The following is a 130055-nucleotide window of genomic DNA, read 5'->3' on the forward strand; positions in this document are numbered from 1 at the left end:
CCTTATATTCGGGAAGGCGCTTATTCGAGAGAGGCGCTTAATTAAACTTGAAAATCTCTATCATATTTGTAAGATTTTTTTATTTCATAGCAGAATTAACTCCCTATCCTACTACACTACAGTCCTATCACATACTGCGAGTTTGGGACACCTGTGATACCATCACATTATTCGTTGTCTTGGGAGCCCTGTGTTATTCCCAGGCTCTCGTCTGAATTCTCAGAAATAGTTTACAGTTTACGACACACACAGTTTACAGGTAAGACGTCGCCATTGTCGTGTGATTTCTCGCTTCTCGTTCTTCGTCTTTGCCATAAGCTTTCGGTTGTGGAGTAAGCACTAGTTATTATGGCTTGTAATATTTCTCATCGTATTGAGCCCATCCCCGAGGCCCTGAAAACCTGCAAGGCAATCATGAAAGTGTTTAACTTCATCTGTGGCAAAGGCGGCGAAGTCGAAGTTTCAGAGCTTACAAGTCCCCCCTCTCCACTTCAAGGCCTTTCCTCTATCTGCCTAGACATGTGGCTTAAGTGGCGAAATAAGGAGGCAGAAAACAACGAAAACTTTGTTTTCGTCTATTGGAACGGCAACAGAAGTGTGCGAGTCATTCTAAAGACATATCTTTGTGTATCTTACGAGCAAGGTTTTTGTAAAAGTGGAAATAGCTGTACCCGATGGCATATATGCAAAGGATTTCTAGAAGGGAGTTGCACGGGTACCCACTGCGACAAATCACATGATTTTCTTGACAAGGATAATCGTCATAAAGCAGAATGTTTGAAGGTGGATCGCTTGCCTAATGTTGTGATTAAGAAGTTAGTTTTAAAAAGTCTTCCTTCTCTCTGTGAAAGTTATATCCGGGGAGAAATATGCCATGACTGTCTGTCAGTTCACTTGTGTCCTGCATTTCTTGCTGGTGAATGTGTTTCACAGCATTTACACAAAAGCAAAAATTGGTATTTTGCACATAACATTAAAAGTTTTAAAAATACATTTGTATACAATACTTTTCAGTTTCCTTCCAAACTCACTATAAATCAGATCAAGTGCAATCTTATCGTGCCCCTGGAACTACAGGGAAAGAAATGTCCAGGTGAAATGAGTGAAGAGGCGAGTGCGACAACAGATACAGAAAGCATAAAGAGTAAGAAATCTGGAGATTTGACCTCAAGCAAAGTCAATCAACAAGTTGGATCTTCAAATGAAGATGAGAAGCTCAATAAAGCACTGAAATTGATGAATGTTATTGCTTCCAAAGGAGGTTCAGAGAAAGTGAAAAGGCTCTTGCAGTCCCCGTCTCCCTTACAGTCTCACTCGTTCCAACAGCTAAAGGAGTGTATAGAGACTCTGGCGGCAAACTCAGAAAAAGGTGCAGCCCATTTGTCACTTTGTGGGAAACCCTCAAAGCCAAATGAAGTTCAAATAGTGTTTCATTCATTAATGTGCTCCTATTACCTGAATGGAAATTGCAGTCAAGGTGAAAACTGCCCTAGATGGCATATCTGTAAGGGGTACATAGAAGGACAGTGTAGCAATAAGAACAACTGTCCGAAATCTCATAACTTCCATGATATTGAAAACATCAAGAAAACTGAGAAATTCAACTTAAAGGCTCACCCAAGTGGTACTATAAGAAAACTTGTTTCCCTCAACATGCCGCACATTTGTGAACAGTATGTTGCAGGGAAATGTGATGAGAAGTGCTCTGGAATCCATGCTTGTCCTGGCTTTGTCATTGATGAATGTGCTGATGGTAACTGTCAACTGTCTCATGACATCAAGACACGGCATAATCAAGCTGTTTTCAAGTCACATGGAGTTCCACCTACTTTGATAGTGAAGTTCTTGAAGAGTAATATACTTGTCCCCCAAAGCCTACAAAAGCAATCACTATCAGACAGCCAATCTGCTCTAAATGATCTAAATTTGTTGGGCTCTGGACAAGAAGGAAAATCCTCTGTCAACACACAACAATTGCACACCATGAATATTGATGATTCTGAACTCTCTCCAGATGATAATGATGAGTGTGACACCCAAAAACAACAGCAAATAAGACAGAGAGGGAAGAAAAATGATGGTAAAGCGAAGGGTACAAAAAGAGATGCGGATTTTCAGCCTAAAAATGCTCCCAAGCCACTAATGAACATTATAACTGCCAACCCTACCAAGCTTCCAGACCTCCCAGGTGTGAGGGGACGAGGAAGGGGAGGTGGGCCAGGTAGGGAGAGCAAAGGTAGAGGTGGTTACCAAGGCAGTAGAGCCGCCCCTAGTGGTGGGTCATCTGGATATAGTGTGGAGAATGAGAAGCAACCACGAGGAAGAAGATGGCGAAGGACAAGAGGCCGTAAAAAGCAGCACACTTCAGATGAAGGAAGCAATGCTGCTGAAAATCCCCCTGAATGTGAAACCTTCCAAGATGATGACAACCTGATTGACTTCTCTGATGAGGACAACAAGCTTGTTGATCTGGATGACTTTGAGTATGTCGATCATGGTCTAAGCCAGTACTCAGATTACGCCGTAGACGCATCCCCCCTCATCCCCCCATCTGGAGCAGAGAAATCAAGCATGAGTACAAACAACTCCCTGGCTGATGATCTATTCTCATTAGATCTCTCTCAGGGTACTTCATCATTTGATTTTAGTCTCTCCCAAGATTCTGAAGACTCTGTTTCTAACCCATCAACCAATTTTCAAGGGTTAGAGAAACAGGTCTTTGATTGTTTAATCAAGATCTATGGGGGCACTGCTTCATTTTCAGCTCTTCTTTTGCACACTGAGCTCCTACCGCCTCCTTTAGAGTCTACGGAGAATTGGCTGCGCAGGCGTCACTCAAGCTTCCTCCTCAAAGAAGATGAGAATGGGGACATCCTTGAGGTCACTGCCATTTCACTTAAGGCCAGAATGTGCTTTCAGCACCTCAGCAGGTCTGGTGAATGTAAGAAATTCAACTGTCCTTATCTCCACATTTGTAAGGAGTATGTTGCAAACGATGAATGCAGCTTTGGTGCAACTTGCAAGAGGAACCACAGCTTTCAAGGAGAACACAATCAGAAGGTTGTGGCAGCGCTGAACCTGGATGGACTGACAGATGAACAGCTGCGTCTGTTGGTAAGAGATTATCACTAATACTAGACCATGTGGTAAGATATTATCAGTAATACTAGACCATGTGGTGAGAGATTATCACTAATACTAGACCATGTGGTAAGAGATTATCACTAATACTAGACCATGTGGTAAGAGATTATAGCTAATACTAGACCATGTGGTGAGAGATTATCACTAATACTAGACCATGTGGTAAGAGATTATCACTAATACTAGACCATGTGGTGAGAGATTATCACTACTACTAGACCATGTGGTGAGAGATTATCACTAATACTAGACCATGTGGTAAGAGATTATCACTTATACTAGACCATGTGGTGAGAGATTATCACTAATACTAGACCATGTGGTGAGAGATTATCACTAATACTAGACCATGTGGTGAGAGATTATCACTAATACTAGACCATGTGGTAAGAGATTATCAGTAATACTAGACCATGTGGTGAGAGATTATCACTAATACTAGACCATGTGGTAAGAGATTATCACTAATACTAGACCATGTGGTAAGAGATTATAGCTAATACTAGACCATGTGGTGAGAGATTATCACTAATACTAGACCATGTGGTAAGAGATTATCACTAATACTAGACCATGTGGTGAGAGATTATCACTACTACTAGACCATGTGGTGAGAGATTATCACTAATACTAGACCATGTGGTAAGAGATTATTACTAATACTGGACCATGTGGTGAGAGACTATCACTAATACTAGACCATGTGGTAAGAGATTATCACTTATACTAGACCATGTGGTAAGAGATTATCACTAATACTAGACCATGCGGTAAGAGATTATTACTAATACTAGACCATGTGGTGAGAGACTATCACTAATACTAGACCATGTGGTAAGAGATTATAGCTAATACTAGACCATGTGGTGAGAGATTATTACTAATACTAGACCATGTGGTAAGAGATTATTACTAATACTAGACCATGTGGTGAGAGACTATCACTAATACTAGACCATGTGGTAAGAGATTATAGCTAATACTAGACCATGTGGTAAGAGATTATCACTAATACTAGACCATGTGGTAAGAGATTATCACTAATACTAGACCATGTGGTGAGAGATTATCCCTAATACTAGACCATGTGGTAAGAGATTATCACTAATACTAGACCATGTGGTGAGAGATTATCACTAATACTAGACCATGTGGTAAGAGATTATCACTAATACTAGACCATGTGGTGAGAGATTATCACTAATACTAGACCATGTGGTGAGAGACTATCACTAATACTAGACCATGTGGTAAGAGATTATCACTAATACTAGACCATGTGGTAAGAGATTATCACTAATACTAGACCATGTGGTAAGAGATTATCACTAATACTAGACCATGTGGTAAGAGATTATCACTAATACTAGACCATGTGGTAAGAGATTATCACTAATACTAGACCATGTGGTGAGAGATTATCACTAGACTAGACCATGTGGTAAGAGATTATCACTAATACTAGACCATGTGGTAAGAGATTATCACTAATACTAGACCATGTGGTAAGAGATTATCACTAATACTAGACCATGTGGTAAGAGATTATCACTAATACTAGACCATGTGGTAAGAGATTATCACTAATACTAGACCATGTGGTAAGAGATTATCACTAATACTAGACCATGTGGTGAGAGATTATCACTAGACTAGACCATGTGGTAAGAGATTATCACTAATACTAGACCATGTGGTAAGAGATTATCACTAATACTAGACCATGTGGTAAGAGATTATCACTAATACTAGACCATGTGGTGAGAGATTATCCCTAATACTAGACCATGTGGTAAGAGATTATTACTAATACTGGACCATGTGGTGAGAGACTATCACTAATACTAGACCATGTGGTGAGAGACTATCACTAATACTAGACCATGTGGTAAGAGATTATTACTAATACTAGACCATGCGGTAAGAGATTATCACTAATACTAGACCATGTGGTGAGAGATTATCACTAATACTAGACCATGTGGTGAGAGATTATCACTAATACTAGACCATGTGGTAAGAGATTATCACTAATACTAGACCATGTGGTGAGAGATTATCACTACTACTAGACCATGTGGTGAGAGATTATCACTAATACTAGACCATGTGGTAAGAGATTATTACTAATACTGGACCATGTGGTGAGAGACTATCACTAATACTAGACCATGTGGTAAGAGATTATCACTTATACTAGACCATGTGGTAAGAGATTATCACTAATACTAGACCATGCGGTAAGAGATTATTACTAATACTAGACCATGTGGTGAGAGACTATCACTAATACTAGACCATGTGGTAAGAGATTATAGCTAATACTAGACCATGTGGTGAGAGATTATTACTAATACTAGACCATGTGGTAAGAGATTATTACTAATACTAGACCATGTGGTGAGAGACTATCACTAATACTAGACCATGTGGTAAGAGATTATAGCTAATACTAGACCATGTGGTAAGAGATTATCACTAATACTAGACCATGTGGTAAGAGATTATCACTAATACTAGACCATGTGGTGAGAGATTATCACTAATACTAGACCATGTGGTAAGAGATTATCACTAATACTAGACCATGTGGTGAGAGATTATCACTAATACTAGACCATGTGGTAAGAGATTATCACTAATACTAGACCATGTGGTGAGAGATTATCACTAATACTAGACCATGTGGTGAGAGACTATCACTAATACTAGACCATGTGGTAAGAGATTATCACTAATACTAGACCATGTGGTAAGAGATTATCACTAATACTAGACCATGTGGTAAGAGATTATCACTAATACTAGACCATGTGGTAAGAGATTATCACTAATACTAGACCATGTGGTAAGAGATTATCACTAATACTAGACCATGTGGTGAGAGATTATCACTAGACTAGACCATGTGGTAAGAGATTATCACTAATACTAGACCATGTGGTAAGAGATTATCACTAATACTAGACCATGTGGTAAGAGATTATCACTAATACTAGACCATGTGGTGAGAGACTATCACTAATACTAGACCATGTGGTAAGAGATTATCACTAATACTAGACCATGTGGTGAGAGATTATCCCTAATACTAGACCATGTGGTAAGAGATTATTACTAATACTGGACCATGTGGTGAGAGACTATCACTAATACTAGACCATGTGGTGAGAGACTATCACTAATACTAGACCATGTGGTAAGAGATTATTACTAATACTAGACCATGCGGTAAGAGATTATCACTAATACTAGACCATGTGGTGAGAGATTATCACTAATACTAGACCATGTGGTAAGAGATTATTACTAATACTAGACCATGCGGTAAGAGATTATTACTAATACTGGACCATGTGGTGAGAGATTATCACTAATACTAGACCATGTGGTGAGAGATTATCACTAATACTAGACCATGTGGTAAGAGATTATAGCTAATACTAGACCATGTGGTGAGAGATTATCACTAATACTAGACCATGTGGTAAGAGATTATCACTAATACTAGACCATGTGGTGAGAGACTATCACTAATACTAGACCATGTGGTGAGAGACTATCACTAATACTAGACCATGTGGTGAGAGATTATCACTAATACTAGACCATGTGGTAAGAGATTATCACTAATACTAGACCATGTGGTAAGAGATTATTACTAATACTAGACCATGCGGTAAGAGATTATTACTAATACTGGACCATGTGGTGAGAGACTATCACTAATACTAGACCATGTGGTAAGAGATTATCACTAATACTAGACCATGTGGTAAGAGATTATCACTAATACTAGACCATGTGGTGAGAGATTATCACTAATACTAGACCATGTGGTAAGAGATTATCACTAATACTAGACCATGTGGTGAGAGATTATCCCTAATACTAGACCATGTGGTGAGAGATTATCACTAGACTAGACCATGTGGTAAGAGATTATCACTAATACTAGACCATGTGGTGAGAGATTATCACTAATACTAGACCATGGTGGTGAATCCTGCTACAATCAGAGACAAAACTGTTGAAAATTTTAACGCCTCAAATGCAGTCACAGACGGAAATCTAAATAACGTAGCATAGTGCCTTTGATATCCTCCCCTCCCAATCCCAACCCCCCTCCCCCAAATCAATGTTGGATTCTTTTACTGACAACCTTATATAGCAACTTTGAATGGTGGGAGGGGGATAAAAAGTTCCCAAATTGTAAATTGTTTGAGTAAGACTACTTTTAAAATGTCATTTTCAACAGGTTTTGTCGCTGATTGTAGGTACAAGTGAGTAGGGTATTGGGATTGGATTGGATTATCTGTACACACTGCAGGGTAAAACATCCTAGACAATATGACGTGATGGTGAAGCCTCCTAGCAGTATTATTATCCTAAAAAATGTCTTTACTTGCTTATGTCTTCCTTGGAAATCTAGGTGCAGGCATCACAGATTCAAGTATGCCTGGACCACAACAAGAAGCAATGTAAGGCAGGAAAAAAATGTAACCGCATACATGTCTGTAAGAAGTTCATTCAGCGCAAGTGCAGGAGAAAAAACTGCTTCTTTATGCATGAGGGGGGATTGAAATCCTTACATACCAAGGCTGTCCTACGTCGGTTCAAGAGAAAGGTTCCTCAAGACTCAGAACTCTTCCGTGTTATGGGACAAGTTTTGGTCTGTGATGACACAAGTGCTGATGCTGCTGATGATGGCGATGATGACATTTTGCTCGCTGCAGAGGAAGGGGGCCGAGATGAAAAAGGTGTGGATTCGAAAGGTGCGGCACATAGTGTACCCCTGATTTAGTATCACAGACAAAACTCTTCCTTTTTTGCTCTATGTTTTTTGTCTAGCTGTGGTTTAAAAAAAGCTGTTGTTATCTTAATGTGTAAGGTTTTAATGAGTAAATTCAAGAAAAAACTTCTATCATTTAGCTGAAACGTTTTTATTTAAGAATGATATATATCACACTTTTGTGTCTTCATTGGCCAATGAAATATGCAATAGAAAATTGCTACACGTTTTTAGTGGCTTGTGCATTGATTTCCTCACCACTTTCACAGACAGGGAGCCTCTGTAACAGCAAAGAAAAGAACATTGGGTGAAATTTTTAAAAGAATTTAAAAAATGCTGGTTTATTCGTAGTTTTTATCAAGAAGAGTTAAAACAAGAGTGATGAAAACATAATAATTATGTGAATAAATAATCTTATAGGCTATTAATAAAAAATAGATAGATATAAGGAAAGAGTAAAAAAAACTTCAACAATAATTCTGTGATTTTTTCTCCAATTTTCAGTCCACATACATGCCATGGATATTAATGCAGAGATCTGCCCCAATTTTCTTCTTGGCAAATGCAAAGATGGAGTGAGATGTTCACTCCACCACTGCCCGACTCCATACCAGTGGATCTACAGAGGTGATAAGTCCTGGCAGGATGACTGGCATGCTATTGGGAGCGTGGATAACATGAGGCTTGAGAAGCTTTACTCGGATCCAAAGATCCAACAAGCCAAGCTCAAGGTTTCTCTGGATTTGTTAGAGACAAATGATGATGATGAGTGAGTATTGTTCTCTGGGCAGTAGGGCTGTATTATGGTTTTTGGCACTCTCTATGCCCATAACCATTTCTGTGCAAGGAGGAGTAGGAGGGGAATTTTGTTATAGTTTTAGCACTCCCCCCTATTACAATTTTGTGCAAGTAGTGGGATAGGGGGGGGGGGGTAGTGTTATGGTTTTAGCTTTCCCCCATGCCCATTCATATATAACCATTTATTGCAAGAAGTGGTGGTGGTGGGGGGTGGCTTTGTTATGGTTTTAGCACTCCTGGATATAACTATTTTGTGCAAGGAAGGAGGTAGGACGGGGGGGGGGGGGGGGGGGAGGGGCTGTATTATGATTTTAGCACTTCTCTATGCCAATATGTAAGGAGTGGTGGGGGGAGGGCTTTGTTATAGTTTAAGTACTCCCGCATATAGCCGTTTTGTGGAGGTAGGGGGCAATGGGGCTGTATTATGATCTTGCACTCCATTATGCCCATATAATCATTTTGTGCAAGGAGTGGGGGAGTGAGGCTGTGTTATAGTTTTAGCACTCCCCCATATAACCATTTTGTGCAAGAAACAAGGGAGGAGGGACGTCGGGCTTTACCCAGTTAGCAGTCCTTTTGATATTTCCTCTTTTTTAGCTCACAGTGTTATTAATCTTATTATCGGCTTAGGGTGAGTTGAGGGGATTAGAAGAGGTGCCTTGCCCCATTACTTTGTTATACATTTACTACAAATTACAGTACTATCCCCTAATTTCAAATAATTCTACTAGCATCTAAAATAGTAATCAATAACAATACATACATTATTTAATTTTTTGAAATAACAAGACATTATATTCTGAAATTACATTAAACAACACTAGATATCAGAAAATTTTGTTTGAGGTGTGAAAGCCTGGCTACATACAAGACTGTAATCTCATGTGTTTTTTTAGGATAAATTTGTTAAACCAGGGCTCTATCTCTTATTGCACTTCACTTGTTGCGCTTACGCTTGTGCTTGCGTCCTAGTGAGAACCGGCCTTTACTCACACTAATAAATTAATACTGTGTGCCACATTTAATATTTATATAACACTGATTAATTAAAATTAGTCTCATGTAAAGTGTTGAGGGACTTTCTTAATAAGCAATGTTTATACAAAAACAACATTATGATCAACACCACTTTTTGACCATTAATATTTTAGCTCTGTCCACGATATGTATTTTGCTGATGGAGGAATGCTCCAGAGATCTGTAAAGGAACTTTTTTGACTTTAAAAATACCTGTGTTCCTCCTCCAGGTATCTATTCAACTTCCAGTTGATGGTTATCTCTGTATATGGCAAGCATGATATTGCCTGTCTAAAGCGCTTGTCAACTGGCTCATCAGTGTATTTCCCACCCATTGAATCTCCGATTCCCCTTGCCACAACTTGGGTGTGGTACTGGAAGGAGAATGATTCTGTCTTCATGGAGTATGTGCCAAAGGAGGTATGGAACAGCCTATGACACATTGGGTGAATAAGATAGTCTGTCTTCATGGAGTATGTGCCAAAGGAGGTACAGAACAGTATATTAGCACATGGGTTGTGCATGATTGTGTATTAGCACGTAATTGATTTATTTAAATTAAATTCATGTAGTTTTTGCATTATAAAAAGGATCCTGGTAGACATATGACATAAAAGATACTTTTTGCCATTTCCTCATTGCTCCATTTGGCTTCAACATGGGTATTGGTGTAAGCAAAAGCTAAGAGTAATCAGCTACAGAGTGCAAGAACGTGGAATTACTGAGAGATTTTATGTTGGAGCAATTCCAAGATGACGGTATTGCTTTTTTTCTTGTTGTTCTACCCAATTGCCTGACACAACCCATATACAAACAAATTGACTATACAGTATTTAGCTTGCATGCTGAGGCCGAGCGTGCTTGTGTCCTCTAATAACACATGGGCCCTTGACCAATCAGAGCACGCGATTTACGAGTGTCGTTATATAAACGACTATACTTAGCTGATATATGACTATACTTAGCTGATATGTGACTAAAGGCTGTATGACAATTTTAACTTGGGGAGAATGGGTCATGTATCAGTCATTCTATTCCATATATGTCTTTTGCACAATGATTCTACTGGGGGAGGGGGACATGCCCAACACTCCCCCCCACTTAACTACTGTACAGCCATGTAGAACATCAATGGGGTTGTACTGAGTGAGGTCAGGACCTCTTACACCCTCTCACATGTGGTTAGGACCTCTTACACCCTCTCACATGTGGTCAGGACCTCTTACACCCTCTCACATGTGGTCAGGACCTCTTACACCCTCTCACATGTGGTCAGGACCTCTTACACCCTCTCACATGTGGTCAGGACCTCTTACACCCTCTCACATGTGGTCAGGTGCTGATGGATCTTATAGGTTAAAATTTGAGGTCTAGTTATATTTTAGATTATACAATGGAAAAATTGTATCCTTGTTTGGTGTTTGTGGCAAAAAACTCATTAGTGATCATATCTCAAGCCATTGCTCCTTCTGGTGTTCCTTCTGGTGTTCCTTCTGGTGTTCCTTCTGGTGTTCTTTCTGGTGCTCCTTCTGGTGCTCCTTCCGGTGTTCCTTCTGGTGTTCCTTCTGGTGTTCCTTCTGGTGTTCCTTCTGGTGTTCCTTCTGGTGTTCCTTCTGGTGTTCCTTCTGGTGTTCCTTCTGGTGTTCCTTCTGGTGTTCCTTCTGGTGTTCCTTCTGGTGTTCCTTCTGGTGTTCCTTCTGGTGCTCCTTCTGGTGTTCCTTCTGGTGTTCCTTCTGGTGTTCCTTCTGGTGTTCCTTCTGGTGTTCCTTCTAGCTCAGATATATTCAGATCTATTTTTTACAGTACTTAGGTGATCATTTTATTTCGTTTGTAAACTATATCTTTTAGGGGTAAATTCTGTTTGACTAGGCCAAGTTTGGTGTCTTTTGAGGGTCCCCATTTCGCGATGAGGACCCACCCCACCTGACTACATTTAGGAATCCCCCCTTGGCCACCAGCAGTCTGAATACACATGACTTTATCTGACCTTGTATTCCTTTGCTTCACAGGGCAAGGGGCCCGACTCCAGGGTACTAGAGATGCATTTCCAGGATGGGGATAAGCACTTTGACTTTCTCTGCAGTAATGGTTACAACTACAGGATTTTCTTCAAGAGACAACGGATGTATCAACAAAACCTAGATAACCCTGGATGGAAATTGCGAAGGGTTGTGAGGAGACCCAAAATTATTGGCACAAAAGATTTCAAGGAACACCAAAGGTAACTTAAACAAGACTTTGTCAAAGGGAAATCAGGTTTTCTTCATCACTGACTTATCATTTCATTAAATCTGAAGATTGTAAGGAATTTACATAAACTAGAAATACTCAAATGCTATACAGAATGACTGTATTTAAGACTTATTCAATGTTTCATGCCTAAAAAGGGGTACTAATTAAAAGGGGGCACTGCACTTAAAACAAACATGTAGTATTTCATTATATGACTAAAAAGATTATGGTTGACCATACAGATTTTAGCATTATATAATTGGTGATTGCTTTAATAATGTAGGGAGTTTTTTCTTCTCTCTAGAGCCTGGTGTTAATTACTGCATTTTTTATTTTTTTAGCAAAGCACCAATTGTCGTAATGACATCCCCTCGCCAGGTACCACCACACTGGAAACCTATGCCAGATGCACAAGAACTTTGCTTGGTTGAGTTAGAGTCTGATTCAAGTGAAAACAAAGATGTGCAAAGGCATTTTATGTCTTCCATGAGACAACACCCAGGAAAGGTGAAAGTCCAAGCTATCTCACGAGTGCAGAACCCTGAACTGTGGGAAAACTTCATCAGGTACGAAGAGGAACTATCTTAAGTAACAGTGTATGCACCTAGAAGCAGAGTATGATGTATTATCTTTGTGATCATCGTGACTTACTCTCAATATTTTTTCAGATTAAATTTCTAACCAATTAACTGACTGGTTCTCATAAAATTGGGTCCTTTGTTATTTGATTGCAAAACTTGCTTCCACAATCAAAACCCATGGATCCCAATTTTTTTTCTTATATTTTAGAAAGAAAAGCCAAATGAGTCGAAAGACCAAAGGTGAAGTGGAACAGCGAAGACTGTTTCGTGGAACTTCTGCGATAGACATCCGCAATACATGCAGGGAGAATTTTGACTGGCGCTCAGATGTCAATGAAACTGGGAATATGTATGGCGAAGGAGCATATTTTGCCAAATCAGCACTCACTGGTGATCAATATTCCACAGGTTAGAAGCGGCGATGAACTTTTGAATGGTTTTAGTAGTTTTAGTGATGATAATGATGACGCTGGTGGTGTTAGTGATTATCATTTTGCCACTTCGGCTACCGCTTTGAGTGCAGAATGGTGCCGAAATTAGATATGAAAGCAAGGCTCTGTGCATTTGTTGAAAAAAAAATGCTGCTGGAGTATGGCAGCGCGGTTTGATTTTTTAAGCTATCTCCATCAAAAAAGGATAAAGGCTAAGCGATAATGGGAAAGCGAAGAGAAGAGATGAATTGCTTCAGCTTTTGATAAAGGCTGCACAGAGAAGATAATGAGAAATGAAGAAACAGATACTGAACTAGTGGCAAATATTCAAAATTTTATCACTTAACCTTATCCTTCTTTGACAGAGATAGCTTTTCAAACAGTTTGGCATTTGATTCCCTTATCCTGACAGGCTCGAATGGGATAAGTGATCATGATGGTCAGAATAACAATGAACTTGAACTTGAGATACAGCTCTGATGTTTTTTTTTTTTAAATAAAATGTTTGGGATTGCCTAACATACATACCTCTTCAGGCTATAACTTCCAACACTCCTAACTGCATACATTGAAATAATTGGAGTGGAATATTTTCCCCACAGCTGATGAAGATGGCCTGCAATACATGTTTGTGGTGGACGCCCTGGTGGGAGATTACACTGAGGGTGAACCTTCGTATAGGAAGCCGCCACGCAAGGACTCTAACAACCCCAGCAGTGACCTATTTGATTCATGCGTTGATGATGTCCAACACCCAGAGGTTTGTGTCAGCAGTGACCTATTTGATACATGCGTTGATGATGTCACCCAGAGGTTTGTATTGTAGGAGATTTTGTCGAATATTTCAATTATTCGATTATAGAGTTGTATAACACACCAACTCAACTTTACTGTTCATCCATTATAACTATTTTGTCATCACCACAATCTACATAATCATCTGCACAACCACACAGGCAATATCAACTCACATTACCTCCATCATCATCATCATCAGGCCTTGAAATATTGGGGGAGGGGGCACATACCCCAGTGCCCCAACCCTTGCTACGGCCCTGCCACATGTTTATCATAGAATGTAAGATTTTATAACCAATTTGTCTACGTAATAATCATCATTATGAAAAGAGGCAAGTCAAGTTTCTCTCATTTGCTGTTCCTGTCTTCATTTAAATTTTGACTTCCTTTTGTGGGCCGATGTATACACCATATTTATACCTTTTCCCACCTCCATATCTAGCTATGGCTCTTTATCTTTCGGACAGGTCTTTGTCATGTTTGACCTGAACCAGTACTACCCGAGCTACCTCATAGAGTATAAAGTCACTGCGGCTGCCGCATCCACTGCCAACACAGGGGGAGCTGCACTGTCTCTGGCTACTGGGCAAGGCATTGGCCATGTACCTCCCAGTATTTCATCTCTTCACTATCCAGGAAGTACCCCTACTTATCAGGGAGGTTCCCCTGCCTACCATGGAGGAAATTCTTCAGGTAACATTTCCAGTATAGGGAATACACCGCCATTTCTTGGAAGCAACACTCCCTATTATGGAATTGCACCTTCTCCAGTCTACCAAGGTAGTCACACTGCCTCCTCTGGGAGTACCCCTGCTTACCTCGGAAGTGCCCCTTCATCCCAGGGTGGTGCCAGACCCAGGACAACTGCACAAACACCCAGAAATCAAGCAAATTTTCATAACACGAAGAAAGGAGAATCTTGTTCTGTTATGTGATTTGGCTAGCTGCATGAGGGTAGAACCGGAGTGAAGTGTTGTAGTTTAAGTGACAGTAGATTAACCCAAAATGACTGTTGCATGCAGATATAACTGGAGTGAAGTGTTGTAGTTTAAGTGACAGTAGATTAACCCAAAATGACTGTTGCATGCAGATATAACTGGAGTGAAGTGTTGTAGTTTAAGTGACAGTAGATTAACCCAAAATGACTGTTGCATGCAGATATAACTGGAGTGAAGTGTTGTAGTTTAAGTGACAGTAGATTAACCCAAAATGACTGTTGCATGCAGATATAACTGGAGTGAAGTGTTGTAGTTTAAGTGACAGTAGATTAACCCAAAATGACTGTTGCATGCAGATATAACCGGAGTGAAGTGTTGTAGTTTAAGTGACAGTAGATTAACCCAAAATGACTGTTGCATGCAGATATAACTGGAGTGAAGTGTTGTAGTTTAAGTGACAGTAGATTAACCCAAAATGACTGTTGCATGCAGATATAACTGGAGTGAAGTGTTGTAGTTTAAGTGACAGTAGATTAACCCAAAATGACTGTTGCATGCAGATATAACCGGAGTGAAGTGTTGTAGTTTAAGTGACAGTAGATTAACCCAAAATGACTGTTGCATGCAGATATAACTGGAGTGAAGTGTTGTAGTTTAAGTGACAGTAGATTAACCCAAAATGACTGTTGCATGCAGATATAACTGGAGTGAAGTGTTGTAGTTTAAGTGACAGTAGATTAACCCAAAATGACTGTTGCATGCAGATATAACTGGAGTGAAGTGTTGTAGTTTAAGTGACAGTAGATTAACCCAAAATGACTGTTGCATGCAGATATAACCGGAGTGAAGTGTTGTAGTTTAAGTGACAGTAGATTAACCCAAAATGACTGTTGCATGCAGATATAACTGGAGTGAAGTGTTGTAGTTTAAGTGACAGTAGATTAACCCAAAATGACTGTTGCATGCAGATATAACTGGAGTGAAGTGTTGTAGTTTAAGTGACAGTAGATTAACCCAAAATGACTGTTGCATGCAGATATAACTGGAGTGAAGTGTTGTAGTTTAAGTGACAGTAGATTAACCCAAAATGACTGTTGCATGCAGATATAACCGGAGTGAAGTGTTGTAGTTTAAGTGACAGTAGATTAACCCAAAATGACTGTTGCATGCAGATATAACTGGAGTGAAGTGTTGTAGTTTAAGTGACAGTAGATTAACCCAAAATGACTGTTGCATGCAGATATAACTGGAGTGAAGTGTTGTAGTTTAAGGTGACAGTAGTGTTACCCAAAGTGACTATTGCATGCAAATGTAACTGGGATGTGTAATAATTGATTTTTTATTTGTTTTATTGTGAGGATTACAAAAAGCATACTACACTTTTATTATAAAAAATATATTTCATTATTTGAACAAAGAAACAAAACTAGTCACCAAACCTGAACCTGTCACCATATTGTTATGATGGAGACATATCGTTTTGGTATGTTCCCATGATTAACTGAAACAAAAGTAGCAAATAGTGAGCAAAGTTGTTTCTGACATTTCACATTTGCCCAAACAGGCCAAGCATTGCCTGCTTTCTTTTACCCTTACTGTAAAAGGATATCACATTAATAGCTTTGAGTGGTAAGTTGCACCAAGCATTATGTTTAGCCAACCCTTCTTTCTTGATTCATTACAAGATCTTACCATGAGTAGAGATAGTGTAGATGCTAGTAGTGTTGATGGATTTTGATTTCCATCTCTTTTTTTGTTGTTGTTGTTAATGATAAAAGAAGATAATAAAGAAATACCCTCCAGTATTCTATCTTCAAGTTTGAGTGAAACGCGAAAAAAATGCTAGACGGCTGTCTGAACACTTTAGCAAGCTGTGTGGTGTAACTGTCTCACAGGGCTGGTTATTGCCTCCCCAGTAATGCACGGTTGGTATACCTTGCAAGAGCATTGTACAGCCAAAATGCTGTGTATATAGTTGCTACCATGACGCTTATCTACCATGACGCTTATCTACCATGACGCTTATCTACCATGACGCTTATCTACCATGACGCTTATCTACCATGACGCTTATCTACCATGACGCTTATCTACCATGACGCTTATCTACCATGACGCTTATCTACCATGACGCTTATCTACCATGACGCTTATCTACCATGACGCTTATCTACTTTTTTTTCTATTCTCATAAAAACCACATAAAAATCACTAACTATATTTTTCGCCTTCGATTTAAGTCATTATATTGTTTAAATTATGCACTTGTGATAATTTACTTGTCTAGCATAAAGGCAAATAAAATACGAAATCAATATAGTTTTTGATTTCACCGAAAAATCAAATTAAAGTGCTACAGTGGGGGGTGGTATATTTATTTATTTTATTTATTTGTTTGTTTATTCATTCATTAATTCATTTATTTATAAGGCTTCTACCACTATAACACATATTGAAATAGCGGTAAGGTTGACATAACAGAGCACGGCTCCAACTCAAGTGTAACCCTTTACAAAAAAGGAAAAAAATAATTGGCAATAACGACAACAACTAAATGGCTAATAGCAACAGGGTGTTGCGCAAGAATATTCCTAGCGCGGCAGCACTTAGGAAAAACAGATTTCCATGTAATTGCATTTTCGGCATGGAAAGTAGTTTGGAGCGCCTGGTTATATCTGACTGCTATTTTTTTTTTAAAGAGGGTGATGATGACGTAGTGCGTATATCTACAGGGAGTGAATTCCACACCTTCGGAATTCGATTGAAAAATGAATTTTGAAAAAGCTTAGTTTCACAGAGGGGGGTGGCTATATCAAGGTTGCTCCTGTGGCGGGACGATCTTAGTGATGGCAATGGTTTAAAGTAATGCGAGGAAGGAATATTAAAGTGTCCATTTAGGCATTTATGCATAAAAACAAGGTCATTAATTTCATGCCAGTAGGAGAGGGGTAGCAAATTTGCCAGTTCTAAGCGTTCCTGGCATGTAAGTTCAGCGTTATTTGTTAGTATCACTTTTGTAAGTTCAGCGCTATTTGTTAGTATGACTTTAATCGCACGGCGTTGCAGAGCTTCAACTTATCTCATGTCCGTAATTGCTTGAGGTGCCTTCCATGCTCGGCTCCACTCTGATAGAACGTCAAGATCACTCTGCAGTTTGACAGCGTCAGAGGGAGAGCTGATAGTACGGTAGCATTTGGTGTCATCCGCAAAAAGACTTAGTGAGGTACCAGGGTCCAAAAGGGCTGGTAAGTCATTGATGTATACTAGGAAGAGTAGAGGACCAAGTAGACTGCCTTGAGGTACACCGGAGAGTACTGGGAGAGGTGAAGATGTTGCTCCCTGAATTACTGTGCACTGGGTTCTGTTAAGTAGTGCGTGAACCAGTCTAGGACTTTGGCCACGGACTCCATAATGATGTAGCTTGTGTATCAGCCGGGCGTGCGAGACGCTATCAAACGCTTTTGCGAAGTCGAAGTATTTTACGTCGCACTGCTGACCCTTATCAAGAGCATTGCCAACAGAATATGGGAAAGGGATAGTATTTGACAATCTTTCAATAATGACCCTCCTTTTAGCAGCCAGGGAAAGGGAGGGATTGGCTCACACTGCGTATTCGGCCCCCTTTCTTCAGTCTGGATTCACTGCATACTTTGTATGGCTGGAAGACTGAGGATTTTAAAAAGTTTCACAGTTTTCTTGTGTTAGAAACAAACTGAATAAAAGCAATGATACACAAATAGCTGTTTTATTTTAAATGGCTAGCACCAGAATCTTTCGCCTTCCCTTACATGTGTAAAATATGCAGTCTATGTACAGTAAGGTCTCTTATTATCTATGGAATTTACACAAAACAAGTCAGATTTTCTTTTTTATCGCCTTACTTATAGTTTCACAAGACCAGTTATTTACTCTCACAGTGGCAAAACTACAAATAAGACTAAAAAAAGCTGCAAATATAAAAATGAGATGCAGAATAAACCAGTTTGGTTTTAATTCAGAGGAAATTTCAAGGATTTAATTGAAAAAATCTGACCCTATCTGACCTAATCCAAGATGTGGTGGGTTTATTAGGATTAAATTGATTTCCTATCAGTCAGCACGCGGATAATGCTTCCCAGACCGCCAGCAGCAAGAACCTAAAGATCAACCAAATGAGATGTCATCAAAACAAGCTACCTAACCCATTTTACCAGACTTAAATAAATCTATGTAGGTGGATCTGGGGGAACCAAAATTACAGAAAAAATGTATGGGAGCCACAATTAACAACTTTTCCTCCTGTCATATATTTTTAAAATAAGCCTTCTCCTTTGGCCCCTTTAGGTTGGTAAACCCAGCCCCCCCCCCCCCCCCCTCTGGATCTGGGCCTGTGCCTCTCCCTTCACACATACACACCTGAATCTGCCCCTGTACATAAAGTGCTGTATTATCAAGGCTTTACCAACCTTCTCATGCCAATTCAAAAGTATCCCGCAGCTGTTCTCGTTAGGTTGTGCAAATCCACGGTAGATATACTTCATCAGGATATCCACTTCTGATTTCGTGAGCCCCTTGAGGGCGTTGTCGATCTCATTGCTTCGTGTTGTTGTTAAAACTTTGAGTACTAGCTGGAACGCTTTATCCTGCAAAGAATTACCCAACAAATGTTTGTGTTATGGTATGACAAGAAGCCAAGCTGAACAAAAAAAACAAGGTGATCTGCCTAGGCATGGTGGAATTATTGAGATAAATCAAGATGTGCCATGTTTTATGTCTCTGTGAAAACAGTAGTGAAATTATGAGCATCAGCTTTTGGTCTTTTGCTCCCATGAAGGGCTAATGCTTGAAACATCCAAGTCAAAGCCCAAAAATTACTGAGCATAGAACTAAAAAAAAAATCCTGAACCTCAAATGGCATACGCCCTCTCCCCTCCGAAAACACCCAGATATTTTTAACACACAAGTAGGTACGAATTTCACATCACTGTGGGTCAAAGTATGCATTCCCACACACACACCACCCTCAAGGCCATAGATAGAAAACAAGCCTCAGATATTGCTTTTATTTGATTTGGGGGCAGACACTTTTCTTTCATATGTCATTTGTGCTATGTAGCTACAGCTGTGATCCTTTTGCTTCACATGAACAGAAAAATCTTGATTAAAACAAAAGTGTGTTATATGGTTGTATATTATAGTATAGAGGTAAAATAAAAAAAGAATGAAAGAAAAATGAATTTCTAATGTGGGGTAAAAAGAGGCAGACAACCTGTCAACTATAGGACCTTATTACTTGGCCTCCAACCTAATTACCCTTTGGCTGTATTAGAATACATCACATACAAAAAACTCTTCTCATTTTTTTAGGATTTATTGATGTAATGGATGGATTAAATGTATCAGATTTTCAGAGCACTATGGGAAATATATTGGTCCATAACTCCCCAATAAGAAGCCTGTACAGTGTCAATAAAAGCTATTTACCTTAACAGCTTGGTTTTTGGATAGAACAGGTGGGTTAGCCAACACAGCTTTTAGGGCTTCCCCATTTTTCTTGCTGTGTACAAGTTAAGGAAATTCCTATCACTCTAACAAATTAGTCATTCTTACACCAATCATTCCACGCAGTAAAAAAATTACAAATCTGGCAATTATGGTATCATGCAATCACAGAACAATTGTTTTAAAGTACAAGTTTTTTTACCACATTTAGACACATGTGCTGTGTACCAGGATACACTCTTTTTTTCATAAGAACATTTTTTATAAGAACAGTAATAGCTGCAGATGTCACCCCAGAGACTGACAGGGAAAATATACTTCAATCAAATAAGCCCTTTCTGATATAAATAAATTCTGGCTAATTTGTTAGCAATCAGTAAGTTGCTTTTTGTTGTGGTTATTTTGCCACAAGAAGCCAGAACATTTGTGCATGTTTGCCGCCCAAAAAACCATGTGATCTCTTAGTGCAGGTCGCCTATTCTTTTGATAAAAGGGTGATTTAGATTGACACCGGCAAAAAGATGGCGCCTCGCGCACGCTCGATTGTGTGTGCACGCTTTTCTTGTCGGCGTCACCTCCTGTTCAGGCTGGCATTTCATGCTTTTTCACGTCCTCTTCAGGATGGGACGCCGACAAGAATTAGCGTGCACACGCAATCGAACGTGCGCGAGGCGGCGCCGTGGATCTAAATCACCCTAATGAAACATGCAACTTGGAGCTGAAGGCTCATTCTGATATTGGAGCAAATTGAGAGATAATGTATTTGTAAACAAGTCCTTGAAATTACATACCCCCCCCCCCCCCCCTGCCGCCAATTTTCTTTAAAGTGATATACAGAGAGTATCAAAAGAAAGTATGATAATTCTAAAAGTATTAATTATTTAAGTATTGCAACAGAGAAAGATGCTTTAGCATTCAAGACACTAATTGAAACAATACAAAAGGCGAGATCTTGATAGTAAAATAGAATAATAAAACTTGGTGTCGAAGTTGGTTACCTTCAAAGCGATTAGCTAGACACGGTGGAATAAAGAAAAGCAAAGCGCAATATGCAAAGAGATTAGAAAGGATACGACATAAGCAGAGAGTTGACCTCCCCTTCGTCAGGGCCAGTCATGCCACCTTCGTCGACTTGTTCGTCATCAAATCTATTCTCGTCCAACTCATCTATGTCAACTTTACGGAACTGTGTGGACTGACTGCTCTTAGACATGGCTTTTGTGGCTGTTCGAGGGGGTAGTGAGGAGAAATGGGACGAAAAAGCGAAAGAATTTTGCGGCAAAGGGAACTTTGCACAACTGAGACGACAACAGGAGTTGGCTTCCGCTTACCAGCATGCATTGCAAGGGTAGTCATCTCCATGTTTCCGCACGAGTGTAACACAGGGAAACCACGGAATAGCTAAATCCAAAAGTACCATAACCTTCTTTACTAATAACACCTGAAATGCATTAAATTTCTTTCAGCCAAATCATATTTTTTTGTTTACCTTTATCCATCTATTTCTATGTATTATCCATATTTTTCTTAATGTCTGATCTTAAGCTGGTTACATATTTAAAATAACATCATATTACCGAAAAGAGACTTTTTGTATTTAGAGCTTATATAACAAAACCAAACAAACACAAGGTTTTCAAATTTTTACGTCTGTAAATTTTGACAAAAATTTTTTCTCTCCGCATGGTGTTCTGGGATTTAATCACACACCGCTGACCTTGAAACAGACGGCTCATCACTCGTTCCATCGTAAAAATATCTGAGAGCAGGAGCTCGCAAAATGGACAAATATGCGAGAATGGTTGAAAATCTCATTAGTGCTGGCATAAAACTAGTCGCCGTGGACTTCGACCTCACAATCCTCAACATTCACACCCGTGGATTTTGGCAATTCACTAGTAAAGCGCTGGTGCAACGTGTTCGACCGTGTTTTCAAGAGTTTCTAAGCAGCGCGCTTAGTTCAGAAAAGTTATTCGTAGCTGTTGTTACTCAAAGTCCCCAGGTTTCACTGGTTAGAGAAGTGTTAGAGAAGGCTCTGCCCGACTGTGATACAACGAAGATCGAAATACGCGGTAATGATGGAAGCTGGAAAGAATTTAAAGCTGTCCCGAAAGAAGGTGTGTATTTTACGATCACTACGGTGTCAACAAACGATAACAGAATCATCAAATTCCACCCAGATACCCTCTGAAAGCTTTGTCAAATTCTGTCTATGATAAAACGCGCATGTAGTCTTTACTGTATTCATACTATGTTGCATATCCCTCATTTTTTAGATCAAAGTTTGGCCTCGGTATATTTTCTGTAATTTGAGGTTTTATACCTAACTTCGCTTCAGGGGCTTTAAATGACGTCTCTAAATGTGTTTTGACTGGTTTGGTGTGCTGGGCTTTGTGCTGTTCTTAGGAAGTGTTCTGTGCATTGTTCTTCGTTTAACTCTGTTGTGACGAACCCTAAGCACGCTTTGACCAATTTGCGGAGACGTGGTATCCGAAGAATGTGTTGTGTTTTACCATATCGGCCATATTGATATCTGATCAATAAAAAAAAACTACAGTATGTAGAATTGTGGTAAGTGGGGTATTTCACTACGGTAAGTGCTTAAAATACCACTTTATGAATTATACAAATAACAATTTGCTTAATTGCCATTTATAGTGGGCTTTTTAGCTGTCAGATGTGTTGTTTTTATTAGAAAATTGGATTAGGTTTGTTAACCTTTGAGCTTAAAAATCAGGATATTTCAGTGTTTCTTTCAAATATCTGGGACATTTTCTTTAAAACTGGGTGTGTCACGTTGTTGCAGACACAGATTATGGCATAAATCCCCCCCCCCCAAAAAAAAAAAAATTATAGTGATAAGCAATATCTGTCTAAACCTACCATAGCCTCCTTTATGCTACTGTGAGAGTCTTATTATAGACTGCTTTAGAAGGCACACACACTATGTTGCCACAGAACATTTTTATATTTTTTTCACCAAATGACATAGTTAAAGACAACTTTTTATGCCTCCTTATATCTATATTTGCATCCTTCTCTTTATCAGTAAAATGCTCTGCTGATCAACTACCATCTACTTTTCTCATTATAGGCAAGCAGCAGCATATCGAATCTGTGATTCATCATATCCAGAAAAAGTTCAAAGTGAAAATATCACCTATAAACGTCATACTTTTAGACGATGACAAGAATAATGTAGAAGTTGCTCGTCGATGCAAGATGAGTGCTTTACAAATCCGCGATGATGACAGTCTTGATGAATTATTGGACAGGAGGTACTGTGAGATGACATCACACTGGTACAGCTAATACTCCTAAACTAACAATCTTTTTTAATGAAAAAATAACATTGTGACCAATAGAACTGTGAACCACCAAATATATATGTGGGAGTTTTATCTTCTGATGAAATACAAACAAAAGTTTAGTCACCTGAAGCAAATGATATTGATTGGTCAGAACAAACATTTCATATGTTTTAGCTCACCATTTTACTGGTCACTTTGTAATGGTTATTTATAATACTGTATAATTATTGTAATAATTTAATACACTTCAATCTCAGAATAGAAAGTAGACATAATGGTAGTAGTAACTCATGTAACACTAATAATAACATGCCCTTTATCATGTGTATCTAATTGAATAGAGCCAAGGACGATTAGAGTTTTGAGTAAAAGAATGCATTTGTTTATTAGCTGTGCAAACTTTTTTCTCCCAGAAGCTTTCAAGCTGGATTTTTCTTTTATGTCCACATTTTATTGCACTATTTTTCACTGAACTATTTCTGCATCCACTTCTTCAACCACTTCAAATTTCCAATAGTCTTTCTTCTATATTAGTTGCTATAATATCGTACATCAGCTATTGTATTTGATTAATGAATGACTCATGAACTTAGAACTCTGTGTTGCATTGTTCTAATAAGTCGATTAATCCTGGATTGATGTTTGAATTAACAAGTATGACGTCCAGGGCTTAGCAGTACTTATGGATACCATCCATATCGTCACATGTTGATCTCACATACAATCATGATTACCAAATTTTTCACCTTGCATTCAAAGATACATACACCCCTTCACTGAATGGATTTTTCTTCACCATTCTCTGTACATATATTCATACTGCAAGGAGCAACCATTTGATATCTGATGGGGAGGTGAGAGACTATTTCCTGCTTGATATTTGTTCTTAGCCAGTTTGGGATTTCGCTGTGACTTTTAGCTAAGGTTTGCTTGTCCAAATCCATTCTTAGCTTGCTCAAAATTATTTTGGTGAACTTATTGATTGACCTGTCAGATATAAAAAAATGGTTGTTCCCTAATCATGTGTGATGTTTTATTTAGATGTTTGGTCAGTTTATTATTGTTGTTATTTCCAGATATAGAACATCTGATGTGTGACCAAGTAGAGACTATTCAAAGTTTTATGTAATATATTTGTGAGATATTATTTGTTTGTTTCCTATTTCCACAACCCAAACAAAGATGGGATTATAAAACAGGCATAATCTTAAAAACCCCTCCTATATTGTATGTGTAATTTGTTGTCTTTTTATTTATATCAAAGGTTTTTTTGTGGTAGTATCCAACACAGCAATAATAAACTCTGTTCCATGAGTGCATAAAGACCCAGGGCATTACAGCTTGCAGCAATGAGAGGAAGGCAAGGGGTAAGACCTAGCTCTTTACCCTCTTTGATCTGCCTAGTCTACTGTACAGATTATTCTAGATGTGCTAGAGACTTGAGTGCAGCCTTGTGTGGCAATTCCAGAATAACTGTTAGGGAGTCTATTTTCTTACCAGCTTCTTTCCAGTTCTGCTTGCCCACAATGCCCTGGGTCACAGTAGTAGCACAGTAGACAGTAGACATAATATTATTTGATTAGATGTCAAACGGCTGCTAAAGGGACTATTGTAGTGTTTCCATTGTTTGACCTGTGAGGATATTTTATTAGCGATACAGTATTAGAGTTAAATAATAACTTATTTAGACCAGTCCTTTTTAATAATGATACCAATGGATGGGCACCCCCTCTACCATTACTGGGCATGCACTGTAAATAGCCAATTGTTATGATGTGTAAGGCAGTAATAATTGATAATTTTTTTAAGGAGATTAAGGTATTGTAAGAAATAACCTGCTTACTGGCAGCAGATAACTTAATCCTTCAGCTAAGCCACCAGTCATAGGACAAGATAAGGGACCATTCCCTTTTTGCTACCCCACTCACTTACAATGCTGCACATAGCTTTCATTTCAGCATGGTGGAAAATTAGCAGATGGATAGAGTTTTCCATGAGAAATGTCAACTGCCTGCAAGTAGGCTAGTATTAACTTAAAAGAACACTGGTTGTTCTTAAAGCATTTTTCAGTAATATTTAAATTTGATACTAGCAGTTGAAAACAAATAACTTTTCTTAACTATTTTAGTATAATGAATCAAATTGTATGAATGAAATAAATATTACATCATATTTTGTATTTACTGGTGTTAGATCTTTTTACCATCTATTTTATATTTTCATGTGCCCCTAAGTTTTAGAAATTCTGGAGCTGCCAAAACACCAGTCATTTTTAGTAAAGGAATGGGAGAATGATAAATCAAAGAAAATAGGGAAATTATTATTTTTTGCCTTTATTATTAGAAAACTAACAAATGTTGAGCTTGTAATCTACAGTTTTACGCTGCTTATAAATTCATTTTCATTTTGGGGTTCACTATCATCCTCTAAAGACCTAGTGTGGGCTCCCTGTGGTTGGTGCAGATGTGTTCTTCTGTTAGCCAGCAAATTTTGGAGTTTAACAGCCCCATCCACCCTCCTCAACCAACTTTTATATGCTTGTTTTAACCTGCAATGGGCTAACACTGTTGACAGAGATTTGAATGATTGGCTTGTAGACTGCAGGGAATAAAAATAGGCTTTAAATGGCTTGTACTATGGAATGCAAATCTAGCACATGCTACAAATTTATCTCTGAAGATGACAGATTGTGCAATTTTCTTATTCATACTCCAGTAACAAGTTAAAAATCAGAGGTAACTTTCTTAAAGTTCATAAAACCTTTCACTTATATCAATCTAGCCAAAACAAAGCATAGATAAACTTTCAATTCTGAAAAGGGAATTGAATTTGATTGAAATTTTAATTTTCTACAGATCTTTGAAAATTTTCCTGGCCGAGCGAAAGGAGATTAAATCGAGTGAATAATTCTGAGTTTTGGCGGGAAAATCTGAAACAATGTATTTTCTTTAAATCCGTTAAAATTCAAAGACGGCAATACCACAAAATATTGGCGAAGTGTTTTCTATTGCAATGCTTCCCACAATGAAGCGAAGAATAATTTAAAGTCGAGAATTGTATGCGAAAAAAGAAAATATAGTTTTGTTGTAGGTTTCAAAAACAGCGCGCGCTTGTGAGAATGTCCTCATTCTTGATTGCAAATGCAGGGTGCGTGCACAATGCAAAAACAATTCAAAGGCTAAAAAATATCTGCTAATATTTTGCAGATTTGTTTCCTGAAATTAAATAATCATTTGACTACCAGGTTGAGACAAAAAGATGATGGTAAAAGTTGAAACCACACAATGTTCTTGAAGACATGAAGACGGGAACCGGTTTAGCAGATGTTTTCTCATGTATAATTTGGTTGACATCTCGATCTACGTCACAAATGACTGGACCCGGGCCTTTCAGTTCACGGTCTTTTTTCCAAAGGTTGACCAAAATACCTCAATATTACAGATTTGAGTTATTCGCGAATGTGTGTTTTATAGGGTCCATACGAACCACATACCATTTGGAAGATGAAAATAAAAAGAATTGACAAAGTCTTTCAACTCTGAAAGGTTATATGGACTTTAATAAAAAAAATAATAATCTAATACTAACACTATGCTAATTTAAATAAATATATTTCTTATGAATACACCTCTATTAGTGATCGTATTCTGCATCTGCAAAGTGGGCATGCACGCCTATTCCAATGTGTTAAAAGGGTATCGGCGCATACTGAACAAAGGCACATGTGACGACAAGGCATTATTAAGATCTGCTTGGGTTGTTCTGCACAAATCACACAAAGGGTCTTGTCACGCTCACGTTCCAGTTCTTCCCTTAATCTGTTTACATGTTCATCATTACTGACAGATGGTTTGTTATCAAGAGTTGTTGAGGGTCTTTCCTCTTCTGCAACAACAGTTACTTGTTGTGAAATTATACTTCTTCTGTTAATCCGAGAAACAAAATTCTGAATTGCTTTCTCCAGGATGTCAAAGCATACAACTCCAACATTCAGCCCAAACAGGAATCTAACAGAGTATGTAATCATCCCAATTGATACTAAACTAATCATAGACAGTTTCCCCCCAGGAAATTTAGAGCTGAGATAATATAAAGCATTTTGAATGTTCTTCATTGTTTCAGATAAGGCACTGTGTACCCCAGATAAGGATGTAGTGACTGCTCTTATCATAAGTGAAAAAATACTTTTGATCACCCACAATAGATTATCAATAGTGGTTATAACACCATAATAAATTGTCCCAATCACATATGCCACAGTATTGTAGATTCTGTCGAAGCCATGATATGCACTATTTGTGATCACCGTAGCTGTTTTACTCATACCATATCCAACTATTTCCAGGACTTCCCCTGATTGTACTAGAAATCTCAGCAGATAAGACCAGAAAGTCTTGATAATAGTCACAACTGTCTTACGGATAAAACTAAACACAGCTCTGGAAAGATCATACAAGATGAGGAATGTGTTGATGATAGTGGAAATAATGAGTTGAATGACAGCATTAATAGCGTTTATAATCTCCCAGGCTGCAGACCCTGGCACTGAGGCAACTGTCGTCGCAACATGCTTGCATTTCACATACGACTTTTCCGCAACCGAACCTGCACTTTGTAGCGATGTCTTGCAAACAGAACCAGCAAACTCAAATAATCGCGGGATCCCAACAACAACAGAATGTAGCAGCCCGCAGGCTGTCCGCAACATGGAAATGAAGGTATCAATCGTGGACTCGAATAGGTGTCTAATGAACTCTGAACAGTTCTGAGCATACTGTTTAGTCGATTTGAATGTTGACATGACAAAGTTGTAGTTTGCCTGCATTACAACCCGTACGCAATACCCGATAAATTCTACGAATCTGACGACATTTTGCAGAATACGAAGTGCTCTAGCAGCTAGCTGTGTTACCGTCAATAAAACAGTGTTCATAATAAAGTAGAAGAACCCTAAAAGGCCGCGAATAAACCAAACAAGACTTGATATAGCGTCCGCCAGATAAGGAATACCTCCGACGTAAAATTCCTCGTTTTTGCTGCTTTTCCGCCCAGATTCCTCGTTTTCTCCGCGAATGTTAGTCTTTGTGGTATTTGACAGATTTATGACTGTAAAACAAAGTAGAATCAACAAAAGCTTTGACATTTTAAAGGGAGTTTCGAATACACATCCAGGAAAATCTACAAGTTGCTTCGATCATCGCTTCTAAAGTGTGCCCGCGGTATGGTGGTCAGCGGGATTCTAATTCGAGCAAAAGTTGCATTGCATTTTTTTACTCGATAGAAACAAAACAAAACAAAACAAAGGCAGTCTAAAACCATAATAATATAAGAAACGAAGAATCAACTTTAAAATAAACTATATACGTTTGTTCTTTTTCTTTTATAATGTTATGGATGTACTTGTTTATTCGGATAAAAATCCGATTGTGATCGTGAATCAAACGGAACCAATCAGATTCCATATTTCATGCAGGGTTAAGTCAATAAGTATTCGTAAATTCCCGAATGTTGGCAACAGGAAGTTCACTTGAATATCATCTGAGCTGATGTGGAATCGACTTCGTGTAGAACACGAAAGAAAAAGAATTAGGCGGAGAAATAATGGCCGAACTAGCTGTGGTTCGAGTTTCTCTAAAGTTAGTGTGGGGTTTAGTCGCCAATCGGGTGATCAACAGTCTTGAACACGGTGACTTCGCCGACGAAAAAATTCGTCAACTTTTACTGAGTGAATTTAGGAAAATTCACGAAAGTTTAAATGCCTTGAGAAGAAAAGAGCTAGTGGCAGCAACAGCTTTTATGGAGAATGGATATGAATTACTTAAAGAGGATGTCTCTGAAGCAAGAAAGGAGTTCAACAAGGCAAGGGATGCAGCACAAGTTGCTTTTGGCGTCGTTCAAGATTACCAAGATAAAGTTTTAGCAACAAAGATCATGGTTGCTTCAGCTTTGCATGAATTTGAAGAAAAGCCGGATACCGCAGCTTCATTGTGCATGAAATATGTGTCACGGCTAAATTCATTACCGGAGGTCGAGAAAGCCTGTGCGATACTTCTTGGTCAGAAATTTGGAGGAAAACTTCGGGCCTTGGCAAGCTCTGGGAGTCGAGAAGACTTTATCGGTGCTGTATCAGAAATCAATAGGTGCGTGTTTGAGTTTGTGACTGGTAGGGGCGGAGCCTCGCAGGAAGGGAGTTGGCCCTTGATACAGTGTGGTAGCGAGAAGCTCAATCCTATTGGTGAATGTATCCTTCTGCGTCGACACACTGCAATTTGTTCTTTAGCTCCTAATGACGGCTCCCCTATTGCTATGGCAACAGCACAGAATAAATTATTCATTTTAGTATCACCAGCTACTGATTTTGCTAACGACCCATTGATGGCGAATGCTGTGAAAGTATTTGACCTGGAGACAAGGATGTTCAGCAATATGCATGGGCATACTGGCTATGTGCTGTCAATCATTGCCCTTGGCAACCATCAAGTAGCAACAGGGTCTATGGATAAGCAGGTCATGATATGGGATGCTGCGACTCTCAAGTGCTTGCATATCTTATCAGGACATGAGGGTTCTATCAGAGCCCTTGGTGCAAACACTGCTAACCTATTCTCTGCTTCAGCAGACTGTACCATCAGGGTGTGGAAGAGGGACTCATTTGAACTAATGCACACATTAGAACAGAAGTCCCCCATCTCATCCCTCTGCGTCTCTAATAGACACTTGTTTGCTTATGGAGTGAGTGAGGGGGTGCAATACTGGGACCTCAAGAAGTGGGAGAAAGTTCACCAGATTGCTATCTATGGCTCAATTAACTACATGCACATTGTCAGGAACTTCCTGGTGGTCCACTGCAGCAATGAACTCCGCATTGTGAACCTTGGAAATTTACTGGAATGTTGCAAACTTTCCAAGACAGGCACTATGTCTGCAGCCCTACATAACAGCATTTGCTGTGGTTCTGAGGAAAGTCTCATGCTTATGCATCTGCCATTACAGAAGTGCATTGGTAAAAAGGATTTGGGCTCTGAGCAGAGACCATTTAGGGTGCGATGTCTAGAGTATGATTCCAAAACTGGTTACTTGTATGTCGCAGGAGCAGAAACTTTGCCACACAAGCAGGAAACTATTCTCAGACTGTGATATATCTGTATATGTTTATTATGGCATTGAGTAACCTTAAAAGATAATAAGATTAATGTCTCTGTTTCAAAAGTTTTTATTTACCAAATTTAATGTAATGTTAAAAAGGCAATGTAAAAATGGGTATCTACTAAGAAAAACAATAACAAGACAAGGTTTTCATTTAAAAAAAAGGTGAACGTTGCATGGAATGATCGTCATTAAAGTATAGAATAATGTAGAGTTTTGTGAAAAACATGCATAACCATTATTGAATTCACTCTTTATTCACAATGATGAAAGAGACTCCCCTCAAACAAGGTGATTCACCTATGTAATTATTAACTTCACATGCTAATACAGAAACCTTGCTTCTAAGCTTTTATAAAATAATTCAGTCTGGGAGAACTATACAATGCTTTGATTTCTCCCTGTGACAAATCCCATACAATAGGAACACCCCCTATGAAAATACACTTCTTTTGAAAGCTCCACAGTATGGGTACATATGCAATAGGTATGATTTACTTTAACATCAATTGTAAACTGGTCTTTAATCACTGGTTGGTATAAGAATTTGAAGGCCTAGTTCACAGTTCGCCATCTACCACTTCTTCTTGTAATCATCAACACTGACACCTCCTGGCCCAAGTGCCACAACCAGAAGCAAGCCGCCAATAACAGACATGGTTTGGAAGAAATCATACTTGAGGAAATCACGCATTGGAGAATTGGAATCGAAAACCCAGAAGGGGTTCAGCACTATATTCAGAACAGACAACAAAATGACAAGCACCAGCGACGCAAGCTTTGTCTTGTAACCAATGGCAACGAGGACCATCAGAATGGTCCCTGCAATGTCCAGCAACAGATATGAGAAAGACAGCTGAAACCTAATCAGGGTGGCAAACATGAAGACGAGAAGCACGCGGCCAGTCAGCTGAAGGTAGGTCTTTGGGGTGTTACCCCCCACACTCGGGACGCCCGCAAAGAGGCTCTTCTGCTCTGAACGGGAGTCAGCTAAGATTAAGAGAAGGCCCCCACATAACGCAAGGTTCCTGGATAGAAAAAGGAAATTTAAAAATAGAAATTTAAAAGGAACATCAATAAAATATAACTGTAAGCAAATGGAAAAAAAATCACATTAACAAAATAGAATGGTAAGCAAATGGAAAAGCTCATTGATATAATAAAATAGCAAGCTAATGGTACTGTAAAGGTTCCGATAGCCCTCTACAGCCAAAGAAATCACTCTCTTCTCCAATTACATTTTCCAATTATTCTTAGTATTTCTAGAAATTTGTGTTGATTATTGAACTTTTTTGCAACCTGGATAAATATATATTTCAATTGTGCTTTTTGGTAATTAACCTTTTAAAAAGATGAGAGGTTTTCTGAAGTATTTGGTGAAATCTAATGACACCAGTTGATAAAGGGTCACAAGATTTTAAAAAATGTGACAAAAATGTTTATGGGTGAGTGAATAGTGCAAGGAACACAGAAACTTGTCAATTATTTATTTCTAAAAATTGAACTAGATATGTTACCTCAACAAGAACTTGAAATCCCACAAAATGCTATATCCAATAGTCTGAAATACAACAAAATAACAATAGTTTTATAATCAGAATACACATCTAAAAGGGGAGTTGGATTTAGGCCCTTCTTTTATAAAGTAGACATGAAAAAAAAAATATCGACCGTTAGCTATGTAATATAGTTAACATTTTTGGAAAAATAAATGACAAACCAGAGGGAACTTAATTATAAATATAAGTTTCATCTGAAATTCGCTTAGTTGTAAGTACTCTCACTAGGGAAATGTACACGTAGCCTATACATGTCTATGTTTCATTAAAATGTCAAACTGACTTAAAAATCAAAGTCTGATTTTATAGCATCTTTATTTTAAAGTCGCTCTAATGTGGCAAAAAATGAAGGTCACTCAAACAGGCTGACTTTTAGCGCGAGTAAAAAAGTGACATGGGTTTACTGGTTGTGTCTGGGATGGTTTGATTATTCTTCTCTTACCTGAAGCAGAACAACTGATGCGAGTATTCCCACGGCGTAGTCAACTTTCTGACGACTAAGAATCATAAGGCAGCCTCCTAACTGAGCCAAAAGGTTGTAGATCACAAAAAGCACACTTAGAACTGTCCCACAGTGCCACGTTTGGTCGATATAGTCGCGCTGTTCCCCCCATTGAAACCACATTCGAATTCCATCCTCGAAGAACGTCGAAATCAGACAAAATCGCGCGACGTGTGGCAAAACATGCTTGCCGTTGCGAAGAATTTGATCGGCTAAGTCTTCCGCCTTGTGCATGAATTCACTGTACTTGGAACCTCCAACGGTAACCATCTCGAAAACTAAAAGGCCAGCTTACGGCTAGAAGCAATGATGGCCGCCACACAAAGGAAAGAGGCAGACCATAATACACTATCATGAAGTGCCACGTTAGCCTCGGGTATGACGTCACCGGAAGAGAAAATGACCAGTTATCTTCCATGTCCATCCCCACGACACAACCCTATCATATAACAATAGTATGATTCTGACAATTTAGTATATAATCTCGCTTATTTTGATATATCCTCTCATGATATCATCTCGGCATTTGCAAAAAATAAAATATAGGTGTGATTTGAAAATGATATCTTTTCCTGAAGCAAGCGTTTCTACACAAGAAAATAAGGACGGGAAGATAACACGGTAAAAGTAATATTCACTGTTTTTTTTTAACCGCCTTAATTTCCTGCATGGTGATGAAGAAAGCCCACGAATTTTATAATCCACAGGGGCTCCGCACCAGACATTAGGCATTATTAGTCACCAGCCCCTAACGGGTCACATGATAGTCATGTTTCCAAACATTTCGTAGAGTTGAACTGTTGTCACGTCGTATGTCGCATTGAACGTCTGTATAACTTGTGTTGAAGTACTCATCGTGGTAAAAGGTTTTTGTCAAAGGAACTAGAATTCATATTCTCATTGTAAAAAAAAAAAAAGACAATTGGAACGATAGATCTAACGTTATTGGCAGTAGCGGTAACGTATGGCCCGACATGTTGTGTGTGGTTGTGAAGAACGTGTTATTATGATGGCGTTGGTCACTGAGAGATGAATGCTATTATTGCATTGTGTCATTTCTGCGAGTACCACGGGCCAAGTGTGCTTTTTTGTACACAGGTAAGTGTTTTCCATATGTCGAATAGCCGAAGAGTCACTAGCTGTGAATATCATCAGTACAGGAGCAGTAAAGGGGGGTCATTGCACGTTTCACGAGTTTTAAAAATCGGAAATCACGTTTCACGATAAACTAACGGCAAGGATCAACGATTCACGATTTTTAAAGAGCAAAGATCACAATTCACGATTTTTAAAGAGCATAGATCACGATTCAAATTTCTTCATTCACGAATCACCGGCATAGGAAGCAATCACGGATCACGGTTTTTAATTTGTCCTGTTCATGATTCACAATAAACAAAAAACGCCGTTCATGGGTCACAAAAATGACCCATACCACCCCTCAACCATCCTCGGGGACCCAGGGCGTCGCAGAAATCGGGCACACAGGGAGCGCCTCACGAGAAAGAAACAGGCTGAAAGACGCCCTGGGCAACTGCTCTGTAAAACCATTTTTCTAAAGTGTTCAAGTAAAATCCCTCAAACTTGACTCAGCCCTTGAAGTATCTAGAATAATTAAAGCCTTTCCATTGTTTCGCCAATATTATTTATGTTTAGCGTATAGTTTTTCTTTTCCCTCTTGATATGTAAATTTCGAGACTGTTTTTACAGGCGCTGATTGGAAAAAGGCGCCAGTAGTCAGGCGACTAATTTGATTAGAAACCCTTTTAGAAATGGGTTTTACAGAGCAGTTGCCCAGGGCGTCTTTCTGTGCTCTTTCTTTTTCGCGCGCTCCCTGTGTGCCTGATCTCAACGACGCCCTGGGTCCCCGAGGATGCCCCTGAGCAGTAAGACTTATATTCAGTCATTCAGTGAGCCAGTCAGTCATTCAGTGAGCCAGTCAGTCATTCAATGAGCCAGTCAGTCATTCAGTGAGCCAGTCAGTCATTCAATGAGCCAGTCAGTCATTCAGTGAGCCAGTCAGTCATTCAGTGAGCCAGTCAGTTAGTCATTCTTTATGTCATTCTTTAATGCAGCATGCCAGAGTCACATTATTGTGCTGCTCTAGAAAAGTTTGACGGATAATGTGATGCTAGCATGCCATTTGTTGCGCACAAAACTTATTTAATAAGAAGCACTACATTTATTGCGGAACCGCTCTATAGTCAAACCTCAACTGGACCAGAGTGGTGCAAGCCTGTCATGTCGTTTAATCTAGGCCTACATCAGTCCGTTAGTGAATCAGTCAATCTATTGACTGACTAGCTATTGTCAATCAGTCAGTCGTGGCTATGTGCATGAAGTTGGTACCCACTCGAAAACTCACCAATTTACGCTCGAAATTCTGAAATAATTAAGCTTTCAAAAAATTTTTTTTAAAAAAACAATATGCTAAGACTGTTAGACAATATCTTTCCAATAGATAGAAATATAAATTTTGCTTTTGCCTGACGTAGATTTTGTTAAAGAACGTTTAAATTGAGTAAAAATACGAAAGCGTGCGTAACACCATCCAAGTTGCCTTACGAATTATTCAAAATAATGTACCTTATTAATGTTGTATTTAAAAGTCTTTAACATATTTTGGATTGACATTACCCAAATTTTTCGTTTTTTGTGTTTTATTTTTTGTTCCTATAAAATTTAAAAAGTTATTGCCAATTTTCTTAGGCCTGACCATATGTCCCCCTCAAATGGACACTTTGAGAGAACATAAATAGTTGTATTGCATAAAGCATGTACAATAGCAATCAACATACGTTTGACTACGATTGTCAATAAGAAATTAGTAGTTTAATGGGCTTGATTTCTTATAATAACTTATTTAGCGAGGCCTGACCATTTGTCCCCCTCACAATTATATTTTCACCTAAACCACTACCTTTACCCGGTGAAAACACCCGCTGAAGGCCCTCTACCATTCTCTCTTGATGCCCGCTGGACCGTACTTTGAATAAGGCCCGCTGGCGTTCTTTTCAAATGCAGGCGCACTGGCAGGCCTCTAAAGACATGCCCGCTAATCACCCGCTACCATGCCTTGACGAACGCCCACTATTATGCCTGCTAGCTTGCCTTCTAAGACAGGACCGCTACTTGCCCGCTATCTTGCCTTCAAGATGCGCCCACTTAACGCCCTCTAACGTGCCTCGACAAACGCCCGCTTCTTACACGCTAGCGAGCGTTTTAAGTTAGATGAAAGGATTCATTTCTTATGTTGTTATCATTATCTTACAAGGTGTGAAAAGATAATGTACTGTCTGTCTAGCCTTGGAGAGCATTGCACTTTACTGAATAGTGAAACCTGAAAAGGCATTGCACTTTACTAGACAGTAAAAGCTCAGTAAAAGACAGTATAAGACAGTAAAAGAGTCATTGCACATCAGCCTAGACAGACAATACATTATCTTATACACACCATATAAGATTACGATAACGTCTAAAATAAAATGAATCAGCTAGACAGACAGTACATTATCTTATTCACACCTTGTAAGATAATAATAACAACAAAAGAAATGGGCCGTGTGAATGGCAGCGGGCCTTATGGACGCTAGCGGGCAATAAACGGAAAACAGTGGACTATATGAACGCTAGCGGATGTGAAGCGGGCCTTGTGATTGGCAGCGGGCCTTATGGACGCTACTGGGCATAGAGCGGTCTTCAGCGGGCGTTACTTGAACATTAACACCCGGCGGGCCTTTGTAAAACACAAGCAAGCTCAAGAGACATCAGTGAGAAAAAGGCACGCTAGCTTGGTCTTGTTTACTAGTGGGACTATTGAACAGTAGCGGGTGTAAAAACTGACGCCACCAGGCAAAATCTACGTTTGTTACGCTAGTGGGTACCCACATCATAGCACATAGCCTCATTTTGTCAGTGAATCAGCATCAAAGCCATTTGAATGCTATTTTTCTTTCTTTTATTTAGGGTTTTTTACAATAATGCTGTTGCCATTGTCAATGTGACAATTCTGACAACTTTACATTACAGGCTTTTCACTGTGAGGAACATGATCCTCTAAGCAATACTAGCCTGCCCTTATCAAACTGCGGATCATGTGTGAAGAGGTGAATAACGTTGTTAATTTATTTTTGTCATCTCTGCATGCATTCATGTATTGAACAGATACAATAAAGTAATTATTTTGTTATTTTTCATTTGATATTTTTAGATGTTTCACTAGAAGTATTTCAGTATCTGATGGAAATAGTCACTCCTCTTCCTCAAGTCGATGTGATGTGAGTAAATTGTTTTTAAGAAAATTTCCTGGTTCTTAGCACTTTGGTGTGTATATCATTAATTCATTGGCTGAACCAACCTAATTTATTTGGCTTTGTTCCTTACTCATCCACCATATACATAGCCATCTTCTATGTTTTAATATTTTAAACAAATATAGTTCCAAATGGACATATGTAACACATATTCCATAATTTTCTCAGGCCTGCTATTCCTTAGACCCAACACATCAAGGCTATATCAGCATTGACCAAGAGGCACACATAAGTTACTATAGCAACCGTAACCCTGGGCAACAGGAGCTGTACAGTATTGTGAGACAGGCTTGTGTGAGGAGGTAATTTTTGGTTTATTAAAATCAAATAAAAAATTCTATCCACATTTGGTAATACTGTATTTACAGTTACATATAACGTGATTATATAGCCCAAGGTAAATATTAAGGTAAATGTATTACAATACAGCTTGTTTTGTTAGAATATATAAACAAAGTATAATTGCACCCCACATCAATTTAAGTGTTGATCAAACACAGAGAAGAATCAAAAAGAAAAGGACTCAAATCCAAATCACGGAACCTTAGATATAGTTTTGTACCTTCCAATATTTCTCAAAATAATATTGACTTGCAATCTTTATTGCAGTCTAAGTTGTGAGGTCTGCCCAGGAAGGGAAGGGCCCATGTTTTTCGGCGAGGAAGCTTCTGGGTATGTTTTCACACATACATTCTTCTTGAAAGACAAGCAGTCAAGAGGCTTCCAGAGATGGTGAGCAACAGAAAAAGTGTACAAGTAGACTTTAGGGATCTAACCTTAAGAAGAAATATGTATTTCTTATAGGTACAGCATAATCTGTGTGATGAAGGACAGAATTTACCTGATAAATTCTTGGCCATTTCTAGTGAGGTATGTATTAATTAATCCTCTTCAAAAAAATTTTTTTATATAGAAAATCAATATTTTGCCTGTTTTCTTTCAGTAATGGGAAATAATAATTTCTTGTGTTGTGCCATTTATCGAACGCGCATGCAAGAGCTATGTTGTGTGCTTTTTGAACAGCAAACGTCCACTGATTGGCTCAATGATGCCACTTAGCTGCTTTAGCTTGTGCGACCCCTGTAAGTGTACTGTATACCCCACCCCCCCTAAAAATAAACAACAGTACCCCACCTCTCCCCCAAAATTCTCAAGCCTTGAGATTTTCTGGGGTTGACAGGTATGAATCTTACACAATGCAATTGTAAAGCCCTTTTGCCTGATGAGATAACCCTTTTTTCTGTATGGTAATAAGTTTTAATGACCATTTTTTTAATTTTTAGTTGAAGTATAATTTATTTTTCATTCTTAGCCATTTCAAAGAACTGATTGTAGAACTTCAAGTAAAGGTAAATGATACTTTCATGCAGCCTGAGTTTATTCCATTTATTCAGATTGAGACAATTCAGTTTTTTGTGTGCAGGCCACAGCAGTTTATGAAACAGAGCAAGCAGAGGCTGTCAGTAAAGGCCAAGCAATGCCATCTGGTGGGAATGGATTTGTTCTCACACCAGGTAATCTGATTTATCATTTTACAATTGACACATATCTCTGCTGGAACAAGAGAAGAGCAGTAACAATTGAGACAGAAAGCTGAAGACTTTTCTTTTGGAAATTTAGTTTTGAGAAAAATTAAGTTTTGAATTTCAAGGAATCATGGTTGAGTAAAAAATGTAGTAACAAAAATGTAACATCCATTTCTCAGACCAATTTCGTCGACAGCGTGGTGGCCATAAAGTCTACAGATCAATTGCAGTACTGCTAGAAGATCAGGTATATTTCAATCTTACTTCTATTACTTTTCTGGCCAACACAGTTACAGTAAACAAAATCAAATGCTTTTATCTGAAAGATACTCTTATACAGGATCACTTAAAACTAGATTTTTTAAATAACGTTCAGCAGGCCTTTAAGCAGACACTACTGAGACTAACGGCGTAGCCAGGATTTTTTAACAGGAGGGGGCCCAAAAGGCCCTTTCAAGGCATTTATAAGTTAACTGTATTTTGGCTGCTAGAAGTCCACTCCCCTGAACAGCCCCCTGGCTAAGCCCCTGGCCACCCCCATGGCTACACCCCTGGAGACCCCTGGGTATTGTAGAGGTGCTTTTGCACTCCACCCTCCCGTCTTGCCTTAATCTTAACCTAAATTTCAAACAATTTTTTAGTAATTCAGCCTCCAATTATTCTTTCTAAACCCCGTAATATATGGTGTACATATCCCATAATAAAGTATATGGTATACATATCTTGTGAAATCGCGTGAAATACAGTAAATATGTGGAAAAAAAACAAGAGAGTCAATACAAGGGGTAGCGATGGGTGCCTCGAAATTTGGAAAGTCTTGGAATCTCGGCCTTTTTACGCAAGTCTTGAAGTCTGGTTTTATTCACAATATTAGGGGTCTTTGAGCCTCGTTTTTTTTTCTACCACAGTCTCAGATTTTTAAACGCATGATCTCGGAGTCTCTAATTTTGTTAAACACGATCCTTTTTAATGTTGTTGCCATGCTAAGGGTTTCCCCCTTTTTTGGAGTCACGAGCCTTTTCGCTCTAAACAGAAACTTTAGCTACCGTAGCAAGATTGTATTGTAACTCTACCTGATTCATTTTTTATTTACCCATCGGTACCCCTAATATGGGTGAATACAGAGAATGTATAAACATTCTCACAAAAATTTGGCTTGTGATGAAATCCAAAATCTTGTTATACCCGCCTAATGGGGGTGAGTTGACAGGATGCTACTGACTTGCACCCTTTTTCAATTAAAAATTCTCTTTTTTTTACTCAAGGATATTTTTGCCCGCCTGCATCAAAAGTTCTCTTGGATATTGAAAGCTTGTGGAAACCGAATTACAGAGAGGCTCCTGGAGGGCCCACCCAAGGTATGTACTTGTGTCTTTCAGCTTGTGGGGGGTCTCACTGGATCATGTATCAGTCATCAAGGTTATTCCTGAGCGCCAGATCCCCGGCAGAGGGGACCCCAACAAAAACAGACAGGGGTGATAGTCTGTAAAGTCAAATTTATGCCTAAGGGATAGCACTTTGGGTGTGGTCAACAGAAATACCTACCCTTAGCAAATTGGATGTGGTTGAAGGAATTTTTAACCCAATTGAAAGAATAATTGGAAAAACCATTTAACACCCCCTAAGGAATAACAGTTGGTTCAATTTTATACCGTAAGAGATATCAGAATCAAACCAGAAGTAACACTGAAATAACTGTGCATGCCACACCAGAGAGAAAAAAAAACATTTAATAAATGAAAATAAGCTGTTTATGACATTTTGATTCATATGCACTGAATAAGTTTCTTGTTGTTGTTTTTCTGGCATGTGAGTTTGACAAAAAATAATGTAATTTTTAGTGCAAGTTGACTTTCAAGGCTGGGTACACAGATTAGTCTTAGGACTTATAGATTAGGGAGTCTCAAGTTTTTTACATCTCCTGCTCTCCTGCGTGGAGCACCAAATCTCCCACTTTTAAGCAATTTTCATAGCTTCCGGAAATTATTCTATAGAAAATCAACATTTCACCTATTTTCTGTCAAAATAATAAAAACAATAATTTCTTTTCATAGCTCAATTTATCTAACACCCTCATTGGATCTATAAGTGGATTTGTGCACGAGAGCTATCTATACTGCAAAAGCCTGCGAGGTTATACCCACCCCTTCCCCCAAAAAAATATATATACCCCACCTCTCCCCCCAAAAAACTTCTCAAGCCTTTAGATTTTTTTGAGGTTTACAGGTATGCATTGGGTGGGGTAGTCTCCATTACAAGCCATTCCCCCATTCATAGATTTTAGATTTTGATATTTGATGTGTTTTCGTCTTGCTTAGTGTGGCCTGACATGGATGTCTTACGTCTTTTGTAGGAGGAGCTTCTTTTAGACCTGGATGCACAAACTCAACAAGTGGAGTCCGCTCTAGGTACTGTACTGTTTTTAGTATTTTTCAGAAACTAGGGGTATTATGTTTAGGTTTTTACTTGATAATGCATCAACATCATTATCCCAATTTAATGGAATCTGTTCCCTTGATAATGCATCAACATCATTATCCCAATTTAATGGAATCTGTTCCCTTGGTCTTGCAGGGGAAGTCAGTGATTTGGAAAAGACTGAAGGTAAAAAAAATAATTATTTATTGATCACAGTTGAAAAGGAAAGACGTTCATCTTGGTAAATTTGTCTTAGATCAAGCTGCTCCTTTGTTTCATTCATTGCGTCACATGATGAAGGTGAGATATTTTTAAGTAATATTCGGGAAATGTATCACTACTGGAGAGTATAACCTGTGAATTTTCTGTGACAAACCTGTGAATTGTTATTTGGCCAATACCATAAAGCCATCAAACCATACAATATGATAAACATGTTAATTTTCCAAACCTCTGAAGAATACCAGTAGTTTAGATTAGGAAGTAAAGATTCACAGGTTTCTCACACAGGTAATTCACATGCTCCTTTCCAATAATCAACCCTCTCCCTTTCAGCTTGAATGCTGGATTATGAGAGCACAGGTACAAAATGGTATTAAAAGCATCTCAGGTTGTTGCCATAGAGCTAATGTCTGACCACAGAACACCCTTGAAACAAATGCAATGACCAACTAAGTCAACTTACTTGTGAACCACAAAATTGTGGGGGGAGGCACAGGCACTACAGACAGTACAGACGAGTGATTCACTACCCACCATGCAGGCCTGTACCCAGGATTTTTCATAAGGGGGTGCAAAATCCTAAAAAGTAGACATAATTTTCCAGGGGGGGGGAGGGAGGAAATGAGTCCCCTGATAAAGATCTGACCATCCCCGAAAGAACAAAAAGGGATTTTTCTATGCCTTTGCAGTATCTCCATGAGACGTTTATTGTTGGATTTGGCTACATACTAGAGTGATCTAGCTTATGCTTTATAGTTTTGTCTACAAATAGCACGTTCATTGGAAACCGAAAGTGGACCTTTGGCCGGCGTGTGTGTGTGTGTGTGTGGGGGGTGCGTTCGCACCCCGTGCACCCCCCTGGGTACGGGCCTGCCATGCCACCTAGGCTCTGCTCAATCATAACATATGAGGACCGATAATCCACCACAGTGACCCATCTTATAGCATTGCAGTAACAATCCCTCTTAATTTATAAAAAATGGGTGTCTTGAATGACTGATGATGATTTCCTGCAGTTCTTATAGTGTGACAAACGCTAACCATGGCAAAAAGAATTGAGATATGTAATATGCAGGGGAACTTTTTTTAAATAAATTAATGGGGGTTACTTTATCGTGACTACTCCTAAATATAAGTTAAATATTATGTAGATACTAAAAAGGTCCTCAACTTATCAAAATGGGAGCGTGAGGAACAACTTAAGGGAAATTTATTGGAAAATATATTGTGGTATTGCCACTGATGGTTCACTCTCTCTGTTAACTCTCTTTTTTGGAAGATTCTTGGAAAGGACAAGTTTCATTTGCTGGCCTATCATGTGATTCAAGGCAACCAGTTGATTGTCAGGGGAGAGGACAGGCATATTGTGAGCTCTGCTCTTAACACTCTCAAGGTACCGTACATTCATACATACAAAGTAGGTGGGTTATGAGGGCAACTCCCTTCTAAGAGAAACAAAGCACACTAAAAGAGTTTGCTTTTCATTTTTTTTACTGTCGAAACATACTTTGTAGTGTAGCACCCCTCCAATCCTGTACAATCCTGCAAGGGCTCCCCCCCCCCACACCAGGAAAACCTTTTCAATGATAATGCTTTATAAAGCTCCAGTAAAGCACGAATTTCCAGAGTGTCAGTGTTTTCTGTTGCTTTAAGTGTAGGGGGAGCTTTATATGCTACGCAGCACTTTAGGAGAACGGGCTTGAAAGTAAATATTTGTCAATAGGCCTGTCACTAAGCTTAGCCCCACAACCCTACCTTCATAGGGCCAATTTGTCTGATATAATATTATGGTTGTGCAAAGTGTAATGTTTAATGCACTTCATTATTCGCCATGCTCAAACGAACGTAAATCTGCTTTCTACTTAAATAAAGCAACAACAACTTAAAATGAAGAAACAACAGATTATATGGTTGGATACTCAGGCATCCAGAGAGTTAACAATAATTGCAATATATATTTCGAAATCTTACCACGAAAAAGCTGATAACTAAGTTATTATCATTCCTAGTTTTTTTTAGGATCAGGCTGTTTTGCTTTGGCAGATGCCGCCCTCTTTTGATCGATAGCATTTCGTGCCTTCTTAAGCCGTTTCTTGTCTTCCGAATCAGACGCTAGCTCATCCGACTGATGATATTCTTCCACCACCTGACGGCCGTCTTTAGATCTTTCAGCGATTCTTATCAGTTTGTGCCTCTTTTTTATTTTGTTTTGGGCGTCAATCAGCAACGAGCGGACCTTTTCAGGGTCTTTGCGATTCTTTTCTATTTCTGACAAAATAGAATTTACCTCAAAGTTGTGTTCGAACTTTTTTCGGTTTCCCTTATAGTATAAAGCCGCATTGTCACCAGTTTACTTCCGGTCGATTACGTAACAATCTCCGATGATTTTAAACGGAAAACGCAAAAAATATTTCAAAATTGTAAAAGCAGTGTGTCTTATGGTACTCTGGTTCCAGAGGCTCCAAGTTTCACTACTCATGCGCCCCGACAACGACTTTACGGCTGTACGTCTTGTACGAGCCATTAAACAGAGAGGAGGAAAAAAGGAGACTCTGGAACCAGGGTATTCTATTGGAAGTTTCTTCGTGAATGTGATAACTTAGAGCGGTTGACCAGTTCAATATTCGGATTCTTATAGATTCTTCCGTCTCTTGTCGGTTGAGGTTTCCGTCGGACCTACGGAAGTAAACTGGTGACAATGCGGCTTTAACTTAGCCGCTTGCTTCTCTAGGCACGCTTCTCGTCTTCCCGCTTTCCCTTTGCCTCAAGCTGATTCTCTAGAAAGCCTTTGAAGAGGGAAAACACTTGGTTGACCAGGTCCGGGTATTCTGTTTTGTTGTTCCTGGTTAAGAATTTGTCTTCTCTCCGAGTATGAGGATTGCCCTCCGTCGTCAGACATCTGAAGGTCAAGGTGAAGTCTAAAAAAAAAACAGTCCCACTTGACACCTGTATTATTATACTCTAGGATTTGATTCCAAGTGGCTGCGTCTCCTGTGTCAGTTATAGTAATGTATACAAGGTGAGAAAACACACTCTATATATTTCTACCAAATCTCCCTTGCATTGATTTTGTAAGCAGAGCTTTCTTGCTGTTTGTTTCTGAAAGAACGTGCCGCGTTCTTTCACAAAGAAACGAGAACGTGAAAGGACTAGACACAAACAAACGAGAACGCGAAAGGACAAAGACGCGAAACAGATAAGTGAACTGATAGAAACAAACAGGGAGAAAGCTCTGCTAGCAGGGAATTGATTTTGCTGCTGCTTAAAAGTTTCTTCACACAAGATGAATCTCAAATTTCCCCCAGGCATTATTTAAGTATTTTGTCTTTCCCTCAATTATCACTATGTATTACTGTGAAGATGAACATCTTGATATTTTCCATTTTGCTTGATCATTCTAGGACTCCTGGCGATGTAACTTCCTCGGTCTTTCCCCTGAAGTAGAAATCCCTGCTCATGTATTATCATCAGAGCTATTTGTTCTGCTGGATGTCATATCCTCATCACCCTCCCAGGTAATGCGACGTTTTGTTGGTTTAAAGTATTGTTGCCAATATTGGGGTTTTAGGACATGAAGTTGTGTCCCGTTTTGTATGTTTTGTTTAAGAACAGTAGTAATTTGGTAGGTTTGATTGTAGTATAGGCAAATCAAATGGCAAATTATAAAAAAATTCATACTTTTTCATGGCCTTTTATATCTTGCAGCCTTCAAATGACAAGGAAGGGGAAGAAAAAAGGTAAATACACAGTTTTTCCACCTCATTTTGGCTAATGCTACTTTTACTAATGAAAATCTCTGCATGTCTTTTTATAGAAAAGAAGATGAGTTCCGCAACTACAGTTTCTCTGTCTGTGGAAAAGAGAATTCGCAAAGTAGGTGACAAAAATATTACTCTGACATCGTGTTATGTTGTTATCTTCCCTTAGCATCTCAGCCTCTTATTCTGTACCTCCAAATAAGCAATGTGCTGCTGCAAAACCTCAGTGTTACAGTCCCTTCGCAAATTAGTATTCGTATAGTAAAATTGACATTGTGAGACATGATCAACTCCGCTTCACATGTGACGCTGAGGATGAAGCTACTCTTCTTCCCTAATTTTACAAAGGGCATATGGAAAATGATATCCTCTTCCCACCCCTGCAAGGGCAAGGAATGGCAGATTCTTGCCCGCTAGACCCAGTTTCTAGCTTCCGCCCTTGTGCCACAGGCCACCATCCCCAGTTTTTTTTACACCCTCTCCAAGGTTTTATGATGTGCAGTGAGAAATAGGACCTCCAGCTTGACATCTTTAACTGAGAAGAAAAAGTTTCAGTTTACACCTCTGAAAGCCAATCCTGTACTACTAAGCTACCTTACCATAGAAACTACAAAAGCAGAACTTTCTACTGCGCGTTAACACGGTGTTTTTAAAGCCGCCATCTTGGATTTTGAGCCCCTCCCCCGTTCTTCATTTTTGCTCAAAATCCAAGATGGCGGCTACGAATCGCTCGATGGCGGTTTTTCGCTATAAAAACACCGGTCAAACGCTGCATTGCAAGCTACGCTTTTGATACACAAGCACTCTCGGAAAATATATATCGACTTTTCCTTTGTTATTGTTTATAATTGAAAATAAAACGGTTTATTTGCAGGGAAAATTCAAAATAGCCATTCACAATTAAAGTCTGATATTTTATTAATGATATTTTATTGAATTTTTCTCATATAAACTTGTTCGAATTAGCCGATGGAAATGGATTTTTTTGTGTGACTCGACATTGAGCGGGTGCATAAAATGGCGGCGTGCTTGGCCTTAAACTCTATGCCTGCCAGGGCCACTGGGGACATGCGCCCCTCACTCCCCCCCCCTCATATTTTAAAATATTTTAAAGCAAATGACCAGTAGGGCCATGGCTTTGGTCCCAGATTTAATGTTTGTTTCGTTGCCCCCTCCCCCCATATTCCACTGCCTGCACTACTAACTCTGCTTTACTTTTCTCTCAGTACCCACTATTCTTCAGAAGGTCGAGCACTGCCTGGACAATGAGAATGTATCAGATCGCGTCTTCCGACAGATGCTGATCTGCCTCAAGGAGGAGTGGATGGAGTGAGTACACCTGGGTAATATGGGCATGGGTGGGATGATGTAACGTGGGCCAATACAAAACTTCCTCTCTAATCAGGGCATGTATACACCTATTTCAAATAAGGTTGTACTCACCGAGAACCCATGTGTCGTAACCCGCGGTTGTTCATGCGTAGCGTATAAAAAATACAGGGTGAATCGAAAGTTCGTGCACGTTTTAAAATGCGCTGATTTTATTTTTTCATACTTGAATATTTGACCACAAACGTCATTTCCAGTTTAAAAAAGTAACGAGCATTGGTTAATATTCCTAAAAAGTCCTAAGATCTTGAAGAATTTAACTTTTTCCCGTCAAATGTTGCGCGCATGCGAAGTCCGAAATGCACATTTCGCGCCATTTTTGTTGTTAATGTGAAAAAAGATTTCTATTTGCCGAGGTGTCACGAGCATCAGGAGCGTCAGAAAACATAAAATGGAAGAAAAGTGACATATTCTAGACCCCAGGCAGCAATTTTGGGGTCATGCTACTTTCTCGTTTAGAGCGCTGCGCCAATCATTGGTGTTCACGGTACGATTTTCTTGACAAAGCAAGGATGGTGGCAAAGCAGTTCTGACAAAAGTCGTACAAAATACAATTTTCAAAGCAATATTCAAGCGAGGAGACTAATACAAGGGTGTTCAGTGCGAATCGAAATATAGCATTCATACAAAACGGAACTCCTAGTTACTTATCAAATGTTGCCAACAAAACTTGCCAAATTCCATAGAAAGGGACGAATGACCAGTCAATTAACCTAACCATGAACCGATAGAAAATGTTTAGGGTAATTTGGACAAGTTAAGTTACAGTGATCCATCGCCGACGACGATAAGTCCTTCGTTTTTGGCGAAATGTATCAGTAGATGCATTACAGGGGCGTTTTCACTTCACACCCAAGCGCATAAAAATTTTAATAAAGAACAAAGGCTGCCACTTAGGGTAATAATTTTTCGTATTCACAGATTACAATAAAGTCTTTTTATCATATGCAACACTTGTCATGCTGCTGTTTTGTAAGACTTGTTTTTTTACTCAATCAAAAAAGTGCACGAACTTTTGATCCACCCTGTATTGGCATGGGTGGGGTGATGTAATACAGGCCAATACAAAACTACCTCTCTAATAAGGGCATGTATATGACAATGTGGTCATGAGTGGGATGATGTAATACGGGCCAATACAAAACTACCTGTCTAATAAGGGCATGTATATGGTAATATGTTCATGAGTGGGGCAATACGATATGAACCAACGCAAACCAATATCGACTTTCTTGTCTCGCAGCAAAGTGAAAGTTGTGTTTAAGTTCGCAAAATCAAGGCCAACAAGTAGTGAAGACAAAGAAAAGTAAGTCAGTAAAGTAAATACTGATTCTTCTGTCTCCCTCTGATTCCAGTTTAAATCCTGGTAATCTGACCTCCAAAGTAAATAAAACATGGTTTATTGGTGTAAAAGCTTTGGTAATCTGACCTCCAAAGTAAATAAAACATGGTTTATTGGTGTAAAAGCTTTCGAAGGGAAAGGATTTCAAAAGTGGCGAACAGATATTATTTCAAGTTATCGGGAGATTTAAGTTATTGAAGACTTGAGTTATCCAAGGACAGAGAAAGAGAGCTTGTTAGGCTAAAAGGCTGACTTCTAAACCCTGAAATTTCCTCTAGTGTGGCCGAAATGTACCTTATAACGTTACATATTCTGGGGTCGGTTCGTAGAAAGCAGGTTAGCATTAACGCAGGGGTAAATATGGCTATTTTGGTATTTGGACAAACTATAGAAAAACTATATGGTCTGCGTAGGCGTGGGGTAGACAAACTATAAATCAACACAAGGCTGAAAAAGAATGTTGAACGCCTCTGTGAGTAGTTGCGCTAACGTTTCCAGCGTTAGCCGTTCGTCGAAGCCCGACTTTGTTGTATAAAAAAGGTATTTACCCTGGGTTAGCGTTAGCCTGCTTTCTAGGAACCTTGCCCTGAGGTACTTGCTTGAGTTGAATGTGGACAGAGTCCGACGCGCTAGCCAAAATGTGATCGATTAAAAGAAAGTCATTTTCGTGGTTTACAATTTAGCCTGACTGTTTCTTGTGCCCTTGGTTCTCTTGATGATGTTTTTTTATATGCATTGTATTTCAGACTGTTGCGGGTACTGGGCACACGGCCGGAGGATGAGATTGTACTCAAGTTTTGGATGACAGGATTAAATCAACAGTACCGATCACACTTACTGACGTGTAGTAGCAGCGGCTCGACTACCCCTCCCCCCACGGTCTGACCGTGAGGGGTAGGCTGAGGAAATCAACAGTACCGATTACACTTACTGATGTGTAGTAGCAGCCGCTCAACTACCCCTCCCCCACGGTCTGACCGTGAGGGGTAGGCTGGGGAAATCAACAGTACCGATCACACTTACTGACGTTTAGTAGCAGCGGCTCGACTTCCCCTCTCCCCACGGTCTGACCGTGAGGGGTATTCTGGGGAAATCAACAGTACCGATCACACTTACTGACGTGTAGTAGCAGCGGCTCGACTACCCCTCAAACTGCAGAATCTTTGGAAATGCGGAGTGCTGGAGTGGAGCAAAGGGTAGAATGCTGAAATTCATTTCAGGGCCATGACAGTAATAAGGGGTTTCCCTACGCTGTGATTCGCAAAGGAAATAAATGCGAAACAAATGATTTACTTATCTTTGAATGTAATTCAGGCTGATGTTTTAGAATTAAGTATTGGTAACACTCTTTTGCCCCCTTTTCAAAGGATATAAAGTAGATGGTCCATAGTCCCGAATATACAGCGCCAGGTTTGCCGGAAGGTCATAAAAGACTATTGTTGATTGCTTGGGTGCTGAAAAGTAGTCCGCCAACATTTCCGTGGCCAGTGAAAGTTGAAATTTGTCTTGAGGGAAATCAAGAAATGAAAATGGTTTGACATACAACGAAATTTGGTTACACTTTTTAAAAGCAGCTGTATTGAGACGTTTTCTAAAAAATACCAGATTGTTATAGTGCGATGGCTAATTGCTTGTTAGTAATCAGATTTTGTATCGGTAGGGATTACAATCCCAAAACTGCAGGATATTTTCCTTCCATCACTCGATTGCCAGCTGACTACATCAGTTATTAAACAAGATGCTCAAAATTTTATAGCCAGTGGAAATTTAGTTCGAGTCTCCAGAGAAATAGAAAAACCCTAAAGGGCTTGATTATTATGGAATTCGGTTAAACTTCGTACCCCGGCCCTGTCCCTACACTGTGATAAATTGTCGTGAAACTTACCTAACTATCGCCACAAGTGTTAAACAGCTCGAATGAATTATTAAGAGGATGTTTTCACCTTTAGAACAACGTCTTATTGACATTATTCTCCCACAATGATAGAGAAACTGAGCACATTCATCACCTTGCTGGTAAGTGCAAACATTGTATATAGTAAAATAAGACTTAAGATTGGGTTGATTATTGCCATTTAAGGATTACTTTTATTTCAATGATTGCAAGTCTACGGACGTTCAACAAAATCGAAACGCTTTGTATTTCGGATGATCCAAAGATACCAATAATTACGTAATTATCTGAGAATATACACTGAAGGTATTTGGGGTTGATCCATTTAAAAACAAGTGCATTAAGCGGAAATCTCAGGCTTCTTATACACATATAAAAAAAGAGTTCATTAGGTTGAGAAAATGTGCTTTACTCAGCTACATCTCTGTTATTGTTCTCATTTAAAATTGGGAAACAGAATTTAAAACATTTAAAAACAAACGTTATACCCCCACTAGGTATTTTGCTAGGGTGACAGAAACTTTAAACAGCGAGATCACTAGATCACTAGAGAAAGAAGATCTTGTAGTACTAACTCCATGTACAATGGATTGCAAGAGACCTTGGAAATTAACCATTTTGGAAATCAATGTTTTTAGTCTTTACCACGAATTAATTTATTATTTTGCAAACAAAAAAACAAACAAAAGACAGGCGTACTCATCATGGTTTTAGTTTCCTTCATTCTCGTGATGATCCCGGTTCCTAAAACTTCTTGGTTCCTAGACAGTTCCTTCACAGTTCCTAATGGCAAGGGGGGTAATTTTCAAAAACAAAATAAAATAACACCTCACAGTTATTTTCTAAAGCATTTTTGGCGATTTAGGGGATTTAGACCAAGCTTCTATTTGCATACTAAAGTAGGACTGAATTAGTTTGGAATCCCTGTATGATCGTGGGGTCCTAAAACTTCTTGGTTCCTATACATTCCTAGTCGGTTCCTACTCAGTTAAAATCGTTTCCTACTCAGTTCCTAAATGGCTGATTGGTCAAAGTTGTTCAGCATGGCCCGCTTTCTGTGTCCTCACTGTAAGGAGTGTTGGAAATAAGTCAACATTGTTTTCTAAAGCAGTTTTTGCGCGATTTAGCGTCTTTAGACCAAGTTTCTATTTGAATACTGAAACAGTAGGAACTGAATAACGTGTCGTTACGTAATTTGAAATCTTACTACTAGGAACCGGACAATCAAAGCAAAAATGCACGAGAAGAGCTCGGGAATTAAGGTGAATCAGCTGAAAGAACGGGAATTAATCCTTTTTCAAAGGGATTCATACGCATTTTTTCAAAATTTGTTATAATTTGTTTAAATAATTATGTTTCATTTTTTACTTTCGTTTTATTAGATATTTTCATCTATTATTATTTTCCATAAATTTTAATCTTATTTACTTACTAAAAGAATGAGTTGACTCAGACGGAGCTCGAGGTATTGAAGATATGACTTACTTAGGGTAAGAATACAATAAAATCTATTTGCGAACTGATCGATTTTTCTTTTAGGTTCAAGTAATCAATTAGCTTAGCACCAATGGCTACATCGGAGATTATGCTGTCAATCATTCTGCTGCTATGGCGATACGTCAATGGGGATGTTTGCGATCGCTTTTTCGAAATACCAAATTCCAAGCTACAGGGTCACGTGATTGAGACAATAACTACAACCGAGAAAGATTGTCGAGAGATATGCAGGCGCAACAGCGCTTGTGACTCGATCAACTACATCCGTAAAAAGTAAGTATTAGACAGACAGACAGACGGACGGACGGACAGACAGACGAACAGACGGACGGACAGACAGACGAACAGACGGACGGACAGACAGACGAACAGACGGACAGACAGACGAACAGACGGACATACAGACGGACAGACAGACGGACGAACGGACGGACAGACAGACAGACAGACGGACATACATACAGACGGACGGACAGACAGACAGACGAACAGACAGACAGACAGACGAACAGACGGACAGACAGACGAACAGACAGACAGACGAGACAGACAAAGAAAATATATGACATTTTTCCTGTCAATTGACCTGAATTGTAACCTCTTACAGGTCGCAATGTGAGTTGAATGGTGATACCCACTTTTCGTTCCCTGAACATTTCATATCTGGCGCAGCGCCTGGCGCATACTACGCTACTTTGAATCCAGTGACCAGCTGTAGTAGCTTGTACTGCGGCAGTGGTATGGCATGCAAGATGCGAGAAGACGGAAAGACACACAAGTGTGAAAAAGGTAAATACGACATGTTATTAGGGAAATGTTGTTCTTAGTTCCAAGAGAAAAATGTATATGTCTGATTTTACCAATTTTTATACCAATCGCCATTAAGAAACATTCATGGGGCGTCATGTTACCAACGAAGCGACTCCTTCCTGACTAATAAATAAAAGTCCGAGTCATGTTACCATGTAGAGTGTTGCTACCACATAAGCGTAGGCTCCACTTAGCCCCTCCCGTCCCTTTGTTTCTCCCACCTTCACATTCCTTTGTTCCTCCACCTGCTCTTCCTTTGTCCCTCCCATTCCTTTTGTTTCTCCTATCCCTCCGGCATGTTCCTCCGGCGTTGCCATGGCGGCTAATGGCGTAGGGGTACCTCCGACAAAAGAATTCCCTCCGTAAATTCCGGGCTATTTCAATGCATGGTATATTACTAATACCCCTTGTTGGCTTACACTTCTTACAGCTTCTTGCAGCCACACGTATAGAAAGTAGCGAATTTTAAAGAGATTTGTAACTTCATTCTTCCCCTTTATTGTGTGTTTGTCTACGTTTTGTGGAGAGGGGAAAGAGCACATGGAGTCAATCAAGATCTGACTTATTATCTATTTGTTTTCATAGGAATAACTTATAAGTCCATTGGATGCTATGTAGATGCCAAGGACCGTGCTATTGAGGGATTTTTCGTAGAGAAAGTTACACGGGAATAGGAATATTGCTTTAAACTGGCTGTGAGTCGTGGGTACAGAGTATTCGCAATGCAGAACCGCAGACAGTGCTTCACTGGCGCCAACGCACACAATACCTATTCCAAGTATGGTAGCGGATCAGGTTGTTCTTGGGGTACCGGGGGAAGATGGCGTAATGATGTTTACCATATAAACTACTGAATCTGTGTTAGAAAGATTGCTAATACCAAATTACAGTTAAACTACCGAACATTTATATTGAAAATAAAAAAACATTTACACCGTTTTTTAGCTAGATACTATAATGTGTATTGAAATTCTGATATATATAGTCAGCACGTCTCTGTCTATGGCTGCTTAGCTATCTCTCTTTGAAACTCTCTGAGCGATGATGATCTTTTATTATCTGATGAGAGGCTGTTCCACAGCACTACACCACTATATTTAAAGCTTCGCTTTAGAAAGTTTGTTTTAGGCCTAGGAAGTGCCAGGTCAGTGACATTGTTCCTTAACCCGTACTTTCTATTTTGATCATCGAAGGGAATAAAACTTGATCTAAGATTTGGTGCAGTATTTTCATTTAATATCTTAAACAAAAAGTTTTCTTTGATTTTGACCTTTTGAATAAAGGGTTTCCCATTCAAGTTCGTCCAAGATATCTTTTGGTCGTACTTCATAATTTGCCCCAGCCAGCACCCAAGCAGCACGATTTTGTAGTTTTTGCATTTGGTCTTTTAGTATTTGCCGCAAGTATCACAGAGAGGGGAACAGTAGTGAAAGTACGGCAAGATAAAGGATTTATAGAGTGCCTCACGGGAACTCATAGGGACAAAAGGGCGGACACGTCTCAGAGCACCAATGCCAGTAACTTTTTCATGTCTTTTTAATATGATATTGAAACTGAGCCTTTGCTCAATTTCGATACTAAAGCATTTGTGTGAATCGACATGTTTAATTTCATGACTAGCAAGCTTAATGCCAGCTATTGTCCCCATTTTGGTGCTCAGATTGTGGTCCGAACCTATTATCAAAACCTTAGATTTGAAGGATAGGATTGAAGTCAGTTCACTCTTAGCCAACCCCTTATATTTTCAACATTAGAATTGAAGGGCTCTATATGGGATTCAATGTCCTGAGAAGAAGCAAAAATATACGTATCATCGGAATACATACAGGGTATCGTAGACTTTAGGCAGTTTGGCAAATCATTTATATATAATAGAAACAACAGTGGTCCGAGGATTGACCTGTTGTACACCGCAAATGATTTGGCGTTCCTTTTACAGAACACCATTGAGAAATCATTGTTGATTTTGATTTGTTAAATAGGGTTGAAACCAGCCAACCTCACCCTTAGATACCCCATAGCAGGCCCGTACTCACCCCCCCCCCCCCCCCTCCCCCACAACAGCGGGTCACTTTTGGTTCGCAATAGACTTGCTTTTTGTATGCAAAAAGCAACATTCATATCTCGTGAAAGAAACATTGTATAACAACCAAACTTGACAGGTATCATGTATGTGTCAAGGGCTGTGCGAAGATATGTTCACGTGATGCGTGACGTCATCGATGACGTCACTAAAAGTAAAACTACCCTGACGTCGAAACATCGTATGACAGCTTAACTTGTTATGTGTGTGTTATGTGGGGGGAAGGGGGTTAAACAAATTGGGCGCGTGATTTAAGAAATCGTTGGAATCGTCAAAAACAGAAATATAATAATGTCGTTGAAATTGTCAAAAACAGAAATATAATAATGATATTTAAAATTTCTTAAATTATTAAGCGAGGATAAAGATTTGATCGTGTGGAGCTCCGCTTTTAAGCAATGCCTAAATCTCCTAAAACGGCAAGTCCAAACTGAAAACCTAAGCGTTTAGCCCGTTTTAAATAAGGTTTTTTAGCCAATGGGTGTACGAAGGGCGACCTTCCTACGTGGGTGTGCCAGTGAGTTACCCTTGGACTGCCGTGACCTACGTAATGATTACACGGTTATTATTGACTGCGGAGGTAACACACTACATGCTTTCTGTGCTAGTACGCATGGCAGGCTTCATGCGCGATCGCTATGACTAACAGCATTCAAATCATTTTTGCAATCACTATCTTAATACCAAACCTGGCTATACCAGAGTTTCAATAGACCTAGATGATACCTATAGTTACCTGTTCGTAAAGTCAGATCCAACTTTCTACCGGTAGTTGATGCGTACGGAACGGGAATAAAGCGCTCGGTTTACAATTTTTGACTATCACTTGAAAACAATGTGGACACGCCTACAACTGGGGAGGGATCAACTCCCCAGGCGAACAGATATTATTTCAAGTTATCGGGAGATTTAAGTTATTAAAGACTTGAGTTATCCAAGGACAGGAGAAAGAAAGCTTGTTAGGCTAAAAGGTTAACTTCTAAACCCTGTAATTCCCTCTAGTGTGGCCGAAATGAAGCTTGTAACGTTGCATATTCTGGGATCGGTTCGTAGAAAGCAGGTTAGCATTAACCCATGGATAAATATGGCCATTTTGGTATTTGGTAGGACTAGAAAGACTACAGACAAACTATAGAAAAACTATATGGTCTGCGTAGGCGTGGGGTAGACAAGCTATAAATCAACAGAAGGCTGAAAAAGAATGTTGAACGCCTCTGTGAGTAGTTGCGCTGACGTTCCGAGCGTTATAGCCGTTCGTCGAAGCCCGACTCTGTTGTATAAAAAAGGTATTTACCCTGGGTTAGCGTTAACCTGCTTTCTTGCCCTGAGCTACTAGCTTGAGTGTGAACAGAGTCCGACGCGCTAGCCAAAATGTGATCGACTAAAAGAAAGTCATTTTCCTGGTTTACAATTTAGCCTGACTGTTTCTTGTGCCCTTGGCTCTCTTGATGATGTTTTTTTATATGCATTGTATTTCAGACTGTTGCGGGTACTGGGCACACGACCGGAGGATGAGATTGTACTCAAGTTTTGGATGACAGGATTAAATCAACAGTACCGATCACACTTACTGACGTGTAGTAGCAGCGGCTCGACTATCACTCTCCCCACGGTCTGACCGTGAGGGGTAGGCTGGGGAAATCCACAGTACCGATCACACTTACTGACGTGTAGTAGCAGCGGCTTGACTATCACTCCCCCCCCCCCCCCCCACGGTCTGACCGTGAGGGGTAGGCTGGGGAAATCAACAGTACCGATAACACTTACTGACGTGTAGTAGCAGCGGCTCGACTATCACTCCCCCCACGGTCTGACCGTGAGGGGTAGGCTGGGGAAATCAACAGTACCGATCATACTTACTGACGTGTAGTAACAGCGGCTCGACTATCACTCCCCCCACGGTATGACCGTGAGGGGTAGGCTGGGGAAATCAACAGTACCGATAACACTTACTGACGTGTAGTAGCAGCGGCTCGACTATCACTCCCCCCACGGTCTGACCGTGAGGGGTAGGCTGGGGAAATCAACAGTACCGTTCACATCTTTAGTGATAGTGGCTCGACTAACCCTCAAACTGCAGAATCTTTGGAAACGCGGAATGCTGGAGTGGAGCAAAGGGTAAAATGCTTAAATTCATTTCACGGACATGGCAGTTATAATGGGTTTCCCCACCCTGTGATTCGCAAAGGAAATAAATTCGAAACAAATGATAAATTGTTCGATTTACTTATCTTTTAATGATTTCTTTTGCGAAATAAGGCGTGAAGAAACCCTCCATATGATCCTGAAAAGATTAGCTGAATTCTCATTGCTCCATTCCGGTCACTGACTCCGAAACACTCACCATTCCGGTCACTGACTCCGAAACACTCACCATTCCGGTCACTGACTCCGAAACACTCACCATTCCGGTCACTGACTCCGAAACACTCACCATTCCGGTCACTGACTCCGAAACACTCACCATTCCGGTCACTGACTCCGAAACACTCACCATTCCGGTCACTGACTCCGAAACACTCACCATTCCGGTCACTGACTCCGAAACACTCACCATTCCGGTCACTGACTCCGAAACACTCACCATTCCGGTCACTGACTCCGAAACACTCACTACAGAGACTCAATCTACCGACAGTCAGTTCGCCAACCAACAATAAAAACTCTTCATTCTATTCGAGGAAAGCAGGACGACCCTATAAGTACTTTTATTACTATGTTCTCGATTGAATAAACAGATTTGATAATACAATTCAGGTTGATGTTATAGAAAATCATATTGGTAACACTCTTTTCCTTCATTTTTTAAAGGAGAGGAAGAAGATGGTCCATAGAAAAAGTTGCTACCTCTACGCAAATATATAGCACCAGCTTTGCTAGAAAGTCATAGACCACTGTTGATTGTTGAGGTGCTGCAAAGGGAAATAAAAACATGTAAATGGTTTGATTGGTTTTAAAAGCAGCTGTAGTGAGGCGTTTTAGACCTCCCCTTTTCTTCGAGACTTTCTATAATAATCATTTTCTTTCAATTTCTTTCATTTCTAAAAAAAAACAAGATAACCATAGTGCGATGCTTGTTAGAATTCAGATTTTGTAGCGGTAGGGAGTACAATCCCAAAACTGCAGGATATTTTCTTTCCTTCACTCGATTACCACCTGACTACATAAGTAATTTAAAAAAGCTCTAAGTTTCATAGCCAGTGGAAATTAAGTTCGATTCTCCAGAAAAAAAAACACACAAAGGGCTTGATTAATATGAAATTTGCCTAAACTTCGTCCCTACACTGTGATGAATCATAGTGGGACTTAACTAACTTCACCACAAGTGTTAAACAGTTCGAATGAATTATTAAGGAGATGCTTTCAAAGTTCACATCTTATTGACATTATTCTCCCACAATAATGATACAGAAACTAAGAACAAAATTCATCACATCTTCAACTTGCTGGTAGGTGCAACATTTTAGTAAAATAAGACTTAAGATTTAGTTGATGATTGCCAATCAAGAAATATTAGTATTTCAATGAATGCATGTCTACAGACGTTCAACAAAATCGAAGCCTTAAACGCTTTGTATTTCGGATAATCCAAAGATACCAATAACTGAATATTTATTTCAATAAACGTTGTCCGGATCACTTTGCTTATTGGTATAATTATTATAGATGAAAAGATGATTAAGTAATATAATCGTAGAAGCTAATTACATTTTTCTACATTCAGTAGAAATTTGACGAGTTCCATTTTTTTTGATGGCACAACATGCCATTGACAATTGCCATTCGCCATTCGCACTGACAACATATTTTGAAATAGGCGTATACACTGAAGGTATTTTGGGTTTACCGACATCACGGAAAAACCTGGACAATACGCATTTCTAGATAGAGAAAAAAGACACAATTTCTTACAATAGCTTTCAGTTCCTTGTATTAGGGACTGATTTTTAAAACACAAATAACGCGAGACCGAAATGCACTTACCGAGTTTTAGGCTTTTTAGATATTTTTTCCTTGATCATCCTTGGGCTCATGGACGAAAAGCTCAAATTGGAATGTTACTTTACAAAAAGTCGCATAAATAAAAAAAATTGATATTTTGTTAGCTATTACTAAGTTCTTAGAGAAATTTTCCGCCTTATTAGATGTTATATGGGCTTATTCGAAGCGACATGTCATGTTTTTCCGTCAATGTCGGGTTTATCTATTTCAAAACAAGAGCAAAGCGAAATCTCAGGCTGAAACTTATTATAAAGTTTCTTATACATAGGAACTGAGTTAGGAACGGACTATAATTTGAGTTAGAAACTGACTAGGAACTGACTAGAAACTGAGTTAGAAACTGAGTGGGACTGACTAGGAACTGACTAGGAACTGAGTTAGAAACTGACTAGAAACTGAGTTAGAAACTGACTAGGGACTGACTTTGAACTGACTAGAAACTGAGTTAGAAACTGACTAGGAACTAAGTTAGAAACTGACTAGGAACTGGCTAGGGACTGAGTTAGAAACTGACTAGAAACTGAGTTAGAAACTGACCAGGGACTGACTTGGAACTGACTAGAAACTGAGTTAGAAACTGATAGGAACTGAGTTAGAAACTGACTAGAAACTGACTTGGAACTGACTAGGAACTGAGTTAGAAACTGATTAGAAACTGACTTGGAACTGACTAGGAACTGAGTTAGAAACTGACTTGGAACTGACTAGGAACTGAGTTAGAAACTGACTAGAAACTGACTTGGAACTGACTAGGAACTGAGTTAGAAACTGATTAGAAACTGACTTGGAACTGACTAGGAACTGAGTTAGAAACTGACTAGAAACTGACTTGGAACTGACTAGGAACTGAGTTAGAAACTGATTAGAAACTGACTTGGAACTGACTAGGAACTGAGTTAGAAACTGACTAGAAACTGACTTGGAACTGACTAGGAACTGAGTTAGAAACTGACTTGGAACTGACTAGGAACTGAGTTAGAAACTGACTTGGAACTGACTAGAAACTGAGTTAGAAACTGACTTGGAACTGACTAGGAACTGAGCAATTAGGGACCAGGATCACCACGGTTCTCATCAAATAATATTTTATTAAATGAGACTGGCGCCCAGGGGGGGGGGGGGGGGGGGTCCGGGCCCCACCCTGCTCGTGTGACAAGGATGGGTTCGACTTCAGTTGACCCATTTCGTTAGTAGTTTAGATGTGACGGTAAATTCCACCAGGGATAGGATGCCGATTTATTGATGCAGGGTTACTGAATTATTACTCTGAACCCCACCCTGATACATATCAATCAATGGCTGTCGTTTTTCTAAATGGTGTAAAAGAGCCTGGGGCGAGCGCGCGGGAGGCCTGTGATATTCCAAAACGTTAAGGACTAGGCTCCACTTCCAAGACCCAAAATCGTAGTAAACACGGACTCCTGCAAGTTTACGTGGAAATTCTCGACTTACAAAGCTCTAGAGCGATAAAAAAAGCGAGAGAATGATTGAAGCGGACTCCCAAATATGTTATGTAATGCCTAATAAGGAGAAGGCGGAGCGAGCAAGAAAAACAACAGTTTTTAAAACAAGATTGGCTGATATATTTTCTCTAGACACGCCCCTGTTCTTGCTCGACGTCTGGACACACAAAGCCTAAAGATAAAACCGTCTGCACAAGAGTCAAAGTATTTTTGTGAATTCGAATCTTCTTAAATTCTTAAATACAACGGTCATCAACCAATTTTTTTCATAGGGTTTTCATCATTGGCATTTTGTTTCTGGGTCTTAGGTCTTTGTACCCAAAGAGAAAAGGAAAAACAAAAGGCCTTTTCAGAGAAGTATAAGTCCAGCCTTTTCCCAGATTTTCTTATTTGGAAGAAAAGCAATACCTAAGTTTTGTAAGCAGTTTGCTCGAAACAGATGGTACGCTTTGTTTGATTTTGAAACAAAAAGAATTAGTTAACTCAGACGGAGTTCGAGTTATCGAAGGTTACTTTTCTTTCTTTTCTTTTAGGTTCGATTAATCCATCCGCTAATAACACAATGGATACATCCCAAATTATGCTGTCAATCATTCTGCTTCTATGGCGATACGTCAATGCAGATGTTTGCGAACGCTTTTTCGAGATGCCGAATTCCATCCTACAGGGTCACGTGATTAAGACAATAACAACAACCGAGAAAGACTGTCGAGTGATATGCAAACGCAACAGCGCATGCTACTCGATCAACTACATCCGTAAAAGGTAAGAATCAGACGGACGGACGGACGGACGAACGATCTGACAGAGAGGTGTACGAAATAAAAGACAGAAAATATATGACATTTTTCGCGTCAATTGACCTGAATTGAAACCTCTTACAGGTCGCAATGTGTCTTGAATAGCGATACGCACTTTGGGTTCCCTGAACATTTCATATCTGGCAGTGCACCTGGCGCATACTACGCTACTTTGAAACCAGTGACAAGCTGCAGTAACATGTTCTGTAGCAGCGGTATGGCATGCAAGATGCGAGAAGACGGAAAGACACACAAGTGTGAAAAAGGTAAATCCAAATTTCTTTGTCCCTCTCATGCCTTAAAAGAGGTTTATAACTTCATTACTCCCCTTATTGTGAGTTTGTCTGCGTTTTGTTGAGAGCGGAAGGGGGTACTTTGAGTCATTTTATATCTGATTTATTATATCTTTTTTTTTCGTAGCAATAACCTATACTCCCCTTGGATGCTACGTAGATGTCAAGGACCGTGCCATTAGTGGATTTTTCGCAGCGCCAGTTACACTTCAGTATTGCTTTAAGCTGGCTGTGAGTCGTGGGTACAGAGTATTCGCAATGCAGTTTGGCAATGAGTGCTATACGGGCGCTAACGCACACAATACCTATTCCAAGTATGGTAGCGGATCAGGATGCTCTGGGGGTACCGGGGGAGGATGGCATAACGATGTTTACCAAATAAACTACTAAATCTGTGTTACAAAGATTGCTAATACCAAATTACAGTTACACTCATAAACATTTAAGTTGATTGTGTAAACACATTCACACAGCTTTGATTATAGATTTTCTATTTTCGTTAGTGAAAACAGAATTTGCTCAGTAAATTTTGATGTCGGTTGTTTTTTCTCTTAGACATTTTTTGGCTTGTTTTGGCTTTGGCTTGTTGAACATATATGGGCAATTCCAGCATTGGCATTCTTAATAAATTTGATCAAAATGCGATTTCTGCAATATTATGCGAACATTCGTTATTAATTTCCAACATCTAAACCGCTCTCATGCTTCCGTCAATCAAACCAACAGAACTTTCTTTAGTGCTTTTTGATTGGTCATTGTTCGTTGTGTGATTGGAAACCATTTCAGTGCTGCTCGATGTTCCGATTTTGAAGATTGAGGGTCGTGTACAGCTCTATTGTGTGTATTAATTCAGTGTTAAATCGCGGGATGACAGGGAAAACTTCCTAGATTCAATGGAGCCTCCCTGTAAAATTGCACTTGTTTAGGGATCTCGTAAAGTTTAAAAAAAAATCAAGAATACAAAAAAAACTTGTAAGAGGAGGAGGGGGTCAAAGCCGACTCGAAAAAAAAAATTAAAAATCGAAAAAAATATAAATATAAATATTGTGGAAAGAAAAGGCTGAAAATATCATATATCATATGGTTTTGAGTACTGTGTAACAACTAGGGGGGTAGGTGCCAGGTTTTACTTCTGTACGTTGTTACACGACAAAGGACTACAAGATGTTTACAAGATGTTTTGGGGTATCCACCGCACCCCTTTTATATGCTCCTAAAACGGCAAGTCCAATCTGAAAACCTAAGCGTTTTACTTCGTTTTAGATAATGTTTTTTAGCCAATGGGTGTACGAAGGGCGACCTTCCTACGTGGGTGTGCCAGTGAGTTATCCTTGGACTTGCCGTGACCTACGTAATGATTACACGGTTATTATTGACTGCGGAGGTAACAATGACTAACAGCATTCCAATCATTTTTGCACTTACTTCCTTAATACCGAACCTGGCTATACCAGAGTTTCAATAAACCTAGATGATACTTAGAGATACCTGTTTGTGAAGTCAGATCCAAATTTCTACCGGTAGTTGATGCGTACGGAACGGGAATAAAGCGCTCGATTTTACAATTTTTGACTATCACTTGAAAACAATGTGGACACGCCTACAACTGGGGAGGTATCAACTCCCATTGACTTAAATAAACAAAAACGCATCATTAACTCCCTGCACAAGTTGTCGGTAAATTCTCTAAATGATAAAAAAGTTATAAAAAAAAACCTTCACCTTGCGTAAATTTCCCGCGTGACAACTGTCTATAAATGGATAATCATTCACATAAAAGAATGTTCTATTCATGCTTTTTTATTGCAACGTATTTTTGGATTGTGTTCGTTAAGGCACATTATTTGTTTCCGTGCGACGATTGATTGCTACATGAGATCCTTTAAAACAAATTCGCGTAAATACATATCACCCTGTTGCTTTCTCTGAATTAGGATAATGTCTATAAAATAAAAATGAATCGCTAAGTTGTCTTCTCTTGGAGATAGCAACGCCAACTACATTACCGCTCTAGACACCACTCCCTCCCGGCAAAATAATTTAGTGGAACGTTGAAGCAAAGTCCGTGCTACAATCCAGGGCACTGGGAGCATGTGCCCCCCCTCCCCCCCCCCCCCCCACACACACACACAATATTTCCAAAAATTATAAGGAAATGCATAGGGGCGTGACTGTGCCCCCAAAATATTTTCTTAATTTTCTGTATTGTGCTCCCCCTCCCCCCAATCGTGACCATCCGCGAAATCAGTATTTGCAAGTATCCGCTCCATTTGTGAATCCCCGAGATATGGTACTACACAGAACAAAGTCAAGACCAAGCAGAAGCTGAAATAGAAGTATTGGTTCCCAAACATAAACATCATGATATAGTACTGAATGAAGCCACCAAAATCCACAAGGAAGGTCCAATCAAACCAATCCAAATCCTAGCTTACCTGGGAGAGGGTCTTGTACTCGAGGGGAACGTACTCAAACGAAGGGAACGTACTCAAACGATGGGAACGTACTCAAACGAGGGAAACGTACTCAAACGATGGGAACGTACTCAAACAAGAGGAACGTGCTCAAACGAGGGGAACGTACTCAAACGAGGGGAACGTACTCAAACGAGGGGAACGTACTCAAACGAGGGAAACGTACTCAAACGAGGGAAACGTACTCAAACGAGGGGAACGTACTCAAACGAGGGGAACGTACTCAAACGAGGGGAACGTACTCAAACGAACGTACTCAAACGAGGGGAACGTACTCAAACGAGGGAAACGTACTCAAACGAGGGAAACGTACTCAAACGAGGGGAACGTACTCAAACGAGGGGAACGTACTCAAACGAACGTACTCAAACGAGGGGAACGTACTCAAACGAGGGGAACGTACTCAAACGAGAGGAACGTACTCAAACGAGGGGAACGTACTCAAACGAGGGGAACGTACTCAAACGAGGGGAACGTACTCAAACGAGGGGAACGTACTCAAACGAGGGGAACGTACTCAAACGAGGGGAACGTACTCAAACGAGGGGAACGTACTCAAACGAGGGGAACGTACTCAAACGAGGGGAACGTACTCAAACGAGGGGAACGTACTCAAACGAGGGGAACGTACTCAAACGAGGGGAACGTACTCAAACGAGGGGAACGTACTCAAACGAGGGGAACGTACTCAAACGAGGGGAACGTACTCAAACGAGGGGAACGTACTCAAACGAGGGGAACGTACTCAAACGAGGGGAACGTACTCAAACGAGGGGAACGTACTCAAACGAGGGGAACGTACTCAAACGAGAGGAACGTACTCAAACGAGGGGAACGTACTCAAACGAGGGGAACGTACTCAAACGAGGGGAACGTACTCAAACGAGGGGAACGTACTCAAACAAGTACAACAACCTCGTGGTTATGAATATTAGATACCAAGTAGAGGAAGAAGTATATCAAGCACAAGTATGAAACCATTCAAGGAAAGAATGACGAACATATACGTAACATGTGCGTGGTCAGGATTTTGAGCGGGATCTCCAAAGCAAATGAAGCCTAGAGACCCGCAAACCCAGTGGATCCCAAGAGACTCGCTAACCCAGTAGATGTCCAGAAACCTTTTCGAATCCCGTGGGATCTGGAGACCCTCTAAACCAAGTGGAATTTCGGGAGCCATCTGGAACCCAGTGGATTTCGAACGCAGAGGATCCCAAGAAACCCTCTCGTACCCAGTGGCTTTCCAGAAACCTTATCGAACCCAGTGGATTTCCAGAAGCCCTCTCGAACCCAGTGGATTCCCAGAAGCCCTCTCGAACCCAGTGGATTCTCAGAAACCATCTCAACCCCGAGGATTTCCAGAAACATCTCAAACACGAGGAATCCATAAAGCCTTGGTCATTTTCAGCTTCACTTTCAGACGGAATCTGCCTAGGTTGGTAAGCTAGATGAACAAGACGGGACTGTCATTTAACACAATAGCTCACAATGAGTATAAAATATGGTTAATTTATTTTTCTTATAAATAACTTCAATTCTACTTTTAAATCACATGAGAAATATTGTTGTTTTAAATAAAGATGTCACATAAAAGCTCCACAATAAAGATTTTGCTATTTCCCCCCAAAAATTGCATTCTATATAAATTATAGTCGCTGCTCGCAGACCTCTTTTTTTTTAAATTTCTTGGTCTAGCTCACTTTCCCATGTTTTCTCTTTCTTTTACTAGATGAATGATCTTCATGGGTAGTATCATCGCTTGGATGTAGATAGTTAAGGATTGTTTGCGAACACTCCTCCAACACGCATGTAAGAATAGGTTTCTCGGATTCACTAAAGTCCTGTAACACGTAATCTGAAACTTGAGATCTGTCGACAGGGCGCCCAATGCCTACGCGTAGCCTGACCATCTCCTATAACAACAATAACAACAACAGCAATTAGCAGAACTATTTAATATTTGTTGTGCATTTATGTCATTGGGGTATGATCGTCCGCATAGTATTTAGAAAATAAAAGCCAAAATTATAACAGTAGGGGCATTTCATCCTTTGTACACCAAAATACGGGAAGACATTTGTTGTTTTCTGCTGAACTAGGCTAAATTTTTCCCCAGCTCTCCTTTCCTTGAAAGCAAAGCATATCATATAATGATGCTTTTATCTGTGTTATTGTAATTTGGCAATTCCATTTACGATGGAATTGGAATTGTGAAAGGGAATCCATCTTTGGAGACCCGTGATCTCCCCTGCCTTGCCACTGCACTGAAGGAGTCAAAATCCATGGGTTTACTAGATTGGCACCCGGTTGTTTCCTTACCAGAGACATCAGTTGATTTATGGACGACTTCACCCCCTTGTGACCCCTGACAAAGATTGAAAAAAAAATGGGTTTAGTTCATCCTTTAAATGGCAGTATTGCAAATGTTAAGTTCACCAGTGGCAGTATTGCAAATGTAAAGTTCACCAGTGGCAGTATTGCAAATGTAAAGTTCACCAGTGGCAGTATTGCAAATGTAAAGTTCACCAGTGGCAGTATTGCAAATGTAAAGTTCACCAGTGGCAGTATTGCTATTTTGAAATTCTCTGTTTTGTCTATAAATGTGATGAGGGGGTTTACACTGCATGTGACAGGACATTACTAATTTTACAGAACTAATAAGAAAATAAAAATAAAGAACAATTCACATAATGCGACATAGCATAAAACAAGCAGCAGTCCATGTTTAGCGATGTTTAGTGATAATGGGGATGATAATGTTGATGATAGTAGGAAAGATGGTGATGATAATAATGGTGATGCAAATGATATTGCTGATAGTTGGAATGACGATGATGATGATAATGGTGATGATAATGTTGATGATAGTAGGAAAGATGGTGATGATAATAATGGTGATGCAAATGATTTTGCTGATAGTAGGAATGACGATGATGATGATAATGGTGATGATGATGTTGATGATAGTAGGAAAGATGGTGATGATGATAATGGTGATGCAAATGATATTGCTGATAGTAGGAATGACGATGATGATGATAATGGTGATGATGATGTTGATGATAGTAGGAAAGATGGTGATGATAATAATGGTGATGCAAATGATATTGCTGATAGTAGGAATGACGATGATGATGATAATGGTGATGATGATGTTGATGATAGTAGGAAAGATGGTGATGATAATAATGGTGATGCAAATGATTTTGCTGATAGTAGGAATGACGATGATGATGATAATGGTGATGATGATGTTGCTGATAGTAGGGATGACGGTGATGATGATAATGGTGATGATAATGTCGATGATAGTAGGAAAGATGGTGATGATGATAATGGTGATGCAAATGATATTGCTGATAGTAGGGATGACGGTGATGATGATAATGTTGATGATAGTAGGAAAGATGGTGATGATGATAATGGTGATGCAAATGATATTGCTGATAGTAGGAATGACGGTGATGATGATAATGGTGATGATAATGTTGATGATAGTAGGAAAGATGGTGATGATAAGGTGATGCAAATGATATTGCTGATAGTAGGGATGACGGTGATGATGATAATGGTATTGATAGTAGGAAAGATGGTGATGATGATAATGGTGATGCAAATGATTTTGCTGATAGTAGGGATGACGGTGATGATGATAATGGTGATGATAATGTTGATGATAGTAGGAAAGATGGTGATGATGATAATGGTGATGTAAACGATATTGCTGATAATAGGGATGACGGTGATGATGATAATGGTGATGATAATGTTGATGATAGTAAGAAAGATTGTGATGATGATAATGGTGATGCAAATGATATTGCTGATAGTAGGGATGACGGTGATGATGATAATGATTATGATGTTGATGATAATGGAAATGATAATGATGATATTATAATGATGATGATGATGGTGATCATAATTAATGACAATGGTGATGATGGTGAAGAAAATGATCATGTTGATGATAATGATATTGATGATAATGGTGATGATGTTGAAGATAATGATGGTGATGATAATAATAATATTGATGATTATGGGGATTATGATAATAGTGGTGATTATGATGGCAGAGGCAAAGGTGTCTTTAATGATCATGTTCTTAAAATTTGAGCTATAGTGGTTGTTATAATAGCAAGAATGGTAGGTCAATTTCATAGTTAAGCTGAAGGACAATTACAGTGGAACCCGGATTTTACGATATGCCTCGGGAGACAGAAAATGTATCGTAAAATAGAGGTATCATTGCAAAGGGGTCCTCGATTTTACGATATAAAGGAAAATCCATTGAAAAGATTGTTGTAGCAAGATCAGATTAATTATCAAATTTCACAAAATTATTATATTGTAATGGTACTCTGCGTAAGACTTTCTCTCTGTAAGACTGTAATGTGCTTTTAACAAGATCTGCGCAATCAGTTAACTGTACTGTACGTGTGTGGTGTCTTGAGTTTTTCTCTCTTGATAGAGAATCATTAATAATTTTAGAGAGTACCTCAAGAATACCTCGAATCAAATATTGTAAGATCGAGGTAATTTTATATACATTTAACATATTTCTGCCGGGAGAAAGGAACCCCATCATAAAATCGAGGTTATCATGAAATCTAGTATTGTAAAATCTAGGTTCCACTGTATATAACTCTGACTCACCCAGCACTGCCGCCATACTTTATGGAAAATTTCCCAAGAGCTTTGTCCAGTTCATCATGAACCAGTATGACATGACTAGGCTGTATATTATATGCTGACACTATAAGAAAAAAACTATGTGACTAGGCTGTATATTATATTCTGAAACTATAGGCAAAACAAAATGCTAGATATTCAAACACAAAAACTGATCTAAAAAACGGAAAAAAAAACTGAAAAAGTAATCAGTTAAGTAATTTTATGGTAGATGTCCCAAAAGAAAGATGTGGGTGGGTATAGGAAAATAACAACCTAGGAATAGTAGTAGTTATGCTGATCACCCAGCCACTATGCCACCATAAGCACTTTACAAAACAGCTTTTTTAGGGAAAGAAATGTAGTAACTACAACCCAGGGTGTTTATAGGAACTTAAAAGCTGAAGCTGCAAATTAAATTTTGTTAATATATGTTTATTTCATAGCATATTTTTATTTGCCTTAAGAAGAATTTAAATGCGTTAAGAAAAATGGAAAAGTTTGATGATCTTGTTAATGCCCCTTTGATCATGTGGTCAAGTACAGACAATTAGAATGATCAAAATAATATCAGTACTTAGTAGAGACCTTTAAAGGGTACCTTTGTCACTTTATGCTAAAAAAATTCAAGAAAGGTTTCTGCATCGACATGGTTAACTTTGGAATTAACAGTGTTTTCTTATCATTTGGGTGAATAATATAAAAACAGAATAAACAATCCATAAGTCATTAAATTCTGCTTTTTGACCTTGAAACGAAGCTTATTGCATCATAGTATGGATTGCATTTCAGTGTGATTGGAATTAATTTATTTTGGTAGTGAAATGTATCATGCATTTTTATTGATTTTCAGAGGCAGTAACAGATTTCTGTCACAAGTTAGATAAATATTTTTTAATTCATGATTAATAGTAAACTTAAACAAGCATTTAGTCATTAAACACACTACCGTAAATGATCCAATAAACACCCCCTATCTAAGGAACACCTCCTATCTAATAAACACCCCTTATCTTACAAGTTTGCATTGAACGCCTCCTCTCTAAACACTCCCCCCCCATCCTCCCCCCATTCTTAAATTCTCACAGGAATTCCAGTAATATAAATCAAATCAATTGCCTTCTTGCTTTATCTGGAGCTTGGCTTCTACTGGGGGAGACTTGCTTAATGTCAAGAAACGCTTGCTACGCATGATCCTGAATGAGATTAGAACCCCACTGCACTTGGGTTTGTTATATGTAGTTTGTAAAAAAAAAATCCCTTTCTAATAAATGCCTCCTACCTATTGAACACCCTGGAACCATCAAAATTTGATAAACGCCTGGGCGTTTATTAGATCATTTATGGTACTCACCTACTCTTACAATAGACCGTCCATTAACATTCATTAAGAGCTTGGGTTTCAGCAGGATAATGTTCTGTTGTGGTATCTGTGTCATCGCTAAATATCCCTGGTACTTTTTACTAAAACTCCATTCAGCACCAAGCTTCTCAGCAAGATGATTGACAACAGCCATTCCAACGCTGTGCCGAGTATTAGGCATACTATGGTTGCCAAGGCCAACCACCTATATCAACAAGCCATAAGGGTGTGAGATACAGATAAATGGAAACACTGTAGATTGGCAGATAGACGGGAGACATACCAGGCATATAGCTAGGGATAAGCCGGTGGAAGTATTCTCCCCCTACTATCAACAGCTGGTCATTTTCTATTAAAGGATCATCAAATATTATACTTTTTTAATATGTAGTCTGTGACTGTACAACCCCATTCCCCATCCCCTTCTCTAACATATCAAATCTGCAATCAGGTAGTCAAGCTTATTGAAAGATAGATCAGACAGTGGGGTGCCTGACCAAAAGTGGGTCATTTCTTATTAAATATTTAAATACTATGATTTTTCCATATGAGACCTATGACTGTGCATCCCCCCCCCCCCCCTTCTGGGAACTTGCCTGTAGATAGGAAAATTTGACAGAAACATGAAGTCAGGAGAAATGTTAACGCCATGGTCACAGTGTGGGGTTCGCTAATTCAAAATGTCGTATTTCTTAAAACTATCACACAAAAAACATTTTGTTTTGATTTTGATATAGCTAACTAAATGCGTGATTTCTTCAGCAAGTCTAGTGTAAACGAACACAGAACAGTCACGTACACTTGAAGTCACGACGCGCGTTAATAATTTTCTTATGCAAGTAAATACTCAATAATAAACTTAAAAAAATATTTACCAGCGAAAGAGAGCCTTTTGGGGAAGCCATATGGATGACTTTACATTGTCCTTTGTACGGGATATAGTTTACCGGGTTATTTATACCAATGACGGAAGTGAAATGACGAAATAGTCCAGGCAATCTGCGAAATCTGACCGCCATTTTTGTGGCGGGGGTTGATTCCACAGGAATTTTGGAAATGAATGTCAAAATGGCGATTTTGGGTTACCTGTGTAGATTTTACCTAAGGAATCACGACATGTTGCAAGGACAAGCATGGCTTCCACTAGAAGAATTCTACCACTTTCAAGGAATATCAGATTATTGCGAACATGTCCTTCTCAATTTAATACTCAGAGACTAAGAAGAGTTAATAGCCTTTATGCTTCCCCAATTTTGAGGATTTTCAATCGAGGATTTTGCGAACATTCCACGGAATCGTGGTGTCAACAAACATTGGGAAAAATTCAGTCTGAGAAATTCCAATTGGTCTTCACGTGTAAGGTGTGCGATACACGGTCGACGAAGACTATAAGTAAGCTAGCCTACAACAAGGGTGTAGTCATCGTCAAGTGTCCGGGATGCGATAACAACCATCTCATCGCAGATAACATGGGCTGGTTCTACAACGAAAAGAGGTGAGATATTCCTAAAAAGAGTTCAGCTACTGGGACCAACCCTCTAAGGAAAAGTTCATTTATTATCCCCAAGGGTGGGGTGGGGGGGGGTGATGGTTTTGATAAAAGTAAAGGCTAAAACTAATTGCCCCTAAGATAAAAAACAAAAGAGAGCAAGGAAGACAGTGAATCAAATAAGAGCGAGGATGTTGAGGATGAAAAATGAGCACTTATAGCATTAAAACGTTTTGTTAATTATATTTTAAATATAGAACATAAGCACTATATAAATATATTATAGCGGCAGAAAGTGGCAGTGGTGGTGGTAGTAGGGGGTGTTGCAAAGGGTATGTTTGCTTCCCCATCCCCCACAGGACCAAAATAAATATTATTTAAAATAAATTGTCAGAAATATTACAATCTAGAGCTGTTTGCTTAATAATGCATGTCAGCTCAGCAAATCTCTTCTTTCCCCCTCCATCCATCATAGTCTTATATAATCCTATTATCTCCATAATACAAGATGCAATTTGGGAGCTCTTAACATGTATCATTTATGGTGGTATTCAGAAAACCTTGTTACCTTCATTAAATGTTTCTATAAACATAAACTTTTATCTCTATCATCAAGCCACTGAGAAAACCTCAAGCTCTGCCATTAGAACTCCTGAAATAAAGGGAGATTGCCCAATCTTTTATATCTAAACTGTTGGTATGATTATCTACTTCTAGAAATATTGAGGACATTCTAGCAGAAAACAGAGAACAAGTTGTGCAGAGAGCAGATGGGAATACATTGGAACTCATAGAGGAGAAGCTAGAAAAAGAATAAGCACCTTGAACACATTGTGTGACTGATAGTAATCTCGTTTATGAAGTGAAGAGGAATTATAGACTAGATATTCCCTGATTTGACTTAGATACTCATATTTAAAGATTGCATTTCATGATTCTATGATTCTTCAGTAATGTAATGTGCTGAAAGTGGGGGGTGGGGGTGGGGGGAGGTGGGTTGATGGTAAGCATCTTTTCATAGTTAGTAGTTAACTATGATCTTTTGTACCTCTAGCTACATTGCTGATTTTCACATATTAGACTGCCTAGAGCCAATCAGAGGCAGCACAGTCTGCTCTTCAGTTCAGCATACTTGGTTAGAAAGCCGATAGTTATTTAGGCTAAGTGTAGACATGTGTAACATAGCAGTGTAGCACATATGAGGCCTATGTACTGGCCGAAAAATTTCAAACATTTGTTTACCAAACATAGCAAACTACAGTAGAACCCAATAACTTGAACTCTCAACAAATCATAAACCTCCAATTAACACGAAGTGGATTATGTTTTCCTTTTTGTATTTTTTACCCTCGATTAATTCTCTTTATTCCATATTTTCTTTGGGGTTTCTAGTTTGAGTTCTTCTTAGCGGCACCACAGGTGGACCAGGATTAGAATCAGTCCATTGTGATCCTTCAGGAAAATAAAATATAATTTGAAGTTGTGTCTTACATTACTATATTAGCCTCGTGTGTTGCGAGGCTAATAATGTAACTACCTTTTTTGAGGAAACAGTCAAGACACAAATTATATTTTATTTTTCTGAAGGATCACGAGGGACTGATATTAATCCTGGTCCGCCTGTGGCGGCACCGGTCTTCCTGTGTTAACTTCACCTAACATTTGCTACGATCATTCCGATCAACTTTCCCGTAAAGATTTTTCCCTACACGTGGGCATTCGCAGGAAAACAAGTATTCTACCTCTGTGCCGCTCCAAATAAAGAATCGAGTGAGTACTTAGTAATACGGAACCTGTACAGGACCCGAAATGATCCCAGGACCCGAAACGATCCCAGGACCCGAAACGATCCCCAAAAGTACCCCAACTGATCCTGGGACCCGAAACAATCCCCAAGAGTCCCCGAAATGAACCCCAAGGAATTACAGTAATGGACAACTAAAGGAATGTGTAAGGATTGGCTTTCAGTTTTAAAAACATATGAAACATTTAGCTTTGTTTGTGTTATTAAAAGGAAATTTACATTAACTAAAACTATAGTATTAAGATTTTTATATACGACTGCGGGGGAAATACAGTGGTTGAGTCAGAAATTGGGGTCAACTAACAATTCCTGTGATAGTAATTTGAGGAGCCCGGCGTGGATAAATCATTTTTACATAACAAGCCATAAAAGAAAGTCTTAACAGATGGGACATGCTGCTTTACATAGGAAGCGAAATGTTTTAAAGTTATTTTTTGACATGTTTGTTTTCGGTGAATGAAAGACCTATCATATCATGAGATCATGCCGGGGTGTACGCACGACTACATGAGGAAATTCAAAACTCACATAATATTGCTTTCACATCCTCTTAATATTTTGCATCGGTAGTAGAAGGGTTGTTCGAGTGTATTACTCAGTGTACTTTTGTCATTCCATCTTCTCTGCCAAACCGGCTGCCTAAAATGTGTCGGTAAATATTCGCTCGTAAGAACAAGGATTTCGTGGTGAAATACATGTTTGGTTGTCAGATGAATATTAATTTTTAGGGGTGATGTTTACCGGAAATGAGATTTATAGTGTCGGAGTCATGTGTCGGAACCGCAAAATGTTAAGAGTGTGATGGAAGGTCAAAAGTTTGGTTGATCTGAGCAAAGCTGTGCTATGTTTATGCTATATTCCTTTCAGTAGCAATTTAAAGTTGTGTATTTGTTTTGGACTCTGTTTATGGGTTTAACGCCGGGCAATGTAATAAATAGAAGTATTGTGTTGGAATTTAATATTTTTAAGTCCCGTTGTTTAGAAATCGAGTCGCTGTTAACCCTTTATTATGATTCAAGAATTGCAAGTATTTCTTCTGCTTTCCCTCTGTCCATTACCGTAATTCCTTGGGGTTGATTTCGGGGACTCCTCGGTATCGTTTCGGGTCCGAGGATCAGTTGGGGTACTTTTGGGGATCATTTCGGGTCCTGGGATCGTTTCGGGTCCTGGGATCATTTCAGGTCCTGTACAAACCTAGTTAGGATATTTTCGCGAGTCAGCGGCTGCACGTAGGCCATACGAAATCTCGGGAAAATACCTATGACATCATACCGGAAGTAAACAAACCTGCGCCAAGATCACCGGGATTCCCCGAAAGTATCCGCCATTGATGAATAAATGCAAATGATTTAGCAAAACTATAAACAGATCAGAAAGAATTCGCTACGCTATATCTCTTCATCGAGGAATAAGCAACTTAAGGTAGGTTAAACATTAATCGAAGTTAAATGTTCAAAGATCCGATCGAGTTTTCGCTGACACGGAGTGGTCGCGTGTGTTTATTTTCAAAATGACTAATCTGCTCAAGTAAGTATAGCAAAGCGTTTGTAAGGTTTGTCTTGAAGTCTATTACGTAGATTAGAGTACAAACACTTTTTAGTAAAATGCTAAATTCAACACAACAAACCTTTGGATTTCGTTCTTATTTGTTCTGATTTCTCTCCTTTCGTGTCTATCTTCATCGTGAACTTCAAAATATTCATTCATTATCATGTTTTTGTAAATACAAATACCGGTGATAAAATGTGAAGTAGCCGGTCTTTTATGCAGCCCTGTCCCCTCTCCTTTATAGGACGTAAAAAAAATTTCAACACCCGAAAGAAAACGACAAAAAGTTTTCAACCTCACCTCAGCAAAATTAAACTAATTTACTAATTTTCCTGCATTGCAGGAAAAATTACCCTAACATGGCCTTTAAAGGTTAATGTGAGTTAATAAAATTTCCATGGTTTGCATAAAATCTCTGAGAGTGGCTGCAGTCCCCTTTATTGACCACACCAATGTAGTTGTACTGTGTGTTTAAATAGATGCAGCCTGGAGAAAGAGATGTCATGGATAGAGTTCTGCCAGACATTGTGGAAGATGTTATACCTGGAGACATGATGCCATACTTACCCTGCCTAACCGACGATGACAAAGAGCAAATTTTGTGTGAGGAGGAGAACAGGGGGAGCAGAAGAGCAGCTTATCTACTTGTTGATAGACTCAAACGGAGAAGGAATGGCATGTTTGACTTTATTAGGGCATTGAGTAAAACAGGCTGTCACCATGTTGTAGCTCGTAAGTAGACGAAAAAGCATAGGACCATAATTTTGTAGCTTCTCCCATGTGTTTTTTATTTGCTTTGTGATCATAACCTTACCAAAACTTTTTCTTTCTGTTTGTAGAGGAGATATTTATCTATTTCTTTTTATTTAAAAGACATCAATTCAGCGCACAGATGTCGTAGACCTGAGGGTGCAATGAGATACCAGTTTATTTGAAACCCCAAAAATATGCACATTCTTATTTTCTTATTTATTACAAGCATCCTGGTACCAGCATCCTGGTGGCATATATGGAATACAGTGGAGCCTCTATAGAACAGATACCCTTGGAATGTGTCTATTATATAGAGGTGTCCACATAATTGAGGTTTCATTTGACTGATAAAGTCAGAAAAGTGAAAGCATCTGTAATAAAAAGGGTGTCTGCTTAATTAGAGTTTGTTATATGAAAAACGCAGCAAGACATTGTGCTTTGCTTTAGTGGGAACAAATATTTTTAGAATCTAAATCATTTAGAATATGTTGGTAAGCTTTTTAAAAATCATGAAAAACCAACATCAAATGTTTTGGCTTCTAAGTAATAACATTCTTCTATTCATCTTATTTCAGGTATTGATGAGGAAATCCAAAAACAGAATTACAGACAACCGCAACCCTGATATTTTTTTTTATTATTTTACAAAGAATAATGATTTCAAATCAAGTACTTAGTACTGTAGTTTAGTGTAGGAGATTGTTTTGTATATATATATAATAAACACTGCAACTAGCTGTGTCTAATAAAAACATAACCCAAAAAAAGGTAAAAATCTCATGTGAGTAAGGGCGCTCCCTCACCCCACCTGCCGCTCCCTCACCCCACCTGCCCCTCCCTCACCCCACCTGCCCCTCCCTCACCCCATCTGCCGCACCCTCACCCCACCTGCCCCTCCCTCACCCCACCTGCCCCTCCCTTATCCAATGCTCTTTATTTATTTTTCAAACACTTTTTATTTTAGATTTTAGATTTTAACTCATATAGACCACCCTTTCTCCTTCGAGACTTATAGAGGTACAGGGGTAGATCTAGCCTTTTGCAAAAAAGGGCTGGATCCAGCAAAGGAAAGGAAGGGGGAGAGAGGTATGATTATTCTACATGGGGGGGGGGGGGGGTAACCCTTTATATTTGACTTCCGACTCCTATTCCTCCCTTTGTAGGTTTTATCAATATTGCATTAATTAAGAAGTTTTGGGCACAGAAAAACGCATTTTTGTTCTTGCCTCCTAGGGGGTTTGTCAATAAACAACCCACAATTTTTTTTTCTACGCATAGCATTCTCACTAAGTGTTTAACCCCCATCCACTGGCATCTAGGGGCATCTAGCCGTAATGTGCTGAATCCATAAATTATCTGCATTGCACCATTGATTGCACAACTCGGACTTTTTAAATACTAGCTCTGAAAGCAAATATTGTATTATTGTAATCTTACAAAAACCTAATTCCTAAATTCAATTTTTATGTGGTTTTGCTATTCTCTGTTATTATCATCTACGTTTCAGACATCTGTTCCTATGGTTTTATTTTTACCATCCTTTTTCGCGGAATTTATTTTCGGCCTTTTGTGTTTGCGCTTTTGTGAGCACCGCATAAATTTATTAATCTTCAAAGATAGTTATAGTTTTTGTTCAACAAAATGAAAACGAAACTTAAAATAAGTAACGTGATGTTTCGCTGATTTATTAACCTCCCTTTTACTGATTAGTAAATTTTCTTATTGTTTGTATCAAATCAAACGTACAAGATAATCGAAGGGAAAGTTCCCATAGGCATGCTGCCGAGGCGAGGGAAAACCCCCTACATCACTAAGTGACGTCATCCTCCCTAGTATAAATACGTTGAAGCGAGAAGAAGAGTTCAGAGCTTCGCAGCGCATCCCTTGAACTTCGTAGCCGAAAGGAAGGTAAAGAGAGAGAAGAAAAACATTCTTAACTAGGTAAGAACATCGTAGTGTTTAATTTACATCTTTGGTTTTGTTAATGACCAAGGCAAAACGCATTGGTTTTTATTCGTTTAAAAATCGCTATCTACATAAAAGTTTGTACGAAACCTCTTTTTACCGTTCTAACTAAACCTCGATTGCATTGCATATCCATAAAGAAGTAGTGGTAAACTTTTGTTTGGCTTCTTATCTTTTAGTGTATACGATAAAGGTTGTTTTACCAAGTATTTTTTTTACTATGATTCATTATTCACATTTAGTATTCATAATTCGTAGAACTCATTGAATAGTCATATTTCTGGGAACCGTGGCACGATTTTCTTTAATAACAACTAAATTATTATATTTTCCTACCTTATTCGTATTAATTTTGCGCGGTGAAGAAATAATAGGCATTTGTGGGTTTTTGTATTTTGTATTAGCCAATAGGCCACTTATGCATAGAAATCATGTACTTTATAACTTTTTTAAATGGCAAATTACAGCCAAAATAAACACAGAAATATTTGGTTCCGTCACTCCAGAAAGCGAATAAAAGATAAAATCTTTCAATGAAAATAAGCCTTTTCTGAATAAGAAACTGTATGGCCCCACAATCGGCTGATTCATTATATATGACTGTTTTATTCGTTCCATTTTACTACAAGCTAAGCCATGCTGCGCACGGCCTGGTAACTAGCAAATTCAGCAGGTATACCATAACAATGACGAAAGAATCCATCAACGGAGGTTCATACTTCATTTACCAGCTTTAATCGAAATTATCGCAAGAACCTTCTAAATCACCTGATGAAAATGGATGCTTTTTCGCATTTGGTATTTTGCTAAATAGCAAAAATGGCTTGTGAACAAGTTGTTGTGGTGTCCTCCTTTATGTAAAAAAAATAATAATAATAATAATAATAATAATCTGCCTTGCTGTTATATTGCCGCTAAAATCCTGAGCTTGCCCAAGCCCCTATTGCACGTACACTTTCTTAATCATGCCCCCCCCCCTTCCCCCTACCCATAACGCCAATTTTCTTGAAATTTGTTTCCGCATTTGTTCTCCCTCAATCCTTTTCATTTTCCAACAGAAACTGCGTGACGAGTTACGTGACACAAGATGCAACCCAAGCAGCGGGAGCTGATCACTAAGCGACTGCAGTATTTCCAACATGACTTCCGGCCAACCGAACTACTACCCCGCCTCACCTGTTTGACCGAGGCGGACTCGCAGCAAGTTGAATGCGATGAAAATAACAAAGGAGCTACCAGAGCCACATGGACTCTTATTGACAAGCTCAAGCGACGGGAGAATGGGTTCGAGCAGTTTGTATTGGCCGTGAGATGTGAGGGATTGGGGCATATAGCGCTATTACTTGATCATAGCTTTGAAGGTAATGATGAGAAAAATATAGCATGACACGTTACTGCGCCTGGATTCGCTTCGTTTGTTTAGTATTGATGTAAGTAAAATGTAAATTTTATTCGTAGTGAGCGATGAGGATATACTGCATGAGAAAGAAGACACCAGGAGATTCTACAAAATCGGATCCGCTGTTGGTACGTCCATATTCAAATAATAACCTAGGAAAGGCAAAGACGGGGATGGGCAGGGTACGGAAATGAATTGACATGGTACTTTCACGGCACCTGGTCGCCAATAGAAACGGGAGCAAAGTTAACTGGTGACGAAATACATTTATTTTTTTCCTTTTTACTAATTCATGCACGGTAGAGATTCAAAGCATATAGTTGATGACCATCACCAGATTTAGGATTGAAATAGAGGGAGGGGCGTGGGCGTAGCCCCCTTTCATACCTCAGCTAGGAGAATTCTTGTTTGTGGAGAAGATCAATAGTGATACGAGGGCGCAGCCGCCTTTCATACCTCAGCTAGGAGAATTCTTGTTTGTGGAGAAGATCAATAGTGATACGGGGGCGTAACCGCCTTTCATACCTCAGCTAGGAGAATTCTTGTTTGTGGAGAAGATCAATAGTGATACGAGGGCGTAGCCGCCTTTCATACCTCAGCTAGGAGAATTCTTGTTTGTGGAGAAGATCAATAGTGATACGAGGGCGTAGCCGCCTTTCATACCTCAGCTAGGAGAATTCTTGTTTGTGGAGAAGATCAATAGTGATACGAGGGCGTAGCCGCCTTTCATACCTCAGCTAGGAGAATTCTTGTTTGTGGAGAAGATCAATAGTGATACGAGGGCGTAGCCGCCTTTCATACCTCAGCTAGGAGAATTCTTGTTTGTGGAGAAGATCAATAGTGATACGAGGGCGTAGCCGCCTTTCATACCTCAGCTAGGAGAATTCTTGTTTGTGGAGAAGATCAATAGTGATACGAGACTCCAGGGGGCGGATCAAGAATTCTTCCATGGGGGGAGGGGAGGGGGGCACCGAATCAAATGGCCCATTATGATAATGAGGGTCACGCGAAGCCTGGTGTTTGTGTCATCTCGACAAAGCTGTTGGCCGATTTTGGGAAGCTATTTTTTTAAATTAAGTATTCAAATTTGTTCTTACTTAGTCCGATATTTTATCAGAATTAGCTCTCTAAAACGGGTACCCTGTGGATCCCTCCTTTTCGATCAACCTGTTATGGCTGTATTGAGACGCCACGCTATCGCTATCGCACGAACATGCTCTTGGTCTTGTACGCCAAAAATAAACAGCGGGCGGGAATTTTTTAAAACTCTATTTAAAAAATAACAACACAATGTAATCGATACTTGTTCGTGTCAGATATTCGTATCACCGGGCGCATTACGAAGAAAGATCTTCCTGATCGTCAGCTGGACATCGAAAAACTGGTGGCGGAGAAATTCGCCAAATTGCGTTCCGAGGATACAAAGGAAATACGCAAAGAATTCAACAAAGTATGTATAACCTATCTATTCCTTTCTTTATAACCTATGGATTCAAAATTTGAGCGATTTTTGCATACCACAATTCAATGCCCGTCAGTTAAAGCCCCGTCAGGGGGGGGGGGGGGGGGGAGGATTCAAAGGTATAGACACTGTAGAGCAATGTCTATTTCGTCCCCAGAGCCTATGACTATATTTTCCCGTTTGCTAAAATGCTACGTAGCAATCGTCTCCTGGTCTCTGTGTGTTTTGAATAAAAAACAAACATTAAAAAAAGAAAGAACATAAAAAAAACATAAGTTCATAGAATAAAAAAAATTCGGCACTATCGAAACTCAATCGCTCTGGCCATTAGCTCAGAAATTTGCCAGCGCTGCGAACGAGATTGGAAAAATGCTTGAGATCTTGCGACTCTTTTGCAAGAGGCCCTCACTGCACCCAATTGTTCAATATGCAACCACGAAAGTTTCAATATGGCGTCTGGGGACGAGGTTGTTCAATATGCAACCACGAAATTTTCAATATGGCGTCTGGGGACGAAGTTGTTCAATATGTAGACACTGATCAAATATTTTTCCTGTAGGTGCTCCCGCGCGGAATCGAATTCGTTCAGACAAAACAGATGGGCGGACCGTTGTCGCCACGAGGAAGCAGACACGAGGAAGCAAAACCGGAAATCGAACTTGAACCGGAAACTGAAGAATTATCTCAAAAGTTGAATGATGTGGTACTTGCTTCAGAGCATGCAGGATCAGGTTGGTATGAAGCTTTAGTGTAAATTAAAAAGGGTTATATTTTTACATGATACACGCAAGCGAAATCTCATAAGGCTAGGCTTGGACTTCCAATTTTTCCACGGGCCGCATTCAATGTATATCATTGTAAAACAAATTACACTTTTACATTTATCTGCATTAAAGAAGAACTCATAGGACTCAAAGAAGAATTCATAGAAAAAAAAATCCATCCATCACACGGATTCCCAGAGTTGGCAATGGCGCTGTATATTTCGTCAAATTTCTAGAGTGTGAGATTCCGGATTCTGGGGGGTGGGGGGGGGGGGTGAGCGCGTACCCATGATAAAAGTTTTGTATGAATCTCTTGACTGTGGTTTCGATGCCTATGCCTTTGAATATAAATGGAAAAGAGAGGAAGGGAGGAAGGGAGGTGAGGGGGGCGAGGGAGGGAGGGAGGGAAGTAAGGGAGGGAGGGGTAAGGGAGGTGTCGCTTTATCAAAACACTGGATAATAGCTACCGGTGGTGCAAACTTGCAAAAATCAATCAATAAAAAGTCGCATGTAAAACCTCTTCGCACTATTGTTCTCTTCATTTTCACAGAGAGTGAAAGTGAAAAGCCGTCCGCTGACCAATACATGAAGGACTCAGTGGTCGCCGTGTTTCGGTTCGCGACCATCGCTGCCGTAGACGAGTTTAAAGGAATTTGGGAAAACGGAAAGTTCCAAGAAATCTGCCAGGAACTGCTTGTTACCAGGCCCCTGTCAAATATGGGCGAGAAAAAAGACCGTCTGCCACTTGAACTAATGATGAATTTCTTAGAGGAAGATATGGAGCGTATCAAAAACATTCTCGAAGGTAATCACTTAATTTCGAAATAAATACAGTTAGATTTGTACCTCTCCTAAGCGGGCACCAATTCAGCGACCAGACTGCTTTGAGGTGGAATTTATAGGCGGCCAACCTCTATAAAGCGGTCACGTAAAATCACTACTTCTAGAATCCAAGTCGTACCGCTTATTGTTTTCCCAATTGAATGCATCTTCCCTTTTTTAAGGGTAATGAAAAAATTTTAATATCAAAAGAAGAAAGTATATTACTATATGGCAGCTGACTATCACAGTGTTTCTCCATCATTATTGTAGTTTAAAACTACTTAGAAGAGAGGGGCAGGACACCTAACAGGCCCACACCCGGGGGGGTGTGGGGGGGGGGGGGGGGGGGTGGGGGGTTCGGAAGATCTCCTCCACTCGACCGGAAAGGTCAGCTGTAATTAAGAAAAATTAAGCACCACTACGAGGTAGGACGGGCTACCTAAGAGAAAATACCACCCCCCCCCCCCCCCCGCCCCCTGCTCAAAATCCTAGTTACGGCCATGGCTAAAATGATAATGCAAAAAAAATGAATTACTCATACGTCACTTTTCAGAAAATTGCAAAATATGGTATAAAGGTTATGCCTGTCATCTGTTCTTTACGTCTCTTAGAAAATACGTTTATTTTGTAAATTGTTTAGATGTTGAAGCCGAGCAAGAAGTCGAGAGGACTGGGGATGACCTGCTTCGGTCAGCCAGAGGCAGTGATGGTCACGAGACCGACTTTCTGGATGAACAGGACATCTCTATAAATATCCCGCCAGGTGGGTGTCACGTGATTGGTTAGCTTAGAAGAGGTACTGTCCCGATATAAGTTAGCTTATAGGGGTCACTTTCAAAGGCGAAGAGCGATTTTAGTGTTACTTTGGTGCTCGGATACAGTCAATATCATGCAGAATAACCGAACTAGCTATACAGGTTCACGAAGTGACATTTTTTTTACAGAAAGTATTATGGTTTAAATAGTCTTCCATAGACCGGATATAAGTGTGCTGAGAATAGCACTTTAAGGTTTCCTTACATGCTGTTTGTTTACTCAGACATTGAAATTGATGAGAATAAACCACATAGATCCTTCACAAAAATCCATTTTTAAGGAAAATTGATTGCTTGAATGAAGAAAACAGGAAAACTGAAAACAGGAAAGCTTCGTGCAAGTGCCCCTAATAATACTAATATAATAATAACACGTGTGTGTAAAACAAAGCCTGCTATTCTTTGTTGAACTCACTTTCTTCATTGTCGGTCCCAGTCTACCTTGAATCTAACCACGGCTCGGCCCTGGCTCATGACCTCAAGCTCCGCAAGTACCAAGAGGAGCTCGCTGAGCCTGCGATCCAGGGGTACAACACCGTCATCTGTGCGCCGACCAATAGCGGCAAGACATTCGTTGCTATGGAGATCGCTAAGCAACATCTTGACAAGCACTCCGATCATGCAAAAGGTTTGTAGTTAACAAATAATTCAAAGAAATGTGTTTAAATTCCTTTTTTTTCCTTTTTGGTTGAGTTTACAAAATTAGTATATAAAGGGGCGCGTACTTGCATGATATTGGGGAACAAGGACAGAAAAAAAACTGAAAACTTCGCTTGTTGGAGGGGCCTTTTTTACGAAATTTTCTTTATATTTATCTTCATATTAATATGGAAAAAAGAACAAAGTTCTTCTACAGTCCATTCTTAGTTGAACATATTCCTTCTACATTAAGTCTTCGCTCCAAGCCGATGAAATAAGACTTATCTTTTCAACTTACGTCTTACATAGGAACTCGCCAGCGACGCGATAGTTTAACACAAAAACCCGTCCGTCGTCCAGAACCGAGTTTGCTGAAGTACTCCTTATTTATACGTTAGGACCGTTAGAACCTCGGGCAACTTCTTCCTCTTACGACCCCGTACAAATTCTGGCTACGCGCCTGTTATGTTAACACTGTGGTCTTGAATCTATAGAGGAAATATGGGAGGATTTTGCTTCCAACAAGGACAGCGTAGATAAACTCAATAAGCGTCAAAAACTCACTAAGATTGTGGAGAATTCACAAACTGGCTGGAGGGCGGTCGGTGGATTTGATTCTGATGAACAATCATCAGACTCCGAGGATGAAAAATCTATACGCAAAGAAACGGGTGTAACAGACTGTCGAAAACGTCGCCTTACTAAAGATAGCGGGGATAAGCCTAAATCTAAGGAATGCTCTGTTCAAAGGGGCTTTAATGGTGAGAGGATATGATGTCCTATTAAGCTTTATACTTTTTATATAAGCTAGCTCGCACTATTCAGCGTTCTTATTTCTCTCCAAATAACACTGCACAGTCGAAGCCCTCGTAGGCGACCACGGAGAAGAAAAATTGATGTCGTTATCAAAAATGGTAGATTAGGAGAATGCACCATATATTATTAGCAACCCTGGGGTAACAGCTTGCTAACTCTTCACTTCTAATGCTTTTTTAGCACACGATGATAACGAGTCTGGGTAAACCCCGATGATAAAGAAAGAATGTTAAACTAATGTTTGTTGTTCATTTGTTAGGCGCTGTTGAGATACCGGATCAGATAACTGGGCCTAAAGTAATCTTCATCGTCAGCACACAAAATCTTGTGCTACAACAGCGGCAGCGCTTTGAGGCATATCTCAGCAATTATGCTGTATGCGACATTTCCGGAGTGAACTCTACAGAAATCCCCCTGAAATTCCTTCTTAAGGTAAGTATAGCTTGTTGGAGCCTGACAACCTTACTTAGAGGCTGACAATCCCATCTAGATTCTGTTTATCTTGATTAGATCCTGAATTCTTGTTACAATCTTGCCAACCTGTTTAAAGCCTGCCAATCCTATTTTGATCCTGCCAATTAAAAGGTTTAGATCCTGTCCATCCGGTTTAGATCACCCAATCTCGCTTTCCAATTGCTTGTATAGTCTTCTCGATTTTTTCGAGCCTGATTATCTTGTTTAAGAGCATTTTAATCCTGTTTCAAACTGGAAATCTTGTTAAGAGAATGCCCATCCTGTTTAGAGGCTTTTAATGCTTTTCTTTTAAAAGTAGCGTATTCTTGTATCTGGTTTCAGGCTAACGACGTTGTGGTACTCACAGCGCAAATTCTGCTGAACGCGCTTCAAAACAAGAATGAGCTGTCCTCTATATCTTTATCTGACCTATCCCTGCTGATATTTGACGAGTGTCATCACACCAATAAAAATCACTCGTACAACAAGATTATGCACCAATATATCGACCTGAAGCTGAAAAAACACAAGGGCCTCCCACAGGTATACTACAACACACCACAGGTACCCAGGCTCCCCATTTGCGTTACCTGTTGCATTACTAATTGCGTGACCGTGTGTAATCTTACACCCCTTTCATCGCGTTTTCTGTTGTGTTAAACCCCTTTCATTGCGTGACCTTTTGAGTTACTAATTGGGTGACCGTGTGTAATCGTGTTATCTGTTATGTTACTAATTTCGTAAATGCGTGACCAGGTGGTAGGCCTCACCGCCTCTCTTGGCGTCGGTAAATCCAACACTGTTGAGAACGCACATAAGCACATCCTGCAGATCTGCGCGAACATGGATGCGCAAAAAATCAACACGGTGCGTGAAAATGTCAACGAGCTTAAAGATTGCGTGACAGGAGGAGTTCCAGAAAGGAAAGTCATTCGCGTCAATACAAGCCAGTCACTGAGTCCGTTTACTCGAGCGTGCAACCAGGTAAATATTTATTTGTATTTTGCGCAGTGCCCTAATGCGAACTCCGCCAAAGCGCACCCGCGAATTAATATGGAGGCTAAACCAGGTTCCTAGCCCTGTCTTAGACAGTTACGCCACGCACAGCTCGCTGAAGTGTTGAATGAAAGTCTATGGAAGTCTAATTGGGCGCGAGTCTCTTGGGACCTCTTCCAGCCTTTCATTGCATCGATAGCTCAGAAGTGCGGGCTTCGTTCCCCGTGCAAGAGGCCAAGGTTCGAAACCGGGTCAACACAACTTGTTTTTATTATCGTCCACACAGACAACAAATGTAAACTGACTTTACTAGAATTTTTGCGATCTTAAAAGATGTTTCATTTGCTCGATATTTTAGAAAATACTAATTTCCTAGGATTGAGTTTAACTTTTGTGCAATGTTGTAAAACAGGTTCGTATCATTTGCAGCATGCTGTCATATGATTTATTTCTCTGGACAAATCGAGTTATCGGTCAACATCTACAACCATAACTCAATACAACCGCGTTTACATTTTCCCGCCTAAAAGCGGAAGTTCCCGGATGATCGCGCCTATCAACCGAATCGTTTTGAAACGAATCTATAAACCCTCAATATTTTCATTTTTTGCTCTAGGTGATGGATAAGATCGAAAAAGCGGCAAAGAAGTCTCTCCCAGACCTCCAGCAGCCACCCTGCAACCGGGTGAGCCAGCAATACCGCCAGTGGATTGAGGTCATCAGCAAGCAGGCATGCGCCTTAGGGCTTCGTCAACTTACTACGTACATCGAGCAACTGCGGCAGTGAGTATATGGTCACGTTTTTTTTTTTGCTTTGTTAAAGTTTTTACAATCTAGCCAAAAAGCAGCATATACTCACTCGTTTCCCTTTCATCAGCCCTACAATACAGAACGGGTGGTGAAAGGGAAACGAGTGAGTAAAATGGGCCCATAATACTTAGGAGAGATTCCAAAGAGACAAAAATTGAGTCTAATATTATGTCTATTTTCTTTTGTTCCATTTTTTCATCTTTATACAAATTCTCTTACATACTAGAATACAAACAGAGTGCTTGGGTTACCTGTTATTTGAATTTGCACGAACGCGCGTTTTATAGTATCCATACGAACCATATACCATTTGGAAGATAAAAATACAAGGAATCGACCACATCTAGAAATTTTGAGAGGTTATATGGGCTTTAATGTCGGGCCCTTAAATTTAGGTTTGAAAGTGGAGGTAGCCATACGACTGCGTAAAATTTGCCTTGTATACCGGTGTGACCGAGGTCTTTGACATTGGCACCGTTTGAATGAATCGTCTCATGGGAAAGAAAAGTGGAGGTATTCAAACGACCGCGTAAAATTTGCCTTGTGTACCGCAGTCGAGGCCTTTAACAATGATAACGTCTGAAGAAATCGCGTCATGGGAAAGAAAAGTGGAGGTATTCAAGCGGCCGCGTAAAATTTGCCTTGTGTACCGGGGGTCGAGGCCTTTGAAATTGATAGCGTATAATAATCATCTTATTGGACATAGGTAAGTGAAGGTACCACCTAAATCCCCCGTATCTCATTCCACTCAGTATACGCGGCTTTGTATGTTCTCCACCAAAGGTACCACCTGGCCCTCCTCACCAATGACACGGTACGGATGAAGGACGCCCTCACCTGCCTCAAGGAGTACTTCGACACTCTGGACGAGACCAAGTTCACAGAGAACGATAAACTACTGCACAATCTGTACCACAAGGTAAGGTCACTGGTGCGGGTGATACAACAAGGTGAAGAACTGGACCAAATATCCACGTCACGAGACATGGCGAACCTGCAAACTATAAACTCTGACAGAACTCTATCTCGATCTGAGTTAACTAAAAACTATAAGGCCCTTATTACACGGTACTGGTGGAATTTTCGGCCGCTCAAAATTTTGTACGGTTACGCGTTCAATTTACATGGGACCTCCCATAGCTGCATGAAAAAATAAACAGCTAGCTGTACGAGACCCGTGCGAACAGTGTGAACAATTCGCACGGTTCCGTGTAAACACCATTTCCGGTACGAATTTTTAAGCGGTTGAAAGTTTAATCGGCATCGTGTAAATGTAGTATATCTGAGTGAACTTTTCCACGGCGAATTATCAACTGACTAACGACTATTAACTGAAAATTATTGAGTGATGTTCATTTAATCGAAAGGCCAAAGAACTGGTGGAGAATCACGTCGCGATACATGGCGAAACCCCGAACCCTAAACTCGAGGAGCTGAAGAAACTGCTCTTGGGATTCCACGAGAACGACTCAAGAGAGTCCAAGGGGATTCTATTCACTGTGACACGTGGCTCTACTGTTGGGCTCGTCGAGTGGATCAAAGAGTCGGAAGACCTCAAGCATAAGTTCAGGCCAAAGGCGCTCGTCGGTGGGGGAGACGGTGTTGGTGAGTGGCGGGAAACCTGCGGTTTTTCGTGTATAGCTAGGAACGTTCTTGTCCAGACGCCATGTTCCTTGTTTTGAGTTCATTGCTTGACCTAGAGACATTTACGTTCTTGGGTTTTTATTTAACATAAAAACAATTTAGTAGTACTTTAACAAGCCGTAATCCGCTAACTAAACCTGTGTCACACGTGTCCAAACATGGTCGTTCCTGGGAAGAGTGTCCTCTAACACAGGGTTCCCGTGACGGTATATCACTATGAAACACATGCACTGACGTGTTTCAAACAAGTAGAAAAACAAAGAGCGAAGTATTGACAGTTTCAACATAAGCAAAGATAATAGGTATCATCACGCACAAAAAGTTGTTAGAAAATCATCCTTGCCAAGAGGATGAAAGCTTTAGGTGGGACTTGTGACCTTGCATGGGCGTAGCCAAAATTTACTAAAAATGGAAAGAGGAGCTTGTTTCTGGCATATAAATAGGCGACTTCTACTAAGAAATCACATGACATTTTAGGTGGCAAATTCGCGCAAATCCTTGAGGTTTTCCTTTACCATTCACAGTGGGAATGTCTCAACAAGAGCAGGAACTCATCATCGAGGAATTCAAGAAAGGCGTTGTAAACATTCTCATTGCGACATCTGTGGCCGAGGAGGGCTTGGACATAAAAGATTGCAGTTTTGTCATCCGTTACGATACGTATGGTAAGTCTACCTCATACCTTACGATACGTATGGTAAGTCTACCTAATACGTTACGATACGTATGGTAAGTCTACCTCATACGTTACGATACGTATGGTAAGTCTACCTCATACGTTACGATACGTATGGTAAGTCTACGTCATACGTTACGATACGTATGGTAAGTCTACGTCATACGTTACGATACGTATGGTAAGTCTACCTCATACGTCACGATACGTATGGAAGTCTACGTCATACGTTACGATACGTATGGTAAGTCTACCTCATACGTTACGATACGTATGGTAAGTCTACCTCATACGTTACGATACGTATGGTAAGTCTACCTCATACGTTACGATACGTATGGTAAGTCTACCTCATACGTCACGATACGTATGGTAAGTCTACGTCATACGTTACGATACGTATGGTAAGTCTACCTCATACGTCACGATACGTATGGAAGTCTACGTCATACGTTACGATACGTATGGTAAGTCTACCTCATACGTTACGATACGTATGGTAAGTCTACCTCATACGTCACGATACGTATGGTACGTCTACGTCATCCGTTACGATACGTATGGTAAGTCTACCTCATACGTTACGATACGTATGGTAAGTCTACCTCATACGTTACGATACGTATGGTAAGTCTACGTCATCCGTTACGATACGTATGGTAAGTCTACCTCATACGTTACGATACAAATGGTAAGTCTACCTCATACGTTACGATACGTATGGTAAGTCTACGTCATCCGTTACGATACGTATGGTAAGTTTACCTCATACGTTACGATACGTATGATAAGTCTACCTCATACGTCACGATACGTATGGTAAGTCTACTTCATACTTTACGTTTACCTCATACGTTACGATACGTATACGTATGGTAAGTATCAACCTCATACGATACGACACGATACGTATGGTAAGTCTACCTCATACGATACACAACCAGTTATTTTTCTTATTTAAGGCCGTAGTAAGGGTCCCCAAATAATACATGCCGGAAATTACGCTGGATACATGTGGCGAGAGCCAAATTCTTAAAAAAAAAATCCGGATCTGTGTGGACGGGGCCTCATGTTCGCTATTCATGAATGTGCTACCCCACTGTTGTTTGCTGATCAACATGTTGTTTCTCCCCAGGCAATGAGATATCTAGTACCCAGGCGCGTGGCCGGATTAGGGCAGATCAGGGCCAGTATGTTTATCTGGCTGACGCTCGGTCTAAAGGCCACGAGCGAGAGAAGCTGAACCAGTACCGAGAGATACTGATGACGGATGCGGTCGCGGCCGTGCAAAAGCTGACTCAGGACGAGTACATGAAGGAGGTACATTCAAGCCGTACCCAGGGGGGGGGGGAGGGTGCAGGGAGTGCGAACGCATCCCCATCTCCCCCCCCCCTCCCCCCCACAACGGCCGAAAGTCCACTTTCGGTTCTCAATAAACGAGCTATTTGTAGACAAAAATATAAAACATAAGCTAGTATGTCATCAATCTATAAGTCAGACTTCTTGTAGCCAAATCCAACAATAAACGAGATGGTGAGATGGTGCAAAGGTATAAAATATCCCTTTTTGTTCTTTCGGGGGTGGTCAGATTTTTATATCAGAAAACACCCCCCTCCCCCCAGATAAATCAGGTCCACTTTTTGGGATGTCGCACCCCCCAACAAAAATCGTGGGTATGGGCCTGCACTAGGAAACATACATGCCACTAGGAAACGATTTTGAGACGATGACCGTTACATAGTCAAATCATTTCTTCTGTAAAAGGACGATAATGTGTTTAGCAGCGACGATATAACGATAGTGTTATTATGCCGGCAGGGTTTTCATCATTTATGTTGATGGTGATATTCGTTTTTCTAAGGGTGGTGATAATAATATTTTTTCTTGTTCTATCGCACAGATCGATCAGCTTCAGCAGAAGGACGCGCGTATTCGTCAAATAAAATCCCAGCTTGAAGCGCGCAAGAGAGATGTCAATCAGCATACAGCTACCGCTAGATTCTACTGCCGGAAGTGTAACACCTTTGCGTGTGAGGCACGTGATTTCCGGTGTGTCTCAGGCTCCCATTATGTCGTGATCAGCCCCGAGTTCAAGCGCGACAAGATTGAACTGAAACCACACAAGAAGCCCAAGCTGATAGACGGCATAACCATGGATACAAAGGTGACGTAAGGCCTTTCGAACTTTCTTTTATATATAATCCAAGAGAGAATAAGATAAGAGAGGGACACTTTGGTATTACCCGCGCACCATGTCGATTCCGAATCTGGCTATTTTTAGTAACCACCACCCCACCACTTCGAGTGAGAATTTGCTCCTTTTATTTGGTCCTACTCCTATCCTATCTAATGTCTAACTTACAGATTTCGTTTGACCATTAGGAAGATAATGAATGTTGAGAAACACGAAGAAACAGCAAGTTAGAGCGAAAACGGTGTTTGAAGCACGCTCTTGATTTTGAATGAAGTCTCGTTTTCGAAATCTTGCCATCCTCAAAGTACTACATCCCCTTAATAAACCGCAACTGCCCGTATTCTTGCTGCTAGAATGAAATTTTCGATGGTATTTGTGCAAATAGGGTGTGTTTTTTTTCGTTTAAAGTCACAAAACAGCGGCAGACAATAAGATGTAAATGCCAAAGCGCGGGGGAAGGTTGAGTAAAAATGCTCACGCGCAGTGGTGGGGTGGTGGTTACTAAAAATAGCCAGATTCGGAATCGACACTTGATTAAACTGGAAGGAGGAGAGGACTGGGACGGCTATGCGCTTGACGGGGGGCCAATAGGGCTCTGGGGTAGTCCCCAAACATCGCTGCGAAAAAAAACCCTTGTATCCCTCCTCCAGTCTTTTTTTATCCCGGCAAAAAGTGCCAGAAGAGGATGCTAGACCCACCGTCCTTTGCGGTCCTTATATGACTTATTCCTTTGCTAAACAGGTCCATTGCAAGAAATGCGGCGAAGACTGGGGCGTGACCGCAAAGATTCATGGAGCTGAGTGGCCGCTCCTTAAGATCAATAGCTTTGTGGTCCAAATTGAGGGCGGCCCTCGAAAACTCTACCGGAAGTGGACAGAGGCTGCCCTGAACATAAAGCAAGTTGATGATTATTTGGAGGTGCTCGCTGAAGAAGAGGCGGGGCTTAATGACAGTTTGATGGATGATCTGAGCTTGGATGACGACTTGTAGGCTGCGTGACGGCATATTTAGGTCGCGTCACTTGGGTGGCGTTTAGAATGCATGACGTCACTTGGGTGGCGTTTAGAATGCATGACGTCACTTGGGTGACGTTTAGAATGCATGACGTCACTTGGGTGGCGTTTAGAATGCATGAGGTCACTTGAGTGGCGTTTAGAATGCATGACGTCTTTTATTTTCGTTATTTTTATTTAGAAACCTTCATCACACAATGAAACAAAAGAAAAGTGTGAAGAGGGGAAGGCAAGCTCCAGGCGAGATTCAGACGATGCAGACCGCGTTTAAGATAAATTAGTCTTTATGAGTGTTAATTGGAGACTACCCTCCAGCTCAGAGCTTTCTCTGCTCCAAAGAAAACGAGCGACTCAAAAAGCTTCCCAGGAGGGTAATTGGAGACTTGAATTGTTAAAACTAGTGCAGATTAAATAGCAACACTTACAAACTTACTCAATAGAAAGCATAACGGATTCCTTTTGCTGAGCTATGTGGTGCGGTAGCCCCTGCGGTATAAGAAGTGTTCTTATGGGTATATAAATAACGTTTTTAACGTCAAATTTGGCAACGGAGCGAGGGGGTCGAGGGGTGAATAATAAAACAAACTGTCTGCATTTCGCCTGCCTCTCCTCTCCCCTCCCGCTTTAGAAAATCCTGGCCAAGCGTCATTGGTCAGAAACAAACGACTTCTTGATAATGGTAGGACTAGAAAAACTACAGACAAGCTGTAGAGAAACTAGGTGATCTGAGAGGGCTTGGTAGAATTAGAGGAATGAATCAATGCAGTTCATTGCTCCGACGATGCGTTAATGCTAGAAACGTCAGGGCCCGTCGGTGTGACTATTTGTGTTCACAGAGGCGCTTCTACATTGTGGTTGATTTGTTTCCTTACTCCTTGAGAAGTCTATTTTCTACAGAGTCATCAAGGTTATCTCTTGACTTTAAAGCGGACGTTCATATAGCTAACATGCTTTTCAATCTAAAAATTAGCATGAAAAAGCCCTGAAAAACATAAACGCTTCTTACAAGAATGCAGGTAACTAATTTGATCGTCAAGAATAAAATGCTATTTTTTGTATCCATAACTGTTTGATATTTAAAAATACTGTGGGACTTCTATAAGTTAGTTTGATCACCGCACGATTTTGGCAATGGCTTTACGCTTATCACCTTATATAATCACCACCAGGCCTAGCGCTATCGTTCATCGTCGTCAGTAGCACAATTGAACCGCGCGAGAGCACGATAAAGACGCTCTTTGAGGACAGAAGCCAAGACGGAACGCAAGTACACGCTGGCGTAAAGTAGGTCATTTGTTATTGAAGGCGGATCGTCTGATATACTTTCACAGTCGATCATTACATGTGGCAAGCATGGACAGCTGTTATGTCCATCAGCCTGGCGGTACTAACAGCAGGAAAATAATTTGATAAGCCCTAACTAGTCTAGTCAAGCTGAAAGTGTACATACCCACATACCACCAGGGGCGGATCTATTTTCAGATAATTGACTATACAATTAACAAGAAATATAAGGAAATCCACGAAAGAACAATGAGTCCGGCCCCCCTTCTTTAAACCCTTATTACGGCCCCTTCTTTTTGGAATTCCTGGATCCGCCCCTGACCCTATTTTTTTCAGCCCTCACCACTCTAGCCTAGCCTGTAAAGCAATTTAGTTACCCACAAACCATTTCTTTTTTTTTTCTTTTTTTTTTACAAATTTTTGCTGTGTGGAAAGATTCCCCTCAAAAAACATTTATCGGCTAGTAGCCCTTCGTAGTATCAGCCAGACCCCTTTTGTTTTCGCTCAATATGTCCTACATTTTTTTTCTTTGTAAACCAATCTCTCTTTGCCGTGGCGATTACTTTGATTCTGTTCAAATCTCTTCGATAAAAAGATAGAAGTAAAGTGGTCAAGTTCATGAGGAGTTTTCATATCTCTGAGAGCCCTTCAGTTATCTGGCCATTGAGGTGTGGAAGTTCATAGAAGGCATATTTTCTACCGCTACTAAATGCTACGGCAAAAATGGCAAAAATATATCGCTGCTAATTGTGTAAATGCGATTACCAATTGTAAATGACAAATGTGCATTTAGGCCTATGCGTTATTATTATCAAAAAATATAATAAATAACAACCATTAAGGAATTACTGAGTTGCGACAGGGAGGGGAGCTGCACTGCAACCTCTCCCTCCTTAAACACCAAGAAAAAAAAAATCACGGAATGACAGAAATCAGTAAGTATGTAAAGATACAGGGGAGGTTTGCTTTTAATTCTAAGGCTTTTGTTGCTTGAATGCATGCCCCAAGCCCCACCAAAAGTTATCAACACCATCGCCAATCGTCAGAGTTTCATGCCTAATCCACACGTAAACGGAATCGAATGAATCCGGGTACGGCTATCGTCCACACGTATACGACGATTACGCTGGCGAATCCGCAACTTTTTGAATCCGCAAACGAAAGCGGAACGAAACAAATACGCTACGATTCCGTATACGTGTGGACGATCGAATCCGAAACTTTTCGATTTCGAAATCCGTGTGGACGGTTGAATCCGTAACTTTTCGATTACGATGACGTCAAAATCGTACCCAGTCTCTAACCGTATAATAAAACAAGATGGCGTCGTAACGTGTAAAGCTAGAGCGTTACGGAATCGCCGTATACATGTGGATGGGCGATTACGGTACGATTACGCTACGTGTAGACGGGAAATCAGAGTCCCCCCCCCCCAAACCGCGAGGACCTTGCTGACATCGTCGCTGTATTAGAATGGGAACCACTCTCTGTACTTTATTCTTTAGGACTCTATGGAGACTTTCCCCATGAGGTTATCATTATCGAATCATTACTCTTTATTGAACCACAAGGTTATCATGGTGATAAGAAGGATGATAAAAAAAAACACGAGATAGACGATGCTTAGAGCCCCAGAGCTAACATTATCCTGATGACAATAGCGTGTAATACGACAAGAAGAGACCAGTTTGACAACCTTGTCCCATGCAGCTGGCTATCATAACGATAAGGTGATAAAAAGATGCAGAATAGAATAGACCAGCACAACTCTCTTAAAAATGCAAAGAATGATGAGAGCTTACACAAAATAAACCCCTAGTATTTTAGTACTCTCCTGTCAGAGCTAAGGAGTGAGAAAGAGCCATGATTTAAATGCATTTTAGATGCCGTTGTTCAAAGACAAAGAGAAAGCAGAAGCTTGATGGTACTTAGCCTCCTCCGCAGGCGTCTGTGAACGTTAGAAACCGAGATTCGGGACTCCTGTGGTCGACAAATTCCTTTGTTGGCTATCTATCTATCTATCTGTCTGTCTGTCTGTCTGTCTGTCTGTCTGTCTGTCTGTCTGTCTGTCTGTCTGTCTGTCTGTCTGTCTGTCTACTGCATGAATCCCGAGCGACTGTGTTTCTTTTCTGCTTCTTTCTGGGCAGGAAGGGGCTAGAAAGTACTGTAGTTTCTTTAATTGGACGAACCGTCGGTTATCGATTGGGAAATGATAAGTGGAAAATCATAATAAACACGCTATCTTATCTAACAAATCTACGCAGGAAATTTGTTTAAGAAGCTAAATTTTCTTAAAGAATATACAATTTGTTTTGATTTGTTATCATTTTCTAGTGGGTAAAGCAATTCTTTTTACTTACACCAATAAGCAGAAAATAATTTTTGTGTGCTGACTATGTATTCACGTTGTTTTTTTCCCTTTCTTATTGTAATCTACAAAATAATTACATAAATACATAAAATATACAAACATAAGTAAGATTCGAAAAATAAAGGAAAAAACACTTACAATGTAATGTTATACTACCTAATTACACTACATACACTGATCTGCCTTTTCCTTTCTTTGCTCTTTTTTTTCCTTACCTTATTTTTGTATTTGTTGTTTTATTGAATTTTAATTTTTTTTCTCTTCGTTATTTCTTTTCCTTTTTCTCCTCTTTTTTCTCTTCTTTTGTTTTTCTTCTTCTTAATCCTTCTCTTTCGTTGTTTTTTTCTTCGTCTTTTTTATTTTTTTCATTTATTTATTTATTTATTTTTTCATTGCTTTTTTTTCTTTTTTTTTTTTTTTATTATTCTGAAGTGAATACCATTTGAAAAGCTAAAGAAAAGAAGAAGGAAACACAACAACACCGACAGAAAATACACTCACAAAGAAAAGACAAGCGGCACAAAAACGGCGATAGGAGATAAAAAGCGACTTAGTAAATCATAACAGTATCGACATTAGAGCATCCTATTTCTTAAAGTGGTAAGAAAGTTGATGTTTTTGCTAAGCTATGGCGCTTTTCTATATTGTAAATATACTTTACATTTTTCCAGAAGAAACTAATGTTTACATCTGGTTTTATATTTTTAAGACGGCAAAAAATATATAAAACGCTTGCCAATTAATATAATCATATTGGTTAGGATTTGATTGCCATTTTCCTTAAAAAAAAAAACCAATTGTATATCTGGTTCCGATTAACGCTATTGTAGGCAAAAAATTTGGTGTACAGGCGCCTACGGGGGTGAGTAAAATCAGGGGCGGATCCAGAAGTTTAAAAAAGGGGGGGCCGAAGCAAACGTTTCACGAAAGGGGTTGGACTTATTGTTCTTCCGTATATTTCCTTATATTTCTCGTATTTTTAAGTCAAATTTCTGAAAATAAGGGCCCCCCCGACCCCCCCCCCTAGATCCGCCCCTGAAAATATGATTAGGAAAACCATAATTATAAGTCAACCAAAGGATGAGAAAAGATAACACTACTATGCTAAAACAACTTTTAAACAGGATTAGGACAAAGCAATGTTTTAGAGTAGCGAATAGAGGAGATTTTTCATCACCTGACAAATTCTAAACAGTATTTATACCGTTCCTTTCTCTAGACATAACTCAAGGATACATAATCCCTAAAGGATAAAAAAAAAGCTTTCACACAAATGTCATACGAGAATCAACCTTTGGCTTTAAAATCTCATAGAGATAAGATAACGTCAAATAAAGATTTGCATTGAGTTAGAATGTCACTCACATATGGGCGGGACCCAGCAAATAAAAACCAATAGCTCATCTTGGGCTGTTTATTTGGGCGCAGCGAACCGCTACATGATGATGTGGTTAGGTGCGGCTGTGTCTGTCGTGGTTTTGTTGTCGAGTTTCTGCGTGACTCGCGGGCAATCAGGTAACAAAGCCCTATTTTTACAATCGTGTTTTTAATAAGATTTCATCGCTTACATGATACGGTGCGTTTTCGAATTTATTCCTTTAGTTTCAATTCTATGGACTTTAACGAGACTTTTAAGCCCTTCCTTCAGCCAGCTTAGCATCACAAATTTTATCAACAACACGGTGACGCCAGCGCGTGGCCTTGATTTTGATTGGGTGCTCGTTTTCAAACATTTCCGATTCCGAAGACGGAGAAGCTCTCCGAAATGGTACTAATTCAGCTTTATGGATATTTATTTTTATGCGGGTAAGGGTTGCGTGAGGTTCCCGTTAAAACTCTTTACATCGCCAAAACTCCTCTGTCTTTTTGCGGAGGTCTTTTCCTCTGTCTATGTTTTTTTCTCAAAACCTGTCGGTCATGTTTTATTCTGTTTTGTGATTTTTAAAAGAATGATAATGTACGCAATGCTATCTAATATACGATTTAATCAAATTAAATGACAACACTTGTTGCTTATAATTTAGAGTGTAGCAACTATGTGACTCTCAACACTATCGACCGCTCGCAAAACTCACATCACAACAATAACTACCATTGTGACAACGGTCTTAGCGGATGGTACCGCATCTCCGGTGACGCAGGGTACCGCATGCCGACATCGTGTGTGTCATATTATTACAGTGGTACAAGTGCCCCGGGCTGGTTGAACGGCGCGCACCCTTCTGTCGCTGATGGAGTCGTCACCAGGACAGTTTGTTACAGCTGGATGAGTAGCTGTTGCGACTTTAGCAACAACATCCGCGTGAGGAACTGCGGCGAGTTCTACGTGTACGAGTTAAGTGCATCGCCACAATGCCACCTTCGCTACTGCGGCAATGGAGCAGGTAACTACTTTTGCATTTCGGCCACAGGATTTGATAAATTGTAAAACCTTTAAGGAATTTTAATTCTTAAAAGAACATGGCACATCTCGTTACTTATCTTCTCCAACATCCCCGCAATTTTATTGCTGAAATTCAGAAAATAAAAGCGAAAGAATTTTATGGTGTATCTATTCAACTTTCTTATGCTCTGAAACCCCTGCAATACGGACAACTTCTTATTACGGACACCTCCTTATTACGGACACCTCCTTTTAAAGGATACCTCCTTATTACGGATACCTCCTTATTACGGATACCTTATTTCAAACACTACCTAATTACGGCATACCCTTATTACAGACAGAAAAGGTATACTTGAAAATATATAATGAAAAAGTAAATATTGTTGTTTTTAAACTGATTGGACAGGAATTTTTAATTCTATAGAAAATAAAGGAGAAAACAAACATCGATCGGCGCAAAAACTAAATTCATTAAGTAATAAGTTGTAGAGGTAAAGAGAAAAGAAAATTTTTTATATATAATATGCCCACTAGAGACACTAGCTAAACGTTTCCATAATCTTTTGTTTGGTGGAAATGAAAGGATGGCAACCACCCCATCTAGTACATTATTGGGCATGCGCGTACACAGGGGGGTGCGCAGGGTGCGCGCGCATCCCCCTTGGCGGCCAAAAAGTGGGTCATTTCTTATAATGGAATCTTCAAACACTATGCCTTTTCCATATCATACCTATGACTGCGCACCCCCCTCAGCCAATCCTGGGTACGCACCTGTTGGGCTAGTACATTATTGGCGCAAAATACCTTCCTACTGAATTCAATCAAAGCTATGTCCTTTTTCAATTTCTGGCAGTGCATGGTAAATCTACCATTAATGGGTGTGCATCTCCACACTTTGTGTGTAAGCACCCCCAAATGCCGATATGCCAATTTCGAAATACATTCATCTACGTGATTAAGCCATACCTTGATTACAGCTATTGGATTCGTTCCATTTGTTTCATTTTCATTTTAGCACAACACAAATATCTCGCTAGTGACTCCCAAACAAAGTTATGCTCTTCTTTCAATTCATGACATTGGTACTTGGTAAATCCACCATTGGTGTTTGGTAAATCCACCATTGGTACTTGGTAAATCCACCATTGGTGTTTGGTAAATCCACCATTGGTGTTTGGTAAATCCACCATTGGTGTTTGGTAAATCCACCATTGGTACTTGGTAAATCCACCATTGGTGTTTGGTAAATCCACCATTGGTACTTGGTAAATCCACCATTGGTGTTTGGCAAATCCACCATTGGTACTTGGTAAATCCATCATTGGTGTTTGGTAAATCCACCATTGGTGTTTGGTAAATCCACCATTGGTGTTTGGTAAATCCACCATTGGTGTTTCGTAAATCCACCATTGGTACTTGGTAAATCCATCATTGGTGTTTGGTAAATCCACCATTGGTGTTTGGTAAATCCACCATTGGTACTTGGTAAATCCGCCATTGGTGTTTGGTAAATCCACCATTGGTGTTTGGTAAATCCACCATTGGTGTTTGGTAAATCCACCATTGGTACTTGGTAAATCCACCATTGGTGTTTGGTAAATCCACCATTGGTACTTGGCAAATCCACCATTGGTACTTGGTAAATCCATCATTGGTGTTTGGTAAATCCACCATTGGTGTTTGGTAAATCCACTATTGGTGTTTGGTAAATCCACCATTGGTGTTTGGTAAATCCACCATTGGTACTTGGTAAATCCACCATTGGTGTTTGGTAAATCCACCATTGGTACTTGGTAAATCCACCATTGGTGTTTGGTAAATCCACCATTGGTGTTTGGTAAATCCACCATTGGTGTTTGGTAAATCCACCATTGGTACTTGGTAAATCCACCATTGGTGTTTGGTAAATCCACCATTGGTACTTGGTAAATCCACCATTGGTGTTTGGCAAATCCACCATTGGTACTTGGTAAATCCATCATTGGTGTTTGGTAAATCCACCATTGGTGTTTGGTAAATCCACCATTGGTGTTTGGTAAATCCACCATTGGTGTTTGGTAAATCCACCATTGGTACTTGGTAAATCCACCATTGGTGTTTGGTAAATCCACCATTGGTGTTTGGTAAATCCACCATTGGTACTTGGTAAATCCGCCATTGGTGTTTGGTAAATCCACCATTGGTGTTTGGTAAATCCACCATTGGTGTTTGGTAAATCCACCATTGGTACTTGGTAAATCCACCATTGGTGTTTGGTAAATCCACCATTGGTACTTGGTAAATCCACCATTGGTGTTTGGCAAATCCACCATTGGTACTTGGTAAATCCATCATTGGTGTTTGGTAAATCCACCATTGGTGTTTGGTAAATCCACCATTGGTGTTTGGTAAATCCACCATTGGTGTTTGGTAAATCCACCATTGGTACTTGGTAAATCCACCATTGGTGTTTGGTAAATCCACCATTGGTGTTTGGTAAATCCACCATTGGTACTTGGTAAATCCACCATTGGTGTTTGGTAAATCCACCATTGGTACTTGGTAAATCCACCATTGGTGTTTGGTAAATCCACCATTGGTGTTTGGTAAATCCACCATTGGTGTTTGGTAAATCCACCATTGGTGTTTGGTAAATCCACCATTGGTGTTTGGTAAATCCACCATTGGTGTTTGGTAAATCCACCATTGGTACTTGGTAAATCCACCATTAAGGGGTCTGAATCTCATACTGTATGTGTGTAAGCACCCCAAATGCCGATATACCAGTTTCGAAATACATTCAACTACGTGATTAAGCCATACCTTGATTACAGCTATCGGAGTCAGGTTCATTTCTCTTTTATTTTTCACATTAGCTATATGCCTGACAGTCGGGACAGGTCTTGGATGGACTAAACCCACGACAGTTTTCAATTTTACCAAATAACCCAGTAAATTGTCTTCCTAGTGAGTTCAAATTATTCTATATATGTTGAGAAAGGGCAAGCGAATATGAATTCAGCTTTGTTGTCGGTATTGAATGCTTTTCGTTGTCTGTGTACACTATAAAATTGTAATTTTAGTGACGCTGTTAGTGAATTTTTCAGTGTCTACCGCTCTCAACTTACAATACACGGCAAACTGTCTTCTTAGTGATGAGTTTAAAGTATTTTATATTTGTCGAGAAAGGGTAAGCGATTCTTAATTCAGCTTTGTTGTCACTAAAATAGCAATTTTATGGCGTATACAAGCAAGGAAAAACTTTCAATTCCGACAACAAAGCAGAATCGCTTGCCCTTTCTAAACAAATATATGATAATTTGAACTCACTTGGTTAACAAATTATAATATATTATAGCCACTGCGTTTATTTTTGGTGTTTGGTGCCTTGTGTCCTTGTGTTTCTTGTTAAAATTGAATAAAAAAGCTGACCTTTTATTTGACTTTGAGCATTTTTTCCCCAAAACCTGCTACAATTCCTTGTCTTTGATTTGTGTCTTGTGACCTGTGTCTTGTGTCCTGTGTCTTGTGATCTGTGTCCTGTATTCCGTGTCATGTGTCTTGTGATCTGTATCTTGTGTCCTGTGTCCCGTGTCCTGTGTCTTGTGATCTGTGTCCTGTGTCTTGGGATATGTGTCCTGTAATTCGTGTTATGTGTCTTGTAATCTGTGTCTTGTGACCTGTGTCCTGTATCCCGTGTCCCATGTCATGTGTCTTATGTCTTGTGAACTAGTCTCTTGTTTTATGCCCTGTGTCTTGTGTCCTGTTTCTTATGTCTTGTGTCCCGTGTCTTGTGTCCTGTATCTTGGGTCTTTTGTGTCTTTGTTTGCTCCTATGTTTTGTGTTTTGTGCCTTGTGTCCTGTGTCTTGTGTGTTGTGTCTTGTGACTTGTGTCTTGTGTCTTGTGTCCAGTGTCCTGTGTCTTGTGTCCTGTGTTTTGTGTTCTGTTTCTTATGTCTTGTGTCCTGTTTCTTATGTCTTGTGTTCCGTGTCTTGTGTCCTGTATCTTGGTTTTTTTGTGTCTTTGTTTGCTACTATGTTTTGTGTTTTGTGCCCTGTGTCCTGTGTGTTGTGACTTGTGTCTTGCGACTTGTGTCCTGTGATCTGTGTTTTGTGTCCTGTATTTTGTATCTTGTGTCCAGTGTCCTGTGTCTTGTGTCCTGTGTTTGTGTCTTGTGTCCTGTGACTTGTGTCCTGTGTTTTGTGTATTGTGACCTGTGTCGTGTGGGGACAACGGGTAGTGTGTATTTGTGGTATTGTGCCCCGTGTCCTGTGTCATGTGTCTTGCCGTCTTGTGTTCTGTGTTTTGTGTCCTGTGACTTGTGTCATGTGTCCTGTATCTTGTTCCCTATTTCGTGTGTCATGTGTCTTGTTTCCTATTTCATGTGTCATGTATCTTGTTTTGTATTTCGTATGTCCTGTGTCCAATTTCTTGTGTCTTGTGTCCTGTATCCTTTGTCTTGTGTCTTGTGTCCTGCGTCTTGTGTCCTATATCCCGTGTTTTGTGTCCTGTTTCTTATGTTTTGTGTACTGCCGTGTCCTGCGTCTTGTGTCCTATATCCCGTGTTTTGTGTCCTGTTTCTTATGTTTTGTGTACTGCTGTGTAATGTGTCTTGTGTCCTAGGTTTTTTTCAATGCATCCTGCGTCCTGTGTCTTGTGTATTGTGTTCGGTGTATTGTGTCCTGTGTCTTGTGATCTGTGTTCTGTATTCCGTGTCCTGTGTCTTGTGATCTGTGATCTGTGTTTTTTTGTTTAATGTCCTGTGTCCTGTGTCTTGGGATCTGTGTCTTGCAATTCGTGTTATGTGTCTTATAACCTGTGTCATGTGACCTGTGTCCTGTATCCCGTGTCCCTATGTCTCTTGTTTTATGTCCTGTGTCTTGTGTCTTGTTTCTTATACATATATAATATATATATATATATATATATATATATATATATATATATATATATATATATATATATATATATATATATATATATATATATATATATATATATATATATATATATATTCTTATTCTTACATTCGCAAATTCAAATACATATTACGTAAATGTAAGTTTCTGAATTCGCAAAAACTTGAAAACATTAAACAGAGAACTATACCTGTCTCACATCTCGAACCGGTGTATCCGACAGGACAAGAACATCTTCCACCTGACTCGTCTATCAGACACGTGCCTCCATTACGGCAGGGGCAAGTACTAGCTGTTTAAGAGAAAAAAATATTGTTTGACAAAGAATACAGGACATATGACACTGTGACCTTACATTCGAGAAACAAGACACTTCCACATGCACAAGATACTCCTACAAGTCAAAGACAAAAAGACACAGGACACAGGTCACAAGACGTAGGACACAAGACACAGGTACCCTGGCTCCCGAGCCTCGAACGTCTCTATTTAGTGGCCAACCTCGGTGGCCACTAAATAGAGAGACGTTCGAGGCTCTGGAACCAGAGTAAGACACAGGACACAAGACACAGGACACAACCCACAGGACACAAGACACAGGACACAGGACACGGGACACAAGACACAAAACAAAGACAAGGAATTGTAGCAGATTTTTGGGAAAACATCCTCAAAGTCAAATAAAAGGTCAGCTTTTTCATTCAATTTTAATTTTTTGCTGACAAATTAAAATAAAACAAGAAACACACGACATAAGACACAAAACACAGGAGCAAACAAAGACACAAAAGACCCAAGATACAGGACACAAAACACGGGACACAAGACAAAAGAAACAGGACACAAGTCACAGGACACAAGACATAAGAAACAGGACACAAGACACGGGACACATGACATAAGAAACAGGACACAAGACACAAAACACAGGCCACAAGTCACAGAACACAAGACACAAAACACAGGATATAAGTCATACGACACAAACCACGGGACACAAGACACTGGACACAGAACACAAAACACAGCAGGACACAACACATAAGAAACGGGACACAAGACACGGGATATAGGACACAAGACACAGGATACAAGACACAAGACACAAAACACAGGACACAAACACGGGACACAGAACACAAGACACAAAACACAGGACACAGGCCACAAGTCACAGGACACAAGTCATACGACACAAAACACAGGACACAAGTCATACGGCACAAAACACAGGACACAAACACGAAACACAGAAGGACACAACACATAAGAAACGGGACACAAGACACGGGATATAGGACACAAGACACATGATACAAGACACAAGACACAAGACACAAAACACAGGACACAAACACGGGACACGGGACACTGGACACAATACACAGCACACAAGTCACACGACACAGAACACAAAACAAAGGACACAAGACACAAAGCACACGACACAAACACGGGACACAGGACACTAGACACAAAACACAGGACACAAATCACAGGACACAGAACATAATACAAAGGACACAGGACACAAGACACAAAACACACGACACAAACACGGGACACAGGACACAAAACACGGGACACAAGTCACAGGACACAGAACACAATACAAAGGACACAGGACACAAAACACAGCAGGACACAACACATTGAACACACATGACATGGGACACGGGATACAGGGCAGAGATCACAAAACACAGGACACAGGTCAAAGATCACAAGACACATGACACGAAAAACAGAACACAGATCACAAGACACCGGACACAGGATACAGGACACAGGACACAGGACACAGGACACAGGACACAGGACACAAGACACGGGACACGGGACACAAAACAAAGACAAGGAATTGTAGCAGATTTGGGGGAAAACATCCTCAAAGTCAAATAAAAGGTCAGCTTTTTCATTCAATTTTAATTTTTGGCTGACAAATTTAAATAAAACAAGAAACACACGACACAAGACACAAAACACAGGAGCAAACAAATACACAAAAGACCCAAGATACAGGACACAAAACACGGGACACAAGACATAAGAAACAGGACACAAGACACGGGACACAAGACATAAGAAACAGGACACAAGACACGGGACATAAAACATAAGAAACAGGACACAAGACATAAGAAACAGGACATAAGCAGGATGCATTGACAAAAACCTAGGACACAAGACACATTACACAGCAGTACACAAAACATAAGAAACAGGACACAAAACACAGGATATAGGACACAAGACGCAGGACACGGCAGTACACAAAACATAAGAAACAGGACACAAAACACGGGATATAGGACACAAGACGCAGGACACAAAACACAAGACAAAGGATACAGGACACAAGACACAAGAAATTGGACACAAGACATACGAAATACAAAACAAGATACATGACACATGAAATAGGAAACAAGATACAGGACACATGACACAAGTCACAGGACACAAAACACAAGACGGAAAGACACAACACACAGGACACAAGCCACAAAACATAGGAGCAAACAAAGACACAAAAAACCCAAGATACAGGACACAAGAAACAGGACACAAGACACGGGACACAAGACATAAGAAACAGGACACAAGACATTCAATTTTTTTTATTCAATTTTAACAAGAAACACAGGACACAAGGCACCAAACACCAAAAATAAACGCAGTGGCTATAATATATTATAATTTGTTAACCAAGTGAGTTCAAATTATCATATATTTGTTTAGAAAGGGCAAGCGATTCTGCTTTGTTGTCGGAATTGAACGTTTTTCCTTGCTTGTATACGCCATAAAATTGCTTTTTAGTGACAACAACTGCTGCATTCAGAATCGCTTACCCTTTCTCGACAAATATAAAATACTTTGAACTCATCACTAAGAAGACAGTTTGCCGTGTATTGTAAGTTGAGAGCGGTAGACACTGAAAAATTCACTAAAAGCGTCACTAAAATTACAATTTTATAGTGTACACAGACAACGAAAAGCATTCAATACCGACAACAAAGCTGAATTCATATTCGCTTGCCCTTTCTCAACAAATATAGAATAATTTGAACTCACTAGGAAGACAATTTACTGGGTTATTTGGTAAAATTGAAAACTGTCGTGGGTTTAGTCCATCCAAGACCTCTCCCGACTGTCAGGCATATAGCTAATGTGAAAAATAAAAGAGAAATGAACCTGACTCCGATAGCTGTAATCAAGGTATGGCTTAATCACGTAGTTGAATGTATTTCGAAATTGACATATCGGCATTTGGGGGTGCTTACACACATAGTGTGGCGATGCAGACCCACTAATGGTAGATTTACCATGCACTGCCAGAAATTGAAAAAGGACATAGCTTTGATTGAATTCAGTAGCAAGATATTTTGCACAAATAATGTACTAGCCCAACAGGTGCGTACCCAGGATTGGCTGAGGGGGGTGTGCAGTCATAGGTATCACATGGGAAAACATAGTATTTAAAGATTTCTTAACAAGAAATCATCCACTTTTTGGCCGCAAAGGAGGGGGGGGGCTGCGCGCGCAACCTGTGTACGCGCATGCCCAATAATGAGATGGGATGGTCGCCATCCTTATATTTCCACCAAACAAAAGATTATGGAAACGTTAGCTTTTTTGTTTTTTGACTCTAGTGGGCATATTATATCTAAAAAATTTTAGATAGAGAATTGGTTAAAATTGCCTTCTCTCTTTACCTCTACAACTTATTATTTCGTGAATTTAGTTTTTGCGATGATCGATGTTTGTTTTCTCCTTTATTAGAATTAAAAATTCCTGTCCAATCAGTTTAAAAACAACAATATTTATTTTTTCGATATTTTCAAGTATACCTTTTCTGTCTGTAATAAGGGTATGCCGTAATTAGGTAGTGTTTGAAATAAGGTGTCCATAATAAGGAGGTGTCCGTAATAAGGAAGTATCCGTAATAAGGAGGTGTCCGTAATAAGGAGGTGTCCGTAATAAGGAGGTGTCCGTAATAAGGAGGTGTCCGTAATAAGGAGGTGTCCGTAATAAGGAAGTATCCGTAATAACGAGGTGTCCGTAATAAGGAAGTATCCGTAATAAGGAGGTGTCCGTAATAAGGAGGTGTCCGTAATAAGGAAGTATCCGTAATAACGAGGTGTCCGTAAAAAGAAAGTATCCGTAATAAGGAGATGTCCGTAATAAGGAGATGTCCGTAATAAGAAGATGTCCGTAATAAGGTGGTGTCCGTAATAAGGAGGTGTCCGTAATAACAAGGTGTCCGTAATAAGGAGATGTCCGTAATAAGGAGGTGTCCGTAATAAGAAGGTGTCCGTAATAAGGAGGTGACCGTAATAAGGAGGTGTCCGTAATAAGGAGGTGTTCGTAATAACGAGGTATCCGTAATAAGGAGGTTTTCGTAATGTATATTAAGGCCTGGCAGGGTAGTTTGCTTTTAGCATCGAATATAATTTTTTGCCTTAAACTTTGTTAACATCGCCTTAAATTCATTCTATTTGGCAAGATTATTAAAGTCGACAGACTTAACTTTTTCGTAATGTTTTCTTGCTGGTGATGACGTCACATAATAGATCACGTGACAAAATAGTTTTTTGCCTTTCCGCCGGTGGGGAAAACAGCTTGGACAAAGATGTTTACTAAATAAGTGTTGACTTTATGTGTGTCATATGATAGCGTTTTAGCATCCAGAATTTTCTCTGCCGTTAACAAGATATTAAATATTTTGTTAAGTCACGTGACCTGCTGCGAATTAAAATGTTGATTTGTGACCGAAAGGCTAAACTTTTCTTGCCGGTTAAGACATCAGTGTGCAAGACGTGTTTCACATAAAAACATGCGATGTTTTCTTTTTCATAGCGTATCCACCAGCGGAGAATTTTTTGAAATATTGATTTGCAAAAGTCACGTGATCGGCTGGATGACGTCATCACTTATTACCAATCAGCTAACATTGTCGAGTTTGATGTTTTGCCCAAAAATGGTGCATTTAAGGCAATGTTAACTCACTTTAAGGCAACTTTCAAAATTTCAACTGTTTTAGCTTAGGATCCAAGCCTTAATAAACTTGAGGGTTTCTGAGCATTAGAAAGTGGAATATAAAGCCACCCGCTAGATGATTTTCAGTGATAGGATTGTGGGGATGTTGGATGTGGAAGATTAGTAACGAGATGTGCAATTTTCTCAATTTAAGGTTTTACAATTTATCAAATTCTTTGGCCGAGATGCAGAAGTAGTTACCTGCTCCATTGCCGCAGTAGCGAAGATTGCAGCCTGGGGACGGTGCACTTAACTCGTACACGTAGAACTCGCCGCAGCTCCTCACGCGGATGTTGTTGCTATACTGACAGCAGCCACTTGTCCAGTGATAACAAACTGTCCTGGTGACAACTCCATCAGCGACTGAAGGGTGCGCGCCGTTCATCCATCCGGTGGCGGCTGTTCCACAGTAATCATACGACACACACGATGTCGGCATGCGGTACCCGGCGTCACCGGAGATGCGGTACCATCCGCTAAGGCCACTGTCACACAAGTAGTTACCGTTGTGATGTAAGTTTTGCGAGCGGTCGATAGTGTTGAGAGTCACATAGTTGCTACACTCTAAATTAAAAGCAACAAGTGTTGTCATTTTATTTGATTAAATCGTATATTAGATAGCATTGCGTACATTATTATTCTTTTAAAAATCACAAAACAGAATAAAACATGACCGACAGGTTTTGAGAAAAAAATAGAAAGAGGAAAAGACAGAGGAACCGCGAAAGACAGAGGAGTTTTGGCGATGTAAAGAGTTTTAACGGGAACCTCACGCAACCCTTACACGCATAAAAATGAATATCAGTAAAGCTGAATCAGTACCATTTCGGAGAGCTTCTCTTTCTTCGGAATCGGAGATGTTTGAAAACGAGCACCCAACCAAAATCAAGGCCACGCGCTGGCGTCATCGTGTTGTTGATAAAATTTGTGATGCTAAGCTGGCTGAAAGAAGGGCTTTTAAGGGCTTTAAAAAAGTCTCGTTAAAGTCCATAGAATTGAAACTTAAGGAATAAATTCGAAAACGCACCGTATCATGTAAGCGATGAAATCTTATTAAAAACACGATTGTAAAAATTGTGTTTTTAGGGCTTTCTTACCTGATTGCGATGTAAAGAGTTTACACGATTGTAAAAATTGTGTTTTTAGGGCTTTCTTACCTGATTGCCCGCGAGTCGCGCAGAAACTCGACAACAAAACCACGACAGACACAGCCGCACCTAACCACATTATCATGTAGCGGTATTGTTCGCTGCGCCCAAATGAACAGCCCAAGATGAGCTATTGGTTTTTATTTGCTGGGTTCCGCCCATATGTGAGTGACATTCTAACTCATTGCAAATCTTTATTTGACGCTATCTTATCTTTATGAGATTTTAAAGCCAAGGGTTGATTCTCGTATGACATTTGTGTGAAAGCTTCTTTTTATCCTTTAGGGATCCTTGAGTTATGTCTAGAGAAAGGATGATTAATAATGATGGTTTTCCTAATCTTATTTTCAGGGGCGGATCTTGGGGGGGGGGGGGGGGCGAGGGGGCCCTTATTTTTAGAAATTTGACTTAAAAATATACGAGAAATATAAGGAAATATACGAAAGAACAATAAGTCCACCCCCCTTTCTTGAAATGTTTGCTTCGGCCCCCCCTTTTTTAAACTTCTGGATCCGCCCCTGATTTTACTCACCCCCGTAGGCGCCTGTACACCCAATTTTTTGCCTACAATAGCGTGAATCGGAACCAGATATACTATTGGTTTTTTTTTAAGGAAAATGGCAATCAAATCCTAACCAATATGATTATATTAATTGGCAAGCGTTTTATATATTTTTTGCCGTCTTAAAAATATAAAACCAGATGTAAACATTAGTTTCTTCTGGAAAAATGTAAAGTATATTTACAATATAGAAAAGTGCCATAGCTTAGCAAAAACATCAACTTTCTTACCACTTTAAGAAATAGGATGCTCTAATGTCGATACTGTTATGATTTACTAACTCGCTTTTTATCTCCTATCGCCGTTTTTGTGCCGCTTGTCTTTTCTTTGTGAGTGTATTTTCTGTCGGTGTTGTTGTGTTTCCTTCTTCTTTTCTTTAGCTTTTCAAATGGTATTCACTTCAGAATAATAAAAAAAAAACAAGAAAAAAAAAGCAATGAAAAAATAAATAAATAAATAAATAAATGAAAAAAAATAAAAAAAGACGAAGAAAAAAACAACGAAAGAGAAGGATTAAGAAGAAGAAAAACAAAAGAAGAGAAAAAAGAGGAGAAAAAGGAAAAGAAATAACGAAGAGAAAAAAAATTAAAATTCAATAAAACAACAAATACAAAAATAAGGTAAGGAAAAAAAAGAGCAAAGAAAGGCAGATCAGTGTATGTGTAATTAGTGTAGTATAACATTATATTGTAAGTGTTTTTTCCTTTATTTTTCAAATCTTACTTATGTTTGTATATTTTATGTATTTATGTAATTATTTTGTAGATTACAATAAAAAAAGGGAAAAAAACAACGTGAATACATAGTCAGCACACAAAAATTATTTTCTGCTTATTGGTGTAAGTAAAAAGAATTGCTCTACCCACTAGAAAATGATAACAAATCAAAACAAATTGTATATTCTCGAAGAAAATTTAGCTTCTTAAACAAACATAACAGGCATCGCTTTGCCCAGGAAGCAGCAGAAAAGAAACACAGGCGCTCGGGATTCCTGTGGCGATGCGTCGAGCGGGTTCCGCTTTTGGCATTTTCCCTTCCCTCCCTTAACAAAGGAATTTGTCGACCACAGAAGTCCCGAGTCTCGGTTTCTAACGTTCACAGACGCCTGCGGAGGAGGCTAAGTACCATCAAGCTTCTGCTTTCTCTTTGTCTTTGAACAACGGCATCTAAAATGCATTTAAATCATGGCTCTTTCTCACTCCTTAGCTCTGACAGAAGAGTACTAAAAACCTAGGGGTTTATTTTGTGTAAGCTCTCATCATTCTTTGCATTTTTAAGGGAGTTGTGCTGGTCTATTCTATTCTGCACCTTTTTATTACCCTTCTTATCGTTATGATAGCCAGCTGCATGGGACAAGGTTGTCAAACTGGTCTCTTCTTGTCGTATTACACGCTATTGTCATCAGGATAATGTTAGCTCTGGGGCTCTAAGCATCGTCTATCTCGTGTTTTTTTTTTATCATCCTTCTTATCACCATGATAACCTTGTGGCTCAATAAAGAGTTGAGTTCTGTACCTTTTTGATGATTCGATAATGATAACCTCATGGGGAAAGTCTCCATAGAGTCCTAAAGAATGAGGTACAGAGAGTGATTCCCATGCTAATACAGCGACGATGCCAGCAAGGTCCTCGCGGTTGGGGGGGGAGGGGGCTCTGATTTCCCGTCTACACGTAGCGTAATCGTATCGTAATCGCCCATCCACATGTATACGGCGATTCCGTAACGCTCTAGCTTTACACGTTACGACGCCATCTTGTTTTATTATACGGTTAGAGACTGGGTACGATTTTGACGTCATCGTGATTGAAAAGTTACGGATTCAACAGCCCACACGGATTCCGTAATCGAAAAGTTTCGGATTCGATCGTCCACACGTGTACGGAATCGAAGCGTATTTGTTCCGTTCCGCTTTCGTTTGCGGATTCGCCAGCGTAATCGTCGTATACGTGTGGACGATAGCCGTATCCGGATTCATTCGATCGCGTTTAAGTGTGGATTAGGCCTGAAACTCTAACGATTGACGATGGTGTTGATAACTTTTAGTGGGGCTTGGGGCATGCATTCAAGCAACAAAAGCCTTAGAATTAAAAGCAAACCTCCTCTGTATCTTTACATACTTACCGATTTCTGTCATTCCGGGATTTTTTTTTTCTTGGTGTTTAAGAAGGGAGAGGATGCCTCTCCCCTCCCTGTCGCAACTCAGTAATTCCTTAATGGTTGTTTTTTATTTTATTTTTTGATAATAATAACGCATAGGCCTAAATACAAATTTGTCATTTACAATTGGTAATCGCATTTACACAATTAGCAGCTATATATTTTTGCCATTTTTGCCGTAGCATTTAGTAGCGGTAGAAAATATGTCTGCTATGAACTTCCGCTCCTCAATGGCCAGATAACTGAAGGGCTCTCAGAGATATGAAAACTCCTCATGAACTTGACCACTTTACTTCTATCTTTTTATCGAAAAGATTTGAACAGAATCAAAGTAATCGCCACGGCAAAGAGATTGGTTTACAAAGAAAAAAATGTAGGAGATATTGAGCGAAAACAAAAGGGGTCTGGCTGATACTACGAAGGGCTACTAACTGATAAATGTTTTTGAGGGGAATCTTTCCACACAGCAAAAATTTGTAAAAAAAAAAAGAAATGGTTTGTGGGTAATTAAATTGCTTTATAGGCTAGGCTAGAGTGGTGAGGGCTGGAAAAAATAGGGTCAGGGGCGGATCCAGGAATTCCAAAAAGAAGGGGCCGTAATAAGGATTTAAAGAAGGGGGGGCCGGACTCATTGTTCTTCCGTGGATTTCCTTATATTTCTTGTTAATTGTATAGTCAATTATCTAAAAATAGATCCGCCCCTGGTGGTATGTGGGTATGTACACTTTCAGCTTGACTAGACTAGTTAGGGCTTATCAAATTATTTTGCTGCTGTTAGTACCGCCACGCTGATGGACATAACAGCTGTCCATGCTTGCCACATGTAATGATCGACTGTGAAAGTATATCAGACGATCCGCCTTCAATAACAAATGACCTACTTTACGCCAGCGTGTACTAGCGTTCCGTCTTGGCTTCTGTCCTCAAAGAGCGTCTTTATCGTGCTCTCGCGCGGTTCAATTGTGCTACTGACGACGATGAACGATAGCGCTAGGCCTGGTGGTGATTATATAAGGTGATAAGCGTAAAGCTATTGCCAAAATCGTGCGGTGATCAAACTAACTTATATAAGTCCCACAGTATTTTTAAATATCAAACAGTTATGGATACAACAAATAGCATTTTATTCGTGACGATCAAATTAGTTACCTGCATTTTTGTAAGAAGCGTTTATGTTTTTCAGGGCTTTTTCATGCTAATTTTTAGATTGAAAAGCATGTTAGCTATATGAACGTCCGCTTTAAAGTCAAGAGATAACCTTGATGACTCGGTAAAAAATAGACTTCTCAAGGAGTAAGGAAACAAATCAACCACAATGTAGAAGCGCCTCTGTGAACACAAATAGTCACACTGACGGGCCCTGACGTTTCTAGCATTAACGCATCGTCGGAGCAATGAATTGCATTGATTTATTCCTCTAATTCTACCAAGCCCTCTCAGATCACCTAGTTTCTCTACAGCTTGTCTGTAGTTTTTCTAGTCCTACCATTATCAAAAAGTCGTTTGTTTCTGACCAATGACGCTTGGCCAGGATTTTCTAAAGCGGAGAGAGGAGGGGAGAGGAAAGGCAGGCGAAATGCAGACAGTTTGTTTTATTATTCACCCCTCGACCCCCTCGCTCCGTTGCCAAATTTGACGTTAAAAACGTTATTTATATACCCATAAGAACACTTCTTATACCGCAGGGGCTACCGCACCACATAGCTCAGCAAAAGGAATCCGTTTTGCTTTCTATTGAGTAAGTTTGTAAGTGTTGCTATTTATTCTGCACTAGTTTTAACAATTCAAGTCTCCAATTACCCTCCTGGGAAGCTTTTTGAGTCGCTCGTTTTCTTTTGAGCAGAGAAAGCTCTGAGCTGGAGGGTAGTCTCCAATTAACACTCATAAAGACTAATTTATCTTAAACGCGGTCTGCATCGTCTGAATCTCGCCTGGAACTTGCCTTCCCCTCTTCACACTTTTCTTTTGTTTCATTGTGTGATGAAGGTTTCTAAATAAAAATAACGAAAATAAAAGACGTCATGCATTCTAAACGCCACTCAAGTGACCTCATGCATTCTAAACGCCACCCAAGTGACGTCATGCATTCTAAACGTCACCCAAGTGACGTCATGCATTTTAAACGCCACCCAAGTGACGCGACCTAAATATGCCGTCACGCAGCCTACAAGTCGTCATCGAAGCTCAGATCATCCATCAAACTGTCATTAAGCCCCGCCTCTTCTTCAGCGAGCACCTCCAAATAATCATCAACTTGCTTTATGTTCAGGGCAGCCTCTGTCCACTTCCGGTAGAGTTTTCGAGGGCCGCCCTCAATTTGGACCACAAAGCTATTGATCTTAAGGAGCGGCCACTCAGCCCCATGAATCTTTGCGGTCCTGCCCCAGTCTTGGCCGCATTTCTTGCAATGGACCTGTTTAGCAAAGGAATAAGTCATATAACGACCGCAAAGGACGGTGGGTCTAGCATCCTCTTCTGGCACTTTTTGCCGGGATAAAAAAAGACTGGAGGAGGGATACAAGTTTTTTTTTTCGCAGCGATGTTTGGGGACTACCCCAGAGCCCTATTGGCCCCCCGTCAAGCGCATAGCCGTCCCAGTCCTCTCCTCCTTCCAGTTTAATCAAGTGTCGATTCCGAATCTGGCTATTTTTAGTAACCACCACCCCACCACTGCGCATGAGCATTTTTACTCAACCTTCCCCCGCGCTTTGGCATTTACATCTTATTGTCTGCCGCTGTTTTGTGACTTTAAACGAAAAAAACACACCCTATTTGCACAAATACCATCGAAAGTTTCATTTTAGCATCAAGGATACGGGCAGTTGCGGTTTATTAAGGGGATGTAGTACTTTGAGGATTGCAAGATTTCGAAAACGAGACTTCATTCAAAATCAAGAGCGTGCTTCAAACACCGTTTTCGCTCTAACTTGCTGTTTCTTCGTGTTTCTCAACATTCATTATCTTCCTAATGGTCAAACGAAATCTGTAAGTTAGACATTAGATAGGATAGGAGTAGGACCAAATAAAAGGAGCAAATCCTCACGCGCGGTGGTGGGGTGGTGGTTACTAAAAATAGCCAGATTCGGCATCGACATGGTGCGCGGGTAATACCAAAGTGTCCCTCTCTTATCTTATGCTCTCTTGGATTATATATAAAAGTAAGTTCGAAAGGCCTTACGTCACCTTTGTATCCATGGTTATGCCGGTTATCAGCTTGGGCTTCTTGTGTGGTTTCAGTTCAATCTTGTCGCGCTTGAACTCGGGGCTGATCACGACATAATGGGAGCCTGAGACACACCGGAAATCACATGCCTCACACGCAAAGGTGTTACACTTCCGGCAGTAGAATCTAGCGGTAGCTGTATGCTGATTGACATCTCTCTTGCGCGCTTCAAGCTGGGATTTTATTTGACGAATACGCGCGTCCTTCTGCTGAAGCTGATCGATCTGTGCGATAGAACAAGAAAAAATATTATTATCACCACCCTTAGAAAAACGAATATCACCATCAACATAAATGATGAAAACCCTGCCGGCATAATAACACTATCGTTATATCGTCGCTGCTAAACACATTATCGTCCTTTTACAGAAGAAATGATTTGACTATGTAACGGTCATCGTCTCAAAATCGTTTCCTATGGCATGTATGTTTCCTAGTGCAGGCCCATACACAGGATTTTTGTTGGGGGGTGCGACATCCCAAAAAGTGGACCTGATTTATCTGGGGGGAGGGGGGTGTTTTCTGATATAAAAATCTGACCCCCCTCCTTCCCCCCCGAAAGAACAAAAAGGGATTTTTTATACCTTTGCACCATCTCCACGGGACGTTTATTGTTGGATTTGGCTACAAGAAGTCTGACTTATAGATTGATGACATACTAGCTTATGTTTTATAGTTTTGTCTACAAATAGCTCGTTTATTGAGAACCGAAAGTGGACTTTCGGCCGTTGTCGGGGGGGGGGGGGGGGAGGGGGGAGATGGGGATGCGTTCGCACTCCCTGCACCCTCCCCTCCCTGGGTACGGCCTGAATGTACCTCCTTCATGTACTCGTCCTGAGTCAGCTTTTGCACGGCCGCGACCGCGTCCGTCATCAGTATCTCTCGGTACTGGTTCAGCTTCTCTCGCTCGTGGCCTTTAGACCGAGCGTCAGCCAGATAAACATACTGGCCCTGATCTGCCCTAATCCGGCCACGCGCCTGGGTACTAGATATCTCATTGCCTGGGGAGAAACAACATGTTGATCAGCAAACAACAGTGGGGTAGCACATTCATGAATAGCGAACATGAGGCCCCGTCCACACAGATCCGGATTTTTTTTTTTTAAGAATTTGGCTCCCGCCACACGTATCCAGCGTAATTTCCGGCATTTATTATTTGGGGACTCTTACTACGGCCTTAAATAAGAAAAATAACTGGTTGTGTATCGTATGAGGTAGACTTACCATACGTATCGTGTCGTATCGTATGAGGTTGATACTTACCATACGTATACGTATCGTAACGTATGAGGTAAACGTAACGTATGAAGTAGACTTACCATGCGTACTCTAACGTATAACGTAGACTTACCATACGTATCGTGACGTATGAGGTAGACTTACCATACGTATCCTAACGTATGACGTAAACTTAGCATACGTATTCTAACGTATGACGTAGACTTACCATACGTATCGTAACGTATGGGTAGACTTGCCATACGTATCGTGACGTATGAGGTAGACTTACCATACGTATCGTGACGTATCGTATGAGGTTGATACTTACCATACGTATACGTATCGTAACGTATGAGGTAAACGTAACGTATGAAGTAGACTTACCATGCGTACTCTAACGTATGACGTAGACTTACCATACGTATCGTGACGTATGAGGTAGACTTACCATACGTATCCTAACGTATGACGTAAACTTTCCATACGTATTCTAACGTATGACGTAGACTTACCATACGTATCGTAACGTATGAGGTAGACTTACCATACGTATCGTAACGTATGAGGTAGACTTACCATACGTATCGTGACGTATGAGGTAGACTTACCATACGTATCGTGACGTATGAGGTAGACTTATCATACGTATCGTAACGTATGAGGTAAACTTACCATACGTATCGTAACGGATGACGTAAACTTACCATACGTATCGTAACGTATGGGTAGACTTACCATTTGTATCGTAACGTATGAGGTAGACTTACCATACGTATCGTAACGGATGACGTAGACTTACCATACGTATCGTAACGTATGAGGTAGACTTACCATACGTATCGTAACGGATGACGTATCCTTACCATACGTATCGTAACGGATGACGTAGACTTACCATACGTATCGTGACTAATGAGGTAGACTTACCATACGTATCGTAACGTATGAGGTAGACTTACCATACGTATCGTGACGTATGAGGTAGACTTACCATACGTATCGTAACGTATGAGGTAGACTTACCATACGTATCGTAACGTATGAGGTAGACTTACCATACGTATCGTAACGTATGAGGTAGACTTACCATACGTATCGTAACGTATGACGTAGACTTCCATACGTATCGTAACGTATGACGTAGACTTACCATACGTATCGTAACGTATGACGTAGACTTACCATACGTATCGTGACGTATGAGGTAGACTTACCATACGTATCGTAACGTATGAGGTAGACTTACCATACGTATCGTAAGGTATGAGGTAGACTTACCATACGTATCGTAACGGATGACAAAACTGCAATCTTTTATGTCCAAGCCCTCCTCGGCCACAGATGTCGCAATGAGAATGTTTACAACGCCTTTCTTGAATTCCTCGATGATGAGTTCCTGCTCTTGTTGAGACATTCCCACTGTGAACGTTAAATGAAAACCTCAAGGATTTGCGCGAATTTGCCACCTAAAATGTCATGTGATTTCTTAGTGGAAGTCGCCTTTTTATATGCCAGAAACAAGCTCCTCTTTCCATTTTTAGTAAACTTTGGCTACGCCCATGCAAGGTCACAAGTCCCACCTAAAGCTTTCATCCTCTTGGCAAAGATGATTTTCTAACAACTTTTTGTGCGTGATGATACTCATTATCTTTGCTTATGTTGAAACTGTCAATACTTCGTTTTTTGTTTTTCTACTTGTTTGAAACACGTCAGTGCATGTGTTTCATAGTGATATACCGTCACGGGTACCCTGTGTTAGAGGACACTCTTCCCAGGAACGACCATGTTTGGACACGTGTGACGCAGGTTTAGTTAGCGGATTACGGCTTGTTGAAGTACTACTAAATTTTTTTTATGTTAAATAAAAACCCAAGAACGTAAATGTCTCTAGGTCAAGCAATGAACTCAAAACAAGGAACATGGCGTCTGGACAAGAACGTTCCTAGCTATACACGAAAAACCGCAGGTTTCCCGCCACTCACCAACACCGTCTCCCCCACCGACGAGCGCCTTGGGCCTGAACTTATGCTTGAGGTCTTCCGACTCTTTGATCCACTCGACGAGCCCAACAGTAGAGCCACGTGTCACAGTGAATAGAATCCCCTTGGACTCTTTTGAGTCGTTCTCGTGGAATCCCAAGAGCAGTTTCTTCAGCTCCTCGAGTTTAGGGTTCGGGGTTTCGCCATGTATCGCGACGTGATTCTCCACCAGTTCTTTGGCCTTTCGATTAAATTAACATCAATCAATAATTTTCAGTTAATAGTCGTTAGTCAGTTGATAATTCGCCGTGGAAAAGTTCACTCAGATAGACTACATTAACACGATGCCGATTGAACTTTCAACCGCTTAAAAATCCGTACCGGAAATGGTGTTTACACGGAACCGTGCGAATTGTTCACACTGTTCGCACGGGTCTCGTACAGCTAGCTGTTTCTTTTTTTATCCAGCTATGGGGAGGTCCCATGTAAATTGAACGCGTAACCATACAAAATTTTGAGCGGCCGAAAATTCCACCAGTACCGTGTAATAAGGAACTTATGGTTTTTAGTCAACTCAGATCGAGATAGAGTTCTGTCAGAGTTTATAGTTTGCAGGTTCGCCATGTCTCGTGACGTGGATATTTGTTCCAGTTCTTCACCTTGTTGTATCACCCGCACCAGTGACCTTACCTTGTGGTACAGATTGTGCAGTAGTTTATCGTTCTCTGTGAACTTGGTCTCGTCCAGAGTGTCGAAGTACTCCTTGAGGCAGGTGAGGGCGTCCTTCATCCGTACCGTGTCATTGGTGAGGAGGGCCAGGTGGTACCTTTGGTGGAGAACATACAAAGCCGCGTATACTGAGTGGAATGAGATACGGGGGATTTAGGTGGTACCTTCACTTCCCTATGTCCAATAAGATGATTATTATACGCTATCAATTTCAAAGGCCTCGACCCCCGGTACGCAAGGCAAATTTTACGTATGACTACCTCCACTTTTCTTTTCCATGACGCGATTTCTTCAAACGTTATCATTGTTAAAGGCCTCGACTGCGGTACAGAAGGCAAATTTTACGCGGCCGTTTGAATACCTCCACTTTTCTTTCCCATAAGACGATTTATTCAAACGGTGCCAATGTCAAAGACCTCGGTCACACCGGTATACAAGGCAAATTTTACGCAGTCGTATGGCTACCTCCACTTTCAAACCTAAATTTAAGGGCCCGACATTAAAGCCCATATAACCTCTCAGAATTTCTAGATGTGGTCGATTCCTTGTATTTTTATCTACCAAATGTTATATGGTTCGTATGGAAACTATAAAACGCGCGTTCGTGCAAATTCAAATAACAGGTAACCCAAGCACTCTGTTTGTATTCTAGTATGTAAGAGAATTGATATAAAGATGAAAAATGGAACAAAAGAAAATAGACATAATATTAGACTCAACTTTTCTTGTCTCTTTGGAATCTCTCCTGAGTATTATGGGCCCATTTTACTCACTCGTTTCCCTTTCACCACCCGTTCTGTATTGTAGGGCTGATGAAAGGAAAACGAGTGAGTATATGCTGCTTTTTGGCTAGATTGTAAAAACTTTAACAAAGCAAAAAAAAAAACGTGACCATTTACTCACTGCCGCAGTTGCTCGATGTACGTAGTAAGTTGACGAAGCCCTAAGGCGCATGCCTGTTTGCTGATGACCTCAATCCACTGGCGGTATTGCTGGCTCACCCGGTTGCAGGGTGGCTGCTGGAGGTCTGGGAGAGACTTCTTTGCCGCTTTTTCGATCTTATCCATCACCTAGAGCAAAAAATGAAAATATTGAGGGTTTATAGATTCGTTTCAAAACAATTCTGTTGATAGGCGCGATCATCCGGGAACTTCCGCTTTTAGGCGGGAAAATGTAAACGCGGTTGTATTGAGTTATGGTTGTAGATGTTGACCGATAACTCGATTTGTCCAGAGAAATAAATCATATGACAGCATGCATCATATGATACGAACCTGTTTTACAACATTGCACAAAAGTTAAACTCAATCCTAGGAAATTAGTATTTTCTAAAATATCGAGCAAATGAAACATCTTTTAAGATCGCAAAAATTCTAGTAAAGTCAGTTTACATTTGTTGTCTGTGTGGACGATAAAAAAAGCAAGTTGTGCTGACCCGGTTTCGAACCTTGGCCTCTTGCACGGGGAACGAAGCCCGCACTACTGAGCTATCGATGCAATGAAAGGCTGGAAGAGGTCCCAAGAGACTCGCGCCCAATTAGACTTCCATAGACTTTCATTCAACACTTCAGCGAGCTGTGCGTGGCGTAACTGTCTAAGACAGGGCAAGGAACCTGGTTTAGCCTCCATATTAATTCGCGGGTGCGCTTTGGCGGAGTTCGCATTAGGGCACTGCGCAAAATACAAATAAATTTTTACCTGGTTGCACGCTCGAGTAAACGGACTCAGTGACTGGCTTGTATTGACGCGAATGACTTTCCTTTCTGGAACTCCTCCTGTCACGCAATCTTTAAGCTCGTTGACATTTTCACGCACCGTGTTGATGTGTTGCGCATCCATGTTCGCGCAGATCTGCAGGATGTGCTTATGTGCGTTCTCAACAGTGTTGGATTTACCGACGCCAAGAGAGGCGGTGAGGCCTACCACCTGGTCAAGCATTTACGAAATTAGTAACATAACAGATAACACGATTACACACGGTCACCCAATTAGTAACTCAAAAGGTCACGCAATGAAAGGGGTTTAACACAACAGAAAACGCGATGAAAGGGGTGTAAGATTACACACGGTCACGCAATTAGTAAGGCAACAGGTAACGCAAATGGGGAGCCTGGGTACCTGTGGTGTGTTGTAGTATACCTGTGGGAGGCCCTTGTGTTTTTTCAGCTTCAGGTCGATATATTGGTGCATAATCTTGTTGTACGAGTGATTTTTATTGGTGTGATGACACTCGTCAAATATCAGCAGGGATAGGTCAGATAAGGATATAGAGGACAGCTCATTCTTGTTTTGAAGCGCGTTCAGCAGAATTTGCGCTGTGAGTACCACAACGTCGTTAGCCTGAAACCAGATACAAGAATACGCTACTTTTAAAAGAAAAGAATTAAAAGCCTCTAAACAGGATGGGCATTCTCTTAACAAGATTTCCAGTTTGAAACAGGATTGAAATGCTCTTAAACAAGATAATCAGGCTCGAAAAAATCGAGAAGACTATACAAGCAATTGGAAAGCGAGATTGGGTGATCTAAACCGGATGGACAGGATCTAAACCTTTTAATTGGCAGGATCAAAATAGGATTGGCAGGCTTTAAACAGGTTGGCAAGATTGTAACAAGAATTCAGGATCTAATCAAGATAAACAGAATCTAGATGGGATTGTCAGCCTCTAAGTAAGGTTGTCAGGCTCCAACAAGCTATACTTACCTTAAGAAGGAATTTCAGGGGGATTTCTGTAGAGTTCACTCCGGAAATGTCGCATACAGCATAATTGCTGAGATATGCCTCAAAGCGCTGCCGCTGTTGTAGCACAAGATTTTGTGTGCTGACGATGAAGATTACTTTAGGCCCAGTTATCTGATCCGGTATCTCAACAGCGCCTAACAAATGAACAACAAACATTAGTTTAACATTCTTTCTTTATCATCGGAGTTTACCCAGACTCGTTATCATCGTGTGCTAAAAAAGCATTAGAAGTGAAGAGTTAGCAAGCTGTTACCCCAGGGTTGCTAATAATATATGGTGCATTCTCCTAATCTACCATTTTTGATAACGACATCAATTTTTCTTTTCCGTGGTCGCCTACGAGGGCTTCGACTGTGCAGTGTTATTTGGAGAGAAATAAGAACGCTGAATAGTGCGAGCTAGCTTATATAAAAAGTATAAAGCTTAATAGGACATCATATCCTCTCACCATTAAAGCCTCTTTGAACAGAGCATTCCTTAGATTTAGGCTTATCCCCGCTATCTTTAGTAAGGCGACGTTTTCGACAGTCTGTTACACCCGTTTCTTTGCGTATAGATTTTTCATCCTCGGAGTCTGATGATTGTTCATCAGAATCAAATCCACCGACCGCCCTCCAGCCAGTTTGTGAATTCTCCACAATCTTAGGGAGTTTTTGACGCTTATTTAGTTTATCTACGCTGTCCTTGTTGGAAGCAAAAACCTCCCATATTTCCTCTATAGATTCAAGACCACAGTGTTAACATAACAGGCGCGTGGCCAGAATTTGTACGGGGTCGTAAGAGGAAGAAGTTGCCCGAGGTTCTAACGGTCCTAACGTATAAATAAGGAGTACTTCAGCAAACTCGGTTCTGGACGACGGACGGGTTTTTGTGTTAAACTATCGCGTCGCTGGCGAGTTCCTATGTAAGACGTAAGTTGAAAAGATAAGTCATATTTCATCGGCTTGGAGCGAAGACTTAATGTAGAAGGAATATGTTCAACTAAGAATGGACTGTAGAAGAACTTTGTTCTTTTTTCCATATTAATATGAAGATAAATATAAAGAAAATTTCGTAAAAAAGGCCCCTCCAACAAACGAAGTTTTCAGTTTTTTTCTGTCCTTGTTCCCCAATATCATGCAAGTACGCGCCCCTTTATATACTAATTTTGTAAACTCAACCAAAAAGGAAAAAAAAGGAATTTAAACACATTTCTTTGAATTATTTGTGAACTACAAACCTTTTGCATGATCGGAGTGCTTGTCAAGATGTTGCTTAGCGATCTCCATAGCAACGAATGTCTTGCCGCTATTGGTCGGCGCACAGATGACGGTGTTGTACCCCTGGATCGCGGGCTCAGCGAGCTCCTCTTGGTACTTGCGGAGCTTGAGGTCATGAGCCAGGGCCGAGCCGTGGTTAGATTCAAGGTAGACTGGGACCGACAATGAAGAAAGTGAGTTCAACAAAGAATAGCAGGCTTTGTTTTACACACACGTGTTATTATTATATTAGTATTATTAGGGGCACTTGCACGAAGCTTTCCTGTTTTCAGTTTTCCTGTTTTCTTCATTCAAGCAATCAATTTTCCTTAAAAATGGATTTTTGTGAAGGATCTATGTGGTTTATTCTCATCAATTTCAATGTCTGAGTAAACAAACAGCATGTAAGGAAACCTTAAAGTGCTATTCTCAGCACACTTATATCCGGTCTATGGAAGACTATTTAAACCATAATACTTTCTGTAAAAAAAATGTCACTTCGTGAACCTGTATAGCTAGTTCGGTTATTCTGCATGATATTGACTGTATCCGAGCACCAAAGTAACACTAAAATCGCTCTTCGCCTTTGAAAGTGACCCCTATAAGCTAACTTATATCGGGACAGTACCTCTTCTAAGCTAACCAATCACGTGACACCCACCTGGCGGGATATTTATAGAGATGTCCTGTTCATCCAGAAAGTCGGTCTCGTGACCATCACTGCCTCTGGCTGACCGAAGCAGGTCATCCCCAGTCCTCTCGACTTCTTGCTCGGCTTCAACATCTAAACAATTTACAAAATAAACGTATTTTCTAAGAGACGTAAAGAACAGATGACAGGCATAACCTTTATACCATATTTTGCAATTTTCTGAAAAGTGACGTATGAGTAATTCATTTTTTTTTTTGCATTGTCATTTTAGCCATGGCCGTAACTAGGATTTTGAGCAGGGGGCGGGGGGGGGGGGGGGGGGGGGTATTTTCTCTTAGGTAGCCCGTCCTACCTCGTAGTGGTGCTTAATTTTTCTTAATTACAGCTGACCTTTCCGGTCGAGTGGAGGAGATCTTCCGAACCCCCCCCCCCCCCCCCCCCCCCCCCCCACCCCCCCGGGTGTGGGCCTGTTAGGTGTCCTGCCCCTCTCTTCTAAGTAGTTTTAAACTACAATAATGATGGAGAAACACTGTGATAGTCAGCTGCCATATAGTAATATACTTTCTTCTTTTGATATTAAAATTTTTTCATTACCCTTAAAAAAGGGAAGATGCATTCAATTGGGAAAACAATAAGCGGTACGACATGGATTCTAGAAGTAGTGATTTCACGTGACCGCTTTATAGAGGTTGGCCGCCTATAAATTCCACCTCAAAGGAGGCTGGTCGCTGAATTGGTGCCCGCTTAGGAGAGGTACAAATCTAACTGTATTTATTTCGAAATTAAGTGATTACCTTCGAGAATGTTTTTGATACGCTCCATATCTTCCTCTAAGAAATTCATCATTAGTTCAAGTGGCAGACGGTCTTTTTTCCCGCCCATATTTGACAGGGGCCTGGTAACAAGCAGTTCCTGGCAGATTTCTTGGAACTTTCCGTTTTCCCAAATTCCTTTAAACTCGTCTACGGCAGCGATGGTCGCGAACCGAAACACGGCAACCACTGAGTCCTTCATGTATTGGTCAGCTGACGGCTTTTCACTTTCACTCTCTGTGAAAATGAAGAGAACAATAGTGCGAAGAGGTTTTACATGTGACTTTTTATTGATTGATTTTTGCAAGTTACCGGTAGCTATTATCCAGTGTTTTGATAAAGCGACACCTCCCTTACCCCTCCCTCCCTTTCATCCCTCCATCCCTTACTTCCCTTCCTCCCTCGCCCCTCGCCCCTCCCTTCCTCTCTTTTCCATTTATATTCAAAGGCATAGGCATCGAAACCACAGTCAAAAGATTCATACAAAACTTTTATCATGGGTACGCGCTCACCCCCCCCCCCCCCCCCCCCCCCCCCAGGATCCGGAATCTCACACCCTAGAAATTTGACGAAATATACAGCGCCATTGCCAACTCTGGGAATCCGTGTGATGGATGGATTTTTTTTCCTATGAATTCTTCTTTGAGTCCTATGAGTTCTTCTTTAATGCAGGTAAATGTAAAAGTATAATCTGTTTTACAATGATATACATTGAATACGGCTCGTGGAAAAATTGGACGTCCAAGCCTAGCCTTATGAGATTTCGCTTGCGTGTATCATGTAAAAATATAACCCTTTTTAATTTACACTAAAGCTTCATACCAACCTGATCCTGCATGCTCTGAAGCAAGTACCACATCATTCAACTTTTGAGATAATTCTTCCGTTTCCGGTTCAAGTTCGATTTCCGGTTTTGCTTCCTCGTGTCTGCTTCCTCGTGGCGACAACGGTCCGCCCATCTGTTTTGTCTGAACAAATTCGATTCCGCGCGGGAGCTCCTACAGGAAAAATATTTGATCAGTGTCTACATATTGAACAACCTCGTCCCCAGACGCCATATTGAAAATTTCGTGGTTGCATATTGAACAATTGGGTGCAGTGAGGGCCTCTTGCAAAAGAGTCGCAAGATCTCAAGCATTTTTCCAATCTCGTTCGCAGCGCTGGCAAATTTCTGAGCTAATGGCCAGAGCGATTGAGTTTTGATAGTGCCGAAATTTTTTTATTCTATGAACTTATGTTTTTTTTTATTCTTTCTTTTTTTAATGTTTGTTTTTTATTCGAAACACACAGAGGCCAGGAGACGATTGCTACGTAGCATTTTAGCAAACGGAAAAATTAGTCATAGGCTCTGGGGACGAAATAGACATTGCTCTACAGTGTCTATACCTTGGAATCTCCCCCCCCCCCCCCTGACGGGGCTTTAACTGACGGGCATTGAATTGTGGTATGCAAAAATCGCTCAAATTTTGAATCCATAGGTTATAAAGAAAGGAATAGATAGGTTATACATACTTTGTTGAATTCTTTGCGTATTTCCTTTGTATCCTCGGAACGCAATTTGGCGAATTTCTCCGCCACCAGTTTTTCGATGTCCAGCTGACGATCAGGAAGATCTTTCTTCGTAATGCGCCCGGTGATACGAATATCTGACACGAACAAGTATCGATTACATTGTGTTGTCATTTTTTAAATAGAGTTTTAAAAAATTCCCGCCGCGCTGTTTATTTTTGGCGTACAAGACCAAGAGCATGGTCGTGCGATAGCGATAGCATGGCGTCTCAATATAGCCATAACAGGTTGATCGAAAAGAAGGGAGAAGTAAGAACAAATTTGAATACTTAATTTAAAAAAAAAAAGCTTTCCAAAATCGGCCAACAGCTTTGTCGAGATGACACAAACACCAGGCTTCGCCTGACCCTCATTATCATAATGGGCCATTTGATTCGGTGCCCCCCTCCCCCCATGGAAGAATTCTTGATCCGCCCCCTGGAGTCTCGTATCACTATTGATCTTCTCCACAAACAAGAATTCTCCTAGCTGAGGTATGAAAGGCGGCTACGCCCTCGTATCACTATTGATCTTCTCCACAAACAAGAATTCTCCTAGCTGAGGTATGAAAGGCGGCTACGCCCTCGTATCACTATTGATCTTCTCCACAAACAAGAATTCTCCTAGCTGAGGTATGAAAGGCGGCTACGCCCACGCCCCTCCTTCAATCCTAAATCTGGTAATGGTCATCAACTATATGCTTTGAAACTCTACCGTGCATGAATTAGTAAAAAGGAAAAAAATAAATGTATTTCGTCACCAGTTAGCCATTACTTTGCTCCCGTTTCTATTGGGGACCAGGTGCCGTGAAAGTACCATGTCAATTCATTTCCGTACCCTGCCCACCCCCGTCTTTGCCTTGCCTAGGTTATTATTTGAATATGGACGTACCAACAGCGGATCCGATTTTGTAGAATCTTCTGGTGTCTTCTTTCTCATGCTGTATATCCTCATCGCTCACTACGAATAAAATTTACATTTTACTTACATTAATACTAAACAAACGAAGCGAATCCAGGCGCAGTAACGTGTCATGCTATATTTTTCTCATCCTTACCTTCAAAGCTATGATCAAGTAATAGCGCTATATGCCCCAATCCCTCACATCTCACGGCCAATACAAACTGCTCGAACCCATTCTTCCGTCGCTTGAGCTTGTCAATAAGAGTCCATGTGGCTCTGGTAGCTCCTTTGTTATTTTCATCGCATTCAACTTGCTCCGAGTCCGCCCCGGTCAAACAGGTGAGGTGGGGTAGTAGTTCGGTTGGCCGGAAGTCATGTTGGAAATACTGCAGTCGCTTAGTGATCAGCTCCCGCTGCTTGGGTTGCATCTTGTGTCACGTAACTCGTCACGCAGTTTCTGTTGGAAAATGAAAAGGATTGAGGGAGAACAAATGCGGAAACAAATTTCAAGAAAATTGGCGTTATGGGTAGGGGGAAAGGGGGGGGGCATGATTAAGAAAGTGTACGTGCAATAGGGGCTTGGGCACGCTCAGGATTTTAGCGGCAATATAACAGCAAGGCAGATTATTATTATTATTATTTTTTACATAAAGGAGGACACCACAACAACTTGTTCACAAGCCATTTTTGCTATTTAGCAAAATACCAAATGCGAAAAAGCATCCATTTTCATCAGGTGATTTAGAAGGTTCTTGCGATAATTTCGATTAAAGCTGGTAAATGAAGTATGAACCTCCGTTGATGGATTCTTTCGTCATTGTTATGGTATACCTGCTGAATTTGCTAGTTACCAGGCCGTGCGCAGCATGGCTTAGCTTGTAGTAAAATGGAACGAATAAAACAGTCATATATAATGAATCAGCCGATTGTGGGGCCATACAGTTTCTTATTCAGAAAAGGCTTATTTTCATTGAAAGATTTTATCTTTTATTCGCTTTCTGGAGTGACGGAACCAAATATTTCTGTGTTTATTTTGGCTGTAATTTGCCATTTAAAAAAGTTATAAAGTACATGATTTCTATGCATAAGTGGCCTATTGGCTAATACAAAAACCCACAAATGCCTATTATTTTTTAAACCGCGCAAAATTAATACGAATAAGGTAGGAAAATATAATAATTTAGTTGTTATTAAAGAAAATCGTGCTACGGTTCCCAGAAATATGACTATTCAATGAGTTCTACGAATTATGAATACTAAATGTGAATAATGAATCATAGTAAAAAAAAAATACTTGGTAAAACAACCTTTATCGTATACACTAAAAGATAAGGAGCCAAACAAAAGTTTACCACTACTTCTTTATAGATATGCAATGCAATCGAGGTTTAGTTAGAACGGTAAAAAGAGGTTTCGTACAAACTTTTATGTAGATAGCGATTTTTAAACGAATAAAAACCAATGCGTTTTGCCTTGGTCATTAACAAAACCAAAGATGTAAATGAAACACTACGATGTTCTTACCTAGTAAAGAATGTTTTTCTTCTCTCTCTTTACCTTCCTTTCGGCTACGAAGTTCAAGGGATGCGCTGCGAAGCTCTGAACTCTTCTTCTCGCTTCAACGTATTTATACTAGGGAGGATGACGTCACTTAGTGATGTAGGGGGTTTCCCCTCGCCTCGGCAGCATGCCTATGGGAACTTTCCCTTCGATTATCTTGTACGTTTGATTTGATACAAACAATAAGAAAATTTACTAATCAGTAAAAAGAGAGGTTAATAAATCAGCGAAACGTCACGTTACTTATTTTAAGTTTCGTTTTCATTTTGTTGAACAAAAACTATAACTATCTTTGAAGATTAATAAATTTATGCGGTGCTCACAAAAGCGCAAACACAAAAGGCCGAAAATAAATTCCGCGAAAAAGGATGGTAAAAATAAAACCATAGGAACAGATGTCTGAAACGTAGATGATAATAACACAGAGGATAGCAAAACCACATAAAAATTGAATTTAGGAATTAGGTTTTTGCAAGATTACAATAATACAATATTTGTTTTCAGAGCTAGTATTTAAAAAGTCCGAATTGTGCAATCAATGGTGCAATGCAGATAATTTATGGATTCAGCACATTACGGCTAGATGCCCCTAGATGCCAGGGGATGGGGGTTAAACACTTAGTGAGAATGCTATGCGTAGAAAAAAAAATTGTGGGTTTTTTATTGACAAACCCCCTAGGAGGCAAGAACAAAAATGTGTTTTTCTGTGCTAAAAACGTCTTAATTAATGCAATAATGATAAAACCTACAAAGGGAGGAATAGGAGTCGGAAGTCAAATATAAAGGGTCACCCCCCCCCCCCCCCCATGTAAAATGATCATACCTCTCTCCCCCTTCCTTTCCTTTCCTGGATTTTGCAAAAGGCTAGATCTACCCCTGTACCTCTATAAGTCTCGAAGGAGAAAGGGTGGTCTATATGAGTTAAAATCTAAAATAAAAAGTGTTTGAAAGCATTATGCTTCTTTAAATAAAGAGCATTGGATAAGGGAGGGGCAGGTGGGGTGAGGGAGGGGCAGGTGGGGTGAGGGTGCGCAAATGGGGTAAGGGAGGGGCAGGTGGGGTGAGGGAGGGGCAGGTGGGGTGAGGGAGGGGCAGGTGGGGTGAGGGAGCGCCCTTACTCACATGAGATTTTTACCTTTTTTTGGGTTATGTTTTTATTAGACACAGCTAGTTGCAGTGTTTATTATATATATATATACAAAACAATCTCCTACACTAAACTACAGTACTAAGTACTTGATTTGAAAGCATTTTTCTTTGTAAAATAATAAAAAAAATATCAGGGTTGCGGTTGTCTGTAATTCTGTTTTTGGAATTCCTCATCAATACCTGAAATATGATGAATAGAAGAATGTTATTACTTAGAAGCCAAAACATTTGATGGTTTTTCATGATTTTCAAAAAGCTTACCAACATATTCTAAATGATTTAGATTCTAAAAATATTTGTTCCCACTAAAGCAAAGCACAATGTCTTGCTGCGTTTTTCATATAACAAACTCTAATTAAGCAGACACCCTTTTTATTACAGATGCTTTCACTTTTCTGACTTTATCAGTCAAATGAAACCTCAATTATGTGGACACCTCTATATAATAGACACATTCCAAGGGTATCTGTTCTATAGAGGCTCCACTGTATTCCATATATGCCACCAGGATGCTGGTACCAGGATGCTTGTAATAAATAAGAAAATAAGAATGTGCATATTTTTGGGGTTTCAAATAAACTGGTATCTCATTGCACCCTCAGGTCTACGGCATCTGTGGGCTGAATTGATGTCTTTTAAATAAAAAGAAATAGATAAATATCTCCCCTACAAACAGAAAGAAAAAGTTTTGGTAAGGTTATGATCACAAAGCAAATAAAAAACACATGGGAGAAGCTACAAAATTATGGTCCTATGCTTTTTCGTCTACTTACGAGCTACAACATGGTGACAGCCTGTTTTACCCAATGCCCTAATAAAGTCAAACATGCCATTCCTTCTCCGTTTGAGTCTATCAACAAGAAGATAAGCTGCTCTTCTGCTCCCCCTGTTCTCCTCCTCACACAAAATTTGCTCTTTGTCATCGTCGGTTAGGCAGGGTAAGTATGGCATCATGTCTCCAGGTAACAGCAACTTGCAGTTACGGGAATCCTTGCTCTAATGGCGGCAGCTGCTCCGTGGATGGATCTGGTGATTAAACTTGCACCTGCCCATCTGGATTCATTGGAAAGAACTGCGACAAAGCTACTTCATGACGAGTGCTGTAACAATGAACCAGTGATTGCTATAAATAATGAAAAGTGTACATGTATATAAGTTTTTTTGTCTTTGTTTTCTTCTTTATTAGAAATTTGTACGTTCAGTGACCCCTGTAAAAATGGCGGCTCGTGCTCGGTGGATGTAATGATGTAATAATGTAATGTAATTATGCAATACGACTGCTTCAACTACTATTTTTTATTATATACCTTTTATTACTAGAAACCTGTAGTAACAGCA

At 40.0% G+C, this 130055-nt stretch overlaps 17 protein-coding genes across 27 annotated transcripts in view; 11 read left to right on the forward strand and 6 right to left on the reverse strand.

Moving 5' to 3' along the window:
• The first annotated feature begins 219 nt into the window (after positions 1–219).
• On the forward strand, positions 220–16536 carry LOC5516216. Of its 2 annotated transcripts, none has more exons than XM_001636301.3 (9): positions 220–3114; positions 7577–7919; positions 8441–8705; positions 9982–10171; positions 11761–11972; positions 12325–12549; positions 12773–12972; positions 13598–13755; positions 14261–16536. In XM_001636301.3, the coding sequence occupies exons 1-9, from the start codon at positions 349–351 to the stop codon at positions 14726–14728; spliced, it is 4827 nt and encodes a 1608-aa protein (XP_001636351.2). In that variant the 5' UTR covers positions 220–348; the 3' UTR covers positions 14729–16536. The 2 variants fall into 2 exon arrangements, with proteins under 2 accessions (XP_001636351.2, XP_032241892.1); XM_032386001.2 differs by having other exon boundaries at positions 7577–7904.
• A 1924-nt stretch (positions 16537–18460) lies between these two features.
• LOC5516215 (actin-related protein 2/3 complex subunit 5) lies at positions 18461–21549 on the reverse strand. Its single transcript, XM_001636248.3, has 4 exons — positions 21286–21549; positions 20195–20267; positions 19177–19353; positions 18461–18867 (listed from the first exon to the last, which is right to left on the reverse strand). The coding sequence occupies exons 1-4, from the start codon at positions 21423–21425 to the stop codon at positions 18805–18807; spliced, it is 453 nt and encodes a 150-aa protein (XP_001636298.2). The 5' UTR covers positions 21426–21549; the 3' UTR covers positions 18461–18804.
• Positions 21550–21917: 368 nt separating this feature from the next.
• Positions 21918–25702, forward strand: LOC5516214. 4 transcript variants are annotated; one of them, XM_048730988.1, is made up of 3 exons: positions 21918–22329; positions 23307–23514; positions 24788–25702. In XM_048730988.1, exons 1-3 carry the CDS (start codon positions 21993–21995, stop codon positions 24843–24845), a joined length of 603 nt encoding a protein of 200 aa, XP_048586945.1. In that variant the 5' UTR covers positions 21918–21992; the 3' UTR covers positions 24846–25702. The 4 variants fall into 4 exon arrangements, with proteins under 4 accessions (XP_048586945.1, XP_032241894.1, XP_032241895.1 ...); XM_032386003.2 differs by having other exon boundaries at positions 23307–23490; XM_032386004.2 differs by having other exon boundaries at positions 21919–22329; positions 24600–25702.
• A 1362-nt stretch (positions 25703–27064) lies between these two features.
• On the reverse strand, positions 27065–28753 carry LOC5516260. The gene has a single exon (XM_032386008.2). The coding sequence runs from the start codon at positions 28664–28666 to the stop codon at positions 27140–27142; it is 1527 nt and encodes a 508-aa protein (XP_032241899.1). The 5' UTR covers positions 28667–28753; the 3' UTR covers positions 27065–27139.
• Positions 28754–28930: 177 nt separating this feature from the next.
• Positions 28931–30910, forward strand: LOC5516259. The gene has a single exon (XM_001636299.3). It carries the CDS (start codon positions 29125–29127, stop codon positions 30658–30660), a length of 1536 nt encoding a protein of 511 aa, XP_001636349.1. The 5' UTR covers positions 28931–29124; the 3' UTR covers positions 30661–30910.
• Positions 30911–33071, reverse strand: LOC5516213 (surfeit locus protein 4 homolog). The gene is made up of 3 exons (XM_001636246.3): positions 32671–33071; positions 32187–32230; positions 30911–31697 (listed from the first exon to the last, which is right to left on the reverse strand). Exons 1-3 carry the CDS (start codon positions 32998–33000, stop codon positions 31244–31246), a joined length of 828 nt encoding a protein of 275 aa, XP_001636296.1. The 5' UTR covers positions 33001–33071; the 3' UTR covers positions 30911–31243.
• A 384-nt stretch (positions 33072–33455) lies between these two features.
• On the forward strand, positions 33456–48986 carry LOC116620270 (folliculin). The gene is made up of 21 exons (XM_032386007.2): positions 33456–33828; positions 36760–36836; positions 36941–37007; positions 37212–37345; positions 37653–37775; positions 37848–37913; positions 38356–38392; positions 38467–38557; positions 38749–38816; positions 39835–39927; positions 40923–40977; positions 41144–41173; positions 41244–41287; positions 42489–42602; positions 44175–44228; positions 44611–44724; positions 44915–44946; positions 45024–45082; positions 46194–46296; positions 47600–47662; positions 48445–48986. The coding sequence occupies exons 1-21, from the start codon at positions 33760–33762 to the stop codon at positions 48581–48583; spliced, it is 1632 nt and encodes a 543-aa protein (XP_032241898.1). The 5' UTR covers positions 33456–33759; the 3' UTR covers positions 48584–48986.
• Positions 48987–49129: 143 nt separating this feature from the next.
• On the forward strand, positions 49130–53113 carry LOC5516257. Of its 2 annotated transcripts, none has more exons than XM_001636298.3 (4): positions 49130–50854; positions 51132–51362; positions 51697–51878; positions 52485–53113. In XM_001636298.3, the coding sequence occupies exons 2-4, from the start codon at positions 51160–51162 to the stop codon at positions 52571–52573; spliced, it is 474 nt and encodes a 157-aa protein (XP_001636348.2). In that variant the 5' UTR covers positions 49130–50854; positions 51132–51159; the 3' UTR covers positions 52574–53113. The 2 variants fall into 2 exon arrangements, with proteins under 2 accessions (XP_001636348.2, XP_032241900.2); XM_032386009.2 differs by having other exon boundaries at positions 49130–49714.
• A 4050-nt stretch (positions 53114–57163) lies between these two features.
• On the forward strand, positions 57164–62025 carry LOC5516255. 2 transcript variants are annotated; one of them, XM_032386025.2, is made up of 4 exons: positions 57164–57431; positions 59981–60212; positions 60332–60513; positions 60668–62025. In XM_032386025.2, the coding sequence occupies exons 2-4, from the start codon at positions 60010–60012 to the stop codon at positions 60928–60930; spliced, it is 648 nt and encodes a 215-aa protein (XP_032241916.1). In that variant the 5' UTR covers positions 57164–57431; positions 59981–60009; the 3' UTR covers positions 60931–62025. The 2 variants fall into 2 exon arrangements, with proteins under 2 accessions (XP_032241916.1, XP_048587348.1); XM_048731391.1 differs by lacking the exon at positions 57164–57431 and having other exon boundaries at positions 59965–60212.
• A 1010-nt stretch (positions 62026–63035) lies between these two features.
• On the forward strand, positions 63036–63989 carry LOC125570313. The gene has a single exon (XM_048731866.1). The coding sequence runs from the start codon at positions 63036–63038 to the stop codon at positions 63987–63989; it is 954 nt and encodes a 317-aa protein (XP_048587823.1).
• A 514-nt stretch (positions 63990–64503) lies between these two features.
• On the reverse strand, positions 64504–70105 carry LOC5516254 (probable peptidyl-tRNA hydrolase). The gene is made up of 5 exons (XM_001636245.3): positions 69927–70105; positions 69043–69256; positions 67674–67773; positions 65334–65379; positions 64504–64927 (listed from the first exon to the last, which is right to left on the reverse strand). Exons 1-5 carry the CDS (start codon positions 70068–70070, stop codon positions 64706–64708), a joined length of 726 nt encoding a protein of 241 aa, XP_001636295.2. The 5' UTR covers positions 70071–70105; the 3' UTR covers positions 64504–64705.
• Positions 70106–70141: 36 nt separating this feature from the next.
• LOC5516253 (DNL-type zinc finger protein) lies at positions 70142–71855 on the forward strand. The gene is made up of 2 exons (XM_001636295.3): positions 70142–70546; positions 71258–71855. Exons 1-2 carry the CDS (start codon positions 70185–70187, stop codon positions 71355–71357), a joined length of 462 nt encoding a protein of 153 aa, XP_001636345.2. The 5' UTR covers positions 70142–70184; the 3' UTR covers positions 71358–71855.
• Positions 71856–73617: 1762 nt separating this feature from the next.
• Positions 73618–75314, forward strand: LOC5516252. 3 transcript variants are annotated; one of them, XR_007312644.1, is made up of 3 exons: positions 73618–73766; positions 74372–74624; positions 75221–75314. XR_007312644.1 is itself a non-coding variant. In XM_048731785.1 (2 exons), the coding sequence occupies exons 1-2, from the start codon at positions 74372–74374 to the stop codon at positions 75268–75270; spliced, it is 303 nt and encodes a 100-aa protein (XP_048587742.1). In that variant the 5' UTR covers positions 74351–74371; the 3' UTR covers positions 75271–75314. The 3 variants fall into 3 exon arrangements, 1 of the variants encoding a protein (XP_048587742.1); XR_004297112.2 differs by having other exon boundaries at positions 73649–73871; XM_048731785.1 differs by lacking the exon at positions 73618–73766 and having other exon boundaries at positions 74351–74624.
• A 1130-nt stretch (positions 75315–76444) lies between these two features.
• Positions 76445–92171, forward strand: LOC5516250 (antiviral innate immune response receptor RIG-I). Of its 2 annotated transcripts, XM_048731783.1 has the most exons (19): positions 76445–76586; positions 77669–77971; positions 78069–78137; positions 79326–79459; positions 80031–80202; positions 80786–81040; positions 81698–81820; positions 82309–82500; positions 83006–83272; positions 83587–83759; positions 84123–84323; positions 84537–84764; positions 85393–85559; positions 86370–86505; positions 86954–87191; positions 87755–87895; positions 89042–89226; positions 89807–90070; positions 90842–92171. In XM_048731783.1, exons 2-19 carry the CDS (start codon positions 77698–77700, stop codon positions 91088–91090), a joined length of 3468 nt encoding a protein of 1155 aa, XP_048587740.1. In that variant the 5' UTR covers positions 76445–76586; positions 77669–77697; the 3' UTR covers positions 91091–92171. The 2 variants fall into 2 exon arrangements, with proteins under 2 accessions (XP_048587740.1, XP_048587741.1); XM_048731784.1 differs by lacking the exon at positions 83006–83272.
• Positions 92172–107250: 15079 nt separating this feature from the next.
• Positions 107251–107685, reverse strand: LOC5516211 (uromodulin). Its single transcript, XM_001636242.3, has one exon. It carries the CDS (start codon positions 107683–107685, stop codon positions 107251–107253), a length of 435 nt encoding a protein of 144 aa, XP_001636292.3.
• Positions 107686–112068: 4383 nt separating this feature from the next.
• Positions 112069–127667, reverse strand: LOC5516210 (antiviral innate immune response receptor RIG-I). Of its 2 annotated transcripts, XM_048731786.1 has the most exons (19): positions 127533–127667; positions 126163–126465; positions 125997–126065; positions 125070–125203; positions 124384–124555; positions 123540–123794; positions 122755–122877; positions 122075–122266; positions 121304–121570; positions 120817–120989; positions 120253–120453; positions 119812–120039; positions 119017–119183; positions 118075–118210; positions 117388–117625; positions 116684–116824; positions 115001–115185; positions 114145–114408; positions 112069–113374 (listed from the first exon to the last, which is right to left on the reverse strand). In XM_048731786.1, the coding sequence occupies exons 2-19, from the start codon at positions 126434–126436 to the stop codon at positions 113126–113128; spliced, it is 3468 nt and encodes a 1155-aa protein (XP_048587743.1). In that variant the 5' UTR covers positions 126437–126465; positions 127533–127667; the 3' UTR covers positions 112069–113125. The 2 variants fall into 2 exon arrangements, with proteins under 2 accessions (XP_048587743.1, XP_001636291.2); XM_001636241.3 differs by lacking the exon at positions 121304–121570.
• Positions 127668–130002: 2335 nt separating this feature from the next.
• The window catches only part of LOC5516245 (ZP domain-containing protein), a 6375-nt gene continuing 6322 nt past the window's right edge, over positions 130003–130055 (forward strand). Inside the window, exon 1 of the mRNA XM_032386091.2 lies at positions 130003–130055. This exon is cut by the window's right edge and continues 93 nt beyond it. The gene's annotated coding sequence lies outside the window, so the exon portion shown is untranslated.

Source organism: Nematostella vectensis, chromosome 8, assembly GCF_932526225.1.
Source record: "Nematostella vectensis chromosome 8, jaNemVect1.1, whole genome shotgun sequence".
NCBI lineage: Eukaryota > Metazoa > Cnidaria > Anthozoa > Actiniaria > Edwardsiidae > Nematostella > Nematostella vectensis.

What these genes read in the sequence shown, in the direction of transcription:
- LOC5516216 (XM_001636301.3), top strand. Translation starts at nt 349, where the DNA reads ATGGCTTGTAATATTTCTCATCGTATTGAGCCCATCCCCGAGGCCCTG. An exon ending in TGGAGTATGTGCCAAAGGAG is followed by an intron (nt 10,172 to 11,760) that starts GTATGGAACAGC and finishes TTTGCTTCACAG; the next exon opens with GGCAAGGGGCCCGACTCCAG. An exon ending in ATGATGTCCAACACCCAGAG is followed by an intron (nt 13,756 to 14,260) that starts GTTTGTGTCAGC and finishes TCTTTCGGACAG; the next exon opens with GTCTTTGTCATGTTTGACCT.
- LOC5516215 (XM_001636248.3), bottom strand. Translation starts at nt 21,425, where the DNA reads ATGTCTAAGAGCAGTCAGTCCACACAGTTCCGTAAAGTTGACATAGAT. An exon ending in CCAAAAACCAAGCTGTTAAG is followed by an intron (nt 19,354 to 20,194) that starts GTAAATAGCTTT and finishes AATTCTTTGCAG; the next exon opens with GATAAAGCGTTCCAGCTAGT. An exon ending in TTTTGAATTGGCATGAGAAG is followed by an intron (nt 18,868 to 19,176) that starts GTTGGTAAAGCC and finishes GTTGATCTTTAG; the next exon opens with GTTCTTGCTGCTGGCGGTCT.
- LOC5516214 (XM_048730988.1), top strand. Translation starts at nt 21,993, where the DNA reads ATGGACAAATATGCGAGAATGGTTGAAAATCTCATTAGTGCTGGCATA. An exon ending in TAAAGCTGTCCCGAAAGAAG is followed by an intron (nt 22,330 to 23,306) that starts GTGTGTATTTTA and finishes TTCTCATTATAG; the next exon opens with GCAAGCAGCAGCATATCGAA. An exon ending in TGTGAGATGACATCACACTG is followed by an intron (nt 23,515 to 24,787) that starts GTACAGCTAATA and finishes TTTATATCAAAG; the next exon opens with GTTTTTTTGTGGTAGTATCC.
- LOC5516260 (XM_032386008.2), bottom strand. Translation starts at nt 28,666, where the DNA reads ATGTCAAAGCTTTTGTTGATTCTACTTTGTTTTACAGTCATAAATCTG.
- LOC5516259 (XM_001636299.3), top strand. Translation starts at nt 29,125, where the DNA reads ATGGCCGAACTAGCTGTGGTTCGAGTTTCTCTAAAGTTAGTGTGGGGT.
- LOC5516213 (XM_001636246.3), bottom strand. Translation starts at nt 33,000, where the DNA reads ATGGTTACCGTTGGAGGTTCCAAGTACAGTGAATTCATGCACAAGGCG. An exon ending in CATCAGTTGTTCTGCTTCAG is followed by an intron (nt 32,231 to 32,670) that starts GTAAGAGAAGAA and finishes GTTGTATTTCAG; the next exon opens with ACTATTGGATATAGCATTTT. An exon ending in GATTTCAAGTTCTTGTTGAG is followed by an intron (nt 31,698 to 32,186) that starts GTAACATATCTA and finishes TTTTCTATCCAG; the next exon opens with GAACCTTGCGTTATGTGGGG.
- LOC116620270 (XM_032386007.2), top strand. Translation starts at nt 33,760, where the DNA reads ATGAATGCTATTATTGCATTGTGTCATTTCTGCGAGTACCACGGGCCA. An exon ending in TTGTAGAACTTCAAGTAAAG is followed by an intron (nt 38,393 to 38,466) that starts GTAAATGATACT and finishes TTTTGTGTGCAG; the next exon opens with GCCACAGCAGTTTATGAAAC. An exon ending in TCCTGGAGGGCCCACCCAAG is followed by an intron (nt 39,928 to 40,922) that starts GTATGTACTTGT and finishes CGTCTTTTGTAG; the next exon opens with GAGGAGCTTCTTTTAGACCT.
- LOC5516257 (XM_001636298.3), top strand. Translation starts at nt 51,160, where the DNA reads ATGGCTACATCGGAGATTATGCTGTCAATCATTCTGCTGCTATGGCGA. An exon ending in ATCAACTACATCCGTAAAAA is followed by an intron (nt 51,363 to 51,696) that starts GTAAGTATTAGA and finishes AACCTCTTACAG; the next exon opens with GTCGCAATGTGAGTTGAATG. An exon ending in GACACACAAGTGTGAAAAAG is followed by an intron (nt 51,879 to 52,484) that starts GTAAATACGACA and finishes TTGTTTTCATAG; the next exon opens with GAATAACTTATAAGTCCATT.
- LOC5516255 (XM_032386025.2), top strand. Translation starts at nt 60,010, where the DNA reads ATGGATACATCCCAAATTATGCTGTCAATCATTCTGCTTCTATGGCGA. An exon ending in ATCAACTACATCCGTAAAAG is followed by an intron (nt 60,213 to 60,331) that starts GTAAGAATCAGA and finishes AACCTCTTACAG; the next exon opens with GTCGCAATGTGTCTTGAATA. An exon ending in GACACACAAGTGTGAAAAAG is followed by an intron (nt 60,514 to 60,667) that starts GTAAATCCAAAT and finishes TTTTTTTCGTAG; the next exon opens with CAATAACCTATACTCCCCTT.
- LOC125570313 (XM_048731866.1), top strand. Translation starts at nt 63,036, where the DNA reads ATGGGAACGTACTCAAACGAGGGAAACGTACTCAAACGATGGGAACGT.
- LOC5516254 (XM_001636245.3), bottom strand. Translation starts at nt 70,070, where the DNA reads ATGGCGGTCAGATTTCGCAGATTGCCTGGACTATTTCGTCATTTCACT. An exon ending in ACGGTCTATTGTAAGAGTAG is followed by an intron (nt 67,774 to 69,042) that starts GTGAGTACCATA and finishes TTTTTCTTATAG; the next exon opens with TGTCAGCATATAATATACAG. An exon ending in TAAATCAACTGATGTCTCTG is followed by an intron (nt 64,928 to 65,333) that starts GTAAGGAAACAA and finishes TTGTTGTTATAG; the next exon opens with GAGATGGTCAGGCTACGCGT.
- LOC5516253 (XM_001636295.3), top strand. Translation starts at nt 70,185, where the DNA reads ATGGCTTCCACTAGAAGAATTCTACCACTTTCAAGGAATATCAGATTA. An exon ending in TGGTTCTACAACGAAAAGAG is followed by an intron (nt 70,547 to 71,257) that starts GTGAGATATTCC and finishes ATCTACTTCTAG; the next exon opens with AAATATTGAGGACATTCTAG.
- LOC5516252 (XM_048731785.1), top strand. Translation starts at nt 74,372, where the DNA reads ATGCAGCCTGGAGAAAGAGATGTCATGGATAGAGTTCTGCCAGACATT. An exon ending in CTGTCACCATGTTGTAGCTC is followed by an intron (nt 74,625 to 75,220) that starts GTAAGTAGACGA and finishes ATCTTATTTCAG; the next exon opens with GTATTGATGAGGAAATCCAA.
- LOC5516250 (XM_048731783.1), top strand. Translation starts at nt 77,698, where the DNA reads ATGCAACCCAAGCAGCGGGAGCTGATCACTAAGCGACTGCAGTATTTC. An exon ending in CTCTATAAATATCCCGCCAG is followed by an intron (nt 81,821 to 82,308) that starts GTGGGTGTCACG and finishes TGTCGGTCCCAG; the next exon opens with TCTACCTTGAATCTAACCAC. An exon ending in GCATAACCATGGATACAAAG is followed by an intron (nt 90,071 to 90,841) that starts GTGACGTAAGGC and finishes TTTGCTAAACAG; the next exon opens with GTCCATTGCAAGAAATGCGG.
- LOC5516211 (XM_001636242.3), bottom strand. Translation starts at nt 107,685, where the DNA reads ATGACAACACTTGTTGCTTTTAATTTAGAGTGTAGCAACTATGTGACT.
- LOC5516210 (XM_048731786.1), bottom strand. Translation starts at nt 126,436, where the DNA reads ATGCAACCCAAGCAGCGGGAGCTGATCACTAAGCGACTGCAGTATTTC. An exon ending in TACATCGAGCAACTGCGGCA is followed by an intron (nt 118,211 to 119,016) that starts GTGAGTAAATGG and finishes TCTCCACCAAAG; the next exon opens with GTACCACCTGGCCCTCCTCA. An exon ending in CATCCGTTACGATACGTATG is followed by an intron (nt 115,186 to 116,683) that starts GTAAGTCTACCT and finishes GTTTCTCCCCAG; the next exon opens with GCAATGAGATATCTAGTACC.